Source organism: Diadema setosum, chromosome 7 (genome assembly GCF_964275005.1).
Source record: "Diadema setosum chromosome 7, eeDiaSeto1, whole genome shotgun sequence".
Lineage (NCBI taxonomy): Eukaryota > Metazoa > Echinodermata > Echinoidea > Diadematoida > Diadematidae > Diadema > Diadema setosum.
Genome location: NC_092691.1, coordinates 33,785,393 through 33,887,837, shown reverse-complemented (window position 1 = coordinate 33,887,837; position 102,445 = coordinate 33,785,393). Strand labels below are relative to the sequence as shown.

The 102,445-nt window shown below is 38.3% G+C and overlaps 1 protein-coding gene across 1 annotated transcript; it reads right to left on the bottom strand.

Annotated features, from left to right (window-relative positions):
- Positions 1-25,683: 25,683 nt before the first annotated feature.
- On the bottom strand, positions 25,684-101,715 carry LOC140230738 (uncharacterized). Its single transcript, XM_072310874.1, has 3 exons — positions 101,632-101,715; positions 66,312-66,445; positions 25,684-30,968 (listed from the first exon to the last, which is right to left on the bottom strand). The coding sequence occupies exon 3, from the start codon at positions 30,792-30,794 to the stop codon at positions 26,226-26,228; it is 4,569 nt and encodes a 1,522-aa protein (XP_072166975.1). The 5' UTR covers positions 30,795-30,968; positions 66,312-66,445; positions 101,632-101,715; the 3' UTR covers positions 25,684-26,225.
- Between the last annotated feature and the right edge of the window lie 730 nt (positions 101,716-102,445).

Genomic DNA, 102,445 nt, shown 5'->3' with positions numbered 1-102,445 from the left:
TTAACGAAATCGACTCATTCTCTTGAACCCAGGGCCCTGTTGCATAGAACCCTTACCGCTGGACTTACCGCTCCTTTCTAGCGGTAAGTCTTCAAATCAGCGGTAAATTTTATAATCCTTGATGCCGATTGGCTGTGATGCCTAATTTTGACGGTAGTTACCATTGAAATTCAATGGTAAGTTTTATGCAACGGGCCCCAGGTGTGTTTTGCCCAAAGTTGCACATGTACCCGGAATGGGGAGGATGGGGGGGGGGGGGGGGGGGCTGATACACTTGACGAAAGGACGTCGTTTGGGGGGGGGGGTGCCTTGCAAGACACCTCAGTGGAGAAAAGATCACAAAGGATCACAAATATGTCAGTCATACACGTATTGGTCGAGTCAATCCTTCATCAGTCGTTGTCTCCTCTGACTCTAATCAAATTAATCACCTTGCAAGTCTGCTTTATACAAACAAAATTTCACTCCCCACTGAATTTCATTTTAGCCCTTCATAAATAAGATAGATTAGGCAAACTTCTTTCCATCGACTCATTTTAGAGCTGTGATGACCTTGTGAAGAAGCTTTATATACATTTCCTATATTTATGTATATTGTAATAACATTCAATAGAGTCGTGATGTGATGTTATCATTCTAACCTTACCTAATTTGCATTTGAAATTACAAACGTTACCACTGCTACGCATGAACGCACACAAAACATTAAGATTCACTAAAGCTCTACACATTTTTCATATGTCTGATCTTCATGAAAATTTCACAATACTGTTTGTTTGATTTTGCTCTTTCCATGGAACAGTTGTCTCAGACTTGGAGTGAATTTTCACTTTACTCTGTTTATCTTATCCCGTATGTAAGCATGTGGATTCTCATCTGCGCATACTGGGTATTTACGCCGACTTGTGATGAGGATTCTTTCAATATTGAATATATAAATTCGGTTAACATCCTCTATACAAATAAAGTCTGCATTTTAGTTCTTTACGCCTTTCTTTTATGATCTTCTCTGTATCCATAAACGGTAATTAGCTTTTCCTTTGATGGTAAAGGTAATAGTATGAGCAGTACCGAATAAGCCTATAAAAACCAGTATTTTCCCTTAACACCCTAACCCCTTAAAAATGGCAGCACTTTCGAGTCATCCATAATACATCATCCCTATAGATACGGTCCATACGGATTTTACTTACGCATGAGTATACAATTTCGTACACAAAGTAGCTTGACAGCCATGTCTTGTGAGCGAATCATGAATTTCATTAATCATATATGTAAACGGGAGTGGGTTTTTTTTAATCATTCATAATTCATATAAACTGCCTTAGTTTTGGTTTTGTTTTTTATTTTTTATTTTTCTTATTCTTTTGGCTCTCAAATTTAAAGTAAAGAAATTTGTTGTGGGAGAAGTACACTGCAAAAAGTCCGGTGTTAAATAGTGAACACCGAGCTGGTGTTAAATTTTCGGTGCTCATTTATGGTGTTAAATTAACACCCCCGGGTGTCATTTCCAAATTTTAAACTGTTTTTTGAAGAGTTTCTTAGTAACTGCACTTCTTGTTGATTTTTAATTTAAACAAGACGATCAAGAATTTTACGTTGAAATACTAGATTTTTGAAAAAATGTGAAAATGATTTTACTCCAAAGTAACACCAGCTGGTGTGGTCCCTTATTGAAGCTGGACGGGTGTTAAACCATTGATATTAACACCAACAAGTATCAAATCAACACCATGTGGTGTCATTTTTTAATTAACACCAGTACAGTGTCAAAATAACACCTGGTACAGTGTCAAATTAACACCACGAAGTGTCAGGTGAACACTTTTCAACACCATCACAGTGCATTTTTAACACCTGTGGGTGTGGTCCTTTATTGAAGTTTGATCGGTGTTAGATTTAACACCCGTGGTGTTAAATCTAACACCCATGTTTTTACAGTGTAATATCTCATAAAACTATAATGCTCTGAGGAAAGTTCACTAGGCAATAAACTCACTTATCACGTTAACTTCACTTTTGCTGGGTTTTTTTTTTCACTTCTAAAAAATTGAACTCGCACATAGAATTACTTTGTTCATGAATAAAATGGAAAGGTGCCCTTCCTTTTCATACTTTGCGTGCTGATCGAGAATGCGATGCTCATCTACTTTTTCCTCTCAAAATGCAATGCAGTTCGAACAACAAGGACGTGTGTCGAGAATTGAATGTGTATAGTCTGATCAGAAAATTGCTAATGCCCTGTATCATGAATGTATCATGTTGAGGAATCACATACATGGAAACATGCATATACAGGGCAATCAGTGATGGTTTCAGGATTGCGGTATTATTGGTGATGTAAAAGGACAAATTTGGTTGTATCGTTTGAGGGCTGTCGAGGCTTTATCGTATTCAATCGATTCAATTCGATTCAAACTTTATTTTCACTTCTTCTTTTTTTCAACACGATGTACAAAGAAATATGCAAAATCTAGATGAACTTGCTATCCCTATCAAAAGCAAACAATGAAACAAGCAAAAAAAAAAAAACAAACAAACAAAAACAAAAACAGCCAAAGAAACATAATGATATCACTGTGGCAGTTATGGCTACATGATTCTGGATATCTCCCCATTCTTCATACATCACGGCGTTCTTCATCATTGGGGTGAGTGATTTGTCTATGCACCTGTAAAATAGGAGAAATTAATACGATGACTAGTTTATTCTACGAGATTGTATTTTAAGAGTATTAAAGTACACACGTGATCGTTTACCAAAAAAAAAAAAATAAATCATTTTGCTTGTTACACCGCTTTTTAAAACGAGAAGAAATCATCGTCCTTCTTTGTAATCATCTTCCCCTGTATATATGAGGTTACTCATACACTGATTTTCTTTTCCGTGCCCTCCAAACGCCTTCTGTCTTTTTTATTTTGCTATTGTAAAAAAAAAATAAATAAAATAAAAAATCAAAGGTCATATCCAGCATCAATATTGAAAATCTTACTTGCAACGAGGTTAGAGAGATTAGGCGTTTTCACATCAGCCCGAGAAAATTCCAAGCTCGAGATATTTTTCGCGATCGCAAATTAGCGCGCTATTTCATTTCCTATTCACATCAGCCTGAACATTATCAAATAGCCCGCTAGTTTGCATTAATTATCCTGCTATTTCGGAAATTTCCCAGTTGGACTCGAGAAATTTTCTCGATCAATTAGCGCGCTAATTTGTATTTATAATATCAAATAGCGCTCTATTTCGTGATCAGGTTAATTTCCCAAGTCAGAAAATAGCGCGCTATTTCGAAACATCGAGCTGATGTGAAAACGCCTATAGAGTTCCAAGTTGCTGCAATCATTCAAACACCTGTCAGTTTTCTATGGATGCACAAAAGAATTTCACGGATGCATTGTCATTAGTCTATATTTTGCTTAAATGAACGAAATTTCACATAATGATAAAGCATAGAAAACGGAAGTAGGGCCAAAATCCCGTTCAGAAAATATAATATTGTGTGCAAAAAATGGAAATCTCAGCTGTATATTGCCAATGTTTGAAACTGTATCCTCACTGGAAAGCCAATTTCATAATTTTCCTGATTACATCCGACAAATGAAACAAATATGGCACAGTCTTCAAGTATATTTCTCCATTCATAGTATGTCAATTTAGAGTAAAAACGTGTAAAGTCGAGTAATTTTGATTTTAATTTAGTTTTGTTTTGTTTCATAAATTTTTTGGCAGATCCAGTTTGGCACATACTTCAAATATTTTTGAGTGGCGGCATCGAATATGGGTTTAAGCCATAAGACCGTTGTGACTCCTTTAACCTTCACCTTCTTGTGATCGCTTGAACCTTTTTGGTTAATTATAGACCTCGGTTTCATAACACTGTAACTCGTGACTACGTCACCCATAACTTGGGGCTTCCAAAATAAGCAGAAAAGATATGAGTTAATATGTTATGCAATGAATCAGGTGCATTGCTACATGCCAGTGCATATTATGTCAAAATATTGTTGGACAAAACTTGAGCCCCCCCCCCCACCATCGCGGTTGAAATAATAAAAAGACGAAAAAAAAAAAAGAATGCTCCCAAATTAACAGGTCTATTCATTCATAGTCAACTTTGTATGTACTGTATTTTGTATTGTTTTTATGTAGGGCCCCTTTGTAAATCAGTTTTTTAACTGAAAGGGCTACCCTGTGAAAATAAAACGGAATAAATGAATAAATATTCGATCTCTCCTTATCTTCATGCCATTTAATAATCATAGGAATAATCATGATCGTGGTTATGAATTGAACATGATTCTCTCTGTTCAAACCCCATCAGCTAGCCGGTCCTACAAGGAAACTCATTTGTGATATATTTATTGTATATATTCTACTATATACAATCACCGTGACAGTGTCCTGGAATCTACAGCCTGAAATTGCCCCACGTAGACGCAAATATTAATAAGCACCGAATTAATCAGTGTTTACTAGTGGCCACTATGAAAATCATGAGCATACATCGTGTACATACTAGGGCATCATCGGACAGGCGAGTAGGTTCGAATAAGCCAGTTCGTAGTTCTACTTTGCGCATGAGCAGAAAAAGGTCATTGGTACCAAAACGCATGATGGTTTTTGAATTCACGGAGATAAGCATCTGTCATGCAATGATTATTCATGCAATCCTTGTACATGATACTTGCCATTACATCCACCTGACTGCAAACCTGGTATTTGGCATTACGAATATAAACATGTTTTAATGCATTCAATACAAAACAAAGAAATGGATGCTTCCCCCGAGGGTTGTTTGACGGACCATTCTGGTCACCTGGTCTCGCTGTGCAAGATCATTTTTTGTTTAACACGAATTCCATACATTGTTACGCCGGGCAAACTCACCGGTACGCATTATGTTGCTTTGAATATAAGTGAAGTGCCTAACCAACTAAGAAAATAGAAAGGTCATTTGTATCAATGTGCACATGAGCTAATTACGAACTGGCTTATACTGCCCGAGTATGCTCATGATTTTTTATCGTAGCTATACTACCTAACACTGATTAATACAGTATCTATTAACGTCGACGTTGGGCAATTTGTTAGTCAGTTGCAATAAAAAAGAAAAAAAAAATGATGCAGGAATTTAATTCGTTTGAAAGTTTTTGTTTTGTCTATTTACATTTCTACATGTATTATCATTTTCGTGCAGCTCATTGTATGACGGGGAAAAGGAGCGCTGTAACCTCCTACTTTTTAAGATATTGAGATTAATACAAAACGGCTGAATCATAATATGAGTGACAGATCTAAACTATAATCAAAAGAAAATTGTTGGGGAATATCAGTATCTAAGCATACTTTCGGCGAGTGTTTAATTTAAAAAGAATACGCTGTCATGGCTGTCGTGCCATGCGTGACTCCTCCCGTTGGCTCCCAGCTTGTATAAGATCGCCATCACGTTCGATACGGTGACACGACTTTGCTTCTGCGACTATTGTGCCGGTCATATTTTCTATTAAGGACTTAGGGTTTAGAATTAGGGTTGTGTTATAGGGTTTTAGATTTAGTTTGGTGTGAGGATTAAGATAAGGCTAGGGTTATGTTTGTAGGTAGGTTTTATGTTTGGCTTAGCGTGTAGATATTATTTCATGATGGGAGCAATAATGGAACTGTTCGATATAGCTAACATAAGGTTTACTCAGCGAGCAAGGGACCCGCATCCCATTAATATATCAAAGAGCAAGCGTCCTTTATTACAGATGTGTAAAATCAATGTTTTCATAAAATATTAAGATAAAAAGGGTCATAGATATAGGGCATCATGTGCAATATCGTGTTACACATCAAACCCGTTGAACTTGACTTTCTTTTCCCTCTTGTCATATTTTTCTCAGTACATGAATGAGTTTGGTTTTGCATTTATGGTTCATACATTGTACATTTACACGACATTTCCTCTTTCTACTTTCATCCCTCTCCCTTAAAGCGCATAGAGACACCACGGTAGTGATATGCGCTATATGAGCACTGTGTTATATATATATATATATATATATATATATATATATATATATATATATATACATGTATTATTTACAATTCGACATTGCTCCTAAATTTAATGACTGTTCTTTACTTTTTAACCATTTAATGTATTTCCCTATAAAGAACAAGGTTTTATCACAAAAATTCCTTTATAGCTGAGGTCAGCACAAAAATATCTTTTATGGATATACAATTTTAGGATAATAAAAAAAAAATCGTTTCGGCATTTTTGAATGATTTTTGTATCTCTGACACTCAATACGCCGGCAGAAAAAGGAAGAATGTATAGTTAGTATTAAAGACTGTGTGTCAAATGTTGATGTGCATATATTTACGATTTCAAGTCCAATTTCATTTGATTGTTCGCGCAAAGGTGTGTCGTGGTCAAGGCATTCTTCATTATTGCGGTTAGACGATACACATAGTTAATTGACTTGCCACTGGTCAAGAAACTAGTCAGTAGGATCATTCATTAGATGCTTTTGTTGTTGTTGTTGTTCACTTGACACTGAATTGAAGGCCATGAGTGTTAATATTTTCTTTGAATTGTAACGTCCCATCACTTTTTGTAGGGTTGGAATTTCATGATATGGCTTTTTTTTTTTCATTTGCGAGACCTGGTCATTTCTATTGCGGTTACGATACACATTGTTATTGACTTAGAGCGACTGGTCAAGAAACTAGCCAGTACGATCCTTAACGAGTTGCACACAATTCCTGACAGCAATTTTTCCGTAGCAGTTTTCCGTAGCAGTTTTGCGCTCGATATGAATGACTTTCCGATTCCATAAATTCCTCAGGATTTCATCCGACACTTTAAGGGCATAAACCAACACAGTTGTTGAATCTATTAACAAGATATTAAAGAAGGCAACAAAAGTCAAGTAACACGCCTGATCTACTCTCTTTATTGCAACAACGTGTAAAGTATACAGTCATGAAAGTCTATTGAGTCCACCACAATAGGCATATTTAATTGTTTATGATATCATGGCGGATGGATGCAAGTGAGGTCGGGAAAAGCGGTAGGTAATGAGTGGATGTGACGGGGGTAAATTCGGAGTTAGCATAGGGCCGAGCGTGTGGGGTATACGGGTCTCTAATCCCAAGTTAAAGAAGCCGTAGTGAGTGTGAATAGAAATAACTACGTTTACATTTGAGTTGCTACGCACGAATGTCTAAAAGTCTCCCTGGTCATCTGGTCATATACACAAATGGTTGGATGAGCTCTCTTTAATAGCTAGCATGCACTATCTGTTGTCCATACAACGGCGGTATAGAGACTCTACCTGAACTATTTGTACACTGGTTCCATTCCTTTTGTCTTTTTTCTCATACTGTGTAACAAAAGTATACCAAAAGGTGTATATATGATTTGATTCTTTTCTATAAACTCGTCATTAGAGTAAACGCCATATGCATTATGTTGCTCTTTTGCCATTCGCTTCTGTGTATTCTTGCTTGCTTCTCAGGATTCCGTCGAGGACTCCGAGTCACGTCAAACTACAAAAGGAAAACAAGATACCGATACCCACTATATATATGTCCTTAACTACGCTACCTCTTTATCCCACCATGCACTTTAGCACCTGGGGCCTATATGCATAAAAGTTACAATTATGGTAATTTTGCCATCCAATGGTAACTACCATGGCAACAATACTCAACAGCCAATCAAAATCAAGAATTCCATGGGAGTTACAATTGGATGGCAACGTTACCATAATTGTAACTTTTATGCAACGGGCCCTACTTTTACAAGAGATGAGATACAATGTCATGCATTTGTTGTTCGTATTATACTCCTTCGGCTTTCTTTGCCACTGCACATGTTGACTACTTTGTTACATGTCTTGTCTCGTCTACACGTTGTTCCTTTGTTGTGTCTCTTATCAGGTCTACATCTTATATAATTAGTTTATCAAACTCGCACCAGTGGCATGATATAGACTATATCATAGTCTTTGTTTCCTTTCATTATGGCTCAACCATTTTCCCTTCTAATCTATTGAATAATGATGAATTTTTTGAAATAGTCTGGCAATATCCCACCACAACTGAGACGCAACATATATTTCCCAGCTTTGAAGATTTCATTTCAACAACAGCTAACACCGCACCCGATCTGGATTATAATCGTGGCCAAGACGATTCTATTCAACGTCCACCTTGTTATGATTTAGGAGAAAATCAGTTTAAAAAGGGGCCCTGAAATCCAAATGCATGTTGATTATTGTTGATTTATGATACCCTCATCATCACTTTTGCGGTAAAACAAATATCTAGAAACATTTCATATATTTTTAACGATTTTTTTTTTCTATTTTTCTTCAGATTACTGAGGAACGCCCACAAAAAAAATCCTTCCAAACCAATCAATATTAATATTCTTGAGATGACCAGTCCTCATCTGTCAATCATTGCTAAAGTACTTGAAATGTTTAACAAAAGACATTGGAATGCACCTTCCTCTCAACTCAGCATAACTTGCATGTTTCTGTCACATTAATGTGACTAACAAAAGACATGGCGAGGGAACATGCAAGTTATGCTGAGTCGAGGGGAAGGTGCATTCCAACGTCTTTTGTAAACATTTCAGTACTTTAGCAATGATTGACAGATGAGATCATCTCAAGAATATTAATATTGATTGGTTTGGAAGGATTTTTTGTGAGCGTTCCCAAGTAATCTGAAGAAAAAGAGAAGAAAAAATCGTTAAAAATATATGGAATATTTCTAGATATTCGTTTCACGGCAAAAGTGATGTTGAGGGTATCATAAATCAACACAAATCAACATGCACTTGGATTTCAGGGCCTCTTTAAACAACAAAATATTGAATCAGTTGAAAATTTCATGCTTTTACATTTACAGAAAAGAAGTATGTATAAACATTTTGATAATTTATTACATTTGTTAGAAAATTCAAAAGACAATTATGCTGCGATTGCTTTAACCCTAATCCCACCGGGTTTTTTGAGGGAGTGAAACCACCGGGGGGGGGGGGGGGGGTGGGGCTTTTTGGCCCCCCCCCCCCTTCAGATCTCGGTCGTGGATCGCGCGATCCTCGCGAAAATTTGCGCTAAGGTACAGGCCAATGTAATTTACAAGACTGTATAGTTAGATTTTTCAAATTTTTATTTATGTATTTTATGTTTGCTAATTTATGCAAAAATATATATATATTTTTTTTGCCTATAAATGAAAAAAAAAAATAAAGCTCCGAGACTTTTAATTTTTGGTGAGCATATTCTTTTTGAATTCCCTAAACAATGATATTGAAGCAAAAATTCGGCTTCGTAATTATTTCTTACGTATTTTATTGTTTATATAATTTCTTATGACTTTCTTTGTTTTTTACCTTTTGTTTTTGTTGGGGGTTTTTTCGTCAAAAATTTGTCGCAGAAACTTTTTAAAGCATAATCAGGCTAAAATAAATCATTATCAGCCATTGAGAGTAAAAATATTTATTTTTATATGAATTAATTGAAAAAAACATAATTTACATTGGATTTGTACACAAAATCATGTTTTTGATCAATTTTTGGGTCGACGAATTTTTTTCAAAGGGGCGTGGCTTCAAAGCGGTATGCCCGGGAGCTACAAATTTGGTCTCAAAAGTTGCACGATACGTGAAAGAAAAAAGCCATAAAATGTCGCGGCGAGAGCATCACGCGTTGCGGAATAATCACGCGAAACGTCGGGGGGGGGGGGGGGGGGACTCCCCCGTGGGAATAGGGTTAACCGAGACATGGCTTTCACAACACTCAAGTAATTCATATACCCTCCCTGACTATTGTAAAAAAATTCATTAGAGAGAATTGGTGGGGGAGTCGGAATTTATTTACTACAGAAATATAATTACTTAGTTCATGAAAGACTTAACAGTATGAATAATGCAGTTGAATCACTTTTCACAGAACTTATAATCCCAATGGTAAAAATGTTTTGATTGGTGTTTATACAGACCTCCGAATTCAAGCGTCAATGAGTTCATGATTTATTTGGAGGATTTATTAAGTGATCCAATATTTGCAAATAAAGATTCGTACTTGGTTGGTGATTTCAATATTGATTTGATGCAGTGCAACTCTTTGAATATATAACATGAATTTATTGAATTATTAATGTCCGTCTCTTTTATGCCTATGATCTCAAAACCCACCCGAGTCACAGAATTTAGTGCCACTTTAATTGACAATATTTTTACTAATGAAATTTCTCTTCCGGAATCAGCTGGTATTGTGTTATCAGATATATCCGATCATTATCTCATATTTGTTTCTTCTGTTATGAAGAAAAGATCAAATACTTCCGAAAATTATTGAAGTAAACGTATATTTTCTGAAGAAAATGTTAAGAATTTTCAAAATAGTTTAGAAAATGTTGATTGGTCTACTGTCTATCAAAATGAATATCCAAATTTATCATTTGATAATTTTATGCAAATAATTGATATGAATATTTAGATATTCATATTCCAATATGTAAGATTTTAAAAAGGGATAAAAAATTCCGAGACTTCCTTGGATTACAAAATAAATTTTAAGATCGATTAACAGAAAAAATAATCTTTTTTACAGGTATAAGCATGACCCTACTGAGCAAAATAGATTGAAATAATGTTAATCATAAGAATTTTCTTACGAATGTTCTTCGAATACAAAAAAAAAGGAAATATTATATAAATCAACTTGATTTATTCAAGCATGATATGAGAAATGGAAAGTTATTAAAGATGTAATGAATATCTCTGAAAATACTTTTAAAGTTTAAAAAATAAGATGGGGTAACGTTATCAGTGAGAAGTCAATTGATATAGCTGAAACTGTTAATGAGTATTTCTCTTCAGTTGGTAAAAATTTAGCGCGGAATGTTCAACCGACGCATAAAACATTTAATGACTTCTTAGGTGCGTCTAACCCCAATTCAATATTCTTTGTATCAACTCATAGAGAAGAAGTTTTCAAAATTGTATGTGATCTTTATGATAAGAAAAGTTCTGGTTTTGATGGTATTAATAACCGTTTACTGAAAAATATTGTTTATGTCGTTGATCCCCTTGTCCACATTCTAATCTATCTATTTCGGCTGGTGTTGTACCCGACAAAATGAAAATAGCTAAGGTTGTCCCAGTGTTTAAAAGGAGGATAAAAGTGATGTTAATAATTACAGGCCCATTTCTTAACTATCAAGTATGTCAAAGGTTTTAGAAAGAATTATGTTAGTACATCTAGATTTTGCCAAGCAAATCATATATTTACTGATTCACAATTTGGTTTTCGTGAAAACCATAGCACATCACATGCTGTACTTTCGTTTGTGGAAAAAGCGACACAAGCATTAGATAGGTATTGTCATATAGTAGGTATCTTCCTGGACTTCTCCATGGCCTTCGACACTATCAATCATGAATACTACTCAGCAAATTATATCATTATGGAACTCGTGGGAAGGCCTTGGAGTGGTTCAGGAGCTACCTATCTAACAGAAAACAATTTGTTACTTTCAACAACATAAACTCTCAGATGTTAGATATAAATATTGTGGTGTTCCTTACAAGGTAGTTTATCAGGCCCACTGCTCTTTATAATTTACATTAATGATTTTCACAGATCTTCGAAATTATTATCGTTTATCCTGTTTGCAGATGATTCTAATCTTTTTTTTTTCACCCACCCTGATCCTCACTCTTCTCCATACCCTGAATTCAGAATTGATAGAAGTTTCACATTGGATTAAAGCTAATAAACTTTCCCTTAATATTGCTAAATCTAAGTTTATGATTTTCAATAATTCAATGGAAATACTGCCTGGGGACATATTTATCGATAATATTCCCCTTGAACAAATCAATAGTATAAAATTTCTTGGCATTTATGTTGACAATAAACTTACATGGAGAGATCATGTCAATGTTCTCTGTAAAACAATTTCACGAAATATAGGTATGATAAATAGACTGAAATATTTCTTACCATCTTCCACATTAACTATGCTTTACTCCAGTTTTATTTTACCGTATTTGAATTATGGAATTTTAGTGTGGGGCAACACGCATCAATTTCTTTTGGAAAAAAAAAAAGATTATTGCAAAAAAGTCGTTGAGAGTAATCTCTAACTTAAATCCGCGTGCTCATACTGATAATTTGTTTTGTGATGATAAGTATTATAAAAGATAAATGATTTATACTTATTTCAGTTGGGTCAATTTATGTTCAAATATATTAATAAAAATCTACCACAAATATTTGATCAAATCTTTCAACGCAATGATGCGGTACACAATTATCCTACTCGATGTTCCAGTGAATATCATTGACCATTACACGTACAATTCTCGCTTAAAATACATTCGTTTTCACTGGCCCAAGGTTCTGGAACAGCCAGGATGATACTCTAAAAGATGCTCTAACTTTTCCTTCCTTTAAATCAAAACTGAAAAAATTCTTTTGTCATCCTCACAAAAACAAACAAATAGATTTAAAAAATGTTTCTTTTGTTATTTTCATAACAAAAAGATAGATAAATTAATGATGAGCATTTTTTAATCATTAAGAGTTTGTCATTTAAGGCAAATTTGTATAGAATTTAGGTTCTTCCTCATGCCTTGGTGACCTTTCCAGATAACTGAATATATAGACATTGTCTTGTTTTGTTTCCCTCCCTTTCTTTGTCATGCCTATCTTTAGTTTTATTTTCTGTCTGTTCCGTCCCTGCTTCTGTTCTTGTCCTTGTCATAGTCTTTATTTTTCTTGATGATTTATTCGCCCGACATCAGGATATCAAAATCTTATACATGGAGTCCTTGACGGATCTTTAGTTGCCCTCACCTTCTAGAGTAATTCACAAAGTGTACAAGCTATACAAGCTATGCTTTTCTTGTGAATTCCTCTTTTCCATGTAATAAATTAAGATTGTATTGCTTACTTGTTTATTTATCCAAACCAGAGTTGATATCATTATAATAATTGTATTCATGTTTTGTTGAAACTTACGTGATTTAAAGTTCCTTTAAATATTATGTACTCATGTACGCGTTATGTACATTACTTTGTATTACTTTATATGGAAATAAAATCATTTTGAATTTGAATTGAATTTTAATTTGAAAAAAAAAAAGCATCGAAATGGACCGTCTTAATTCGACGATCTCCCCTATAATGGTGTTTCTCTTTCAAAAAGTACATGTACATTGCAATTTCTGGGTTCTATTTCACAAACATGGTGTCCGACATTCACTATGTATACTACACTTGTGTGTTGTGAGTAATCTGGTATTATGTTGTACAATAAACATGGCATTTGTCAAACTGAATTCCTTATAATTTCATTTCTTGCAATTTTTTTTCTGTCATTTGCCAACTACCGTAAGAATGAAACATACATTCAAAACGTCATTTGGGGTATTGTGACAACCCAGGTAGCGTTGACGCAATTTGTTATGATTTACGCTATTTAGGGTGCAAAATCAATTTGTTGTGCCGCAAGGCGCCACCAAGGGTCCATTAAAGGTACTAGCCCACATTTGCAAACCCACGAAAATCAAAACTGCATAAAACAGGTCCAATATGACTTCAAGTACAAGTTATAACAGTAACATACCTCACCTGTCGCTCTTTGTCTATACCATTCGATAAAAGAGAGAAAATCATCGTATTAAAATCAATTTTCAAACCGGGTCAACCCGACCCAAAATCGAATTACGAGCGCGGGCTATAGCTACGTACATTGTACATGTAACACGTACGTGGACCGGAGCTAGCGAGCGTTATACGCATGCGTACGGATTACGGTGCATTTTCATTTATTTTTATGAAAGTAATGGACTAATTGGAACGAAATTTTGCACAGGTGTTACTGCAATCATACCCAAACTCCATGCTAACTATGAGACCAATTGCTACAGGTTTACAAATGTGGGCTAATACCTTTAAAGGTATTAGCGTTAATATAAAGGTATTAGCGTTTAATACCTTTAAAGGTGTTCGGATATACCTGCACCACTTATCTCTGAGAGTGACCCCTGCATGTAGAGTTTTTATGCATGCACTTGCGTGTTAATGGCGTATCGAAGGTGTACTCCCGATGTCTGCGGGGACTTAAAGGAGACCTCCGGATGATTGTCAGACTTTTGCATTTGAATATCTATAAATTGGTTATACTGTACTGGATACAGTTTCAGAATTGTATAGTGATTGGGATAAGAAATCAGAATGTTTCCAAAATTCAGAGCGAATCACAATAGAGGATGATGACATACACTAGCAGCTTCACATACTCTTGTGCATGATTGGGGTGCTCAAGGGAGCAGAACAAAAGAAAAAACGCATGCAATTCTGAAACAAACAAACATGTGTTCCTGTTGTACAAAGATGTGCCATAGTCAAGTAACAACCACAATGGGCTATTATCATAGTGTGTATGCTATTATGAAATACACACACACACACACACACACTCACACACAAAGAACGATCTTCCTAATAAGCTTGTACAATACACTTCCTGATTAATAAATTTTACGATTATACTTCGGCTGCAAAGTACTAGTAAACTTTCCTGGAAGAAGTTACAACAAAGATGACGGGGAGACTGCCTGTGCACGTGTGTGTGCCTGTGGCTCTGTGTGCATCTGGCCGTTAGTCCCAGCTGTTATTAAAGCTGCTATACTACATTATACATGTACATTGATGTACCTCTTTTGTATCCTTTCAGAGTCACTGCAGAGTAGCGAGTAGCATGCTATAATGTTATTATGAGGAAGTAAAGCTCTCCTAATGCATGCAGGAACAATAGTGTCTAGACTTCCAGCATGCATTTGAATCTACATGTACATGTATATCATGATCTGAGAACTTTGGGCATATCCACGTGACAAAGATGTGAATCACAGGACAATGAACTCCACACACACGCACACATACACACACACACAGATTATATATATATACATACATATTTGTTTTGTAAATTAGAGATGCATTATGAAATATATTTTATATATGATGCACCAATTTCTCCTTCCTTTCTTATATCTCAATATATATATATATATATACATATATATATATACATATATATATTGATAGATATCAAGAGTAAAAACAGTCGTATAAAAACACTGCAGGAGCAAAAAAAAAATAAATAAATAAATAAATAAAAAATGGACTGACATTCCGGTCAAAGACCTTTATCAAAATAAGTCTGAACATAAAGAAATATATGCAAGAAACTAAGACGACAAATAATATCACGTGTCCAGCTAGCTTTTTGTTATTACATGTATTTGTATCTTAGCAACTTATGCATCTTCTTAGTTTCTTGCATCTATTTATTTATGTTCAGACTTATTTTGATGAAGGTCTTTGACTGAAACGTCAGTCCAATTTTTTTTTGGCGAGGGACTGTTCTTACTCTTGATATCTATTTATTACACACCGATGCAGAACTTTCATATTTTGATTTATATATATATATATATATATATATATATATATATATATATATATATATATATGTGTGTGTGTGTGTGTATATATATATATATACATATATATATATATATATGTATATATAAATATATGTATATATATATATATATATATATATATATATATATATATATATAGTATATTGAACAGAACTCCAGATCATGCTTTCAATACCAACAAAATAATCTGTGTTAAAATAAACAGTTGGTATTGACAGCACAAGCTCCAGTTCTGTTCTGTTTCGATATTATAGTAACCAACACATGGACTATCTACTCGATGAATTAATGAACGTATATATATTATATATATATTCTCATCCTGAAACATTTCTTTTATTTTTACCTCCAATGGCAGTTTTTCTCTTTCTACACAAATACATATATGTGTCTGTATCTAAGTTCTTTTTTTTTTAGACTAATGAACTTTGTAATTTGTCTTTATCAATGAAGGAGAGTCACAGGCCATATATTCCACATGCAGTATATTTCAGTGTCTTTCTTGCTTCAAACTTCTCAAGCTGAGTGACAAACATTATCATCTGTGAAATTGAAAAACTAGCAGAAGTATTTTCTACCATTAAACACACACACAGTTAATCAAGGAGGGAAATCATGAACTTTCCCTTGGAAAGGATCATACTTATCAAGTTGAGACGATATCAAATTGTGCTCTGAGAATCATCTGGATGCTGGATTTTTAACAAGTACAATTGTATGTTGCATATCAGATTGTATTCATGTTGAATGTCTTGTGATTTGCAAATATATTCTTGTTTAATGCTTTATACTGCTGTGGAAGACTTGAAATGAAATTTCCAAAAAGAAAAATATACAGTTGATGTTGATATTGAATTGACTAACTGACTTTTAACTTACACAATACCAATCGTTCTGAGGTAAAACTTCTCTTTGATTCTGCCATTTTGTTTAACTTATGTGAGGTCAACTGTATACACCAAATTATTTTCCTTCATGAGTTAAGATGATAACAACAAGAACATGAATACTGAAAGTAAGCAGGTATTAAGTGACAAAGATTTGTTTATTAAATTCCAGTTGAGAAACAGTACATGGTGGTGGAAATGTGAAAAATACAAAATATCTCTCCACAGCACATAAATAAAATATTTCAGGAAACACTGAAAGTACTCAACATTTAAAAATACATCTGATATCTGATAATACAAGGCAATGGCTTTGCAGATGTCTGGAAACAAAATACCAACTATCCAGTCGCAATATCATTTGCTAATGATATGACATTCACAGTTAGGTATTTACACAACTAGTATGATATCGGCAACTCTTAAAAGCACTGAAATTGAATATGCTTTGTGTTCCCTGACAAGTTGACAATGAAAAAGAAACTATATCTATACATATACACATTGTGTACTCTTTCACACTAAGAGAGAGCCACGAACACATTCTCAGTCTACAAGTGTGAACATTTATTCTATGTACATTTACTACTAGTATGAATCATATGAGGAAACTTATATATACATGTACATACAAGTAATTTCTATACATACTATCCATTTTTCAGTTCAGAGCATAACACTTCCCAATGTTGGAGCTAGACTTCTCTAATACATGTACATTCTTCACTTACATGAAAAAAAAAATAGGGCCAGGCCCTATCATGTATTTAAAAATGATATAAGAACTGCCTAACTTGTTCTCTCTCAATGGTTTAGGCAAATTAGTCATATCACTCATCTTAGTCAATGCAATGAGAAGATAATACACCTTAATTAGATATGATACAGTATCGGCATTTATACCTGACCTGACAACTGAAAACATATTTTAGAAAATGAGACACATATTTCACTTGATGATGGTAGAATTAGAAGAAATCACAAATGAAGCACTAGGAATGCTCCCTTCCAACATACCCTTTGAGAAGAGAAGAAAAATTTGAAACAGTGAAAGCAGAATGAAGTGCAAGTAACAGAATGGATATAACTCATGAAAAAAAAAACCACACACACCAAAACCCAAACATTTACACTAATCTTAAATGACCAAAATTGTGACCTACATAATAAATGTCATCATCAAACATTTTGTTTCTGTTCACCACAATTATCACAAGAGCAGCAATACAGATTTTAAGAGTGAAAACTCCAGTGTCTCTGTTTGTTTGAGATGGTCTATCACACAATCTTACATGCATACTTCAGTACTTCTTGGCAAAATTTATCACCTCTCAATGCAGATAATAAGGCCGACTCTGGATCACTTTTTTTTTTTTTTTTGGGGGGGGGGGGGGGGAGGGGTAATGACTAATGAAGTGAAACTCACCATTATTACTACCAAGGCATTGGCAGGTATCCATTCAAACACTGGGGCTTAGAAGGGAATTTTGGTAAAACATCCTTGGATAAGGATGTTTGCTCTAGGCAATACAGAAATCCAAGGTCTCTTACCCAGCTTACTCTACTAATTTTAGCAGTACAAATGGTGATCATTACATTACCAATGGTTGAAGGGGAAAGGGTGCTCTTATGATCAACTAATAATTTGAGGTAGCTTTAGATGATAGATCTAGTGACAGTCATATTGTATTTTTCAAGTCCAAGGTTGTGTCTCTAAATGATTATACACAACCTCCTTTAAACCGGAGTGGCATAGGGATGCCATATTCATCCAAAATAGATAACTAAAATTAATCCCAACAATAATCATACTAAGTGCATGGAGCAATTACAAGGATGGTCGCACACACCACATTCTGATAACAACTTAATAACAACAAAACACCCCTTGTAAACTCTGGTGGTAAATTGAGAGATTTGCAATCAAATTGCAGCATATAATGCACACATACATTATTTATATATGTGATGTGTGCTATTTTCATCTTGTGTCACAAGTACATCAGCATTATAATATACAAACTACAGATTATAAGGCACTGCCTTGCACACACTGTGATGCATGGTAGATAAACGACCTAATTCTACCTATTGTCGCTTATGAAAGGTACTCTCTTCAAGTTGGTATTAGTCAATGGGACATCAACAGATTATATGAAGTCAAATAAAGTTTGCACACTTGAGGTCATATGGAAAGATACACTGTACTCAACATAGAAAAGGTCTTCTTTTTTCAAAGAATAATGCACTTTTAGATTGCCCACAAAAAAAAAAAAAGACAAAGACACAACAATTGTGACAATGCACACATTAAAACAAGAAGTGAAGACAGATATACATAATTTCAATACAATGTCACAGCCACCTGTTACAAATAATACTAAGATATAATAAATGTACTGACAGCAGATGTATTAGCACCATATGTACAGCATCGACATGATATTGCACTCACAATACATGTAGTTACATTCTGTTTTTGTTTGTTGTACAATCACGTTTCACAAGTCGTTCGAACAAGCGCAAAAAAAAAAAAAAAATATGTTCTCTTCCACTTTGATTTTTGTAATTTGAATAGATCATGTATCTCATTTGGAGTTGTAGCCTTCAACTTGGAAGTGCTTTGGACAGCAAAGATATCATTCAGAATTGCCAGCTAAGTTACTGAGGATGTTTGTGACGAGCAAATTATTTTGTGTACAGTGCCAAACAAACGGCAAACAAATTATTTCATCACAGGAAGAGGAATCAAATTTCTTGAGTATGTACACACAGTAATGACTGATCAACAAAACATAAGACTCCTCATAAATGAGACAGGTTGTTATTTGGCAGTGAGAGAAATGAACCCAAGTTAATTCTGATTAACATTAATTGCATTGAGAGCACAAGTGACTATCGGGAGACTATCAACCCACTGACTGCAAGATTCCGAAATTTCAACTGACTTTCCCAATGACCCATCAGATTCTAACAGACAATTTGTAGTTAATGTTAATTTAGAAAAACTATTTACCTATTGCAAAATTATTGACTGCCCAGCCTAACTTAACACACACACACACAAAATCATGAGAAACTACTACGTACCACACAAATTCAATCTAATCTATGATCAATATTCACCATTCACTGCAAAAATAAATGACTTGAATGGTATGCTACATATCTATGGAGTAAAATGTCTTAAGCAGCAGTAATGCAAATTTCTTCAGGCGAGATGAATTTGAAATCATTCTCATTGAACACATGACATGGTGCTTGGAAAAAAAAAAAACCTCATTACAGTCAGGGTAAACCCTCCATGTTGTACACGCATGAGCTCTCATCCCAACTTGACTAAATGCATATTTATCCCATATAATTGCGCAAAATTTGGCACACTACTTTTTGCCATCCAATGTGCAGCATTTCTGGAGTTTATCTGTACCCTTCATGGGGGAACACCTGCCAATGTACTTTTCATTCATTTTTCCCCTTTAAATGTACAAGTCCAGAGAGCTAGAACCATACCCATAAAAAAACACCTTTATTTTCAAATCTTTCCTGATGCAGCACACAAGATATTTCATCAATTATGAAATATGACCCCTGAAGAACTTCACAGCATGTGAAAAACCTTTAAGGGAAATTCTAGATTTTTTTTTTTATTGATTTTCACATCAAGTAATATATAAACCAATAATAGAATGTATGTAAAAATTTGTCGAATTTATAGTGGTCTCGGTACCAAGTGTAACTAATTCTTGATACATGTTCAAATGCTGAAGTCTGAAAATCATCTTAAAGTCTCCGTTATGAAGAATTGCACACAAAAAAAATTTCCTTCTTTACAGATCGAAGACATTTGCATACGTTTCTATACACCAGAAGTTTAGTGAAGAATGGCAAGAGCCCAAACTATAAAGAAGAAAAAGAAAGAAAAAAAACAACTGCCTGCTGAATGATCTATGATCTACAAGCAGAAAGCAACTACTGTATGTGGTAATGATATGATATTGAATCTGACACTTGATCATTGTAAACTGATAACTCTTGAAGCTCATTGGTAGGTATATGAATTCACACGATTCTACTCTGCCTCAGAAAAGTGTAAAAAGATGAAATCATTGCCCCATTGGGTAAATTTGACTTCACAAGAGCTAAATGGCACAGGAACGCTTGTGCTGATAGTGAGATCGTATTGGGGGTCAAAATGAGATCATCATATGCCCTTCCTCACAAAGAAAAAAAAAAATCTCAATGACACATAATGCTAGGCTTGACTACACAAAAATCACAGCAAGATTTCTCATTTAAAAATGTGATGTCTGTTTACATCATGTATGGAAAGTTTTAAAAATAGAGAAGAGAATGTAGAGCATTTCACCTTTAAAGGGATGGTACAGTATTGGTGGAGATGAGAATTGGGCTTTTAACTTTTTGCGAGATACCAAGAAAACACTTATGAAATAGTACAGAGCATACTATTTTAACAGGAATTCAAAGTTTATTTGATGAAAGTTGGGTTTGGAATGACTGAAACATCCAAAAACAAAGCAAAACAAAGTGATTGCAATAAAATGTAGGTCCCACACTTTATTAGAATTCCTCTGTTCTGGATATCTCAGCCATTTCAAAACCAATTTTCATCAAATAAACATTGAATTCCTCATGGAATTACATGCTCTTTCATATTTCATAACAGGTTTCTCATTATCTCGTCAAAAAATGTTAGAAACCTGAAATTAGGTTTCAACCAAACTATACGATCCCTTTAAGGTGTGCAGAAATGGCTTTTAAGGCCAGTAGGCTCTAATATCTTGGTATAGGGGCACCCCAAGGCATGCCAGGAGAGGGGGACACACAAACAGTCATTCTTGATGGTTGAGAAATCAAAGTCGAGCTGTACATGTATTTCATGTGACTGTTTACGAAGTCTTCCCCCTCCCCCACCATCCCACCCCCCAACACACACACAAGAAAATATCAAACAGTAGCCTTTTTGAAGGCTGTTGGAAGAAACTTTGCTTTCAAATGTGGCCCCAGGGCATGCTGAGATACAGGCAGAAAGAGAGAGAATTATGAGAAACTGTGATGGGGTGATTGAAACATTTCAATAAAAAAAAAGTCACAGCCACGCAGGGCACAACTGGAAGCAATTTTCCGTGTTGAAATGTGATAAAATGAATCATGACAACAGCCTGTTATTTCATCAATTCGTAAATTTCCCTCTGCTTTAAACCTAATCAATAAATTCACGAAGATCACAGAAATCCCATGATCTTGTGCCATATTGTTAGACCATACCACTTTATCACTACCTGCTTTTCATCCCTACAAGAATAAAAAAAAAAAGAGCAAAGGGAGGGAGGGAGGGAGGGGGAAAAAGGGGGGAAAAATGAAACAAGTTTACAGACAATAAATTTCTTACAATCAATAAACTGAATGCTACACGCGTGTATACGTGTCAAGTCCCGACTGGTACTAGCTTCCACATGCTTCCCCCCCCCCCCTTTGGTATTCATTTCCTTTGAATTATTCAATCTTTGAGAGTACAATAAATGCATTATTTCAATCTTTAAACAGAGACTACTCAATGAAGAAAAAGTGCTGAGGTAAAGTCTTGCTCAGGCTTACTTTCTCTCGTTCTTTAAGTCTGTCTGTCTGTCTCTCTCTCTCCTGAAGGGGGAAAAAAATATCATGCATAAAAGCTTTTAGTAATCATTGGAAGGCACGATATTGTAATAACGTAAAGGTCAGACCATGGGCGTAGTCCTTTTCTGTCTGCCGGGATGAAAAGGGAGTCAGCCAGGCTATAAATACGTTGACTGCTCACGTGGCTCTCGACACTGCGCCACTCACAATGAGAGAAGGCATCCTGTAAAGCAGGAATTCCTGCCCCAAATCTCTGGCTGGAGAGATGTAAGATGCATTGGGATGAAAGGAGGAGTCTGCAGTCTCCTTGAAAAAAAAAAATGCTTGCAGTCTTGCTTGCGAATGCCTCCCATTATACACACTTCAACCTTTTTTCCTTTTTTTTTCAAATGCGATTAAAAACAAAATCTTCACTTTTCCCGCTGATTCAGCCTGGCAAACTCTATACTACTCTTATTTTATGGACTTGAGTTCCTATTTACAATTTCATTGTTACCAATAAACCATGGCAAAGCTACTTCTGGATATGACACTGGAGGAGAAAACAAAAACAAAAACAAAAACAAACCCAACTATGTAAGTTAACTCCCCTCCCCCTTTAGATTTTCTGCTAATATATGATGGTTAAATATTTAAAAAAAAAACTTTAAACAAACCTTTAATAAAACAAACCATGGACACAGCATCTAAAGACTTGTCTTTCCAAGCTCAAATATATACACTTTTGAAAAGAGTTATGAGTAAAAAAAATCTTTCAAGAAAAAAGTATGGCAAAAGGAATCTCGCTCCAGGCTGTGTTTGTCGTAAGAAAGCATGAGCTTGACATCTCATGAACACCTGTAAAGAGCAAATTTTGTATTCTGACCTGTCATTGGTTTCTTCTCTGGAAAAGAAGTGCACTACACTGACAATGACGACAAATTGTGATGGATATCCTTAGAATGAGAAAAGGCTGTCAAGTAAAGGGACTGAGATGATATCTTGTGGACTGCATACTGTGCTTTCAATTTGAAGGTTCAGGGGTTGAGCCAAACCAACATGCATGTGCACTCCAGCACTATTATTTACTTCAGATAATGTCTTGCGGTTCTATTTCCTCACCCACACCTCTGAAAGAAAAATTAATTGACTGGATGCTCTTGGGGTGAGCAAAACGGAAGGTGTCAGACCAACGTTTCACTTTCTCGACATGTCAAAGTACCGGTATGTTCAGCATCTCAAAGAGGAGCAAACACTGGGTACGGCTGTCATGAGAACAAGACATACACATGCATACCATATTGCCTAGATGAGCAATTATTCAAAGGACAATGCTTTTCTTTTTTTTTTGTCATTGTGCTATAGTCCTCTGAAATTAAAGGGGGACATTCACAAGTTTTTGGACACAGAGTATTACTGTAAAACGAGGAATGTTTGCATGCATTTTAATTACACAAATTTCGCGAGCATCAAGATTCGCTAAATTAAAATGCACGCGAAAGTTCTTGTCTACATTATGTGCATTGAATGCCAGTGGCAATTCATGAAAATTTCACGCCGTGAAAAAGGTAGTCGGCTCCAATTCGCAAAAATTTCATGCCGCGAATACAATATAATCATGTTTTACAGTATACAGATGTCAATGAAGAATGTGAAACAATATCAAAATTGTCATGAATATGACCACAGAGTGTCACCGATTTCAAAACTTTCTGCATTCAACTCTTGTCAGACAGACAATGAATGAAGTTTGCTTGCAAATAGTCAAGAAATGGGTCCAGTAGTCCATGAACATTTTAATACTTTCAGCTGCCAAGAGAATAATCAACAACCTCAGTCAAGCCTCATTCAAGCTGAATTTCAATTTACTAGCCATGAGCTAGAAACCTAGAAAATATGTCATTATTATTTCAATGCATGCTGCAGTGTTCCCAATTTTCCTTGGCAACGGCATGATCAACTGCCTCGAGCCAGTAACTGACGTAATTTCACATTCCCTTCTCTTGGTTTTATTCCCCAAACTTGTTAATCTTCATCACCTTAAGTAAACCCACAATATTTTCTGCCATTTGATTGCGTACCCATTATCAATTATACATTTCATGGCTGAGAACAGCAATGATTTTGAAGGAAATACAAATGCTAATTCCTTTGGCTCCTAAAAATTTCAATTATCTAGGTAGAGCTTTTATTACCTTCACCTCCCGCCATACTGAACTTTGCTTGTCTGCTTGCACTATTACTGTTTAAAAATGCATAAACATTCTGTGAACAGATGACAAGCTACTTTTATTCTTTCATGCATTCTCTTCAAGGGATGGTATAGTGGAGAGGAGGAATGGGCTCTTAATTTTTTTGCGATACCAAGAAACCATGTATGGAATAGCAGAGCATACCACTCTACGAAGAATTTAAAGTCTATTTGATGAAAATCAGTTTTGGAATGGCTGAGACATCCAAAAACTAAGTAAAACAAAGCAATCATATTTTCATCAAATATAACATTGAATTCCTCATGGAATCATATGCTCTTTCATATTTCATGAGAAGTTTTTCATTATCTCACAAAAAGAAAAAATGTTTTTAATAGAAAAGATAAGTTAGGTCTTAACCGAAAATACATGATCCCTTTCACTTCTTTTTAGAAGCTTTTTATCATCATTATCCACTGCAGACAATAATCATGCCTCTGCACACACTACTGCCCCGTACAAAGTGTTCATCAAAAGGCTCTGTAACAACAACCAAGGAGGGTTTGAGTGCAAAAATTCTTCTCACAGTGAGGGTACACAAAAATACCGATGCCTTCACTACAAGATTCTGCCTCCTTACATGTATTGATTCCTATCTGGAAAGGCTGACATTCTCCAATTGATTAGCTGGGTGTCTTTTTTTTTCATTTAATTCTACTGGTCTTTCTATAGAAAAAAAAAAGCATGAATATTTTGTAATGTTCATACCATTTGGCTTTTGTGAAGTATGACAAAGACAGTTTACAATATGAAATGAGAAAAATCCGGGATCTTGTAAATTCTTAAAGCATTTTCATATCATGGTCTCCGTGAGGGTGAATGTTCAAGTGCCGATATCAATACCATATCTTGAATATGAAGTAAGATGTTACTAAAATCATGATGCAGCATCATGGCCATGAGAAGTATTCAGATTTATGTGACAACTTGTAGGAGTAAAAAACAACAACAACAACAACAAAATCTTGAACGGCATAGCAATGACAAGATAAGTGTGACTGCTTTCTATTGAGTACTGTGTATCTTTTGGTACCAGATTTTGAAGGGAATGTTCAAGATATCCTATCATAAAGAAAAACAGTACACAGGGGCATGATCACCCCAATCTCACTCCACTACTTCACTTCCCATTAATTAATAGTACATATCGTCGCTGGGGTGACAAGACCTCGTATCTCAAAAATGTCAAAAAATTTTTTTTTTAGCTTAATGATCAAATAATGGGTCAAGTGATGTCTTGGCCAAATCCTAACTGTCTTACTCCAAAAATGAAGCCACCATGACATGTCAAAGAGAAGGCTTTCCCATTCACTATAGTGCTTTGGCCGCCATGTTTTTTCGCTCTCCTGAACATTTGACAATTTTGAGATACGAGGTTTTGTCACCCCAGCAACGATATGCTGTCTCCCTCCAAATAAGTGATGAGAACATTGTACAAACACATCATTCCAAACTATCCTCTTCTAATTATCAAGTTGCCAATTAGTACAAAGTTTGTGAACAAACTTCTTGGAAAGACTTTGTCATGACAATTTCCACCAAATACAAAAAGAGATATGTCATACAATTAGCTAAATTTACAACAGCCATACCATCTTTTCTGGTCATGAAAACTGAGGTGCTAAATGTACACAATGACAGAAATTATGCCACGAAGCCAGCAAATTGTTGTTTATGGTCTGAAAAAGACTGATGATGTTGACAAATTGATGCATGCAGTACCCAACTCCAATGATGGTAAAATGCATCGAAATGAAATATGAAAGAAAAACAAAGATAGAAATTTTGGGGCTCTGATCTCTCCATATGCTGATGTCAGGCCAACAAAAGCTCAAATTACGCTTTTCAAAAGCAGGAATTGTCCAAGCCTGTCATATCACTGGCGATTTTTTGTTGCTGAGCAGAACAAGCGACGTGTATGACTCCTACTAGATTTTGTAGTCTTACTTCTCTTCGGATGAATGTTTTTCCTTGATAATGGCTTTGATCTGATCCCATTTCTTGTGGAACTCGCCTAGGGACACTAACTTGCAGCTGGAGATCTTGTGGTTTCTCAGGTCGGGCAAGAGCGCTGCACGCTCCAGAACAGTCATGTAGCGCTGCATAATGTTGCAGTCCTGTAGGGCATGGCAAAAGTCATCAAAGTTGCAGTTGGGGTACATCTGCTCATGAAGCATTCGTGGGGGCACAAATGGAACATTGGAACGAACAACTCCACAGAGGCATGCATCCTTGTAGAAAATTTTGTATGCCCATACGAATGGTTTCTTTGCGGAGGGTGGATCCTTTGATGGTATTTTGATCAAACGAAATGGACCAATGTCACTTTCATTGGAACTACCAGTGCTGCTACTATCCGCTGTACCTGATGTGCATGTGTCTGTTGCTAAGCTGACTACTTGGCAATGACCATCAAGTGATGACGTCTTTGCAGGGGTATTATTGGCCATATGGAATTGCTTGTGCAGCTGTGATACAGTGTCGGTTTGGATAACAAAGACTCTTTTACTTGCTTCAGCTTGCAACAAGGATTCCTGTGAGACATGTTGTGTGGGTTGTCCAGGAACATATGCTATCTTTGGGAGGAGCACTATTGGGGACTTTTGAAAAGACGGTTGAATTTTTATGCCATTTGAAATCCTAGAAGTTGGTAAGGAACTATCAGGCGAGACTTGTTTTGCATCACTGTTGCCTGAAGGGACTCTCATAAGTTTCATTTTGTTTGCTTCCAATCCTGTGGCTTGCCAGACAGTCATTGGTGCAATCTTCCGGTAAGAATTTCCGCAATCTCGGACCCCACCTGTTTGGGGATGCCTTTGCCCCTCCGAAGATGTATGTGGATCACACGCTCTATGGGGCCGGGGGAAACTCTGCACAGGTTTTTGGTTGAAGATTGATAACTCATTTGAATTTTTATGGCTGTGAACTGCTCCCTGCTCTTTAGTGAGATGTTCACTACCTCCCGTGGGTCCGTAGACAACTTGAGTACCTGCAACACCAGTTAGGTCCATCTTTCTCCCACTGAAGTCTGTCCTGACCAATGGCTGCCCCGTGCTCCTTTGCACATCAGCTTGTGATGTGTTACAACCTGGCACAGATTGTGTCTCTTGTGTACTACTATGACTCACACTGCTTGTATTCAAATTTGAGCTTGAAGGGGTTGGCGACTGGTCTTCTTCAACATCAATTATTAGAGATGGATTATCCTCACATGGGAAGTCAGGAGGCTTAGGTACATCTTGTCGTGATGAGATAACAGCCCTTTCCTTGGCTGCCTGCCTGGCAGCTTTCTCTGCTGCAGCATCAGCTGCCCTTTTGTATATTCTCTCAGCAGAAATTATGATATTCATCATATCAGCAGAATCTTGCTGCATGGACTTTTGTTGCTCAACTTTATGTGCCATGGTGGTGTCCACTGCAACATTCTCAGGCTCTTGGGAGTCTGGGGGAACCTCAGGTGACATTGAGCTCTCCACAATAACAAGGTCCTGTGACTCATCCAGATCTGCAGCAGCTATTTCCTGGTTACAGTCTGACTTACTGATACACACATCAGCATTGGCTTCACTTGACTGGCTGGGGCAAAGAGCATCAATTTGTAAAACTTCCATGGGTACATCTGAATCAGAATTTTTCCCAACTTCATCTGCAGTATCAACAGGGGCGTCGGTTCCCTGCTGTTGATCATCCAGCTCTTTCAGCATTTCCTTCTTGATCAAACCATCAAAATACTGGAACACATCCCCTACATGCTTGAATGACTCTGAGGACTGCTGCATGAGCTTACAAATAACAGTTTCTAGATTCACACAAGAATCCTTGTTCATTGCCTGCTTCTCTTTCAAGTTTGTGGTAGGATGCTCCACTTCCCCATCTTCTACCTTAGGTATATTGTCACGAGTCACAGTTACAGAAGAAGGTCTGAAGTACTTTCCTGAGTCCTCATCACTGCTCTCATTTGATAATTTGGGTGGGGTCTCTGTACCTTTCAAATCAAAGTTCGATTCATTGCTGGACAAAATCCGTTTCAGTGCTCGCATCATAATGGCACTGAAGTATCCATGCACTTTCTCACAGTTAATATTTTCTTGGGATTCTGACACGCCTTCACTTGCTTCTTTCTCCCTTGTGACTGGTGCAGGAGCAATCTTTTTAAGTGACAGATCAAGAGGAAGCTCATCTCTACCACTAATGCTTGATTTTTCACAATTTTCACGGATTTTGGGTGCAAACTTTCCACTTTGTGGAACTTCAGTATCCAGGGTGCTAGTTCTCTGTACTTGCCTTTTAGGCAGAGTTGGGTGAATTTCCTCATTGGGCAAACTTCTTTTCCTTGGTATTTGCACATCTTGTGACTTTGTTTCAACTGAATCACACTCTTCTTGCAAAGTGGTGGTCTTCTCAAAAGAGGGCGTGGGTGCTGCCGTCTTATTGGCTTTCGTCGCCACACTTTCTGGACAGAATGCTGTTGATCTCGAAGAATGACATTGTTCGCATCTTTCATTTTCTGGATTGAGTACTTGCTGATCTGGGTTTGGGCTGCTAGATGCACGTCTGTCTTCATGGAGATGATAATGTAGTCTCTTCACACCTACAGAGATATTTTCCTTGTTCAAGTCAGGCCATGGGGGTGACTCAATACCACTGTCCCAAGAATCCTTTCGGCCACTTTCACTGTTCATGCTGGATCTAGATGGTACTCTGTGGTCACTAACTGGCATTTCCTGCAGTTCTTGATGTGCCTTTATCATCAAAGATTTAGGCTTTGCTGGTCTTCCACTTGCACTAGATACATTTGCACTAGATACAGGCACATGAGAACTGTGTTGATCAATGTAAGAACCTCCACTTATTGAACACTGCAGCTTGGGATTAGCCAAGCTACGGACCTCAACAATTCTTGGCATTGATTCTTTTTCACCACTGCTCTCCATCAGGGCATGTCTCAGCAAATCGCCCTTCTGTTTGGTCAGGAACGTTTCGGGACGATTAATGTCCTCATTGCTGGGAAAAGCTGCCCTCTGGATTCCTTTCATAATTTCCTGTTCCTGCTTGATTGAAACTTCTCTACTTGAATAACCAGCATAATCTTGTTGAATCCTTGAGGAAGCAGCATTCAAGGAACCTAGCTCTCTGTATTGTCCTCCACGATTGGTGATTACAGCAGCTCCTTGAGCTTGGTGTGGGGAGAAGACGGGCATCATGCTCTCACTAGAATTTGACCGCTTTATATATCCTGTGGGCTGTGACACCACTTTGGTAGTGCTTCCAGCTTGTGCAATCAAGCCTTTGCTCTGCAGGGCATCTGTTCTTACTAGGCCACGAGATGATTCCACACTGAACATCTGTGTTGATACAGGTATACTTTTTCCACACACTGGAACTTTGTGAGTTGGTAATGCTTTGTGGTTGATATGCTGCACAGGCCATAGTTGCTGAGCATGATAAGGCATAACATTGGGCTGCATCACCTTCTGTGCTACAAAGCGTTGAGGGCATTGCTCACTGGGTGAAAACGTTTGTTGCCTGAAAGCACTACCACCACCACAATCACCAACAAAGTAATCTTTGCTTGAAGAAGTATGCTGAGAAGATGAGGAGGGCCTTCGAGCATCATGTGGATAGCTCCTGTGAACATGGGACACATCCTGCTGGGTTGCAGAGTTCATCCTCGACTGGACATTCATGGCAGATACGACTTTGCGAGGTGCAGAAGCATGAGAAGGTTGGAGAGATGATGTACTACCAATTTTCTGTCTTTGTGAGCGGTGAACCTCCTCCTGATGCCAGTAACGCATATCTGGGGTAGCTGAATGCCTCCTTGAGATGTGAGTCTCTGGAGAAATTTGTTTCTGGTGTATGGGTTGCACTTGTTGAATCAGCTGTCCACCTCTCTGTGTTTCCTGAATAAGGTTAATGGCCGCACCATGAGCTTTTCTGAGTTTGCTGAGCATCTCTGACTGCCCTTGTTGGTGGCCTTGCATTTCAACAAGGTCACTCCTATTCACATTCTCTAACGTATTCTCCGAGACCTTTTCCTGGTAATGCATTGCATGTAATATTCGCAACTGTCTGTTTAATGACTCGGGATCCACAACGCCATTGTACAAGACTTGCTGTTGGAGACCTTGTGGATGCTGCAAAGGCACTACAGGTCGAACCTTACTTTCAGGTGGAGCCACACGACGGGCATCATTTGGTACAAGTTGCTCTTGAGTGCTACCAGTGCAACGCGACACAAACGGACTCTGGAAGAGATGCTGCTGGTTAGGCTGAAGGAGCATGGCACCTGCAATCTGGCCCCTATGTTGTGCAAACTGTTGCTGCTGGTACTGATCCTGACTGGAAGCTATTTGTCCACGAGGCATGAATGCCGGCTCCAAAGGCACAGATGGTGCTGTTGGTCGTCTGAAGGCACTTGTTGGGTGGCACATCAAAGACTGGGTTTGGGCACCAGAAATGAGAGAGGCTCGAGGAAAAGCCTGATGGCCTGCACCAGACTGGGGGTACATCTTGCAGTGTGGAATTGTTGCACTTTCTCCTGCTCACATGTAAAGAATTTCTGAGTTTGGGTTTCAGCTAAGGCACCTCAGGTTGGTTCTTGACAAGTTTCATCACATTGTGGTTTGGTTGACGGCCGGTATGTTGATGAAGGACAGCTCAAACATGGAATCTCTAAGTGAAATCTGTAAAATGAAAGAAACAGGAAGAGAAGGAAAGAGCTTGTGAAAACATTACAACTATTTTCTTCTATAAAACAGCAGGACTAACATTTCATACCATATTCAAATCAGCTATAACAGCAGGGTAAAATCACATGGCCAAAATAGCATAAGGTGCTTTTTTTTTTTTTTTCAAATTCAGACTGTAGGTAGTCAAGAAATGTTAAAACTTCACATGTTCTCATGAAAAAGTGTTCATCAAAGCAACCATACACAATGATTAGCTATTAAGATGATGATGTCACATTTTTTCCATTGGTCAACAGAAATCTTCACTCATTTTCCTTTCACTAATCATATTCCATGACTTTGATAATACTTCCATTAATCTGTCAATATGATTTTCCTCTACTTTCTACAGCATCTCAATGTGTATATGAAGTGGTATCACACTTCACTTGCCAACAGCATAGCAGAGGACAAAGGCATTTTACCACATCAAATCAATCATGTGTTAAGAGTACAAAATCCCAACAGTGGTGCTCTCAGAGGATAATTAAGTACTTGTCAAACATGCACAGAAAGTCTTTACCAAAGGTTTCCTTACCACCTTTGCACCGGTGTTTATTGTGTATGATGCTTTCACATGCCACTAAAGCTATTGCCATGAATTATCGATTGTTCCTTGGTTTCACTTTCAAGGAATCCCACTTGACTGACATTGCGTCATTTCTGACACTTATGTAGTCCATGGAAATACATCTTGGGGAAAAAAAAACTACTTTAAATCAAAGAAAAGCATGCATTATCTATCTTTCTCTGAGGCTCATCACATCATAACCCAAATGAACAGTACTTGTTACTGGAAAAGAAAAATAAATTCATACAATTTGTTTTCATCATTCCCTTCATTGTCAGTGGTGTCTAAAGTTTGGTTTCATTCACTTTTACACTAAAGATGACATCAATGACACTCCTTTCACTAAGCAATTAAAAAGTTTGGCATTTCAATTACTTCTGTGTTTGCCCCTGTTGACATTCATACAAGTTTGATGATAGTAATATTTCTTATCTTAGTGCATCCCTACTTCTAAAGAGTACAATGCATTCTGTATGGCTACTCCAACCAATGTGTTGGACAAGATGAACCTCAGACATACAAATTACAAACCCACAGGGTACACGCCTGAGACAAACTGAGACACAAGCACAGACAGTCATACCCCTGAAGTGCATGTGTCAAGCATTCATTAACAAGCCCAACAATTCTATCAAAAAGGAAATTAAAAATTAAGTGAATGTGGTCTGTGTTCATAGCAGTTCATGGTGAGAGTCAGAGATATCGTCGGAAAACATGCCACAATGCACTTTCCCAGGGAAGTTAGCCATCCCCCCCCCAAAAAAAATAATAATAATGATAATTGACCTACGTCAGAGTCTTCTGAGTTGCCCAGGGTTACTCTCCAAAAAATGCATGGTAAAGGGCCTCAGAATAACAGTACAATGCGCACAAGCACACCCTGAGTGACTAGCTCACACAAATGTCTGAGGTAATGAAAATGAAAATTTAATGGCTCATTCTGGAGATTATGCTTCACACAGCAATCATTCCATCACCCCCTCCCCTTCCCTACTCTTTAAAAGAGAGCTCTGCAAACATACATTCTGCTGCATAAATGCAACCAAGTCATGAGAGTCACATTCTTCCCACTGTACTGTCTCAGTCCCCCGTCTGTCTATTCAACATCTACAATCCTGTCTATACTATACCATTCATCCATTTTCCTCTCCCCACCATTTTTGTTTGATTTGTATTTTGTTTGATGCATGAATAAACATGTTATGAAAAACCACAAAATGGATGGGCAATTTTGCAACTGAGAGGATAAAGACATTTTTTTCTTATTGTTATTAACAATGAGGTAATGGATCAATTATTCACAGGATATAAATTTCTCAAAGCAATATCTAACAGTATCTTGTTTTACTTGCAGTGCATTATAATTCATAACTGTATACAATTAAACATGGCTACAGAAGTGTGAGTACAAACAGTTTTATAGTGCTAATAAAGCTTCATTTCATTATTACATTATAAATGAATGGAAACAGAAAACAGACACAAGGACAGGTATTTCATTGGCGAATCCAAGGGACAGATGCTTTAAGCTCTCTCGGTTGCCATGCTCCATGCCGCTGAGAAGTTATTGCACATGTTAATAAATTGCTTTGACAAAAGACAGCATTTCTGTTTGAATATATGCATCATTCCTAAAATACAACATATCTAGCAAGAAGCAATTCGCTGTCCCGTCAATGCTTTAAAACAGCAACTGTTTAGTGTGCAGAGAGTATAAGATGCACAATGAAAATTTAATAGTAAAAATAATTCTTCTATAAAGTTCTGTAAAATGCTGCTAAACATGCAAAAACACACATCAGCCAATTACTTTATTCAAAAGACGTAACATTGAAGTACTAAGCCTGCCAAACAATATTATGCACTAATGTGTGCAAAATGTATAGTTTGTAAAAAAAATAGGATACTAATACTCCTTTTTCAGTCCAGGATATTAATTACCAGGAGATATGTGAAGAAAAACCTAAGTACTGTAGTTGTTCTGTACAACATAACCACTAAGTTCCACACTTGATTTCAACATTTCATCTGAAATAAGCTCTTAAAACTGCTTAAAATCTAGAACGCCTTCGTTGGGCTCCACATATAAGCACTCTGGAAGAGCAGTGTGGAGGATAGAACATCAAAACCAGTGGAATGCAAAGAGATTCCTCTCCTACTATAACACCTCCCGGGGGGGGGGGGGGGGGGGTGGGGGGGGGGGTTGTTAAAGATATACCTAAGCAGTCCATCATACACTGGTGTAGTACATCTGAGCATGACAACAATAAGCCAGTTCGTAATTAGCTCATGTGCACGTTGGTATAAATGACCTTTCTTTTTTCTCAGTTGTTTGGCACTTCACTCGTATTCAAAGCAACATAATGCGTGCCGGCAAGTTTGCCCGGCATAACAATTTATGGAATTCGTGTTAAGCAAAAAATTATCTTGCAGAGTGAGACCAGGTGACCCGAATGGTCTATCAAACAACCCTGGGGGAAGCATCCATTTCTTTGTTTTGTATTAAATGCATTAAAACATGTGTTTAATCTTATTGCCAAACACCAGGTTTGCTGTCAGGTGGATGTACTGGCAAGTATCATTTACAAGGACGGTATGACTAATCATTATATGACAGATGCTTATTTCCGTGAATTTAAAAACCATCACACGTCTTGGTACAAATAACCTTTTTCTGCTCATGCGCAAAATAGAACTATGAACTGGCTTATACCCCTGTATGGCTTTACAAAAGACCAGTCCACTACTGTGTAAGTCAACACAACAGACTATCTGTTCTCAACATATTAACTGCTGTATACGCCATATATTTCACGAGTCTTCATTTTCACAAATCGGGAATTCCGATGATTTCGCGAGTGGTTAAATTCGCGATCGTGGAGTCCAGTACTGAACGGAGAAATGTATGTGTACGTCACATCCACATTGGGACCAGAGTCAATATTTTTTGCATGTCTTAAATTTTGCAAATAGCACCTGACAAACCTTGCAAAATTTTCAGCATATACAGTATGAATTACCTTCGATAATAATCCCATTATACCAATCTTTATAAGATTGTGACGCAGTTGCAAAAATGATTTTTAAACTAAATACAGCTATTCATTTTCTCAACAACAGCCTAACTCTGTAAGAAAAACATTCATTTCTAATGCTTCCATGCCCCCCCCCCAAAAAAAGACCACACACATCCATATGCAGTATCCCTTTAAACACTGAATTCTTCTGATATTTGTCTTCCATCAAGATTTCAATCAGCAAAATATAGTAACTAAAGGTGTAACTAAACACATATATCAAAACAGAGTTAAGAAATGTAACAATTAACAAAAGTTAATCCATTGCTTCCCTTGCTTTCACCACCTGGTGATTTCATTACGGTACTTCGATGTAATTCGAGGTTTGTGTAGTTCCCACAGGATATGGGATAAGAACAAGCCGACATTCATACAGAGAATTCTTCAAGCACTACAGTGAGGCTAATGGCAGAAAATACATTCATCTCACCCTAAAGCTAGCAACTTGGCTGTCACTTTGCACAAAGAGTTTCATGCAATGCACTAGCTGATCAAAAACATTTGCTATTATAAAATGGACAGCAGAGAAAGAGTTGCCTTTCACGCTGCTCTTCGGAAATGTATACCCTGGGGCCCTCGCTTCATCAGGTGAAGCCAAGGCTATTTGACAGCGAGGATATCGTCATGCATGAATGCCATCAATAAAGATTTCGACAATGGCCGCTTTGCAGCGAACCGGCAGTTTCCCCCTGACGACAATGTTCCAGCAATGATATCCACATCGGCAGCACAATGTAGGTCTGCAGCATACATACGTATGCATGTACATGCACCAATGCAATGACGGAGAAATTCTTCATGAAGCATTCAAAACATAAACCTTCACATGGAAACATCGACCTGCTGAGTTACTGAAAGGAAGAGTGAAACCACAGATCCCTGCCTACCTCGATGCAGCATATGTTCTGCCCTTTGACTACTATCTCTACAATGCAAAAATTGCAATGAGAACATTGGTACAAGTGCATGCTACAGTATGTGCTATATTCATATCAGCTGAAGATAGCACACTTTATCTGCCAACAAATTTTCATTTTTCACTTCATTTTTTCCATTCCTTTCACGGCACTTGTGATTGTTTTCAAAGATAACATTTCTTTTAATGCCTAGGTTAGCTTGCATAGCTACAGTAACAAAAATGTGATATCATGTGTAAATGTATGATATAGGAAGAACTTTATTAAAGTTACAAATTGCACGTAAAATCACCCTTAGGTTAAATTGCCATCAAAAAAGTTGTTGGATATTTAAGACTATCCCTTGCAAAGTATATCTGCACCATGCAAATTTTTAAAATTGTGCTACAAAAAAAAAAAAAAAAAAAGGAAGAAAAAAATGACTTGGAGGGTGACATTGCAGGAGCAAATTTACACAAGATTCAATTCTAAACACTTTGGCACTGGCTCAAAGTGGGAAAACAAAGCTAATAAAAAAAAATGACACAAACATTTCTTTTTCTCTCCTTATGGATTTAGTGAGTATTTTCATTAATAAAACTTCATTTTAGAATCATAGCAACTGAACATTCACACTTTTAGACATACTAAATTCTCATCCATTTTCAAAGGGGAAGAATCACTTCAATAGCTATGGTAAAGTAGACAGTACATCAGAAACTGGCATACTTTCCCTCTGGACTATAAAGCATGATGCAGGGTAACGGAGAATTTATATTCAGGCATTAATAAACTCTAGTCTGGCCCACAGTACTGCATGTGCTGATCTTGGTAAAAAAAACAAAACAAACAAAGATGGCAACAGTAAGAGATTCACAGACTTGAGACGAGAAGCTGTGGACATTAGGCTCGGTGGAAGCCACAAAGACAATACATCACTTGTACCATAAATGTCTTTACAGAACAATAGTACGAGGGAGAAACAACATATATCGTACCGACTTCATGATCCATGAATACTTCGGATGAAAAGCAAATTTTTGTCATACGGACTGAATCGCGAAGAGCAAATCATCTCCAAAGATGTATAAAACAGTAGTTTGCTTTGTCACTGTAATGTCAGAAGAAGTGTTGAATGCAACAAGACGGCTGCATGGATGCAAAGGTTGTTCTCACCACCTGGATGCACCTTTCTTCACGCAGGAGCATTATCATCAACAGACATCGACCAAGGCAATGACCTCAGCCATGAGAACCACAAAACCTGGTGTTTCACTTCTCAGCATGGTACAGACTGGCACAACAGCATCACTTCTCAGCTTATCAGTTTTAAAATGTTTGTGTTGGCAGCAGATAACACATTTGGTCACCCTTCCAACACTGCAAATTATGCACTTTTTTTTTTCAACACAAAAGCTCATTGAAACACAGGTATAGACGTACTCCACAGTGATGAAGAAATTAATTCTCATAAAAGATGCAAATTACAACAAAATGAGAGGTAAATATTTGGCAATTGCTCTGGATGTCATACCACCACTATGGATGACACTAAACAAATGTTATACTCTGAGAATCTGTATCCAAACGCCCAGCTTGGCTTTAGATTATGACAATATTTTACAGAATCTAAGATCAAGCAAGAGAAAGTGTTGTAATAATGCTATCTACACTCTACGCTGTCTGAACAAAGGCCTGTTGTCTACACACATCTTGCCGGTGGCCTTTCACTTAGAATTTATATACTGCATACAAAAAACTGCTTCATTGTCTATGAATGACTGGCTACTGGATATATCAAATGTTTTTGTCTCATTTCAAATTATGGATGGTATGTGATAATTTGTGGGAAATTTGAGAAGTCCACCTCACATACAAAGCCAGCTTCAACAAACAGGGACAAAAATGAAGAGATAAGTGTAAATCTTGAGCAATTTTCATTATCATGAGCTGAAACCATACTGAAATCAGAAACTCTTCTCAGCAAAGCAGCCCATTAGCCACATGCTGCACTCAAGTACCACAGCTAGCAATAATTCTACAAATTATCTTTTGAGTTCCTCTTTATGTACATATGCCAAATACTTATCCCCTGTTTGACTTTTAAAAAAAAAAAGTTGCTTCGGCAAAATGCGAAAACAGTAGAGTTCATTCAGTCACTTTTTTTTCTTGCATTTATTTTTGTTTATCTATCACCCATGCTAATACGTTACTGAACTCGACATAAACTGACTTATCAACATTGCATACGTATGGCTGTTCCCACAGACAGTCTGAGAGCTATCGCAGATCTGAGCACATACACACCATTGCTACCGAGCTGAAGAGGAATACTGGAGAAAAAAACAACAACTAAAAGATAGCATTTTGACAGACGCTGCCTGTATTCAGAGACAAATCTTTGTGATCAGAGTGAAATATTCCTTGCATCATGATAAAACCAGAAACATTCATGGCATGAAACTTTTGTGAATTCCCACTGGCATTCAATGCATTGTGTGGACAAACACTTTTGGATGCATTTTACTTTTGTGAATCTTGGGGCTCCTCATGAACTTTGTGAACGTCTAAGCACACAAATATTTCTGATTTTACAGTGATAAATGACCTTCAACAGTGCTACTGTAATAGAGTCAACATCATATCCTAGTGGTGAACGTACAACTAGCTCTGGGGGCAGACAATGGGGTGGACAATGTTACATCTGAATTGTCATAATTTGAAGATGCATGGTTCAAGTGATTCTAATGTCTGCTACATGACCATGCCCATCGGTTACATTGTAAGTATTTCAGGTTGTCTGTCACCTTGGGTCTGTGTAACAGCAGGACAGCAATAAGAAGATGTAGGACAGCACCATACAATCACTATAAGCCTAGTCCCACATGTGCACATCTGTGAGTGTGACTGTCTTTTCTCTCATGGTGAAGAAAATGAAATTATCACTGAAGACACAATACTATCTCATGTGACTGAACTCATCAAAGTTATTGACTCTCTCAAAGCACTTTTAACATAGTCATAATGAATACAATTCTGACAAAAGAAAAACATAGAAGCTGTGGTCAGTTAATGATCCATATACCAAAATGCCTGCCTCATGTCTGCAACTTTATCCATCGATGCACTGTAAAATTTTGCCCCCATCAATAATCATGACTGGTGATGATATTTCATGAAACCATCAAAATTTAATGGCGCTGACAATAAATGCGACCATCACTACCAAATTATATATCATATTCTCTCCTGCACTCCCATTTGGAGGGACACATGGAAGCATGTGAGGTGAACAGAATGGGAGATATTGACACAGTTTGTCAGTTACACTTGCCTATTAAAAACACAACCTCTTCAAAATCTCTTGATACCTCTTTCAGTTATTCCAATTTCTACCAATCTGGTGAAAATTGTCTCTGCTGCAAGAGTGAGAGGTCCCTTAAAAACAAACAAACAAAAAAAACAAATTGGATTGGTGAGTATAGACTAAATGCAGACATTTTGGAGTGGGGCACCCTTCAATGGTCTGACTTTAATGACATGACCACTTGTGCAAAGTTTTAGGAAGCCCCCCTCAACCCAAAAAGAAAAAAAAAAAAGGAAAAATAATTATCGTCACCACAAAACAAAGCATCTTGAATAGTTCACAGAGCACACATTTATGCCAAATAAACTATGCTTTATACAAATTGAAGCTTAGAGACATTTTTGTAAGCGGCTGAATTTATGACTGAAAACATCAACAGCATGAAAAATGAGTTTTTGTTTTTCTTTTTTTTTTTCTTCTTTTAGAGAGAGAGAGAGAGAGAGAGAGTAAAAGCATGGACCTACTACACATGGACATTCATCATTTCCTTGATTGATGCATGCCTCTGTCTATGTCAAAAGTGTCACAAAAGCATTTTGAACATTCTTCCCTGCTTTGATCTTATGAGCTCCACCGCCGGCAAGCCTAGGCAAAACACAACACAGCTTTGAAAAATCTATAAACTGAATGCGCAGAAGATTACAACTGTCTTAAATCAATGAAAATGCATGTGCAGTTGTGGTATGCATTGGTATATCACCGCTCAGACATTTTCATCAGCGAAATGCACGCACTTTTGAAGAGATAGCTAAGTTTTTAGCCAATTAAACATGATTTGTTATCTCATTTTGCACTTTTTCCACACATTTTTCCAGAGTAAAAACAGATAGCAAGGGAAGAAGATATGTCTGTCTTACTATTAGGCAAAGTCATATGTGTGAGCGCTAGCGAGCGAATCGGTAATTTCCAATCCAATGAAACGAGATCAATCATGTTCTGAGGTTTGCTGCTTCTCATCATTGCTGTTTATTCAAAGGCGTTTCAGTCTGAAAAGGCATATCAGCCAAATAAGACCAGAATTAAGGAAACAATTGTTTTGTCAGTGACGATGCATGATTATGCAAACATCATATTTGAGACACCTGTATGTACTCATTGAGATGCGCATAGTCAGGTGGCGGCGGATCTCGTACTTCAAAGTAGTAAGTTCGTTGAAAGTCCATTCGTTACGAGGTCCATGGTAAAAGTAAGCAATTTCTTGCCTTGGAAATTAATATATACACAGCGCATCTGTAACATGGGATGCTAAATATTTGTGAGCTGTGAGTTGAATTTTATTAGACTTGTGAAATCAAAAAACAAAAACAAAAACAAAAACCTGCAAAATATACCATATAAAAAATAGTATTAAAAAAAAGGAAGATTTTTTCACAACATACATCTGTACTGGAAACAGTTGATGACTGGGAGGTCTTTAATTCACCCTCCAGTGCAGAGGTTACCTCCAGTAGATGCAATATTTATTTCCTGTTGAATATGAAACTGAGACACACAGTCATGCTTTTATAGCAGTGCCACTATAGCTGAAACATCCCATACAGATCAGGAAGAGTGTTGTTTAATCAATTCCAACAGACACAGATATTTTACAAGCAACATTCAAATAAGACATATGTGTTAGAACCATCATACTACAGTACCTAGTATCAGAGTGTCATTGATAATGATAGTGATGACGATGGCTTCTGGTACAGCACCGGCATCCACCTTTGAAGGTAAATCTGTGCACCCTTCTGGATCCTTCTGGTTAATCTCCTTCCAACCCCCCACCAGAACCTCCTGCACTTTTCTGGCTCTGTTTATCTTTGCTTTTAACTCACACTGAATCCATCTATTCAAATCTTTGCCTTCTATGTTTTCCTTCCTACTTCTCAAACGTACTTCTGTAAACGGCAACCTGTACATGTACATCACGATGCTGACTTTTCTTGGTATTTTTTCCTGTCATTTCATTGTGTTTTGTTTGTTTGTTTGTTTGTTTTTTGTGAGTGTGTGCGTGTCAAACTCTGTTAATAACTTCTGGCTTTAAAATTCTTATTACTATGACACCATGCAATTGATGTAAATAAATGCATGTAGTAAAAGTGGCTATCAAAATTACTTTTGTATTCAGTATGTAATTTAAAGGTGAATGAAATTGAAATGTACATTTTGCTCCAACACACACCATAAAGAGGAATTTCAAGCCCTAAAGGTTGTGAAGAATTATGGGTAGCATCAAACAGACACTGGGCATTAACAGATCAGTAATAAGGAAATCAAAGGAATCAATGTCAATGAACATCTTAATTGCTTCAAGTAAGGACAAGGTGGAGGTCCAGTCATTTTGCATCCCTGGCTTAGATTACCACGATGCAAACCTGCTATGAAATACATGTCTGGAATTGAGTTTGAAAAAGCCCCTGGACAGCAATTTTGCCATCGAAACAGCATGTCTTTGTTTCCTGCTGTGAGTTCTTCGTAAGACTATAGCCATATATTCCATGGACATTCTATTTGGATACCAGAAAGCGCTAATGTCTGTACACATATATCTCATCCCTTTTCAGATCGACTACCAAGGTACCTGGTAGATGCATCTCATATTTAAACTTTCAGCACAGGTTATCAATACCACTATTGCTACACTGAGTTTAAATGGACACAATGGTTTTATGTGCTGCACACACTTACTTTTAGATAGTAGAACATTGTCAGAGATAGTCACGCATTCACAGGGAGAAATTTCTAATTGAAAAGAGAGTATTGTGATGCACAAAACAACTCAACCATCAATATTGAATGAACCTGAACAAATTGAGGCAATTTACACCATTTTATTGCAAGTGAGTCATACATGTATGGCAAGTTTTCCACTAAGGGAACATGAAATGACTGAGTTGGCTTAATCTGTCTGTGACACTTAATTGATGTGACTCCACAGCAATCTTGAGCATGGAATTTTATCAGCTAGAAATCCTATCAAAGATGATAGGTAAAGACACCTCTGATCTTAAGATGACCAAATGCAGCGTACGTATCATTCTCACAGATGACCAAGGACCAATGGTCAAGGCCAGCTTTTTGAGAGCAAGACGATGACCATTGCAGTAACGTCACTGCCTCGCACTTTCATAACACAACAGCTACATCTTGCTGAACAATCTATTATGTCATGAAAGGGTCTCTATCCTAAAAAAAAAAAAAAGAAAAGAAAAAAAAAATGAATAAAATAAAGCCTCCAGCGACACTTCCTGGCACTAAAAAATGCAACGGTGGAATAAAATTTTCAACAAACTCTCCAAACAGTCAGAAGACGAGGCAGGAAATGAGAATGGTTGGTGTGCATCATACCAACAGGAAGCAAACAGACTGATAAGAACTGAAGCTGATTACAAAGGAATCTTTAACAAACATATCCAAGTATATGCTTTTATGTCTTCACAAGTAAGCATGGACATGCATAACAACAGTTATTCTTGAAAAACCAGAAGGGTTTGCCAATTGAATGATCATGTCAACACAAGTAAACTGGATTCCATGTACAGATATGTCTACAGACATTATATCTGGTAGAAGAAAGGAAGAAAGGGCAGAGATAAACAGATCAGTACTAGTTCTCAAAAGGAAACAAACCAATGAATTAATGAAAGAAAATCGATGCAATGAGAGAGAAAAAAAAAAACCATGGTTCAGATGGGATCATGAGAGCTTTAGAAATTCAATCTCGCCCTTGTGCATGTCGTGAGATGAAGAAGAAGAGAAAGTATTATCCTTAGTTGTGGCGTTAATGAGACTATTCTTGGTACTTGTAAGTAGTTTCTAATGAACAATTATTATCAATTAAACAGGAGAGACACTGTCAGAAACCGAATATGAAAGTGATCCAAGAGACAGATAATAGCCACTTGAACATGGGGTTTCACACATCATTGTGTGTGAAGTGCTGAAGCCTGGTACATGCCTGGTATCATTAGTATTTTTTACATTGCCTTGTTTTGTTTTATTTTTTGTTTTGTTTTGTTTTGTTTTGTTTTGTTTTGTATTAGATTGACATTCGAAAGCAACTATTACTGTGTTCTCCCCATGATAGTTCTCTTGCACATGGGCCAAAGGCTTCTGCTACTGGAAATAATATCCTTTTATACTCCTAACTTTCATTCAATGTTTGAAACAAATCACACATGGTCAAAATCCAATGGCTACATGGCATACAGTTGTACATAGCTCTGCTCCAACTCTTTCCCTCAAGTTGTCTGGGAAGATACTGGAAAAGATGTCCTCGATACCAATTAGAAATGACATGAAATTTACCATCAAAACCTATTCTTTTCTTAAAAATTGAATCGCATGCGGTTTGAGAGAAAACCGGTATTCTTTTCAGGGGCGGATCTAGCTTTTTATAAAGGAGGGGGTTGGGAGGGTGTGGGAGGGGGGTGTTCCCCCTCCCACAGTAGGGAGAATTTTTGAAAATCTGTGTATGAAAATGGCGTTTTCTTGCATCTAAAACACCACTATTTTTGGTATAGAGGTCATTCCCATAAATAGAAAAAAATAGAATGACAAGTTAAAAAAAAAAAAAGATAAGATAAAAAAAATGGTCCCCGGATTTTTTTTTTTTTTTTTTTTTTTTTTGGGGGGGGGGGGGTTGCAACCCCCCCCCCCCCCCTCTAGATCCGCTTCTGCTTTTAAGGCCTACAATGGCATCTTTGCACACTGACTGGTGCACGCTGGGGAGGTGCACGGGTGTCAGAATTAGGGCTATGAAGTAAAAACTAACACTCCTTGTTTGCTTTATACTTGTTCATCTATTCACTGTTCACATAAAGTTGATTCATTAATTTATTAAGAAAGATTATGACTAAAGTTTCATTGAAACAGAAGAATGTTAAAGAAATTTTGCAGTTTCACAGGTTTTCTCTGCACAGTATGTCAGTTACAATCACATGAATGCTAAATAGATGATGGCATGATGTGGTTAAGGCCGAATACATTCACTCGCACACATATATTTTCTTTACACAATCGTGTACAGTTAAAACCTGCTGTAGTGACCACCTGTCTATAACAGGTCATTTCGATTTTCTAATAAGATGTTGCATCTTAGTGATTATGATGGATTGGACTGTTTTGAGCAGAGATGAGGAACTTCAGCATTTCAAAGCATTTTTGTGTCTTTTGATTGGGTCGATCAGTCCAAGTCTGAGGAAATGAAGACTATTCCATTCTCCTATTACTGTTCCCACTGAAGCCACCTAGAATACAGTGTAGAGTTTCCATTAAGATGTCTGGGCACATTTTTTTATCTATGGTACGGGGTCACTTCCCCTTGAGCCAAGGAGGATATCCTGACTACGAGCACCGCCGTGGGGTCACAATGTGTTACATGTTTTCATTTACCTGTAATTACACACAACGGTGCCATTTCTTCATAATACATCATATACTACTACAAACTTTTGTACATGTGTCATGCACCACGCACAGGCAACTCCTATCATAACCAAGTCATTGGTACCAGCAGTTTTCTTTTGTTATATCGAAATTTCGTCATATATAGCTGAACAATAAAGAATATAAAGATATGTAGATGGTGACTTTTGGAACCTGAATTTTTACTTCACTGCCCCCAAAATTTCATTCTATTAAACCATGTTTGTATAACAGGAGTGCACTGTATTTGTAACCGATTTTTTTTTTCCTCTTGTATCTCTCATCATACACACTAACAATCGAAGAATTCTCACTATCACAACCTTTAGGATGTTTAGTCTATCTTTCAAGCATTGCTTACTTTTTTATTTGGGGGGGGGGGGGGCAAAGAGATGGTATGACCTGCAAATGAACAATGACGACTGCAATTCGCAAGCCTACTGCACACATACAGGCCACGCCTGTCTTTAGGTACACGAGCTGGAACAGACACGCCAGAATCAACTCAAATTGTATCACACCTAGCCAGTTCTTACTTCATAAATAGCCTAATTCAGACTGTGATGTATGAAGAAAAACAAAGTACTGAAGAGGTTACATTAAAGGGTGTGTACAGTTCTGGTCGAGGTGAGGATTTAGCTTTTAACATTTTGCGAGATATTCAGAAAACACTCTATGAGATGTCAAAGAGCATGCAGTTCTAAGGGGTATCAAAAGTTTATTCGATGAAAATCGGTTTTGAAATGGCTGAGATATCCAAAAACAAGGTGAAACAAAGAGATCCTAATAAAGTTGTGGCATGTCGCCTTTTATTATTAGCACTTTTTTGGATATCTCAGCCATTTGAAAACCAATTTTCATCAAATAAACGTTGAATCCTTCTTAAAATTACATGCTCTTTCATATTTCACAAGAGGCTTTTCATTATCTCACTTAGGAATGTTCAAAACATGAATCCCCACCTCAACCAGTACTGTACAGTCCCTTTAACCTTTCAAATATTTACATGCATAGACAGTGCAACATGGTTCAATGCATTTCAAAACATTAAAATTGCTGCCATGTTTTTTTTTTTTTAAATTCATTATTAAGTCTGGAATGCACATGTTTTGAATCAGACGACGCCTACATGTACCATATTCTCATGTGCACCTAAGAATGTGAAGGTCACACATACGCCCATACAAATTGTACATTTATAAAATGGAAGCATTCTTAAGTTGTTTCATATTGTGAATGTCACCCCCAAGGGAAATATGGAGTGTGACCCTTTGTTCTTTTACACTCCCATTTTTAGTACCAGTAGGCCAAGTACTGTTTTTTTCCACTTCACATACCGGCAACCATTTATTCATCAGGCACTGTTCAAGCATATCCCCCTGCTTGACTCTGAATGAAAAAAACCCACCTGACAATAGCCACATGCAAACATTAGCTGCAAAATGTTCTCCGGACCACTGTGCTCCACCGCCTTTACTGACACGGATGTTGCATATTATGGTGAAACCACAGTATACTAACTTGCCATATGAGATTTTTTCATTGATTTTTGTGACTACCAGGCTTTTGCATGATTTCCAAGATATCTCATTCTCATTCTTGGTTGGCTTCCTGTCCATTCAAGCAATTCATCACAGTCTACAACAGCAACCTCCTTTTCAGGGACTGAACGTATAGGTGTCGATCATTAATTGGCTCGTTGGACGGCACGAAAGCCATGTCTTCCATTTTGTCTTTCATGTGCCAATGCACTTCATGCAGTATCGGCATGCAACAGCTTTGTGTAGTCCTCAACTACACAAAAACAGGCAGATGACCTACACTTTCGAAGGAAGCATTTAATTTCACTTTCATTACGATATTTGACCATAACCCTAAACCCATCCAAAAAGAGACTGTAAAGGTGTGCCATCTTAAGCATTCTTGCTACAATGTATGAGTTTAAAGAGTTCACTACTTATACTTGAAGTTGATACATTGTACATGTGTAACATAAATGAGGAAATGCATCTTTTCATATTTTCCATTACACAGCAAATAAAACATCAATTACTATAATCATAATAATACCCTCACTCATTGTAAAATTTGTGCTTCTAATGATAATGATACAAATCTACCGATTACAATGAGGATTATCAAATGATAATGATAATAACAATAATGATAATGAAAATGGACGGCAGTGACCAGCAAATGAGTCACATACAGGACACACTCTTATCCAATCTGCTATTTGAACACACTCAAACTTCTAATATTACACTGCTTGTTTCATAAATGTTCGCACTGTATTTTGCACTAGAGCATTTGAAAGTGGAAGATGCGACACAAGCACTAGCCTGATTGCCCAGGGCAACCCTGGGCAAGTGTTTTGGAACAAAGAGAAAAAATGCTTGCCTGAAGTGGGCAAGCAAAGAGATTTGAAGCCAACCTTTTCCCCCCCCCCCACATTTTCACTCATACAAACCTGCAGAAGCCCCATGATAACTACTGTTTAGTGATGCAACACAGTTTAATTTCATGTGTTTTTACGCAATTTTCCAACATAGATGTGAAGAAACTCCAATGCAATGCAATACCAAAAACTTCTATCAAACTAAGTCTGTGATTCCAGTGTATTTAAACCTGCGATCATTTTCTTCTATTTTTGGATTTAATTTTCCGGCATGTACAATTCATGATCGGGCTAGTGTTTGCTTGACGGCGGGATGAGTTGTATTGGTTGTCCCTCTGGATTGTACAGCGTTGTACTATGCATATGGGAGCGGCCTGTAAACTACATTGTACATAGCGTTCTGGCTACTCGCAGTAATGGTCCGAGTTGTTACAACGCGAGCATCAAAGACCTCTTTGGCGCGCATGCAAAATTAGTGTGCGCCTCTCAAGCACCTCTAAAAACAATCAAAGACGCTTGATAAACAACAACAAAAACTTCAAAGACCGCGCGTCTCAGCAACTGAGGTGATGTGCGTATACTAGTAGGCTTGAGGACCGCGCCCTGTCCATTTATTTTGTACAGGATTAGCACTTAGCACTTTCCTGTCTGCTCATCAAGGCCTCGTTTGGTACCCGTAGTATAGAGTACTGATGAACATGGCGATCACGAACTGTGTGTAAATTGTCTGGAATAGGGTCGAGTTTTCCCTGAGACCGAGTTAGTCTGGAGCCTTCTGGAATAAAAGTCGGTCTACCGACTTTTATTATTTTTCTCAAAATACTCCAAAATGACTCATCATTCCGGCAAACCGCGTCAGCCAGGTAAGTTTCTTTGTAGACTCTTTCGATATATTGCAAGCAAATATGAAATGGTGCCAGACGGGTTCTCAGGCCCTTACCAGAACTTTGTTTTCACTTCAAAGGCGCATAGTCCCAGTGGGTCTGAGGGTGCTGTTGGATGATACTGCTGATCACCGTTAGCATTGATACGAAGATTGCTGAAGTTGAGCTGTCATCAAGAGTAAAGCACGTAGGTGTTGCTAGGTAACGTTCCTTTCATTGTCTTCTCTGCGCATCACGCAGTCTGTAGTAATGCCAGCGTGCACGCTTGGTGCTTCTAGTATGATGTCACAAAAGAAGTTTGCTAAAGCTGTCATCCCCCTCAGCTGAATCATGAGCCGATCTGTGATCGGACCACTGACTACAGTGGACTGGACTTCTTCGGACTCAGGGAAAATGGGTCAAAGCGTAAGCTCTAAAGAGGAGTCAATAGCATAGGTCTCTATAGGAAACTTGCACCATGTGCCTGAGTACGCATTCGACTAAGCCACTGGGACCATGTGCCTTTAAAATTTAAATATTATTGTGGTATCCCATACCCTGATAATTTGTCACCAATTTCATAGGCAAAATGCCAATGTAATTGATACTGTAATTCACTATCAGACGTAATGTTCTCATTCATGAAATAACCCCAGTGTTTCAGGACCAAAAGTACAGGTACACCTTTGTGATGTACAGACACTGCTCATTCACATATGGCACATGTATCTCCTACGGGGAGAGGACAGAAAGTATGTCAGGTCACATAAAATATACACCCAAGTATGATCAGCGGTATTTCGTCATGCGATTAAAACTCATATCTCACATGCTTTTTTTGTGCAAAGCTTGAATTACCACCTTATATACCATGATATTTTGCAATGTATTTGTCTACAAAATGCAAATTACAAAGTAAAGTACCACCATATTTCATTTTAAACAAGAATACATTTATTGTGCACGAGCAGTTTCTGTTTCACAAACTATACTCAACCCTGTCGCTGTACAGAAATCATGACAGGGCTGTACAAATGAGGTCCAAAACGCCAACCGACTCAACGATCTCACTGATTACCTCAGACCCCTTATTCACAATTCAAATTAATTATGTGCCATTTCTGTGTTATCGATATTGAAACACAATTCACAACTTATTGAAAACGAAGCATAATGCGCACAACTTGCATCGTTCAAAGCTGGTATTTTGAATTGTACAATGATGGCTTCGATGGTCAGGGATTGCTGTAAAATATTGCATTTTTTTTAATCCATGGACGTAGCGCAAGGGCTCACTATGGACTGATGTATCATACTCAAGTCCAAGCATTCTACTCCACTTGAGTATAATGTAAAATTTGTGGTAGAACGTTTAAATTTTCAACAGTTTTGTATTTTATGTTGGGGATGTAGTGCTATTGTTGTATGGACTTATTGTCTGATGCTGTGTTTTGCATGGTATCTGGTCGAGCTACCCCAAGGGGTAGATTCACTTTAGGACAAGGACTTTAGGACTAAAGGACAAGTTCACCTTCATTAACATAAGGATTGAGAGAATGTAGCAATATTAGTAGAACACATCATTGAAAGTTTGAGGAAAATCGGACAATCCGTTCAAAAGTTATGAATTTTTGAAGTTTTTTGTGCAGTCACCACTGGATGAGAAGACTACTACAGTGTATGATGTCACATGCGTACAACAATATAAGGAAAATATACAAAGAGAATTTCACAAAATGTCATCTTTTGAAAAAAGTACACATTCCCTTGAGACTCGTTACTGACATATGCTATGGGTAATACTATTCCCATTGCCTTCAGAAAGAGGCAAGTCAAGTGCTCTTTTATTATGCGAAAAAATGAAAATATGTTGAATTTTCTTTACATTTTCTTCACACTGTTATACTCATATGACATCACGAGCCTTAGTAGTCTCCTCATCCAGCGGTTCCAACACAAATATTCTAAAAATTCATAACTTTTGCATCGATTGTCCAATTTTCCTCAAACTTTCACTGATGTGTTCTACTATTTGCAGCATTCTCTCAATCCTTATGTTTATGAAGGTGAACTTGTCCTTTAAGGCAGAACACTGTGTGAACGAGGTGAAATTCAGTGCACTGTGAAAGTAGCAAGGCAATATTCCACCACATATCCCCATGGTTCAAGAGCATAATAGTCACCAAGACCACTTCCCGTGACGAGGAAGAAAATATGACGCATTCCAGTTAAGGGTGAGTGATGCCTTATCTCTGAAACAAACTGCAGCTATTGCATCCCATAAACACCCACGGCTCATTGATTCTTGATGGTTATAAAAGACAATTGAGCACATCACGCATGAACACACACATATACACAAACACACGAACACACATACACACACACACACAGGCTACACAAACAGTCTTTAAAAACTCCTACCCATCTTCATTTCTATTAAAACTATGAGGGTTTTCTTTTTTTTTTTTTTTTTTTTACGAAGCAGAAACGTATTTTGCTGAATCATGCATGAACAAGTGCTAACATGAAAAAAGAACTGTTACAACAACACAGATTTTAAACATTATGGCAGACAAGAGCCACAGGAAGAAAAAATACATTTCATTACTGAAGAATAGATGTTACTATGTATGTATGGGTAGCAATATTTTAGTCATTATGGTTTCAGCATATGAAGTACTTTCTAACACAGCCTCTTCAAATGGAATGCTTTCCTGTCATTGGATAGCAATAATGTGAATTGAGAAAATGAGAGATTAGGAATTTTGTGTGGAAAGTTTCCCATTTTATAGGGTAGACTTGCAGCATTCATAAAGTTTTCTAAGATATCTCTTTATCTGCCTCCCTTCAATGGTTGCCCCCATGGTCCTCGGGATCTTCACTGACCCTCCTCTGCCTTTTATCTGTCCACCTTCCTGCTCTAATGCCCCCTCCCTTTACCTGTTGGGCTCCTTGCCCATGACCTCCTACCCTCCCCTTTTGTTTTCTTCGTTCTGTGTTCCGAGCCTGTCCCTGACTGTTCTTGTTGTGTGAAGTCCTTATATGTGACTGCTTTCTCTGCCCGTTTGTCATTTTGCCTCTGACGAAGATTATGCTAGGATCGAAAGCTCAGGCCCCTCTTGACTCCATTTTACTCCATTGGCTCGCCTCTATCAGAAAAGCAGTTTTCAGCAGCTTTTTTTTTTTTTTTTTTGCTACACTACTGTTGGTATTATCTCTTTACATTTTACACCTCCTTGTTTTTCATTTTGAGGTTGTACGTGTACCAACCAAGCTCTTACAATACATAGATTATATTAAGCTGTGCATTATGGCAGACAGGAGCCAGAGGGAGACTTCACAATCTTTTGCTGGTGTGACTGTGGCTAACACGTTCCTTGCAAGTACTCATTCTAGATGTATGACACACTGGCAATCAAAGGAGAATAATATTGATGTTTGCATTAAAAAAAAAAAAAAAAATAGTGAAAATGTTGACATAAGATCTCATTTGTCTCACATACATTTGTAGGGTGCTGTTCGTTATTCCGAAGGTTCGATATTCCGAAGGTTCGTTATTTCGAAGGTTCGTTAATCCGAAACACGCAAATTCCCTATACCTAGAGGTTCGTTAATCCGAAAATGAAAAAGGGTTCGTTAATCCGAACATTTGTGGCGTTATTCCGAAGGTTCGTTATTCCGAAGATTTGTTCATCCGAAAATGAAATTCGGAAAAACGAACCTTCGGAATATTCAGGAATCTTCGGACTGAAGAGCCTTCGGAATAACGAACCTTCGGAATAACGAGCTGTAACCCATTTGTACATGTACTTTGCAAATTGTGATTATGTCCAAAACCATAGTTTCACAGAAATATGATGAAACTGTACAATAAAATGCCTTAATCATTTTTGGTGTGATTTATCACCGACTATCCCTTCCATTTTGTCCTTAAGTCTCTTTTAAAATCCTCAACTTTAAATAATTTGTAAGAGCTGAAACTGACAGTGAGATGTCTTGAAAGTGGACACTTTCATATCATTGTGTGTGTGTTTTTTTTTTGTGATACATTTGTAGACCAATTTCAGCAAGCTTCACATGTATGTATAAATTCACAGGTGAGAGTAATTAGGGAAATGTAAAATCAACAACAAATCTTTGTATGATCAAAGTATCCAGGATTCAGAAGTTATAATCATGCATTTATTTGCTGATACAAGTATTCTGTACATCTCTTCCGTTCCAAATGGGCAGAGATACAAAACAAGTGCACAGGTCACAAAAAAAAACACCTTTCTTTTATTGTGATTCTATCCAAAAATATATTTTTATGACTGGCTGTATGTTTAGAAAAGTAGTTCGAAGCATAAAAATGTAAACAGTCAAATATGAAATACTAAAATCACACTTGAGTAATTCTTCCTTTTTTCTTTTCTTTTTATTGGTGCTTGTAAAGCTCGCCTTTGCGGAGGAGTTATTCCATATTGAGGTGTTTATCGCGCCCGCATACCACCCATTTTGATACTACCATTATCATTATTAGGCTTTCAGAGTATTTGAAAGAAGATTCTTTTAATCTTTTTTACGGATGGACAAAGGCAAACTCGAACAAAAACACCCCCACACACATGCCCCCACATACATGTACGTGCAACACTGCAAACGCTACTTCACGCAGACACGCACATACACACACAGACATAAAATCAGGCGAAAACAAACTAAAACCTGGTGGCTGAAAACAACAAATCAATGGCCCCAATGGATATTAATGTACTGCAGCTTCTTGGCATGACCATTAGAACTGTTTAGACTGTTTACTATAATACCACATACATGTATAATATTATATACATGTGGTATCACATTGGATGCCACATATTAATCTAATCACATTAAGAGTGTGTACGCCAAGTGCAACATTCTCACTCATTTTGCAAACATATAGGCTGCTTCTTATTCAAATTATCAAAAGAACTCTTGCTTTGAGTCATTAATTTGAATAAATATACAGTACCAGTTACTACTATAAGGGATCAGCACTGCTGTTGGGCTACAGCTAAGAAGTACCTAGTGGATGTGATGCCTGTCTAGTAATCAGGAGATTGTTTGTTCCAGTCCAACTCTAGTACAATCTGAGTGTATGTCCATGATTTTTTTATCATGGCTATCACCAAAACGCTGAATAATTGGTGCTTATGTCCATCAATTGAGGGCAATTTGTCAATCATTTGCACACACACACACACACAAAAAAATATTGCTTTAAAACATAATTTTACTATTTCAGAACAATACTGTTTTTCTTGTATGTGTGATGTGTAAGATAAAACTTTTAGTAATGTATCAAGCATGAGAAAGAGAAATAAACTGGGGGGAAAGATTTTGAGATGATTCCAGTTGCTCAAGAAACCAGAGGGCTGCAGGAACTTTGAAAACCATAGCACTCTCAGCACTCATAAACAACCAGCATATCTTCCACTTTTCGAAGCCTGAGAAATTTCCTGGTTCATGAAACAATCCATGACGCACATCAGATATATCAATTATACAGTGCGTGTCAATGAGGTTACAGCTACAATGTACATGTAAGCGTTTCATATAGTCTACATTCTGGGATTTTGTCTCCAAAAGACTAGTAGCCTTGTTACTGAAGCACAATACCCTGACTACCATAGATCATACCCTGTAGATGACTTGAAAAATTCATGTCAGTACAATGCACCTTAGCAACTTTAATTGCCGACAATAACCTTGCCAAGATATTTCTATTTTAAGGGGTAGGTGTCAAAATTTGGGAAGTACGGGATATTATCTTTTAGTGATCTTGAATTCTGTTATCTCATTGGTCAATCACGTAATTGATAAAATCCCGTATTGCCACTGAATATTTCCTGTATTCCGTGAATAAGGTCATATTGTGCGCATACGCTAAATCCGCCACTGAATATTTTCCGTATTCCGTGATATGACGTCACGATATTACGCAGCTAGCTGCACGTGTACGTATGCGCGCATAATCACTGCACGAGACATAAGTCAACATGGCTGACAGCCGGCGATTTCAACATCATTAACGAGAGGAAATCAGCGAGAAGAAGGTTAGTGAAATCCCGGATTGTCTTTGTAACTTTACCAATGAGATTACACTACAGAATTCATGTAGATCTACACTTAACTAGAAATGTCGCTATGGCGACTGATGCCTCCGCCATAATGCATGATTCTCCCAATAGGCGTATAGTACAATGTCTTCACAATGTGTGAGCCATGACAGTTTCACATAACTGGCAAAATACTGAAATGACATGTTTGTCAGAAATGTCTTGAACTGGGTTTGCTATAATTTTCTAAGAGTGCAGGTACACATATTTGGGGAATTTTGGGGAAGTTTATGCATTGAGTAATTTCCAAGGTATGAAGAAAGAGTGTGATGATGGTACAAAATAGATTTTTTTTTGTGTGTGTTTTTTTTTTTTTTTTTTTGGGGGGGGGGCATTGAAACCTGGCCTTTGACCCTTAACCTTTGACCTTCTGGCTGGAAATTTCCCGGAGAATCTCCATTAGGTAATGCATGTATTAAGTTTTGAAACTAATAATACAAGCATTGCATATACTAGTATATGAGGGAAATAGTAAAATTTTGAGGAGTTGACCTTGACCTTTAACCCCTGACTATTGACCCATGACCCCTAAATTCCCTAGATAATCCCTGCCAGACAGTACATGCATATGTACCAAATTCCACGAAGATACATTGAACCATTTGCAAGAAAAGTGATATTGCAACATTTTCACCTAACCTTTGACCTTTTGACCTTTGACCTTATGACATGAAACTCTCTCTGGAGAATCTTTACGCAGTAGTACATGTCCACACCAAGTTTCAAGAAAATACCTTTGGGCATTGCATAGATATGGGGGAAATTGCAACATTTGTAGCATTTGACCTTGACCCTTTGACCTTTGACCTCTTGCCAATGTCACTAAAATCTACTCAACTAATTGTCCCATCATACATCATCCTTGGACCAAGTTTGGTGAAAGCTGCTTCATCCAGTTTTGAGTTATCACGTAAACAGATAAATTTTAGGATTTGACCTTGATCTTTGACCTTTGACCTCTGTCTGATTTCACTGAAAAACTAATCAAGTAATTGTCCCATCATACATCATCCTCCAACAAAGTTTGGTGAAATTTGCTCCATCCAGTCTTGAGTTATCGCATAAACGGATACAATTTCATGATTTGACCTTGACCTTTGACCTTTGACCTTTAGCCGATTTCACCCAAAATCTAATCAAATAATTGCCCCATCATACTTCATACTTGGACCAAGTTTAGTAAAATTCCAGTAAATAATTCTCAAGTTATCGCGTAAACGAAAGCGGACGGACGTACGGACGTACAGACGTACGTACGGACGGACGTACGTACGGACGGACGTACGGACGGACGGACAACCCGAAAACATAATGCCTCCGGCACCACTTTGTGGCGGAGGCATAAAAAGATAAAATTGTTACCCCTGCTTGTTCTTATGAAATACAGGAAATATCTACGGTCTAGTGCCATATTTCGTGAACAAGCAGCGGGAACAGGGAATAATTTTCCTTCTCGAAATTGAATAGCAATTTTTGTCCATAGTAAGACATACATTTTCAACAAAATATACAAGTCTATGTAATGAAACTGCTATGCAAATTACATTTTGTACAGCAGTCATAACATAATGCATAGCAAATTGCTATGCGATACCAGGAAAATTATTCTCTGGGGCAACTAATATTATCACATACATTGTACAGATTACACTGCAAGAAATTCTCACAAGTCGCACAGAATTGATAAACTTCAAAAGAAAGAGAAAAATATTCTCTAAAGAATGATACAAAAATCACAAAAATCAGATACAAAATAAAGAAGATAATTACATTTCTTCAGAAAACATTTCTTGACCAGTCTTCATAAATATTCAAATGAGTGAGTTGATGATGTCATACCCTCACAGTTCTTTCATGTACATGTTATATGATGAAATTTGGAAAAGTTGTTATTTTTAGCTAATACAAGTAAAAGCTAATACACATACAATGTAACAGCGTGCTGGTACCAGGGAGGTGGAAAGAGAAATCCCACCTCCCTGGTAGTACACAACGTGTTGGCAACCCTGAAGCGCCATATACACGCTTTCCCGTCATAGGTCAGTGAATTTAGAAACTCGAGATACCTTTTGTACTGATGTGAGCTCGGAACAGTTAAAGCAAACCTGATCTACCTCCAAGGAGAGCGTGCTAACTTTAGCTTGGGTAAAATATTTTTTCAACCTTTTACTGGGTGTTGGCTCACTTCAGGTCCAAACCTGAAGCTAGCTAACCCCCAGTACAAAAGTCAGGTCAGGGGTATCCGACTATTTGCTTGCTTTCTATCACTTATACTGGGTAAATTCATACCTAAACTATACTACTTAATTTGATACATTCTTGCATGTCACAATGCTATAAAAACTGCTAATTCTTGTGTGTTTAATCAGGGAGGTTTCCTCTCACCTCCCTGGTGTAATGGACCTCATTATTTTGGACCTACTCCTACAATCAGCATCTCCATTCACACACACGTTACATGTAATTTACAATGAAAACAGATAGTAGTCAGTATGTGTGCTGGCACTTCCAATGTTGTTAGTGTTTACAGTCAGGATTCAGTTACTGAACAATTTTTGTAGAGTGTGCTCAAAAAGCCTAATTCAAAGGTCCCTCTCTTATTCCACCAAAATATTAAAATGCCTTGTTCAATATCAACAGAATCATGCTCCTTTCTGATCCCATCCCCTTTTATAAGGGAAAATCTTAAATGCTAGCTGGAATTATACCTTAAAGGGCTATACTTTCCCTTTGGGCAATATGCCCACCTAGAGTATACATAGCTTCTGTACATCAGCAAAATATGACTCTACAGAAGTATACCTTGGTGTTTGCTTCAGCCATGATTAATGCTACAACAACAACAAAAAAGGTGGGGATTTGAGCATGTTGTTTTTCACTATACTTTTCAAATGCAGAGAGTTGACGAAAGCCAGAACTCTTGTATACTGTGTGTGTGTGTATGTGTGTGTGTGAGTGTGTGTGTATGTGTGTGTGTTAATGGGGAGATTTATTTGCTGTTTTCGGGGGAGGTTGCCTAGCAACTTCCAAAGGAAGTCCAGAATATGAGAAATACCCTACTTTTTTCTGCCAATGTAAACATCCTTATGATTTTGTGTGGACCTAAGGCAGCACATCTAGTATGTGAAAAGAACATCTCTGAATCCACACTGCTCCATTACACACAATCATAAGGTGTGTAATTAATACCTATTGGAAAACATAATTCATAATATCATAACAATGTCAGAAAAGTATCTGATTCGAAAACATAAGAAACAAGTTCGATCTTGTATCTAGGCCCTAACTGCTAAAGTAAGTCTTCAAAGAATGCTGAACATTATTGCCACCTGGAAAATGTTGTGGAAGTTTTATGCCTACAATAGCCTGGTAATAATATTGTTCATTCCTTTTGTAAAGGACATATAATATTTTTTTTTAATTCTCAAAGAGTATACTCTTCATGACCCTGCCTTATATTTCAGACTGCACTGTATATGAGAAAGACACTACACAGAAAGTCACTTCAATGTAGACCATATTACATAAACTGATACTGAAAATGTTGTCTTCCAGTATGGTTCTTGTAGTACAGAGTTAACATTTTGTACTATGACATCTGAGCAATATTAGTTCTTTCAGCTATTGCCTTTCAAGAGAATGTCATTACGTGTTCCTGTAAGTATCGGTCGTACTGTGCTCAGAATGCAGTCATTTTGTTATGTGATATTCTTGGAACAAAGCCATAACATACAACATGTGTACAAGTTAACATGGTAGTGTATGCATAGGAATGCAGAGATCTTGATTTGAATTCAGTCCCCCGGTACATTTCATCACGTGCAGGAAACCATACAAAAGTTCAAGCAACAAAACATGACAATAATGAACCTCTCCTCTGACACGCAAACATCACGACCATGGTAATCAGTGCATGTTTTTCTCTCTCCCACTCTATTTAAAAGAAAACTGTACTGACATTTTCTAATTGTCTGATAATTCTAATCTACATTTTTTAATGCCTACTACTGGAAAGAGAGGATTCTATAACCCAGGATAAGTCTGTAATGAATTTTTGAAAAACATGAAAACGAGCAAGCCATGGAACGATCCACACAATTTGGCCTATGTCATGGGTGCTCTTGGTGAACAACTCCGACTTAGGCAAGACGAACTACATAATGCCAATTTACTGATGAAATCTCACACGGAGTACTGCAAAAGCTGTTATATAGTATAATTGCAATATGGAGCTATAATAAACATGTTAAACAATATCTATTAATCTTTAAAAGCAATCTCTTCAACAGCTTTTTATTTAGATAAAACTTGTGGGGAAATTCCAGATTCTATGCAAAATGAAATTAGCATCGTTATCCGAACGTGCTGCCCATAGAAGACTGTGTGTAAGTAACGTTACGCATTGATGATCATGATCGAGCGATGGTTCGCCAGTCCAGTTCAAACTATCTAACGTAGATGAGGGCTGAGTGAATCTAAATCCAAATGTAGATAGACTCTCTTCAACGGCACGCACGATTTACGCTTAGTAAGATGAAAACAGTACCCAGTACACATAGACTCTGAAATACTAGAACTAGGACTAGGACTACTGAGCAGTCAAGGAGTAGGTTCTATGCAGCAGTCCAAGTTTTGATGAGTAGGCCCTACACTCACTCACCATCGACATTGCAGCTGTAGGCCCTATGTGCACAGCGCTAATAAGGCACAGCGTAACGTTACATACCCCTGCTGCCAGAACTTGAAGAAAGTCCAGACGAAAGTCCAGACTCCAGATCTAGATCTGGACCCTTGTCCTGCAGGCACTGTTGTTCCTGTGCACTGGATTTTTCAGGTAAGGTATCTGCTTTATGGATTTCCGATGTTTTGTGGTCAAGATAAATCTCATAGTGGTGTTATTTACACCAAGGACTAATGTTAGATCTAACAGTTTGTTTCAGTAGGCCTACTAGGACCCATATCTCGGAAGAGTGGCCTGACCACGTAGATTCTAACACAGTGTCGCCGCTTCGCGATCCCAGCGCTGGTGTAGGTATAGTGCTAGTGTACTTCGGTATCCATGTAGATATCTCAAAATTCACCTTGCCAAATGGCACCAAACTCACAGGAAATACTTTATGATTCATATCCAACAGCTCACGTTAATTGGAAACAAATCACATGTCGGGAAGCGGAAGTGTAGATGTCGACTTTCCTGTCGGCGTCGCTAAAAATAATCTGCTCTACGACTAACACGAGTGATTGTGGCCAGGCCCTACGTACTGTACCTACCTGCTGCGCACGCACAGACTGAAGTTAGCCATTTAATATCGTGAGACAAATCTTTCAAGTAATCGGGGGCAATAAATAAGTTTACAAATTATTTGTGGTAAGTTGAATGAAAAATGTAGTTCCTATATCACACAAGACGCAAAAATCATTACACTTTTGAGTTTAGTTCTCGCGTAAATTCCCCGTTCGCACAGTACTAGTCGGCTAACTTCAGTTCTAGATTGTGCATCTTGCGTTCGCCAAGATCTCTCGCGAAGAGTGATTTTTTTTTGAGTGACGACTTGAAGGTCGACGTCAATATTGATACTTCTTGATTACTGATTTCGTTCAAATATAAGAGAATACTTTGAAATATGCTTTGAAGTATATCCTGTAATTTTGGTGCGATTTGGTTTAGTGAAATTTGAGATATATCTACATGGATAGAACAGTACACAAGTGCCGCCTGCTAGCTAAATTAAGCCTAAGCGTCATCTGCTACTCGATACGAATTAACGCACGCGTATGCGAGCATTTGTAATCAGTAATAGTGAGAGCACCTGTGACATCATAACATCCGGGCTCGTCAGCTCATTAGCATAATTCTCACCTAAAAAGTTCCATTTTTAACATTAAATTACGGACTTAATCGTTATGAAATTTTGATTCTGTTTGCACCGCTGGGTCTTTTAGAATTAAAAGAACAACATGTAAAAAATAAAAAAACGGTACAATGCCCTTTTAAAGGACAAGTTCACCTTCATAGACATGTGGATTGAGTGAATGCAGCAATATTAGTAGAGGACATCAGTGAGAGTTTGAGGAAAATCGGACAATCCGTTGAAAAGTTATGAATTTCCGCTCAGTCACTGCTGGATGAGAAGACTACTACAGCTGATGATGTCACATGCGTACAACAATATAAAGAAAATATAGAGAAAATTCAACATATTTTCACTTTTCTCGCATAATAAGAGAATGCTTGACTTTCCTCTTTCAGAAGGCAGGGGAATAATATTACCCTTAACATACATCAGTGACAAGTCGAGGAAATGTGTACTTTTTTCAAAAAGTAACATTTTGTGAAATTCTCTTCATATTTTCCTTAATATACGCATGCATCAATCTGCATGCATCAATCTGTCTATCAATCTCATTGTTCATGACATTGTCTTGTGCCTTCATTTTATTTTTATACAGAAATCTGAGACTACTGAAAGTTCATTTTTCTTAGAGACTATAAGAAAGGTTTTGAAATTGAATAAAAGTACATTGTATATACTGGAGTCTTAGTGAGCTCATCAGAGTAAAGTTGCTGTTTTTTGTTTGTTTGGGGTTTTTTTTTTCATGAAAGGGCTTCCCAAGAACACTTGATGCATTTTCAGGGTTTACTTGCAGTTTCTTTTTCAGTTTTCACATTAATGCATTTTTGTAAACGTACTTTAATAGAAACCCAGTAGTGTGGGGATACCATGGAGTAGGAAGGCTGGCCCTGCTATGAAACATACATTCGAGAATCCCTGTAACATATTAGTTACGTTCAGATGGGAGCCCTTAACCTCGAGGTTATAGGAAACTTCGAGGTTAGAGCTTGTAGTTAGGGATCGTGAAGACGCACTCGTAGTTAGCAAACCTCAAGGTTTGCTCGATGTTTCGAGCCACGAGAAATCTTATGGTAAGCGCTCTAACCACGAGCCGTGGGGGGTCCCCACTCGTAGTTAAGCACCGTGTGGACACAAAAAACAACGAACTCGAAGTTAAGAGTGACCTCGCCGTGAACTCCAGCCCCCACAATTTCCCTCTGCTTCCGGGTCAACCTCCCACACGTAAATACACCACAAATACACTACACGTGCGTGCGAGGTGAAAAACCTATGACGCACATCACAACAACATCATATTTTCTTCCCATGCGCTTGATCTCTGAAACTGAACACGTCGAACTCGCTACTATATTCTATTTTCTTCTCCGACACTAAAAAATTGTTTTCGACGAATATCTTCATAAAGGCATAAAGTCATCAGTGCAGTGCTATCTCTGCATACCATGACAGAGGAAGCTGGTGCCGCCGGTGGGAAAAAGAGTACCGTTAAGCGAGTCCGACAGGGTTAGACCAAAGAAGAAAGACGCCTTGTGGGCTGAAACTTCCGGTTTTGTGGTTTTAACATCGAGTGGGATCCACTCATAGTTATGGGGGGGGGGGGCAGAAGCTTAACCTCGAGGTTTCGTAACCTCGAGGTTAAGATTCGTCATGTGGACACACGTCCTAGTTAGGGGGCAAGAGCTAAACCTCAAGGTTTCCTAACCTCGAGGTTAGGGCCTGCCGTCTGAACGTAACTATTGTGTACAGCATTATCACTGTTCTCTAGATGTAACACCCACCCACCCGAGGAATCTCGACTATAGAGTCAACTGTTACTGATAAGTGTAAGATGCTTTGATGGAACACATTTGCTGACAGGTAATATTCATGTTGCTGTTTTTTAATGTACCCTATAGGGTAGCGAATGGAGATTGATTCAATCCGACCCTTCCACCCCCCCCCCCCCCCCCCATGCTACCGGGCATCTTCTGATGACATTATACTGTATAGTGATGTGATGTAGTATTCTGTACACAGGATGACCTTAGTGATACAAGTGTAAAAACTAGTATGCCTCCGCCATAATGCATGATTCTCCTAATAGGTCTAGATAGTACATGTGGACAATGTGTGATAACATTTTCACAAAATTGGCAAAATATTAAAATGACAAGTTTGTCACAAATGTGTTGAATGTTCACCTTCCTTGACCTAGGTTTAATTGGATGAATAGGAGAGCATGTATTTGGGATTTAAGGACTTTAACTTGACTTTGACCCATTCATACAGTGTACGTTTATGCATTGAGTACAGTGTAACTTTCATGGTATGGAGAAAAAGTGCAATTTCTGTATTGAATAGTAAATTGTTACCATTTTCATCTGGCCTTTGACCCTAAGATTAAAGATAATCACTGTCAGCAGAACATGCATAAATATGTAGTATGTTTCAAGATAACTTGCACTTCCAAGATATGGAGGAAAAACTTAGTTCAGCACTTTCACTTGATCTTTGACCTTTTGACCTTTGAGGCCAAAAAAAAAAAAAAAAACTTTCCAGAGAATCTCTATTACGTTATACATGCATACACCAAGTGTTACAAAAAAATAATCCTGCTGGCATTGCATAAACATGAGGGAAATAGTAAAATTTTGAAGTGTTGCCCTTGACCTTTGACCCCTGACCTTTGACCCCATGAACCCTAAATTCGCTAGATAATCACTGCCAGTCAGTACAATGTATATTATGTTCCATGAAGATACCTTGAACAATTTCCAAGGTACAGAGAAAAAAGGTAAAGTTTCAATATTTCTACTTGACCTTTTGACCTTTGACCTTTGACCTCATGACCCAAACTTTAACCAGAGAATCATAATCGGGTAATACATGCATACACTAAGTTTCAAGAAAATATCTTTAGGCATTGCATAGATATGATGGAAATAGTGAAATTTTATGTATTTGACCTTGACCTTTTGACCTTTGACCTTGAGCATGTGCACCCAAAAGTTGATAGGCACAACTTCACCCCCTACATGCCAAGTTTCATTAGGATATCTCAAAAGGTTTTGATAGTTACCCTGTCCACAAAATTCATTACGGACGGACGGAAGGACGGACGGACAACCCAAAAAACATAATGCCTCCGGCAACACTACGTGGCGGAGGCATAACAAACAAATATACTATACATCCCACAGTCCTCCTACATGGCTCTGCCACTCTCATAACACTATCTAGCACTGATCAATAGCCATCACTCATGGGTCAAGAGGGTCAGAGTAGGTGCACACCTCGTTGAAGAATCAAGTACTGGGCAGTGTTTCAGCCCTGCACCTCCTGACCTGCTTTCAAGTCTATTAATTGCCCACAAGACTCTGCTACCTTTAATATTTAAGTCAGACCTCAGTTATAAATCCAGCCATCACCTTTGTGGATATCTTTATATTCCGCCAAGAAATGGCACACATTTATCTAAAACGATTAAAAAAAGAAAAAGATGTCTTGCAATACAAGGTAGTAAAAAAGTCAAGATATAAATGCCAATTTCTATCAATATCTAATTTAATTTCTACATTATTTGAGTTATCAAAAAAGTAAACATCATGTCAATCTTCACAGTAAGAATAAATTGGCAGTGCTCTGTATATTCCAACAGACCTTGCCAGAAAGCGTCCTGCTTGATGGCTTCTCTACTAACTCCAGTAGGCGGATAGCCAACCTCAATGGTCCTGTAACCATCTTAGCATATGATGATGTGTCAAGTCAAAGGAAATAAACACAACACTTTGCCTCCTGTATATCTGTGTAATTAACTGTATCTATCGTGTTAACTCCTTTTGTTTCAAAATAATGTTTTATTAAGCACACTGTCCCATGATTCACTTGACAAAATCAAATAAAAGGAGTGTCCTCTGGTGTATAGCAGAAAATACAATTTATTGCTGCAAATAAAGGAAGAAAAAACACAATCACCATTTTTATACCACTGCTGTAGATGCATTAAAAGTCAGAATGATCAAAAGCTCTCATACTAATAACAAAAAAAAAAATACAGAATTGGCAAACGAAACGATGGAATCAAATTCTTTGTTGCAGCAAGATATCAGTATACCTGCATATCACACTTTACACTGTATGAATCATAATTAAACTTTATGATGTATAATTTCCAAACAAACGAGAACAATATACTGTTATGGTCTCTTTACAAAAATTATGTGAACAGTTACCATAAGTTTGTGTTTCCGCGAGGAACATGATATAATTGCGTCTGAACAAATTTGGCATCAAATACTTTAAAAACTAGCAAACTTTAGCAAAGTCATGAAACAAGGTAATACCTGCAAATTGATCTCTGAGGATGCGAATTCAGAGATTCAAGTTTTTTGTGCATTGGATCGTTTGTCAAAAACTTCGGCACAAATCACTAAAGTGTGGGGACAGTCAGGGTAAGATTAGAATGCATCTACCAGAAAGAACCACTTCACTTATTTCACAATAGCAGAATATTTTCCCCTTTGATGATTTTTAAAGAGCAATTCTGTCAAACATGTTGCCATTGAATATGTTTTGACCAAAACACTGAAATTAGTTTGCACAGATTGGTTGTCACCATACATTGTCGCTGGCTACACGTGGTCAAACCTTGTAGTTGCATGGAACAATCGTTGTATAAAAGCGTACGTAAAACGCAAAATAAAAGCTGTATACAGTATGGAAACATCTTTTGACAGTGGAAACAATGCTTACGTGCAGCAAAATAGATTTAACAAAGTTTTATATCTGCTATTTCCATCACTTTAATAATTGGGACCACAAACAGCTCTATATGGAACATATTTCAGCTGCCACACTTCTATGTCCCTCAATAACATCTAAAAATGATGATTGAAGTCCAGGGAAGTAATAATAACAGGAAGTCCATTTCCTGACAGGAAATTATTTTTTTAACCAATCCCGGATTGATCCTGCCCAATGCACAATAGGAAGGTTTGCTGTTGGACAGTTGGACATACATTGTGTACATGTACTTTGCGGGGGCTGTAGAGTAGAGTGGCATTGTGCTGGTGGTCAGCTTCTATACACACTGTAATGAAAGTATGCAAAGTACTGTATTAGTGGTTATTTTCGCGAGGGTTTAATTTTCATGAATTTCGCGAATCACAGTTGGATCGCGATTTAACAACACGCGAGAATGTTGCCATACACTAGAGTAACAATACATGCACGATAGCGTTGGTGTCAATTCGCGAAATCAGGGAGGTGGAATCTTTCCACCTCCCTGGCGAAATCAACATCTTGCAAAAATGTCTGTCACCTTCTAATTCGCGAAAATATCTGTATGCGAAAATAACAGCTTATACAGTAACTGCTGCTATGTGTTGCTCATATTCTCCATCTGTGTATGTCTGTAAATGTGTGTCTGTATGTGTGTGTGTGTGTGAGTGTGTGACAGACAGAAAATCAGGGATACACTGACAAAAATAGGATTAAAAATATTTTCTGCGCAAAGTTTCACGATAATGTTGGTAATCGTGTTATTTACTCTGATGGCGAAAAAAAAAATTAATATTTGAAACTACAGAGAAGCACTCTGAGAGCGCAGACCTCCGCCAAGCAGCTCATCGATGATCTTGTTCTTCTGTAGAGATCAATGATTTGTACCCATACAAATGCATGCTGAAAATTGCCCGATTTCCCTATTATAGAAATCTTTTATAACGTCATCAATATCAGCTGAACGGCGTGCCTCGCCCTGGACCAGAAACTAGAGCACACACTCTAATGCGTGTATGATAACCTCAAAAATATGCAGCTTGAACTCCCATGAGTTCATTGACCCCACCTGCCAAAATATTGAAAATCCTTCATAAAATCCAAGCAAATTCCCATATCACTACCAAAATGTAATTATCTGTTCCTTGTGACATTCTCAACCTTTCCTGCAAGTTTCATCCAAATCCGTGTACAACTTTTTGAGTTATTTTGCACACGGACAAACCAACAGTAACGAAAACATAACCTCTTCCCTTGGCGGAGGTAGCTAGCAGCACTGTCTAATTCTTAGGATTCACAAATAATAGACATTGTGACCTGATATGCATTGTGAACTGTAAACAGTATTATTTTGCAAAACAACAATAAAATCAATAAAGGTTTGTTCCTGCAGGGGCGGATCCAGGAATTCTGTAAAGGGGGGGGGGGGGGGGGAACTAATATTTCTGGTGCCACTTCCGGGGCTTCATTTCATTTTTTTTTTTATTTCTTTTGTTTTTAATGAAAAATAAAAGGGGGCGTGCACTGGTTGTGTCCCCCTCTGGATCCGCCACTGTGTTCCTGTGATGTATTTGCCCAGACAATGAGACTGCCGAGTCATTTCTTTTTTATTGCCACTTTTTGGCTTGGTGTCGAAGCGTGTCTGTACTTGTTGCCATAGATACTAATAAGCAAAATACATGCCCATAATTAAGTGCACACATTGCAAGCTTCATGTTGTGTTATGTGCTCGTGCCTATACCAGCTATTAAAAGTTGAGCAGAAAAGCATGTCTCCCGGCCAACGCCTTCAAGTGAAGGGGGGGGGGGAGCACTGTACTGAAATTTGTCCAAAAGCTATCTGTGCATAGCTATGAGCAATTTTCTAATCACTTGAAGCAGCTAATGACAGGGCTTATAAAAACGATAAGGTTAACACTTTTTCCTCATGGTGAAAAAGAAAAAGAGCAAACTTACTGGTAACCGTGTTGATGAAAAATCCGTCTATAGGGGTCATCTGAGCGTCCCCACATCGTCCCTCTCATCCAGACAATGTCTATTCCCAATTGATGCCACCTCCTTTCATGGAAAATCGCTCAACTTGTTGGGTTCTGCTGAAATACAACAATGTAGAACAGACAGACACATCAATAATACGGTACACTACAATAAAAAAAAGTATGAACATACAATGTACGATACAGCACAGGACAAAAAAGAACGATATCAGGGCAACATTTCATGAAACTTGTCGGTCACCTACAACATTTTCAAGCTACTAAAGTTCTTGCATCTGATTGGCTGAAACCGAATTTGTGCAGTGGAAATATCGGACAAAATTCTTGATGATTCCCCCCCCCCCCCTCTATGAGGTGTAATGAATGACGTCCCTTGAGTTTGTAAGTCGCTATTAAAAACATACATTGTACCGACAAGCAACAGAAGACTTATTTCGCACACATATATTTTCTTCAAATTTTCAAGAGCACACCATTGCATTGAAAGGGTAAACCCACAAGCCCACTTCTAAGACAAGACCTCGCACCTAGCAATCCCTCTTGGCTGAATAAAAAATGTGAGAAATACTCGCTCATCTAATTTATTAGAAACTTGCCAACTTTACCAAACATTTGAAAAGATGGGAAACACAGTCCATACAAATGCAGGAGGAGCACATATGTGACCTGCTACAACAAAAGGATCCCAAAGTCGCTGACGGCTGAGCTGAGAAAATCGAGTTTGAAGTCACACCATCAAACTTGGTCAAAACAATCGCATTTCTGTTTTTGGCATAATTTTGTAGTCTAATGTTTTGTTTATCATCTGCCGAAATTTCGAAGCTAAATGATCAAAGGAAAGGCAAGAAATCAGTGTTTTTCTGGGCCATGATTTTCCGACTTTTTAAGTAACAGGAACGTGTCCGAAGATTTGGATTTAGCGCCGCAGCTAGGCTCCGCCCCTAGCAACGAGGGAATGATCTTATTGGTCAGTGCGTGGCATCCTGATTACCGACTGGTCGTGCGTAGACCACTGGCACTAAGCTTGAATGAACATCGCAGAGGTTGCTAGGAGCATAAAGAGGTGAAAAACTGCCTCGCCTCCCCTCCATCATGATAACATCGGAAGGAACACTTTGAAGGCGTTTTTCTCGAAACTCTATTTCCACAACCACTTGACATGCGCTAATAAAATCATCAATATCTCCAGAACCGAGTACATGTATGAGTTGTGCTATATATGAAATTAAAGGAGAAGAGTAAGGAAATAATGTCATGCCATTTTTAGAAAATTGTCCTCCCCTACTTTCGGATCATTTTGTTGTAGCGGGTCACATATGATTTAAATAAAACAACAAACAAACCTACCTCAGTCTTCTGAACTAGCTATCTTTTAGTTACTGTAGTACCATCCAGTCATTGAGGTACAGATAAAACTCTATATTAGTTTGTTTTGTGACACTTAACACAGGATAAATTGGGGAAGTTCAAAGTCTATCCTGACCCAGTTGTTTGCATTATGAAATCAAAAACTTATGTACATGGCAAAGAAGTGCAAATTTTACAAGTACCGGTACTGTGTTTTATTAAAGTCATCCTAATGTTCATTCATTAGTCATAAGTTGTTGTTTTTTAAAGAATTTAAAATTATACACAACCTGCAAAACTGTATGCTAATGATAATATGGTATAGAAGTGGAGTTAAATCTAATCTAGACCTCTTTGGGGACCTAATTTAAGTTCTTTTAATGCACACATGTACTTCTATCACATCAGACTCACGGTTTACAACACATTTCTATGTACATGTCTCTGGAGCAATGGAGTACTCATCTATACTTATATGTATGGTGATGCTTACCCAAAGACTGGATAGCATAGCATCAAGTAAAACATGGCCACTTAAATGACTAATTTAGCATGTACTAAATTTAGTCAAATTTATGAATGTTTCTTTCCTTGGTGTCCTAAGAAGAAGCTTTTCCATTTAACCTGTTCCTGATGAATAACTTATTTATAACCTGAATCCACCTTGCCTACATTACTTGTTGCTATGTCAGGCAAGTCCTTGGCAAGCTTTCTGGCTGTCAGGAACAACCTTTGTGTACAAAATATGCATAAAACTAAACTGTGTTAGTAATCTTATCTATTCTAGGCAGACCAGTTTACTAGTAACTCATTGGCCCGAATTCACGAAGGTGGTACAAATGAAACCATGGTTTAACTTTAAACCACGGACAAAAACCATGGAGCGCCAAGTGTCGCATGGAATATTTCGTTACGAAATCAGTCATTTCGTCAATGAAATGATTTTTTGTAACGAAATGACAACATTTTGTAACTAAATGGACATTTCGTACACGAAATGATAATTTCGTTAACGAAACGGTCATTTTGTCGACAAAATGACCAATTTCGTAACAAAATATTCCACGCGACACTTGGCACTCCATGGTTTTTGTCCATGGTTTAAACCATGATTTCATTTGTACCACCTTCGTGAATTCGGGCCATTAGGTTTACAGGTGTACACTACCTAATACTCTGGAAGGTGGGAGTGTGCAAGGATTGCCTGAAATGACAGCAGTTAAAGGGATGGTATAGTAAGTATAAGACAGGGCTCGACACTAACGGTGGCCTGGTGGACCAGGGCCACCTAAAACACCCATCGGGCCACCAAAATTTCAGAAATGAAGAATTTGGTGGCCTGATCGGGCCACCAAAAAAGGTTGGATAATTGCCTTTGGGCCACCAAAAATATAAGTTAGTGTGGAGCCCTGCATAAGATGAGGTGAGGATTCAGCTTTTAACTTTTTGAAAGATACTTAGAAACCAGTTTATAAAATGTTAAAAAGCATACAATTCTATTAAAGAGGAATTCTTAGTTTATTTGATGAAAATGCATTTTGAAATAAATATCTATAAACAAAGTAAACAAAGTGATCCTAATAAAAGGTGGGTCCCACCTTTTATTAGGACTGCTTTGTTTGGATATCTCAGCAATTTCAAAACCAATCTTCATCAAATAAACTTCGAATATGTCTTAAAATTATATGCTCTTTCATATTTCATAAGATCTATGGCTCTCATCATCTCAAGGAATCTAAAAATAACAACACAACACTGGAGATCCTTAGCCCCATCTCAGCCGAAACTGTACCATCCCTTTAAAGCATGCAAACTGATCAAAGTGTTGACATGCTCTGAGTCGGCACAGCTAAATTGAATACACTCTGAGCTTAATTGCTATTCGGTCCTAAAAAAGAAAATATCAGTTGATCTCAATGTACATTTCTCCAATAAACCAGCCTACTGAATACTGTATACACCGTTTTGCAAGTCTAATTTTTCGCGAATCGTGACTTCCCAACAATTTCATGACATTGTGGAGTGCAGTACACTAAACAGAGAAATGTGTGCATTCATGTCGGAATCAGAGTTAATATCTTTGCATGTTTTTGAATTCGCAAATAGCACCCAATTCGCGAAATTTGTGAAAATAAAAGCCTCACAAAATATTCAGCGTTTACAGTAGTCCATCATTCTGGACCATACATTTTTTTGGACAGGTATTAATGTTACGTGGAAATGGAATATATTCTTGTTAATACTTATGTGCAACACACCTGAGTGACCCTAATCTTTAAATCCTCTTTTCTCCCTTTTCTATGAAAAACCATACTCTTTTTTTTTTTTTAATTTCCATCACTTTTTTAATGGCCTACTTTTTGTGGGTTTTGAGCCCGCCGGTCACAAAATCTAATATCTTGCTGTAGTTAATGCAACGGAAGCAAGCCAATGGTTGTCACACAAGTCAGAATCAATCCACCGGCAAAAGGGCCTTTGCATACCACTGTTACCAGTCTTACTCTCTGTAATTCATGCCGTTGAATAGAACATTTTGTAAGAGCAGAAAAAGGTCATTTGTACCAACAGCCATGTTGATTTGTAACTTCACTTAGATAAGCAACTTTTTGATTTATTCATATAATCTTTACAAATGGTGTCGTATTGCCAGCACATCTACTTGATAGTAAGCCCGGTATTTGGCAATATTATCAGAAAAAGTTTCTCCACACATATAATGCAAAACAATGAAATGTATGCCAAGTGTTAATTGATAGACCATTCTTGTCACCTGTTCTGCGCAAGTTTGACTTTGTTTGAACATGAATTACATATATTGTTATAAATCGGGCAAGCTTATGCATTATGTCTATGAAGTGCTTAACCAACTGAGGAAAAGAAAGGTAATTTTTCTATATGCACATAATAAATGAGCTACTTACTAAATGGCTACACAGTTCTGTTCGAAGAGGCTAATACAGCATACGTATAATACTGCATTTTGCAAGGAACAGCCGAAAAGTGGATTAAATAGCAATTCCATTTGCCAAACTGACTGTTGTAGGCCTACATTATGAATTATTTTTTGCTGACATTACTGTAGAAGTGGAAGTAATATTTTCGCGCATTTTGCACAACCACAAGCTATGAGCGAAAATAAAAGCATGCAAATATTTTTCCTTGCCAAATGTTCCAGTAGTTGATGTCTTGATTTCGTGGAATTACAAAAACACACAAAACTCTTCTTACCCCGCTGAACGTGAAAAATTAGTCACGCAAAAATATCCACTCTTACAGTATTCCATAAAGAGTGGGGCACAGGATAAGGCTTAGGAATGACTAGCCCATGAATATATGATTGCAAATCTCATTAGGCTATCATGCTGACATGCTCTGCTTTGGCTCTAAATTATGCATGCATTCAGAACTGTTATCATGAATGCCTTGAAGGCCCTTGAAAAAAAACTACACATTTCCTAGCCCTGATATCAGCTCTTCATGCGTCAACTGAAAACAGCCTCAGCGGCGACAGGAAGGACACCCAGTTTTCATTTCTAGTGGGGGAAAAAAAAAAAAAAAGGTGTGCTACTATTGCATTTTAATAGACTAAAATAAAGGACAGTAAATACACAAACAACTACCTCCTGCATTCAGAGATAACAGAACAGGATCATTATAGGACAGACACTTTATAGATGGTAAAGTTTAGTCAGTGATAGTTTCTCCAGACATGCAAATCAGGTGCTTGAGGCCCTCATTTATTGCAAAGAAACCCATCAGAAATGTCTCATGATAAACAATGTTTTGATACAAGACTGTAAATTAATCATATTTTCCCCCAACCATGCAGAAGATAAGACCTAGGAGCTGAGAGCTGTCCAACGTGGCTCAAGAAGAGCTAAAAATCCCTTAACCCTCTCACTGTATCACTGCATGCCGATAGCATTACGCATGTACACAAGGTGCTGATGGCGATGACAGATTTACAAAGTCTCTTTATCATGCAATGGTGTGAAGTGAAACTGGACTGTATACACTGCACAGAATGAGACTTCAAAATACAAAGAAAAAATCAATCACACTTGGACATAATTGTCTGCAAAAGGGTTCTGCAGAGGCGCCAATCAATGTACTGTACGAGCTGAAATTTTCGCGGTGGTTTTATTTTCGCGAATTTCGCGAATCGCCTTTGAACCGCGAAAATAACAACACGCGAATATAACAACGTGTGAATAACTAAGTTCAGTTAGATGCTCGCAACCGCAAAATTAACAACACGTGAACATGTCCTCCAAGTAGCAATTCGCGAAAATATCTGTACGCAAAAATTTCAGCTCATACAGTAGTAAAGTTCAGTGATGTATCACTCAGTGATAGACACTGTGACTGAGACTGAGACTGTCAAACAACTTTTGCAGCCCACATGCAAAAACTGGAGTCCTAAATACCATACAACAAAGGAAATTCTTCACAACTAATCACTTTTTTTTTCAGCTCTTGCTCTGAACTATAACAGTAATTACAGGAGTCTATGTTTTGTTCTTATTGTTTTTATTTTGTTTGTTTGTTCGTTTGATAACATGATTTTGATGGAATATTTGGGAAATTATCAATCTTAAAAGCGTAATACTGGTAGATAGAATTGATGGGAACCGAGCTGAGGAAGAGTTAATTGAAAGGGGATATCCCCCTCCAACATGATGGAACTTTTGATTTTGATGAAATATTCACAATTTGTCCCTCTCAAAAGTGTACAAAATGTATGGAGCAGGACCTAATGGGGGAGGGTGTGGCAGAGGGTTTCATCCTCCCATGCAAGGGAGATTTTGCATTTTCAAAACTGAAATTCAACAATCTGGTGTACACTGTCACGGGTAATTATATTTGGACACTTTTCTATCAAAAAGCTAGAAAACTTCCTGCATCTAGGACAAAATAATGTTTGCCACCTCAATAATTTCATGAGGGGGGGGGGGGGATAACTGCCCCCGTGGGCCCCCCCCCCTATTGACACCCTTGCATACTATGGAGCTTTTGCATAATTTAGAAAAAAATCTTTAAAAATATCTTTAATTCATTTTTGATGGAATTTGGGAAACTGTTCAGCCAAAAAGCATACTAAATCTATGGAGGGGAACCAAGCACTGAAAGACTTCAAGGACAAGTTCACCTTCAGGATTGAGAGAATGCAGCAATATTAGTAGAACACATCAGTGAAAGTTTGAGGAAAATTGGACAATGGATGCAAAAGTTATGAATTTTCAAAACTTTTGTGTTGGAACCGCTGGATGAGGAGACTACTAAGGCTCGTGATGTCATATGAGTACAACAGTATAAAGAAAATGTAAAGAAAATTTAACGTATTTTCACTTATTTCGCATAATAAAAGAGCACTTGACTTGCCTCTTTCTAAAGGAAATGGGAATAATATTACCCATAACTTATGTCAGTAAACGAGTCAAGGGAATGTGTACTTTTTTCAAAAGATGCAATTTTGTGAAATTCTCTTTATATTTTCCTTATATTGTTGTACGCATGTGACATCATACACTGCAGCAGTCTTCTCATCCAGCGGTGACTGCACAAAAACTTCAAAAATTCATAACTTTTGAACGGATTGTCCGATTTTCCTCAAACTTTCAATGATGTGTTCTACTAATATTGCTACATTCTCTCACTCCTTATGTTAATGAAGGTGAACTTGTCCTTTAACTAAGAGCAGATCTATATCTGCTCCCATATGAAGGCAACTTTTGCACAAGTTTTTGGAATTGAAATGACAGATCTGGTGCACACTTTTGATGAAATATTCGGAAATCTGTCAATCTAAAAAGTTTACTCCACTGTACTAAGTCTATATGGAAAAGGGCCGAGTGGGAGGGTGTGTGGGGTGGGGTGGTATCCACCTCAAACGTGCAGGTGATTATGCATTTCAGAATTGAAATTCTACAACCTGATACACACTTTAGGTAAAATATTAGGACAGTTTGCAACTGATTGACAAATTGCTCTACATCGACGTAAATAAGCACTGAATTGATCAGTGTTTTAGTAGTAGCCATGATCAATAATCATGGGCGTACATACTCGAGCAGGATTCGAACCTACGACCTCCTGATCACCGGACAGGCGTCATCTCCACTAGACCACCGAGCTTTCGCCCGACAGCAAGTGTTGGTTCTAATCCTTATAGCATGCAGCGGGTACTGCTTTTGTTATTCAAATTCATGAAAATTCTTCCGTCGAGGTGTTTTGATTGCAACTGATTGACAAATTGCTCTACATCGACGTAAATAAGCACTGAATTGATCAGTGTTTTAGTAGTAGCCATGATCAATAATCATGGGCGTACATACTCGAGCAGGATTCGAACCTACGACCTCCTGATCACCGGACAGGCGTCATCTCCACTAGACCACCGAGCTTTCGCCCGACAGCAAGTGTTGGTTCTAATCCTTATAGCATGCAGCGGGTACTGCTTTTGTTATTCAAATTCATGAAAATTCTTCCGTCGAGGTGTTTTGATTGCAACTGATTGACAAATTGCTCTACATCGACGTAGATACGTCGATGTAGAGCAATTTGTCAATCAGTTGCAATCAAAACACCTCGACGGAAGAATTTTCATGAATTTGAATAACAAAAGCAGTACCCGCTGCATGCTATAAGGATTAGAACCAACACTTGCTGTCGGGCGAAAGCTCGGTGGTCTAGTGGAGATGACGCCTGTCCGGTGATCAGGAGGTCGTAGGTTCGAATCCTGCTCGAGTATGTACGCCCATGATTATTGATCATGGCTACTACTAAAACACTGATCAATTCAGTGCTTATTTACGTCGATGTAGAGCAATTTGTCAATCAGTTGCAATCAAAACACCTCGACGGAAGAATTTTCATGAATTTGAATAACAAAAGCAGTACCCGCTGCATGCTATAAGGATTAGAACCAACACTTGCTGTCGGGCGAAAGCTCGGTGGTCTAGTGGAGATGACGCCTGTCCGGTGATCAGGAGGTCGTAGGTTCGAATCCTGCTCGAGTATGTACGCCCATGATTATTGATCATGGCTACTACTAAAACACTGATCAATTCAGTGCTTATTTACGTCGATGTAGAGCAATTTGTCAATCAGTTGCAATCAAAACACCTCGACGGAAGAATTTTCATGAATTTGAATTAGGACAGTTTTCGATCAAAAAAGCAAGAAAATTGTTCACATCCGTCATCACGAATTAAAGCCACTACTCACCATTTGCAGATTAAAAAAAAAAAGCTACAGTGTTTGATTAGTGTTTGATGAGTCTGGGATAAAAACAATCAGTGTAATTGTTAATTAGTTTAATTGATGTTATTTGTTAATTATTGTTAAATATACAAAATTTGACTGATGGTCAACTATCTAAATCATTTCTAAATTAACTATTTACAGTTATGGTTTACTGAGAAAATTTGTGATATCTCCACTGTGTTTGTGGCTTTACTGTGGAATTCATTATGATAGGATGTTTTGTTTTATGAACTATACATAACATGCACCAAATATGATAAATTCAAACATTTTTTTAATCACTGCTCCTAATTGTAAACAGTGCCATCCCCCCCCCCCCCCCGACACAAATGAAAGTAAAAATCTTCATTAGAAAATTTTACCTAGCTCTGATATTTCATTGGAGTAGCAGGTTTAAAGATTGCCAACTTGTGCAAACAGTAAGCTATTTCTGTGTGTCTTCGGCTGTTCATTGTGCAAGTTTCCTTTAATAGCTGGTCTCAAAAGTTTGCTAATGTTTACAACAAACTTGTACACTTTTTTTTTTCAGCATGTCCTTTTATGGCACCACAGCGATAAAGTTCTCCCAGATGACATACATATATACTGTACATGGACATGTACATCCTGCATACTCAGAATACAGTATGTAAAGCGGTTCTTTATCATTCATACCACAAGCTAGCACAAGGTCCGTTCACTCACTTCCCAGTTTATTTCCTGGATCATTTTACAGCAAGCTAGTTTGTAAATGCCAAGGTACTCAAGACCTACTTTATGCTATATGTCCCCCTGTATAGAGTATCTACACAATGCACATGTGATGAAGTTTTTCATATATGACAATATATTTTCTGGAGGACCTTGTATTTGAAGTGGAAGTATACTTCATAATTACATTACTGAAGTCCAAATTGTTTTAATAGTTATCACACTTAACAGATTGCCCAAACAATTTTTTGTACTGCTCTGCTTTAATTTCACCGGCGCACTCAAATTACAATGTAAATTTCTCTTCTGACAGAGTTTCATTTTTTGTTACTTCAACTACAATGAAGGACTTCTAACAATACTTGGGGCTCACAATACAACATATAGCAGCCCATGGAACATTAAGTCTAATTCAGCTTTAATGATAGTAATCTGTTTTTCTTCAAAGTTATCTCTTTTGGTAACCAGAATCAAGTCATGTTTATATCATATTTAAATAATGCTCTATGAAGTTTCTCCAAGTATTACAAGCACGCAAACATAAATACCACTCTCTCTATAGGCCTAAAGCTTTGTGAAAGAGACTGTCAGCAAATAAATATAGAATCCAGCTCAGTTGTATCCATTTCACACTGGAAAAAAAAAAGAAAAAAAGAACAAATTGCAAATTCACAATCTCTACATCATAATTCCACGACACAATTCTGATCACAAATTAAAACACTCAAGATACATGTGCAGCAAAATCGGGGGTACTTACTGTATTGAATTAATACCATCCTCAAGCCAAGTATAGCCACGAGAATATTGATAAAGAACACAATGCCCAATACTCAGCTTTGATATTTCAGTCAATGAACTTTATAGAGCTGTGTCTTCATTCCTTAAATCCTATAGCAAAAGTCTCTCACATGAGGGCATTTCATTAAGGCTATGCAGCAGCAGCACCACCAATACACCAACCACCATGGATATTCCTGCCATGAGCAATGAAACCTGGAAGCACACTGGTTCGTTTATATACTCATCAGTCTTTCCGCTTCTCTCCTTATCTCACTCCCTCTCTCTCTTTCTTTTGCCCACTCATCCATTCAGTTGGTTTAAATGTCATCAATTTTTCTATTATATGATTGTGGTACACCGTATTATCAGTTGTTCGAGAGGCGGTACATTGTACCTTTCTCCGTGTCTCTCTCTCTACAAAGTGCGAGACAGAAGTGGGCGGTGCCAGCGTTTTATACCAGTCTCTCTGAAGCCTCCCTCCCCCCTGTGTGTGTGTGTGTGTGTGTGTATGTGTGTGTGTGTGTGTGATTATGTGGGTGTATGTCGCTCAAACCATGGAGCTACAACACACAGAGCGGCTCAGGGATATGCTGCCCTGACTGCTGATGTCATTACAACGGCGCTAACCTGTAGAAGCGTGTATATGAGCAAGAGAGAAGGAAAGGGAGCGGTAGCAAATGAGAGAGCGAGAATTGTACACGTAGCACTAAATAAAACTTCACTCTCCGACCTCCCTCTCTCTCAGTACATGTATAGGATCAGCTCACCGAAGCAGGGAAAACTAAACCTGGATGCAGACTCATAACACTCCCATTGGAATTATCAGCCCCACTATCAAAATGAGACTGCATAAACTCAATAAGGCACTCAATCGAGCAAACAATACAGTCAACATGCTCTAATCAGGTCTGACACGTGATAGCAATATATGCCAATTGTTTTCAGAGTTCAACAGCAGGTTCAACGATAAGACATTATGAAGTCTGCCTATACGGCGATAAGTACTCAATTTTCAACACATGGCACAAATCATTAACTACGTGCGTAGTTTGCTTTGTAAAGTGATAAGCCAGGTAGATTACAAATACTACAGTCATTATGATGGAAAACAGATGTTGGATGTGGACATATATTGGTTAAAAAAAAGAAGAAAAAAGTACTCTGCTATGAGAAAATTTCCAGATTTAGCCAATAATATGTAGATAACCAACAGATGAGGTATTTAAAGGTGCATGGTCCTGGTGCTTTAGTCAAATGCGTATGCCGGCGCACGGCGCAAGCTTCCTATAGAGACCTACGCTATCAGCTCCTATTTAGCGCTTACGCTGTGGCCCACTTCCCCCGAGTCCGAAAAAGTCCGATCCACTGTAGTCAGTGGTCCGATCACAGTTCGGCTCATGATTCGGCTGAGGGGGATGACAGCTTTAGCAAACTTCTTTTGTGATGTCATAATAAGAAGTACATATGCACGCACCCTGGCATTTGACTGCGTGATGCGCAGAGAGGACATCGAACACAACGTTACTTAGCAACACCTACGCACTTTACTCTTGATGACAGCTCATCTTCGGCAATCTTTGTATCAATGCTAATGGTGATCAGCAGTATCATCAACAGCGCCCTCTACACTACCGGGACTATGCACCTTTAATATAAAGGTGGATATTTTCATGTGCCTATTTTCTTTTTTTTTTCTTTTTTCTTTTTTGCATTCATCAGGGTGAGAAGAGTTTTGCATGTTTTTAGTTCTGCGGAATCAAGATGTCAACAACTGGAACATATGGCAAGCAAAACTACTTGCGTGCTTTTACGTTCGCGCAAGTTTCTGGTTGCGCGAAATGCGCAAAATTTTCCACTTTTACAGTAGCAGACTACTTGAAAATACTCTCTACTCGATGTGACTACTATATGCTATTTAAAATGACTTGGATTCAAATACATTCAAGAAAAGTATTTTCTCATACTTCCTTACAAAGGCCCCCTTTGCATACTTTGTATCATTACTTCTTATTTCTTTCATTCTCAATCCTGTACTGACATTAACATTTTTTTTTTCAAAATAAATCATATTCAAACTTTTGCTGATGTGAATGTCTTATCTTTCTCTATCTAATTTATTGAAGAAAACATTAACACAGAGTGGATTTACAGAAGCAACGACCTCAGAATTGAGACATTGTCCTATCATTTCATTTCATTCTTTTCTGAAATTTATCAAGAAACTTACTTTATGGCATATCCTATAAAATATAAGACATTTGTCATCATAACTGATTAGAAATTATACGTTTTACTAAAAAAGGGATCTATAGGTGGATGGTTGATTGGATTGAATTGAATTGAATTGAACTGAATTGAATTGAATTGAATTGAATTGAATTGAATTGAATTGAATTTAACTGAAGTTAACTGAATTGAATATAGGTGGATGGTGAGAAATTAATACAAGAAAATCTTTTCTGTTATAGACAGGGCACATCTGTTACATCGGTATGACTGCCTTAATATACAGCAAGTAGGCCCCTACGCTGAGGAGTTGACAGTTTGTAATTACCCTCGCTGGCTAGGGTAGAATTTGACAGAGGTTACTGTGACAACGTCCGAGCAGCATTTTGACCGTTTTAACATGCAGGGTCAAAAAAAGATTACCTGGATGTTGTCGCAGTAACTCTGGTTTGAAAGGCTCTGTTAAAATGGAGCGTAGATATGTAAGATGTTAAGATTTACACCTTGTGTACAGATAAGCAGTCATAGCAAGTATACAGAAATAATTGTATTAGTGGGGGTGGTGGTCATGGGTAGAAGAGAGCACACTTTATTAACGAAAGGATGAGAAAACTTTTCTTTTTATTTCATCAATAAAAATGTGCAAAATCGTATATAATCCTTATTATGAGAAAAAAAAAAATAAAACCCCTAAGACCCGTGGTTTTCCACAGGTGCTGCTGAGTACAGAAATAATTGTATTAGTATATGCTGACTACACTCTGTATAAAAGGCCTATGATGTATTTGGATGATTGATATCACCACTATCTTTTACTGGGAGCTTTTCAGTTTCCCATAACAACAGTTTTGCCGTGACAACTGAATTAATTTCAGCGTAACCCAAAGGCCACTCTGTACAGCATCTAATATGTTGCCCAAGCATCTGATGAATGCATGCTAATTGAACGCTTCATTTTGTAGCTGCGCATCTGAACTATTAACTGAGATGGAATGTCATTATATAAACTGTAATGGATTCATGGCAAGTGTCAGACATACTAACACTGGAGCAGCTATTACTCTTCCTTCATAAGCCAAAGCTACACTATTCTATAGCTGCTATGTCACATAATATGCATTTAAGGTAAAAAGGTATAATATGACATTTTGTATAATTTAGTTTTTAACCCAGAGACCACACTTCTATGGATGGTGCTGTACACAATGTACTGTTTGTGTCTTACATGGTGTAGGGGAAAAAAATGTCTTTCATTTCGACTCTTTGATATTCATATACACTTATTTCAGTTTCAGAATATTTTAAAGAATAAGCTTTTTGATTTAAACATGTAAATTCCTGTTTCTCTCTCATATTGGTATTTTTTGTACGAATTGTAATTTGATACACATGTATAGTGCACTCCCGTTCTGACGAAAATGGTTAACGAAATTCTGCTTACAACAAAATAAAAATTCAAGCCGCAACATTATCGGCTCTATGTAATTTATTGTTATTTGTTTGGTTGTATGAGAATTTCAATTATAGCGAAAGAAAACTGACGGTCCCGAGGACTTTGTTATAATGGGAGTCCACTGTATTATGTAGATTGAATGAATTTAAAGCAGGTTTAATTTGAGGTGACAGTGTAGGTCCTACATGTTTACAACAATAATAAAGTGCTGAGAAGGCTATTCTTTTGGAGACTAGGTATGAATAGAAAGTGTCCTATAAATCTGCTGAGAAAACTTATTTTTTTACCCACTCCACACATATTCCTCTGGACATAATCTCACATAATGGTCAGCTGAATGTCCCTGACATGGAGGCTAGGGAATACTAGTACCAGAATTTTGTGAAGAAAAACAAATAACTTGCAGAATTAAGACATTGGTCAAAACAGGTGGAGAAGTGACAGTTTGTTTCCACCAGGGGGCACACTTCCACTTGGAATGTTTGTGATGTGCTGATGTTGGTCTTCAATTGTAGGGCCTATATGCTGACATTGTCCATTTGAGTGACCATAGCATTATCATCAGATGACCACTGACTACCTATTGATTGGTTTAAAAAAAAAAAAAGTGTCAGCAAGGGGAAGGACATCCATGTAATTCTGTATTTTAGACCAGTTGCCAGAAGTGGTGGACTGGGTTGAGATAATCCTACGCATGAAACTCAAGAGTCTGATACAAAACCAGGGTAAAGGACTTCAAATATTGTAGTTACACCCAAACATCTTCAAGTAGTTCAATGAATGAAGTCCAATTTCACTCCATCAGAACGCATCAGATGTGCGAAATTTTAGCAGACACGATTTCACATATCAAAGACTTGTGTGAAACAGGACTTCGATTTTCTGATGATTGCTGGTGAGTGTGCAGGTGCACAATGCACGAAAAGTATGCAAACATCTATGAATGTTGAAACTCGTTACACTTTGTGGCTACAGCGGGATGAATATACAATTATACAAAAGGAGGCAACAGATTATAATCCGCTGAGATTTCATCTCTGAGGGTTGTGATCCGGAGGTATTGTCTATTTGGTGTAAAGTAAAATCTCGGTTTTTAGATCGTGATTTTTATCCTATTTTGTCTGTGATTAAAATGCCATTAATGTATAATGTATAATAACCCTTTGCTTCAGAATACTGCTAAAACACTTCAAAGCCACATTGCATTATAGTAAATGGGTTAGTCATAATTATACCGGTTAGTGATTGGCCAAACAGTCACGTGATGGAGGAACATTGGTTATGTTCGCCCATGGGAGAACATTTTTGTAATGTTCTCCCATGGGAAAACATTTTCACGTAACAAATGACAGAAGGACCCGCGCACAGTGAATTTGGCTCTGCGCGAGCGATCAAGTGTGTTGAGGCTATAAGTCCCTCAGTAGCATTTCAAACCCTTCGGGTGGAACATTCGGTATGTTCCCTCCCCCGCCAGTCATCATCTACAGAAATGTTAACAAAACCCAAGGGAAGATGCAGAGTGGTTATTCACAGAAAATCATGACCATATACATGGTGTTACAACTTTCCCCTTCCAAATGTCGAATGTTTCCCTGATGCATATCCATTATGTATATTAGCTGGTATTATTTATATTCTTGCTTGATTTTGTATAATGTAACCAAGATGATAAACCCATGTCAATATGCTTTTGGTTCTTCTTCAGCCGGTCCTCTGGCCTCGAGGCAAAGGTTATTCCTACAGTAACATTCTTTTGTTTGGTTGTGACACTGTTTAGTTGGTTTAGTGTGGTCTTTAGTAAGCGAGTGTTACATTGTATTGTACACTATCAAATATGAAGTTCCCGAAGACAGACCCCCTGTTCAGACGCAAGACAGCAAATACCAAACTCGATAAAGAAACGACATATACAATCATTGTATAGCCGACAGTTCCAGACACTAATCTTGACTGTTCTGGAAAACGTCGTACAGATGTGCGGTTTCTCACTGCGCGCGCTGTTATGGTCATGAGTGACAGGTATAGGGTCACCTTTTGTGTGCGCTCCCATTCAGCCCCACCCAGTTATACTGTTCTATGGTTGTCATACGTTCAGATGCATAATGGACATGATGGAATGCTGATTCGTTATCGAGTTTTAGTTCGAAATGATGCTTTGACCATCGTTTTGCTATACGTCATTTCGTTACACGTCGTTTCATTAGTCAGCGTTCAGACGTATAAATTCATTGTATATAGCTATGCTGTTTCCACAGTATAATTTTTTTTTTTTTTTTTTTGGCATCTGAACACCCTGAGAATGATCAGAAGTCAGCCTCTTTTTTATTATCTTTTGGTCGAATGTATAAATACACCATGGACACAGCATACACCATTAATACATCATAAGCCTTGGCACTCCTGGGACGATCCCAATCTGGGCTGGAGTGGATGAATATAGAGATGACCTCTGCCGAGTGGCAAGAGGTCTGGCAGAACCAGCGTTCAGGGTGAACAAGTCCTTGAAGTGTACTGTATAAGCTCTTATTTTTCAGTACAGATATTTTTACGAATGAGGAGGTCATACACATTTATGCAAGATGTTGTTTTTGCGAATTGACACCAACACTATTAAAAAAAGTAAATGCACAATTACCCTCGCACCTGGCGACATTTTTGTGTGTTGTTAAATTCGCATCCAACAGTGACTCACGAAATTCACTGAATTCGTTTAATTAAACCCTTGTGAAAATAACAGTTTATACACAGAGAAGATGTATACCCTCTTGCCCGGTGGCAAGGGGACTAGCAAAGCAAAGCAAGTATCAGAGCCATGGACTAGACTCCTCTATTTCTCAAATACATGTGGACGTGGGTACGAAACTCGTGAATATACTATTCCTGATACTTTACATAAAACAAGGCAAGTGCCAAATTGTGTCTCGCCCATTCGCGTACAAGGAATTAAAATTTTTATAACTCCCAGAAGTTAATTGACCTGCTTATGACCTTTGACCTTGTGGTGACCTTCAACACCCCAAGGGACATTTACCATCCAAGTTTGGTCACAAACGGACAAAGGGATCAAAAGTAATGAGCTATAATCGAAATGCGCCATAAAAACTTAACATTGGGCCCTAAAAATTTGTTGACCCCTTTCTGTAACCTTTGACCTTGTGATGACCTTTAACTCCTCAAGGGACATCTACCGTCCAAGTTTGGTCACAAACGGACATAGGGATCAAAAGTTATGAGCCACAATCAAAACGCGCCCTAAAAACATAACATTGGGCCCTAAAAGTTTGTTGACCCCTGTATGTGACCTTTGACCTTGTGACGACCTTCACCTCCCCAAGGGACATCTTCTATCCAAGTTTGGTCACAAACGGACAAAGGGATCAAAAGTTATGAGCCATAAATGAAATGCGCCCTAAAAACTTAACATTGGGCCATAAAAGTTTGTTGACCCCTGTCTGTGACCTTTGACCTTGTGGTAACCTTCAACTTCCCAAGAGACATCTACCATCACCCAAGTTTGACTGCCACTGTAGCAACATGTACTGAGTTACGTGTGATAAGAGAGTCTTGCAAGTAAACTTTAACGTATGACCTCAAACGACCTTTGACCTTATCATGTGACCTCTTACGGCACCATAACATGAAGGTACCCCCAGTGCATCCATCACCCAAGTTTGATTGCCATTGTAGCAACATGTGTCGAGTTACGTGTGATAAGAGAGTCTTGCAAGTAAACTTTAACGTATGACCTAAAATGACCTTTGACCTTATCCTGTGACCTCCAACGGCACCATAACACGAAGGTACCCCCAGTGCATCTATAACCCAAGTTAGGTTGTAATCCAAGCAACTTATGTGAAGTTATATGTCAAAAGAGAGTCTTGCAGGTAAACTTTAACATAGAAAAGAGAGTCTTGCACACACTCTTTAATATATGACCTCAAATGACCTTTGACATCATCACATGACCTCCGACAACACCATAACATGAAGATACCCCTAGTGCTTCTATCACCCAAGTGTGGCTGCCATGTGTGTAACAGTTGCCAAGTTATGCATCATAAGAGAGTCTTGCAGGTAAACTTTAACATTTGTGACGGACGACGGATGGACGACGGACAGACGACGGACGGACGCCATTTGGATCCCTTAGTCTCGCCTTCGCCTCCGGTGGGCGAGACAACAAAAGGGGAGATTATAACTAACTTACACGTGTATGCATACGGATATCTGTAACGCGCAACATATCCACTCAAAGGTGCTCAAGGCGCTCACAATTAATGTTTATCACCAAATACACAATCCGACGGTATAACTTCCTACAGCTGCAAACATGTTCCTTCTCAAAGATGATGGATATTATTAGGGGGAGAGTCTAAATTTTGGAGGGGAAAGTTCTGAGACCATCCATGTTAATGAGATTTTATGATTTGACCACTCTGCCCTGCTCTTGTGTTTGTCAACACAAAGGAATGTGGTGGTCAAGTGTTTAGCCAGTAGCCTAAAACAAAGGGGCATATGAAGGTAGCTGGAATACACTCAGTAGCAGGGCCTCGGCTGGCAGCCCCCCCCCCCCCACTTATTTTTTTTTTTTTTGGATAATACATAGGAATACATAGGGTCTAACCACTTGCCCTCCCCCTCCCCCACCACCACTATGCACTGTGTCATAAAGTTTCAAGGGATACAAGGAGTGGGGAGAAGGACATACTTTCCTCATGTTCACAATTTTGTACGGTCAACCTCGCATACCTCGAATTAGTGGGGACTGAAGAAAATGGTTCTATGTAGGCGAACTTCGAGGTCTGCGTACGTCAAATTTTTTTCGACTTATCCGACGTTTATCGATGTTCAACATGGTATCTTTATAGTGCCTACCGAATGTTTGCATGCTTGTCAGTTGGAATTGAATCGACTTTAATATATGAATGAATTGAATGGAAATCGATGTTCTTCTTTCAACACTATTTTCTGATGGACCATTAAATCACAGGTCTATCACCATAAAAACAAAAAGAAAATACCGGTATGCAATCCAGTGCAAGAGGGGATTGCGGAACATGCGTGCTGAATGTACATTGCATGTGGATGACCGTGGTGTGTCTACTGAATACTGTGTACTAGTATGCATTTGCATAATACTCGTACACATCATGTGGAGAAACCCATCGAAACACAAACTAAATTTATCAAGCAGACAGTAACACAGGAATCACATTCTTAGCTTTGCAAACTTTTAACATTTCGCACAACTATGGGTGTACATGTAGCTCACCTATAACATCTAGAGCTACAGGGAGCGACGGCAATGTCGCACCGCTACGCACCGGTCTGCCATGTGTCTAGCTAGCTACCAGCAGCACTCACAGTCAGTGAGCAGTGCATAGCTAGCTATGCTGTTTTGATGAGATGAACAGGTGGTTATGGATGAGAAATTGGCGCAATAAACATACTGTACATTGTATGTAGAGAACGGCAACGCACATTGCACATGGCGAACATCATACAGTGTAAGTGTATGCATGCACAGATGTGTGATTGGGAGAATAACGGTCACGTAGAGGGTGAATCATGGCCGATAATGTAACGCAAATTCAAACAAAACCAGATGTATTAACATGTAATATCAAGGAGGTATACCTCCTTGGTAATATACAGCAGCAATCTAAGTGCAGCACACAGAGGATTGGCTACAACAATGTACTTGGTTGCCAAAACGATCAGATTCGGGCTACGACATCCGAGTACAGTGCTTTTACTGTAATCAGAAACATTTAATACCAAAGAGGATTGTTCGCATAAAAAAGGAGAAACAATCTTTTGGGGCTTTTACGATTGTGCTAGAAGAGAAAAAAAAAATTAAATTACCAAAAACTCAAATAAGATTCAAGTCAAAACAGGGGTAAAGTAAATGATGATTTTTTTTTGTCTGAAAATCGTACAGCGTATCATTCCGTTACATCTAAATTCATCAGAATAAACTGTTGCTATATGATATCTATTCTTTATTATGCTAGGCCTACACTTCCAGATCATTGTACCACAATATTTTCACAATCGCAATGCTGAAAAAAAAAATTGTATTCAGTACTTGCATTCTCAGAGGAGAATTAATGAAACAAACTTTGTGAAAGGAAAAAAAATAGAAAAGCACTATGAACGTGAACGTGTTTCTCGGGCTTGGCAGTAGACCCTACTACTACTAGTATCAATCACGAATTTAACAACACGCGAAAATGCCACTGATACCGTGATTCACGAAAATATCTGTACGCGAAAATTGTGGCGTATACAGTATTTACAATCGAGTGTGAATAGATTTGTGACATGTCTTCGCTGTCCATGCGCTTAATCGGAAATGCTGAGTGATGTTTGCAATTTTGATTTGATCAACATGCTAGGAAAAACAATAAGTTAATTAAGATCGGGACATTAGATTTCCCTTCGAGGTAACTGAACTTTGAGTTATACCCCTTTCAGGTAATCATGGATGCGGATAATAGGAGCAATAAGTCGTAAAATTTTGATTACATGAACGGGAGAGGAGTAGAAAAGTGCGCATTATTTTGATGCTGCTATTATCCGCATTATTGCAGCATGAGGAGTAGATCGAGAATACATGAACGCGTTTTACGACTTATGCGCACTAACATTCCACAGTTCGGTCAAAGGTCACTCGATTTCCCGCACAACCGCTGATTGCTGAGCTTGAGCGAGAGCAGTGCATACACGTGAGTATATAGCACCGGAAACATTACGTCATTATAGAGGCGTGCGCAGTAACTATGACAAATACTCCTGTCTTTCGCACCGTTATATGAACGGGCGCTTGTAAAAGTAGTGCGCACTTCATGGGATATATGAACGCGATTTTGAATACTTAATCCGCATTATTTGGATGCAGATAATTGAACCGCGATTACCTGAAAGGGGTATTAGTTTTTCGAGCTACGCGAGTTTTAATACAAGAAAACTCCATAGGAACAATCTGGACTTTCATTTTTCCCCCGAGGTAAGTGATATTCGGCTAATCCGACGTCGAGGTAAGCGAGGTTGACTGTATTCATGCTAGGCACTACTTCCACTCCAGCCTTGACTGGGAGAATACAATGTATACCAGGGAGTGCCAAGCATGTTCCATTTAATATCAATTGCCTTCTTCAACTGCACTGTGTCAAGTATTAATATCAGATTGTCAAGTATTAATATATCAGACCATCAAATATTGGCTGACCTGCACTCAGTTCGTATGACTTTGAATAATTCAGTCTACTGGATAACTCCTGCTTTAATCCACATTTGTCTTTTTTTCACTGCAACACTCGCCCATAGCTCTACCAGAGCATCTATAGCTGATGAATAATACAAAAACAGAATGATTTTAATAAACGGGGGGGGGGGGGGGGGGGGGGGGGGAAGGGGGGGAGGGGGGAGGGGGGGGGAAGGGGGGGAGGGGGGAAGGGGGGGAGGGAGAGGGAGGGAGAAGGGGAAGGATGGGGGGGGGGGGGAGGGGTGAGAGCGCCCAGGGTCGTGTTCTTGTGTGAACAGACCCAATATGTCCCTTCTATCCACATGGAGTATGAATTCATGTACACTTGCCAACGCCCTCTGGGAAGGGAGTGCGTGAAATGCACAGACTACACTGTGTAGAGTGAATGAAAGTACAATGGATTTCACACTACATACTTCATTTGTAACCATGTTTCTAATACTGATGTTTTTCTACAGGTTCCATGACACTTGCTCCGGCGACAATTGCTCCAATGAAATATCTACAGGCTAAGCCAAACATGCTTGGAGACGTCCGGATAACAGAGTCTGAGTAATAGAGAAGTCAGGATATAAGAGAGGGCCGGATAATATGAGGTCGGACTGTATCACGAATCAAGCAGAAGTTAATTGGAAAATGCTTTGGGAACAAGATTAGCCAAATGACATAAGAGAATAAGGTTTGAAAAAAACATGATAAAAAATTACTTCTATTCCCCCCCCCCTCAAAAAAAAAAGTGAAAAAAAAATTGTTTCTAAACATATTCTACAACAAGTTCTTCGCCAATTATCTGAAAAGGGCTCTTCTTTATAATCACATTGTCCTGTATCAAGTAGACTATCAAAGAAATCTCTCATCCCCCAGGGTGCTGTTTGAATCTAACAGGTGTATAGGATGTATTATCATGCACAATGGCTGATTCCAAACTTAATAGCACTGAGCCAATGTTCAAGGGAGTAATGTGCGGATAAATAGACTTTCCCCCGCGTTGTCCCCGCATCACGGGGACAGCCACAAGAGATCTTATCTTTTTTACGATTCACCGTCCACACTGCGATCTCATCTGTCCCCAAGCTGTGGGGGCAATTGGGGCTTGGGCAAGCCCTGCCACTCGAAACCAGGCATCGCGCATGCGCACATTTGATGACCACAGCTGGACGCCATCAATTATGCTCTACGGTCCCTCTCCCCTCCAAATCTTGTCCCCGAACCCGACTTGCTTCGCGGGGACAAGGGGACAAGTCCCGGCAAGCGTTCACATTATGGTTTTCAAGGAGAAAGTCCCACAGTGCGGGACTTTCCCCGCGTCGCGGCAACCAATGTGAACGCGGGGTTTGAAGAGCTTGTCACCACAGGTTGCTCTTCTAGCAGCTGCAATGTTTAATAGCTGTACCACAGATTTTTGCACAACCACCCAATACTCTGGAGGTCATCACATGCAGCCGCACTGTGCTGCCTCCTATCTATTATCACATGCAGATCACTGACAGCAAACTACAGATGTACGCATCTTATCACCAATGATTAGGCTCTGTGTGAATGAACTTGTACTTTAATAAGAGCAATTTTACCTATCATTGATAATAGCTATTACTGAAGATAGGTAGGTGTCAGTTGTAGGGATATGGCTACCCTGCTGTTTATCATCACACAGAGCCACCAGTTGGGGTAGTCACACAGTTTTTGCAATTTTCAAAGTATCAAAACTTTGATGATTGCTTGTAGTTTTAAATGACTGCACATCCACACAGCACCAGATCATAAAGATTGAATTTTCATGCTGAGAGTCCCACTGGATTACACCACGGAAATGGAGGAAATACCAAAACACATAACAGTATCAATAAAAAATGATAATGTATGGCGATAGAGTAGTGTACATTAACACACTAAAGACTGACCCTGGAAAGTGATGAAAATAGGTTTCATGGAGAGGTCACACTAACTTTGTGTTCATTGACGATCATGTCCACACTAACTTTGTGTTTGATTATCGCATCCACACACTGCTAAACTACAAGTGGGGACCACCTGTGGCTCGTGAATAGAGTGCAAACCTGAAGATGTCTTGAAGTTCTAATCATTTAATCTTTTTAGGGCTGCGTTTATCTAAAAAATTTCTGAGGCAGAATCACGATCCTAAACGCGTTTGAGGCATTTTCAGGTGTTAGATAAATGCAACCGTGTTTTCAAATGTGTTTAGAAATGCCGTTTTGAAACGCCTTTCAAAGGGCGTTTTGAAACGCGTTTGAGACCACGATTGCTGTTCTGTGAGTAGATAAATGCAATGCCGTTTTGAAACGTGTTTATATCTCAAGGTCAAATCCCAGCTGTTTTTGGTTGTGCTCTCTACCCATTATGTTGTGTGTGACTGATGAGGCATGTTTGGTGGTATGCAGTTGACATTTGCTTCTCGGGTCAAACGGCGCAAAGCAGCTAAACAGTGACAACACTTGAATCGCGATTGTGCGATGGTTAGATAAACGCTGCACCCTGAGAATCGTGTTTCAAACCATGTTCGCAAACACCGTTCCAAACGCGTTTTGAAACGTGATTCTCTCTCTCAAGTTAGATAAACGCAGCCTAAGATTGCTCAAACTTTTGAGTGCAACTACAAGGAACTGAACTGCAACAAGCTAATTCTTAGGTTTAGGAATGTTGTATGAATGTACAATTGTAAGTATTGTTATATCATTTGCATGTGGCATGAGAGAAGTATCACAAGATGAGAAGCCATTTTAACTGTCAGAGGTTTTAGATATCAAATATCTAGATCTCATCGCTTTACTGTAGGGTACCACTTCCCTTGTAGCAACATAACGCCTCAACAAATACTGTAAATCCAAGAACATTCACAGCATGAAACTTTTACGAATTGCCACTGGCATTTAATGCATTGTGCAGAAAATACATCACTGCTCCTCGCAAAATTCATGAAAGTCTCATGTATGCAATTTTCTGGTTTAACCATATCCAAGGTCTTTGGTAACTAGTAGAAAAGGCGCTTCATAAATTTAAAATATTTTTATCATTATCAGGGATGCAAGTCAGAGAGCAACAAGGCATATGATGTAACATGTTCCCCCCCCCCCCATTTACGTTAAGGAGTTTTAGCATATACTGTAAAACACGATATATTCGCGGCATGAAAATTTCGCGAATTGGAAACAACGGCCTTTCTCGCAGCATGATATTTTCGCAAACTGCCACTAACATCCAATGCATAATGTGTAAGCAAGAACTTTCGTGTGCATTCTAATTTCGCGAATATTGCCGCTCGCAGAATTCGCAAAAATTAAAATGCACGCGAACATTTCTCGCTTTACAGTAATTTGTGAGATGCCATCTGGTGCACACTGAATATTTTGGCTTATTCTGATTTTTTTTTTTTGTAGTTTTTTGGTACTTTCTTTTTTGTTTCATTTTTATGCGAGGCAAGAGAAAAAGCTTGTCAGGTGTTTACGTGTGAGAAAGATCTGTGAGATGTGAGTCTCAGACCCAGTTTACAGTGCAAGGCTTGGCTGCGGCCGAGCCCGCCCTGCATTTCAGTTTAAACGCGCAAAAGGCCAAATTGGCTGCGCATTTGGCCACGCTCTGGAGGTGGTCTCGGCCACGGCCGAGCCGCGGCCGAGCCCGGCCTTTTCTCAGTGTAAACACAAACTGGGCCAAATGCGCGGCCAATTTTAGTCTGGCTTCCAAACCCTCTGCCCGTACTATTTCGCTATTCAGGATAATGGCCCCCTCAACGTCGAAAACTAGTATAGTTTAAGGTGGTTTTGTCCTGCAAATGATTTTTCCTTCGGCAAAGGCCTTTGCCCGAACGGCGACTTCGTCGCCACGGAATCCAGTTGGCAAAGGGTCTGAAAACCAGACTATACCAAACTGCGTTTGTTTACAAGCAGAGCGCCACTACGACAAAATACTATTGAATGGTTTAAATTAAAACACGGCCAAGCCCGGCAGTGTAAACGGACAAAATTGCGGGGCTCAGCCCCGCAATTGAGGCTGGGCTTGGCAGCGGCTTGGCCCAGCCCCGCACTGTAAACGGGGTCTATGGCCTTCGTAATGCACGAGACTTGACGGGTCTGCATTATAAAATCTTTATATTTAATGGTTAACAATTGATATTCAATTCATGCAACCAGGCACTTAGCTTAATTAATTTGCCAAGGGTTTTTTTTTTTTTTCATCATTCAGCATTGAAATTCATCCAAACTTGACCTGATGGTAAATTCAGCCACTCCACTATTAATCAGGCGTAGCTACATATCCACTTCAGGCAAGTACATTCCGTAGAAAGGCCATGGTGACACTATAGGGATCAAGGAGATTAAGTAATCTCCATTCATTGACAATGTGTCCGGACATCTGTGCCAGTTGGTGCAGAAAGCACAAGGTTGATGACATTCAACCTTGGAAAACACAATTTGCCATGTGGTTTATCAATCAGGTATAGGCCTACCATACTCTATCCTTGCACTATCCACTGTTGCGAACTTTTGATATTAATCAATTTATCATCTGCATCATAAAATAGTTAACAACTCCTATGCTTTATTTTGTTGGATTCTAAAGTGTCATGATCAATACTTTCAAGACCTGAGATGCCAAATTCAGAGAAAACCCTCGTCTATACTCATTTCAGCTAATCCTATCAGTGCTTTTGTGTTAACCGTGTCACATTAACAATGACTGTGTTATTCTAAATGTAATGAACCGTCTTTTGATGACCTTTGACTGAAAATGAAGCAGCGTGGGGTGGGGCGGTGGAGGAAGACACAGTAACAATCTCTTGTTATCTCTCAAGGTGCTTTGCAACCAACATTGAACATGTGACAGAGAGAAACAGCGTGGAATATAGTCAAATGTTTAATACCACTGGAAAAAGTACTGTATAAACAATAATGTGAGATCTTCAGTTCTTTCTTTCATGAGTGCAACCCTTCCATGTAGAAAGCACTAACATCCATGTACACCAACACACTAGACTTTCTGCTAAAACCTGTATAAGCTGTTATTTTTGCGTACAGATATTTTCACAAATGAGGTGGTCTCGGACATTTTTGCGAGATGTTGTTTTCGCGAATTGAAATCGCGGCTATCATACATGTACTTTAATACCCTAGCGCATGGCAACATTTTCGTGTGTTAATAAATTGGCAGTTCAATAGAGATGCGAAATTCGCGAAAATTAAACACTAATGAAAATAACAGCTATTTAATATACAGTATTGCCTCCAAATTGGTGCACAAAAAAAGCAAATAAACAAACAACAAAAAATAGATAAACAAAGACATGACAAATCTCCCACCTTCTTTCTACAACAGGTACACATTACACAAATGTCACCCGCACTATAAACAGACATAAACTTTTACCACTTTGACATTATCGACTCAACAAGCATTGCCGTCTACTAATGCCAAGTGCAGTTAATGAGCACTGCAACAATTAGAATTTGAGTCTGCAATGCAAGGACATTAGTCCAACCAAGGCCAAACTGGCCCAATTATGAAATCAATATTAAAATGCCATTTGACCCTTTTTAAGGGCTGCTTAGATATTATGATCTGTTGTACTGGATACAGTATTAAATCAAGCATTTATTTATTTTTTTCCTTCTTTCCTTTTGAAGGGGAAGTTCATTCTTTCAACACAAGAAAAAGTACCAAGACCCAGGCTGGTCCCAACTGCAGTACTTAGGCACGCTAATTTATGCATTTACACTAATAATATTGGGCTGGTCTAAATGAAAATACTTCCAATATTTCTCAATGTAGTACAAGTAGGACTCTAAAAACAAAGATTTTTGCGAGTACAGATATATACAACGTAGTAGTAGTGCATGAAATTTTGTTCACTCGTGTACATGTATATTCACTTCCTGCGTCGATCAATCATCGCTCTGCTTGTCGAGTGTTTTAATTTCAACCTTTCATGCAATTTCTGCACTGCAGGTCATGGATGAAAAGCTACATATTTTGCATCAGTGCCATACGACGGTGAATCTAATGCCAAAACATAAACGTAATCACAAAACATGTTGCTTTTCCTAAAAGATCAGCTTTATGTGTGTAGCAGTATAGGCTTACATCTCTGTAGAGAAAGTGGCTGTGAGGATTTCATTTCATGAAAAATATCTAGATATATATACGAGTCGATCCTGCAAAATTTGTATTTGTTTGCCCATGCCCTTTAATTTGTGATATGTGTTATGAAAACAAGTGCAGGGGACAGCAATTTACTAATAGAATTTTCACAATGGTGTTGAGTCAGAAATGTGCTTGCAAAAGCGACTTTACCCACAATTGATCAACAAAATTTCCTTCAAAGAGGAACACAGAACTAACCAACGACTTTGTGTGATATACCTGTAATCATCTGTTCATATGTTTAAAGATGAGTTACGCGTTTGATGATGAACGAGTGTCAAGGCAGCTGAATTGTGTGTGCATGGTTACAGTTGGCAAGCTGTGCACGACGTGCCCCACGTGTGAACAAACACTGACATCTCAGAATAATAATTTATGTCATATCGCATGATGAATTGTACCACATTTGGGCCTGCCAATCAGAATTGGGCCAACCTCAGGCGGTCAGATACTACCTCGCAAGGTTGTGTGAGAGCTGACAAAATTTTGTATCATAATGGGGCCTGCAATTTTCTTTTCTTTTTTGCTTTTTCATCTGTACAATGTAGGCTCCACAGAGTTTCAGATGGAAGCTCAACTGACTTTGAAAACGAAAGTAAACAGCAAAGATTACACGTTGGTCACCCCTCTCAATGATCCTAGATTGGCAAAGATATCAAATGGCACTATAGAATAGCAAGATGAAATGAAAGGGCATCATTATCATGAACAGACATTGTACGTGTAGTCTCTGTCAAAGGCTCTCTCAGTATAATACAAGTTGTAATAAGTTTGCAAGAGAAGCAAGCAGAGGATCATTATGGCAGTGAAAGGTCGTGGGCCAACAGGAGCCAAGAGGGCTTTCAGGGACGACCCATCTGAATTTCTTAAATTCAACCTTTGAAAACTTACAAAATTTGCTACATGTAAATGTACCAAAAGTCCATCACTTGGTAATAAAAAAAAAAAAAAAAAAAAAAAAAAAATTCAACCAAACGACAGAGCCCTGTTCCAAGAAGCCCTATTCCAAGGAGCTCAAAATGCACTCACATACACATTGTATCACACCGACTGCTGATGGGCAAATCAAGCAATGTGACTGGCCATACTGACGATCAAAATCAGTTTAATTCATTATTCACAAATTTTCCACAAATCTCATCCATTCAGACAAGCCACAATATGTTGTACAACTGTTCTCTACCTGTATAAACTATAAAAAAAAGAAATGATGTACCAGGAGCCATAATGGCAACAAAAACAATGTGTTCAATAAAAGAGTTGCACACTTACATATCTGTTGAAAATAGATACTGTCTTACGTGTATACATCAGCAAACCCCTTGGTAGCAGCCAGCACATAGTGGGTTGCTTACAATCCAATCTATCCATACATGCTGGTGGTTTATTTGCCTTGGGTTGTTACAGGGTTGCCATTAGTAGAGTCCCTTTGTTACGGTCCTACTGTGTTGTGTTCCAGCTCCTCTTCTTGAAGCAATGCCTTCCTATATTGCTTTTTCAATTCAAGTGGCACTAAACATGTCTACTTGTCTGTGATAAATACGGTAAAAGTGAATTTTTTCGCAAAAGCAATTTTTTGCACTTGGCCAGGTTAGATGAATTTTGAGTGCTTTCAATTCCGTGGAATCAGGACATTAACTACTGGAACATTGATGCAAAAATATTTGCATACTTTCATTTTCGCGCTAGCTTCTGGTTGCACAAAATGTGCAAAAATTTCCACTTTTACAGAACAGTAGAAGTAATCACAGTGAATCAACATAAATGCCTACAACAGCACTCAGATGGCATTTACAGAGTGACAGCATAATTACTCGAAAAGTGAATTTTGTTCCTTTCTACACAGGCAATAAATTCCTGACAAAGTGAAACACTTCCCTGCTAATCGTTTCAAAACCTGCATCTTGGGCTTTCACAATGCATGTACAGTGTAACCAGTAAGTTAACACATAGGCCTACAATGTATATCATTTCCAAAGCTAGGCAAATCTTGTGATCCATCTTTATATAAAGATCCCTTTCCCTGAAAAGCTGGATAACATCCAAAATTTCTATAAGATGTGAATACTGTACAAGTTGAAATTTTCGCGGTGGTTTTATTTTCGCGAATTTTGCGAATCGCCTTTGAATCGCGAAAATAACAACATGCGAAAATAACAACGCGCAAATAACTAAGTTCAGTTAGACCCTCACAACCGCGAAATTAACAACACGCGAAAATGTCCTCGAAGTACCAATTCGTGAAAATATCTGTACGCGAAAATTTCAGCTCGTACAGTACCTCAAGGATGTCGAAGACGAACGTTTATTGCAAGATTCAGAGTGCTGCTTTGCCTGCTTGCTGCAGCATCTGCAGCGTACAACTATTTTTCTACATGTAGATCTGTTTATTGCATCTCCAAGGATACTGAGGGTAGAAGATTACTGTACGAGCTGAAATTTTCGCGTACAGATATTTTCGCGAATTGGTACTTCGAGGACATTTTCGCGTGTTGTTAATTTTGCGGTTGCAAGGGTCTAACTGAACTTACTCATTTGCGCATTGTTATTTTCGCGTGTTGTTATTTTCGCAATTCAAAGGCGATTCGCGAAATTCGCGAAAATAAAACCACTGCGAAAATTTCAGCTCGTACAGTATTTTAGAAAGACAAAAAATATAACATGCTGGAATATACAGATAAACATCACAGTTAAATACAATGTACGGGGGGCGGGGGGGGGGGGGGGGGGGGGAAGGGAACAGCAATACTGAGAAAGCTAGAGAGTAGAATCAATGAAAAAGAATTTAAAAGCATTTCACGCCAATTAATTCTGACTTCATTTGAGAACGATAAGCATCTTGTAAATTGCTTCTAATTCTAATTCTTATACCTTTGTAACAGAAACATTTTCCTCCACTAATCACTGAATTGCATTTGTAAATATGTGTCCACACCATGAACACACTTCCATTCAAAACTGGAAACTACAATGTACCACTGGCACTTCATGCAAGTTACTGTAAAACGAGGAATGTTCGCGTGCATTTTAATTTCGCGAATTTTGCAAGAGCCAAGCTTCGCGAAATTAAAATGCACACAAGGCTCTTGTCTACACTTCGTGAAAATTTCATGCCGTGAAAAAGGCCATAGGCTCCAAATCGCAAAAATTTCATGCTGCTAAAATATCATGTTTTACAGTATCCAACACCCATAAGTATCAGAATTCCCCAGTACACACAAGTTAATAGGGACCTACATGTACAACGTAGCACAGGTACAATGTAGATGGCTACTAGAAGACCTGTCTCCAGATTATTGTTAAACCTTAGCATTTGGTAAAATTGGTTGTTATAGGTACAGAGTTTCAGATTTTATAGTGATTGGGATGAAGAATAAGAATGTTTTCAAAATTCATAACAAATCACAATGAACAAGGATGATGACAAAGGAGAACAAATAAACTGTACATGTACAATATATACTGTATCTAAGAATGCATGATTGGGTGCTCAAGGAAGCAAAACAAAAGAAGACAGCATGCATAAATTCTACGCAAGTGAACTTGTTACTAAGCAAGTGGTCTTTTCTTGGCTTTGCTTCGTAAACGGAGATTTAGGGGCATTGACGTCCACGTCTGGCGCAAGCTCGCTGGTGGCTGAAGAGGCCAATTCGTGACAGGCACAATCGACCACAACGGCTGCAGGGGAATGACAAGTCCGGGTTTTGTGTTGTGGCAACACGGTTTTTCCTCCTTCTTCGCTTTTCTTCCAGAGTAGCCCTACGGTTGTTCTCAAAGGAGGAAACTGATTGGTGAACTGTGTGTCGCCAGGACCCTCGGTCAGCGGCAAGGGATGACCACTGCCGATAGTCGATGTTGCAGGTAGATAGAGACTTTTTCAGAGAGTCTTTGTACCTCTTCTTTGGTGCTCCTCTGTTACGGTGCCCAGTGGAGAGTTCACCATAGAGAGTGATCTTGGGTAGGCGGTGATCCTCCATTCTCGTGACGTGCCCTGTCCATCGCAACTGCGTTTTCAACAGCATGGCCTCGACACTGGTGATCCCTGCCTGTTGAAGCACATCCACGTTTGTGATGTAGTCGCTCCAATGGATGTTGAGGATAGAGCGCAGAGTCCTGGGTCACTTATAGACACCACCTACGACTCCTGGAACGTTTCCACCAACGATGTCTGCGCTCTAAGCAAGTGGTACTGTACCTTCATTGCTACAATTACTGGAATGTGTGAGCCTCCTATGTATACATGTCATCATCCTTGTTCAGTCTATGTTGTTGTTACTGTCTGTTTTATGTTTAGTTTTTCAGAGCATTGGTTTATCTGCTGAAGGACCACAATAAATTCCACAGACCTATACAAGACACTATTCATTCACTGCATCACGGTGTGAAATTACCAGTATAACCATACAAATTGTATTAGGAATGCCCCTTTAACACCACTTGCTCTGTAGTAATCATCTGTTACTCCTGTGACTTCACTTTGCTCAGCCCTTTCCCCTCTTTTGAGTTTATGCCTCCTGTCAGACATTTTTTATTTATTTTTTTCACCTCTGCCAAGGAAGGAGGTTAAAGTGATCATCAGCGTTGGTTTGTCTGTTTGCAAAATAACTCAAAAAGTTGTGAACAGATTAAAATGAAACTTGCATAAAAAGTCCATATTTACTCAAGGAACAGCTCATTCAATTTTGGTAGTGATCTAGGAATCTTTATGGATTTTTGAAGGGTTTTTCATCTTTTGGCATATATGGTTTACAAACTTGAGGTTCAAGCTGTGCATACTGGAGGTTTACACATTATATGCACACTAAAGCGCATGTTCTACTTGGGCAAGGCACTGTGCAATGACGTAAAAAGGCTTGCATGCGTGTAAGGGTGGTAATGAGTTGTTGGCTTGCCGGAGGTCTGTGCTGTCGGAGTGCTTTTCTAGTTTGTCAAGTTTTGTTCCTTCCCCATCCCCCCCCCCCAAAGAAAAGCTTTCATTTTGGAATTTATTGATTTGACATAAGCCAAATTCTTCCATAGTAAGCCTGGACACTATCAGTTCATTGTGTCCCTTGTTTCCAAGCCCTTTCCCTTGCCCTCTGACCCAGAACCCATCTATTACACATCACATGCTTCAGTGGTCATATCCCCCTCTGAGCTGGAAGATCTATCCCCTGTGTGAATGTTCCCTTTCACTTACTGTGTGTTGCTTTGGTCACACACACAAATATTAGAGGGAAAAACGAGAGATGGTGCAACAGTGTGAATTCACCCTTTCAGATAATGACCAAAACACTGATGATGTTACAAAGGACACTTAGAATAATTTTGGGAATTGTTTGTTCCTTATCTGAGAAATGTTTGTTAGGAAATTAGGAAGACCTGTCCGCTGGTGACAGACTCTTAAAGGGAAGATAAACCCCAAGAACAATGTGGATTGAGTGAAAGCAGCAACATTAGTAGAACACATCAGTGAAAGTTTGAAGAAAATCGGACAATCGATGCAAAAGTTATGAATTTTTAAAGTTTTGGTGTTGGAACCGCTGGATGAGGAGACTACTAGAGGTTATGACGTATGAGTGGACTACAATATCAAGAAAATATAAAGAAAATACTACAAAAATCCATTTTTCATGAAAATTACAAATTCCATCAACTTGATATTAACATATGTTAAGGGTAGCAATTATTCCCCCTGCTTTCTGAAAGCGGTTGGTCCACTGCTCTTTCATAATTCCAGAAAAGTGAATTTTCGTTGAATATCCTTTATATTTTCTTTGTATTGTTGTCCACTCATACGTCATATCCTCTAGTAGTCTCCTCATCCAGCGGTTCCAACACCAAAACTTTAAAAATTCATAACTTTTGCATCGATTGTATGATTTTTCTCAAACTTTCAGTGATGTGTTCTACTAATGTTGCTGCTTTCACTCAATCCACATTGCTCTTTGGGTTTACCTTCCCTTTAATAGTTAAGGGAAACATTGAATTTTCTCAATTTTTTGTACATGATCAATGGAAAATTGTGAGGTTATGACATGCATCTTATATCCACTGTACAAGAAATGTTTTGCAAAAATTAGCAAAACTTCAAAATTTCATAACTTCCTTATTTTTCATCCGAGTTTAGTCCAATTTTTAATGCTGAACTCATAAGATTTTACTCTTTTTTTATCAGACTAACTTATTTTTGGACTAGATTTCCTCTTTAAAGAAAGTATGTTTATGACAGCGGGTGGGTGGGTGCAGACAACTCAGCTTCCTCTCCTACCACAGGTCCTAGACATTAAAAGTGCAAATAGACTACATAAATAATATTGATAACAGGAAACTTTTAGAGAAAACAAAATGTAGGAGGAAATGAAATATTTAACCAGTAAGGTTTCACAAATTAACTTGAACTAATCATAACGCAGAAAAACGACCCAAGGATATTCATGCTAGCAGTCACCTGTCATTGACCAATCAAATATATTCAAGGAAAGGAAATCTGAATATCAATATGAATACATAAATGATCATCTTTGAACCCAAAAGGAAAGAGTTGTTTGAAGTAGTTTGAAAGAGTAATAGAAAACCAAAGCCCAATATATACATGTAACTGTGTATTAAGTTGAAAGCAGCAATGTTTAATAGTAGAAGCATCAATGACAGGAATGTCAGGAAAATCGGAAAATTTATTAAAAAGGTATGAATTTTTCAAGTTTCAGTTAAGATCAACTTAAAACTATGGTTAATTGGTTTCCCTGTAGGGGCCTATGCCGCAATATGAATACGTTTTCAGAATCCATTTCATATTTTTTTTTTACATTAAAAAGTCCTTTGTCACTTATCTACTTTATTTTGTTCATTAAATGCCTGTAAGAACAAGCTCCAAAATGTTAATTCTTACTATTATAATCCCCTAGAATATTACTGAAGTCACATAGCCATATAGGCCTAACTGTTACAGCTTCCCATAGTTTTAGGTTGATCTCAAAATTTAATGAAACAGCCCCAGTATCTGTCGCTGTACGCTATCCGCGCTACACAGCAAGTGTTGCACGGCGTCTGGTCGGGTACTACTACTACTAGAAACTAGTGTATTTAGTGAATGATCACAAGTGCGATGGTACAAGATTTCGCACGAGGTGAAAGATAGAGGGTGGTATTCAACAAGGCGAAGCCGAGTTGAAAAGTGTGAGTCATCTTTCACCGAGTGCGAGTAAAGACCATACACTATTTGTTTTATACAACACCTCGAACGTCAACAGATTTGGTACTCACAGATTCTTGAATTTAGTACAGAAATGGCAACCATTTTCTGTGAGAGACGAATGAGTAGCCTCACAGTCACAGTCACCATGTACGTGCGTATGTGAACACAATGGTGAAACGAAGTTGTTTACAAAAATGAGTGACAAAAGTACGCGCTTGTAATTGTCGAGTGCGCGCAGCACATAGATCTAGTTGTTTATCAATATCATGACAAGTTCCATTGCACGGCTCTGATGACATGACATCAGAGCCGTGCAATGGAACTTTTTGCTCAAACAAAATTGCACGGCTGACAGCCAGAGCGTGCAATGGAACTTTTCACTAAATGTCACTTGATGGGAAACCGACCAATCGGATACTTGGTAGTAGCTATCTAATTATCAAATAGGTCATAGTGTTACTGTTGTTTATATAGACGCCTATCTTAGTATTCTAAGTAAGAACTTAACGTTGTTAGAAGTTTAGCATCATAGGGCATAGATCTATAAATATAACTAATTAGTTACACGATCAATATTGATCGCATTTGAGCATTCGACCGCCAATCACAAGCATAGATCCAGTAATTTGCAAACTCTATCGTCTCGCCCTCTTTCCGCTAATTAGATTATCTACTTTGGTTGACTTCAAAATACAGCGACCACGGACACGGTCCCACGTCACGGCGCAGCGAGAGTACTATTAAACCTCATTGACCTAGGTGCCTACATACATACTACACAACTGTACTACGATTACGAACTTGTGCACACCAAGGAGTTACTGAAACGCCACTACTAGAGTCTTGTACTGGCATGGCCATGGATGGTGCACCGAGATGGAATTCTGAATCACATTTGAACGTTAAATGTATCTTACCGTAATAACTGCCTGCTTCTGTAACTGCGACTAAAAATTTGACGATATAACAAAATCTCGAGTTAAGTTGTGCATCACACAGATGGACACACGTGTACAAATCTCGTAGCTGTTCACAAAATTATATGTTGGCACATGATGCGTGGAAATGGTTGTTGTCGTAGTCCACCAAAAAATATCGGTAGAGCAGACTGAAGATCTACTACGCTACGTGGACGCGACGATCGACCAAACGACGACTGTCTGGGGCTACTAGTATTTGACACGTGCGCAATGTTTACAACCAGCGGCGCGGCGGCAAGGAGAGTTAGCTGCAGGGCCAGGGCGCCGGGGGGCTTGGAGGCGTGGCATGGCGGCTTCTGTGAGAGAGCGCGCAGGGCCACGGAGGACCTATTTCCTATTGGCTGATTGGCTAACACCAGGGAAAACAAAGCTTGGAGGGGTGCGTTGGAAGCTTACTCCCCGGGCGCAGTGCGCGCTGACAGGAATATTTTGGTGCGCCACCACCACTACCACGACCTCCTTGCAGTGTGGTCGTAGGCCTACATACGAAGGAACCCACGAGGCCCAACTTGACACCAGTCGTTCTTTTTCTTTCTTTTTTTATTTAGGCCCATGGAGTTAGATTGATCCTTTTTTATTTCATTTTGGCCGACATTGCGGCCAATCGATTTAGAAAGTATTGGTTGAGATGCGAGAACCTTAGCAACCACTCTAAAACGTATGTAAAAAAAAAAGCATACGATCCTGAGAGGATTCAATGTTTATTTGATGAAAATTGGTTTTGAGATGGCTGAGCTATCCAAAACAACGT

Bases quoted from the DNA above. Each gene is read 5' to 3' on its own strand.
- LOC140230738 (XM_072310874.1), bottom strand. From the start codon at position 30,794: ATGTACCCCCAGTCTGGTGCAGGCCATCAGGCTTTTCCTCGAGCCTCT.